Source organism: Corvus hawaiiensis, chromosome 5 (assembly GCF_020740725.1).
Source record: "Corvus hawaiiensis isolate bCorHaw1 chromosome 5, bCorHaw1.pri.cur, whole genome shotgun sequence".
In the NCBI taxonomy this organism is placed as follows: Eukaryota; Metazoa; Chordata; class Aves; order Passeriformes; family Corvidae; genus Corvus; species Corvus hawaiiensis.
Window position 1 is genome coordinate 10,236,454 of NC_063217.1, and position 144,179 is coordinate 10,380,632.

The 144,179-nt window shown below is 39.7% G+C and overlaps 1 long non-coding RNA gene across 1 annotated transcript; it reads left to right on the plus strand.

Annotated features, from left to right (window-relative positions):
• Positions 1-35,227: 35,227 nt before the first annotated feature.
• Positions 35,228-73,098, plus strand: LOC125326316. Its single transcript, XR_007203757.1, has 3 exons — positions 35,228-35,323; positions 58,070-58,140; positions 69,657-73,098. It is a non-coding gene; the product is annotated as an uncharacterized LOC125326316 (long non-coding RNA).
• Positions 73,099-144,179: the final 71,081 nt, after the last annotated feature.

A 144,179-nucleotide genomic window follows, 5' to 3' on the forward strand; every position in this document is an offset into this window, starting at 1 on the left:
AGCATGTATATTTGTATATAATTTGGGTAATGCATAGATTTATATGGTTAAAAAAAAAAAAAAAGTTAAGTTTCATGTAACATGTTAGTATGGGAAAAATTCGGGGTGGATAATGTTGGGGTTTTAGTTTAGTCTTAGGTTTTCCTGTTAAAGGAATTTTCTCCCATATGCATGTTGCTACGGGACAAATAGCTGTACTTAAGAAAGACAAAAAGGGGAGTGGGGCGGGCCTGGCTACTCTTTTGTCTACACCTGGGTGTGGGGACAGTTCGCTCTGAGCGTCTGGAGAGAGAAGCTGCAGAGAAAGGAGCTGCTGCTGCTTTCTTTTTGGCCGTTCTTTCTTCCTGCTGGAAGCAACGCCGGGACCCCAAAAGCCGCTTTCCCTGCCCTGCTGGAGACCGAGCTGTGGCTGTCCTGCTCCGCTGCTGCTTCGAGCTTTCGCTACGCTGTAGCCCTGCTCGCCCTGCCTGCCTGGGCCTCCGTTTTCCCATCTGGATACATCTCGCCCGCCACCCAGGATTTGCGTCCGTCCCTGCCGTTCCAGCCTGCCGTTTCAGCCTGCTGTTCCTGAGAGCCCGGGATCAGCTGCCCAGGGGTTTGTGAAGCCTTTGTTCCATCCCTTCCCGGGATCCCAGGGCACCAGAGCCGCGGGTTTCCCGAGCTCGCTCCGGAGCGCCCCCTGCAGCCGCGGGGGAACCATCGCACCTGCCCTGCTCACCGGGAGCCGCCAGCGCCCCTGCCGGCTGCGAGCGGAACTGCACCCGAGGGGAAATAGCCTGACAGCCGAGAAGGCTGGCACTGGGTTTGTGATTGCTGTTACTGCCATAGTTGTTGTTGTTTTGTTTGACTGGTTATATACATATATATATATATAGTAAAGAACTGTTATTCCTATTTCCCACATCCTTGCCTAAAGGCCCTTGATTTCAAAATATAATAACTTGGAGGGAAAAGGGGTTATATCTGCCACTTCAAGGGAGGCCTCTGCCTTCCTTAGCAGACACCTGTCTTTCAAAACCGAGACATTCTGTTTTGACCAATATGAAAGAAATGTGTTTTTCTTTGTCAATTCTTCATTTAAAAATCTAAAATTAAAAAAACAAAAAAAATTATCCCTTCAAGATGTGCAGTGTTCCCCAATCTTACTCCATTTCTGTTGCCTCATTCATTTCAGAAGATATCCCAAAACTCTATGAATTAGGACTTCAGTGCTTTCACTGTCAGTTTTTGAAGGTATTTGTAATTGATTTATTTTTTTTTTAAGTCATTGATACTGAAATATGAAGGGGTTTTGTACACATGGATTATACACAGAAAACAGCCTTATCTCTCTGACAGATATCTATAAAGGAAATTATTGGTTTGATTTGAATAAAGATATCAGAAGAATTTCAATATGGCAAAGAAAAGCATAGAAATATAAAACATTCCAGAATTCCAACCACTTCCTCAATGTGTGCATATTTTTTGTGACACTGTTTTATTACAGTGCTCATATTTTTTTTTCCCTTTAAGATATCTGCCAGCTTCAACATCTTTTTGACAATTTCTGTCATCTTCATCTTACACTGAGAAGGTTCCAGCTTCCATGCTTAGGGGATGTATTTGTCAAGAGATTTGTTGTTGGCTTTTGAGTGGGTTGTTGGAAGACTCAGAATGAGGCTGCTACACACATGAATAAGGCTGTTACACACAAATCCAACTTAGGCACTTACCTGGGCTTTCAACCCTCTGCTCTGAGCGCGGGCCAGAACTTTGGCTCCCAGTGTTGAGAGATGTGTCTCCCTTTACGGGGGCTGTGCTTCAGAAATACCCAGTTCTGGAAAGGTCAGAATTTTTTCTTGCAGATTTTTCCCTCTTTCCTTTCCAAGTACCTCCTGGACCAGGCCTTATACTGCCTTGGGTCCTGTGGTGAAGGATCAAAGCTCTGCTGTCTAAACCAGCAGCCTCTGGGGTGCTGCTTGCAGGTGTGTCATTGCCTCCACTGCCATACAGAGCCAGAGGGACGAGTAGGTAGAGGAATAGCTCCAGTGGGGAGGGCAGGAAGGCAGCTTGCCTCGCTGATGCTCATCTTCTATCCAATAACCTGGTTTTTAACAAACTCCCTTTGTTTACATCCCAGCTAACCGGGCATTCAATTTTGAAGTGGCAAAGGCTTGTCTGATGATTTAAAATAATATATTCTAGAGGACAGTACACTGACAGAGCTCTATGCCTCCAGTGACTTCTCAGAGCTCATTTTCTCTTGATATTAAACCAAGACATTTCAGATCCTCTGTGGCATTTCAAGAGGGTTTTGGTTTGGAAAATCAGACTGCAAAGGTAAAATATCTATCATGATCATTGTACAAACAAAGTTCACATTCTGCTTGGAGCAATTTTTGGAAAAATATTTCACAGTGTTTTCAGGTATGTTGGTCTGTGAGGATCTTTTAAACTAATTTCTAATACCTCTATATCTGAACTAATTGATTCACCTTTAACCCTGCTCAAATTGAGGAACTTCTGATGCAGCTGTGAGATGCTGCATCAAATGGTCATTAATATAGCACTGGGACAGCAGAGTAGCAGTGTTTTCATTGCCTGAATTGGTGGTTTTACTTGTGTAGTTCCTGGGTTAATGTCTGTTTCTGTAGAGCTATTATAGAAACAAGCTACCTGGATTTTAACCTGCAATCCTCTGGTCCCAGTGCTGACACATAGGAAAGAAAGCCCACAGTAAGACACTGTGATATGGGATACCAGGCTTGCAAGCCAGGAGGAAGAAGGGCTTATTTCTCAGCTACTGTTAAGCATTTTCTCAGGGAGTAGAAAAAAAACAAAGCTCAAGATAAAATATTCCCTTTCTAAGCTGCTTGGAATGGAAACGTGTATGATGGAAAAATGATGGCAACAGAAGGGTGAACACAGATAATAACTTTACTCCTGACCACTCGAGGAGAATAGACCAATATTATTGCTTTTTGATTTCTCAGGAGAAATCAGACAGCCTGGTCATTTGATGCCCTATCCTTGGAGATTAATAGCTGATGTCTTTCAGAGCAAAATGCAGTACGGTTGTATAACTGATGAAGATCATTGGTTGTGAACACAACAAATTTTAAATTATTTATTTATACTCCCAATGGAGGCAGAGTGATATTATTTTGTGGGTGAAATACATTCAATTAAAACCTGACCTATAGGAGAAGAATTAAACTGTTTTCAGTTTACAACTTTGTAAATAGTTGAGGCTGCAAAGCATGGAGGAAAATATTCAAATATCTGAATACAGCATCTCAGTGAATTTGGAGTTAACTTTGGCTTTTTTTCAAAATAGCAGTTTTCTATTTAAAAATGAACCTAGATTAAATATACAGATCTACATCCATACTCTTTTCATCTTTCGACCAAACAAAACAATTTAAGCTTCCCAGCCACTTTGCTGCAACTAGACAGAAAAACATAATTATTTTTCAAGAGGGAAGCCACTTTTTCTCACAGTAATGTGGCCATTATTCAACCATTTTTCAATCAGCCTAAGTGTCCATACTCACTATATCTCCCTGGTTTGTTTGTGTCTAAAACATGTTGATATCTCTTTCTAATTAAAGTGAAATATGACCATTGTAGCAGTCCAGTGTATTCCCATTCCAGATTAACTTTTAATGAAATTAAGTAATTATCTTTAAAGCATCTATAAATTCAAAAATACATGTCAAGAACTGTACTAAATAAATGGATTCATAGTTACAGGTAAGCTGTACAGAGAATCTCATGCTGACAAAACCCCAAGTCCCTGCAGAGTTACTGTGAGGTCAAAGGCACCTGACACAGAGGCACTGAAGTAGCAGCACTTTTAAATCTGCTCCCAGTATGGGAACTGATGGCCTTTCTGGGGCTGGAAGGTAAATACGGAATGAGTTCATGCCCTGTGGTCTTGCTCTGAATATGACTATGTTCAAGATACAAATGGGCCAAGATGTGAATCACAGCAAGGGACAAAATAATTGGGGTATGTATGGGGAACCAAATGTCAATAGACCCCTCAAGAGTGTTTTCACCTTGACAGAGGATGTGATTGGAATTAGCATTCAATTCCTTTATAACTCTGGCACTGTTAAATGTAATTTGGCACATGTTTGAATGCGTAGGCTTCTGCAAGTCTGAGGTATGGATACCATCTCCTGGAAACAAGAACTTGTTATCCTCCTGCTACTGAAACACCATGTTACGCAGGCCACAGCGATGGGAGGGCAGAGACAAGACCAAGAGCAGAATTTTCTGTTCCTGATCTAGACAACTGTCTGGAGCTGGAGATCCAGGGATGGGTTAAAATTGAGATGGAAGGCAAGGCCCTTAATTTTCCATCTCGAGGAATAGGCAGTGGTGTGTTACCTGGGGAGGAACTCCTGACTATATAACACAGGAGGAGCGTGCAATTGCCCAGTTCAGGAATTCATCATCTTGCAAGTCTTATGGTTATTACAGGAATGAAAGTGCTGTGTTATGCACTCACTGGAGACTCAGAGGTATCACTGAAAGAGCAATGAATGATTGCACTACAGAAACTATTCAAGGAATAGCTTTGAATCAAGCTTTTGGTGGATTCAGGGGCTGTTATAGTCCTCATCTGTGTATGGATTTTCAGCTTCATTTTGTAAGATCAAAAGTGGATAAGAGAGTTCACCATCCTGATCTGGGAAAGAGCTTCTTTATAGGCTTTCTTTTTAAGTTTTCATAGGAGACTTTCTCAATGTTAGCTCTCAAGGAGGTTCCAAACCCATTAGGTTCAACAATGAGTAACTGTTTTTCTTCTAGTAATTGAATCTCCATTTTATGGAACTAATAATATATGTTAGTGGATGTAAATTAGCCTTTTGGTAGCTGTATGGTGTTTATATCTGCATTTACTGGATTCTAGAGCAGCATATAGAAAGGATATCAAATTATGGAGAGATATCTGCAAATTTTCTTTTACCGGATACATTCTTTGGACTAGATGATCTTTGTTGGTCCCTTCCAACTGAAATATTCTATTCTATTCTATTCTATTCTCTCCATGGCTGTTCCCCCATCTTGCCCCACTCTATTTCAGGAGTGTGCCCTCTGACCAGCGGGCTGTGCTTGTGGTGCTGAGTGCCCCCCTTGCAAAGGTGAGCTGCTAAAAGTAGTTTTATTCTGTCCTGAATACTCCTGGCACCTATGTCTCTACAGAATATAGCAATTTAGAGAATTTACTTATCAAGGCTAAGCCAAGTCCTGGATCCAGTCTTAACCTTTTCTTAAGCTCTTTGTCCTGTTCTTCCCTTGCCAGAAAATTGACTGTAAACTTTAGCACTTTAGCTATAAATTGTACAGCTGACACAGAGGTACATGGGTGTCTGTTTTTGCCACAGCTGATCTGATTTTTGATGTGCCATAGTCATTAAGCTGTTCCATCACCTGTGTGTAGCCTATAGGAGCAGGATTCAGAGTGAAAGCACAAAACATCCTTGTAAAACCAAGGTACTTTCTTAATAATTAATCCAGATGATTAATTATTTAAAAAAAACCCCAAACATTTTCTTAGCAAGATGATTCCCTAAGAACAAATGCCTCATTAATTTTGAGGACCTCAGCCTGTATGAACTATTAAAGTCTAACAATGATAATTTTATGAGGAATGCCACTCATCCCATGTTCACCAAATAAGCACCTGTTATTTTATTAGATGCCGTTCTCCACCTTAGGCTGGAGAACCATGAAGTTGTCCAGTTGTGAAGATTGCTCAGTATATAAAGCTGGGAGAAGAAGGAGGAAGGGGGGGATGTTTGGAGTGGTGGCGTTTGTCTTCCCGAGTCACGGTGATGTGGGATGGAGCCCGGCTGTCCTGGGGATGGCTGAACACCCTCCTTGGGAAGTGGTGAATTAATTCCTTGTTCTGCTCTGCTTGTGTGTGGGGCTTTTGCTTTACCTATCAAACTCTCTTATGTCAACCCATGACTTTTCTCACTTTAACTCTTCCAGTTCTCTCCCCCATCCACAGGGGAAGGTGAGCAAATTGTCTGTGTGGGGCTCAGTTGCCAGCTGTTCGTGACTACCTGCGAAGGTGAGATTGTGGACACGCGTAGGTGCAGGGAGAGCGCTGCCTAAGCGCGTCCACAAGAGACCCAGTAGGAGCAAACGCAGCATCGATCCACCGAAGCTCTCATTCAATAATTCACACTGCAGTTAGAATTTTCCTGGAACTGGTCTGTCTAGAGGTACAGAGAGTCACAAATAACCTGTCCTTATGAGGATGTCCTTGTTCCATTATTTTCTACTTCGTATTAGTTCATTTTTGCCAGAACCATCTCAGTAATCTCGCAGTCAATGGTGCCCACAAGCTTCTGCAGCCATTTCAATGTTAAGGGCAGACTGCCTTCAGCACTTTCTTTCACTTCCTCAAAATAATTTCTGTAAGTATTTGTTCATTATGAGGCTGACAGTGTGCTGGGACTGCACCTTAGAAGGAATGAAAGTATTGCATGGTTGTGCACTGCTCTGAGAATCACAAAATCCCAGGGTTAGGGCTGGAAGGAGACAGCATCAAAAGCCTTGCTGAAGTCAAGATAAACAACAACCACTGCTCTCCCCTCATCAATCCATCCTGCCTTGCCATCACAGAAGGCTGTCAGATTGGCCAAGTATGATTCCCTCTTGGTGAGTCCATGCTGACTACTCCCAATGACCTTCTTTTCTTTTACATGCTGTTTGATGACCTCCAGAATGTTATCTTCCATCACCTCTCCAGGGATGGAGGTGAGCCTGACTGCCCAGTAGTTTTCCTGGGTCCTCCTTCTTGCCCTTTTTGAAGATGGGAGTAACATTTGCTTCCCTCTAGTCAAAAGGTGGTTGTGTTCTGATACCAGATCCCTGGGGCCAACAGAAACAAACAGGTTATTGCATCCAGCTGGTGCTTCTGTGAGTCTGGGGCTATGGTGATCCATAGTGACATCCAGGCAAAAATTCCCAAACATCTTTTCCACTACATATGAAAGACTGGATCCTCTCATCCAGTCTGAGCTATTTTGAAATTTAGTCTCACCTTACAAGATGCTTACCCCCAGCTCCCTTTGCTCTTCCTACACTGGGCAACCTTTTAAATCACAGACATTTAAATGCTGACTCTTTATCTTGCCCATTAGGGCCAGTTGCCTTTGGGATTTATTAATGGAGTGGGACGACATGGGAAAGGGATATGGCAAAAAACTTCTACTCAAAGACAAGGAAATGTGCAACTCCTGTTGTGCTGTGAATCCAGGGATTTGGGGAGTGCTCATAACACAGTAAGGCAAGGTTGTGGTCCCTCTTTTTCATGTAAAATGATGCAGGCCTGGTTAAAGCCTTGCACATTCTGGGTAGTACATTTATCTTCAACATCCTTTGACAAGAAAGGGTAAATTACAAACTCGTGGCACTTTGGTGCTTGAGTCTCCTAGCAACAGTGGTTCCTCTGAAGATGGCCCCTGTCATTTCAGAGTGCCTGAACCTGGACATTTTAGATAGCCTTCTATAGATGTAATGAACTTTAAATAAGCCTTTCCTTTATGAAAGCCTCATTTCCCAGTAAGCAGATTTTATTTCCAAATCTCTTGATAGCTTAATGATAAAATGTGATAATAGTTCTGCTTATTGTGAATAGAATCACAAAGAAAGTAAGTGGTTTCTTGTTAATAAGTGCACCTGAGTTAATGTTTAATAACCAGCTGTTTTTTAAAACTTGTCTGAGGTTGAGAAAAGCAGCTCTTATTTACTGAATGAAGAGTTTAGGGCTTTACACCAAATATCTGTTATTATTTGTATACCTGAAATCCTACTGTGGGACTGTTAAGTAATTTTACTTTTCTTTCCTATTTCTAAATTTCAAATTTTATCCCAAATTTTTTGCCCACACCATTTTCAAAACTCAGGTGGGTTTTTTTCTCTGTGAAATAGAAAATTGTAATGAAAAGTGGTGCAAAACTTACTGGAGGCTTCAGAGAGGTAGATATGAGTTGTGCACTGAGTGGTGCACAGCTGTGTCATGAGGGACCTTTGAAGGTCTCTTCTATCTGTGATGCTGTTTGGTACTTTTATTAATAGACTGAATGATGGTGTGGAAGTGATGCTTGCTCACTTTGCAGATTCTCTGGATGAATGGATGGGTATTTAAGCTGGTCTTGATGTACTGAGGAACAGGATGCAATCTGATGAGGATGAAGCCATGCACACTTTCAGGAATAGTCCCTTATAATTTCATATATAGTTCTATATAAATATAACTTGAATAGCCAAGATACCCCAGTTGACTGGATATAGAAGCCTATATTTAGCATTTGACAATATATAGGTTTATTTCTCCATATTTAAAATTAGAAGTGCAGCTGAGTCCAGTGGCTGATAACCTGCATAATCAATCTAGTGTGATTGTTTATGATATATGCAGTCTGCACTGCAGTTGTTGGTTGCATTGTATTGGCTACATACATCGCCAAAAATTCGAGGAGGGGTCCTCTTCCACCTGCCATGTTAATGGATTCACATTTTTTCCCTCAACACTTATTTGTGTGCTGGAAAAGTCTTAAATGAATTTCTCAATTGGTATCAGGTATCAGGGTGTTAAAGGATGAGGGTGAGGCAGAAAAATGATGGGGAAGTTTGTATTCATGTGGTGCAGGTTTATGGGTACAAGAGTGCAATGTTGTCACCTAGGAAATCGTAGCGACTGAACAGCAAAGGGCTTAAATGATACATACACATTTCTAACCAGCTGTTGTCAAAGTATTTAAAGCAGTTCAGTTGGTCTATTGGAGGATATCAAAAAGAACCACAAGAATGGGTGCACTGATCTATTTGAACACATCTGAAATTGAACAGCAACATTAACAATAAAATATTGGTGGGTGAAAACACACACTCCTCTGCTTTAACAAAAAGCAAAACCCATGGGCATGCAGCACACTTCTCTTTCCCTGATGGCATTCCTCCACCCACTGAAGCAGCAGGTTTCTCTGTATTCTCATCAGAGCTCTTTGTACACATCAGTGGCAATGCCAGAGCACAAGGTAGCAAATTAATAGAAACGTTTTTATTCTGGTAAATGCAACGAAGTTGATCAGTTACCTTCTATTATAATTAAATAGAAATTTCACTTGACTCACAGAGTGAAAAATGAGAGGCTTGGTGGGGAAGTACATGATATTTTGAAGCATCTGATAGTGTATTAAGTTGTTAAAGAAACAACAATATTCTATGGAGAGTACAAGAGACATGCAAAAGATGTTTAAGTGCAACAGGATACATCCATTTGAAACATGAAGACAGAGACACAAAAACGCTATATCATGTACAGGTTATACAAGGCAAGAAAAATGAATATTAAGATACAAGTCTGGTCTCTACTCCTCTTTGTGCCATCTCTTGTCTGTAGAAATTACATAAAACAAGTACATCAGTGTTAAACTCTCAGTGTATTGAGTAGTGTAAGTAAAATACCACATATTTGCACTCATGTTTGAAACATGACAACTAAGATGAAGTTAGAGTCACTTAAATTTTACTGAAATATGGGATCTCATAAGAAATCAGACTGGAAGGAACCTTAATTTCTGGACTGGGTCAGCTGTGTGGTTATACCAGGATGTTCAGGAATTTATCCTGACTTTGGAAAACCTGCACAGGACAGGGACTGGCTTTCTGGGCAACCTGTCTTGCTGTTTGACTGCCCTCCCAGTGAAAAGGTTTCTCCTTGTCTCCAGTCTGAACCTCTCTGCTCTCAATGCATGGCTGTGTCAGGGCTCTGGGGCCACTCTTAGGCCTTAATGCCCATGACTGGTCTCCCCTGGGACCCCAGCCACGCTCCTGTCCATGGGTCTGGGAGCCTCATTGAAGCTCAGACTTTGTCACCTGATCTGTGCCACTTTGAACAATGTGGTGGCCTTGCCCCCTGCCCTGGCTCTGTCTCTGTCTCCTTTTGCACCTGGCTGCTGTCTGGCCCTCTGAAGCTGTCACTTCTAGGGGCTGAAAAGTGCAGTTCCTCAGCCCCTTCTCATAGGGCTGGTGGCCCTGGCCTAGAGCCAGCTTGGCAGTCCTCTACCAAACTCACTGCAGTTCATGTTTATTTGGAAAATCTCATCTTACAGAATATCTTCTGTAATGGGCCAAAGTCCACAGCTTGGACTGAATTCACCTAACCTCGTGTTCGTGGTGCTGTCTCCCATCTGAGAATCTTTACTTCATTTCCTGAGGGTGTTTTGACTAATACAACTGGACTTCAGCCTTAGGATGCTTTATTTTCGTAACATTATCAGTCTAACAATTTAGCAGTAACACACATTTGGCAATTAGAGCTAAGCAATGAAGGAACAAGAGATTTTCTTAATAAAATTGTCTAGAACATCTCTAATGGAAACAAAGTAACTAAATAAACTTCTAAGTAATAAGTTCTATTTTTATTATTAATGTAATCACATAAAATTTCATCACTTCATAAATTTTGGTTAATAAAATTTTATGTATCAATGAATACTTAAATCTGATTTTCTTAGCCTCTGTTTGTTAGATACCTCAATAAATTCCAGGCACAAATATAAGCACAAAAGAAAATAACGAATATAACACTAATAAGCGAAAATATGCCTATAGCCCTTTGAATTAAAACAAGTAAAGGAGATACGGCTGGAAAAATCTGTAAAATCATGACAGAGTTATTATATAATAGTTATTATAGTTACCTTTTTTAAGATGAATTTTACTTTCTTCTTGAGTTGAAATTTTGAACCAACTAATAAGTTGGCAGTTGCAGTAGAAAGGAAATGTAAGTAGTGGTGGAACACAAAAGTAAAGGCTTCCATGTCTGAAATAACTGTTGAAGGTTTCTTTATTCTGGAAAAGTATTGAGTGTCTATGCAAGGTCTGCAGGCAGAACCTCTGCTTAAAATTGGCCCATGCATGCAAAAAACTAAGCAGAACAACAAGAAAATTGAGAAAAAATATAAGCCTTCTCTATTAAAGTAGCATTCCTCCAGTTAAACTTGATGGCCTTATATTTTTGGCCTGATTGTTGTAGAAGTTTTAATATTGTATAGCCTTTGGGAAAATCTGGTCTCAGTACACAGGTGGGTGGCTGTGACCCAGTGACTTTTACTTCTTATCCTTTGCTGCTATTCGTCCTCAGACTCCATGGCTGGTCACAGCAATAACCCTCAGCCAGATATCTTATTCTCTCTGTTGCTTGGAAATATTAATCTTAAAGCCTTCCAGGAAATGCTGAGAGCCTGTGGAATTGCAAAACCCACTCACTCTCTTGAATCCCTGTTTGGGACCTGCATAAAGCAAAGGCAGCTCTCCAGCCTCTGCTGCTTTCACATTCTTTTTATTTAAATCCCTCTGGAAATAAGCTCTGTTTTGTGTTCTTCATGAAAAATACTTTTGTTTTCATGAGAGATTTTTCACAGGGATTTCTGTAGCCTCTTTATTTCTAGGCAGTGCATAGCCATTGTCTAATCCCAGGTGTGTTTATGGTTAATATCTAAATTAAACTGTGAGCAGCTACAACAGCTCAGGATATTCTGCATCTCATAATAGATGAATATTTGGGTTTCCTGCCAAAAGACTGGCTCAGATGAATCAGCCCCAGTAGAAGAAGTAAATAAGTTAGGAACTTAATTACTGCCACACATGATATGTATTCAGAAGTTTCTGTGCATAGCAAAACAAGTTCAGGGAATTGCAGTAATTTCCTTTGCCACTTTATTTGATTGTGTGGTGATGGAGATGGAATAAGGTAACTTCATTTGCATTAAAATTATTATGATTTCTATTTTTCAAAACCAAATATTCACTGAGAACAGGAATAAAAATAAAACATCCCATTTAGGTGTTTTATTCACAGTCTTATTTTGCATCAGTGATAAATTACAGTGATTTTGTATTCCCTCAACAGTATATTAAAATGTCTTGTAATAAGCAGATGTTAAAGAAACACTCCTAAATATATTGTACAGGCCAGTTTTACAGTGGAATTAATCAAAAGTTGTATGATCAGAAAAACCTTAGGATGAGGAGAACTGGGGCTCCTGCTAAAAGTCTGTATGGGAAGTGAAATATTTACAGTCCCATGCTTACAAAAGTAATTAAGTCAGAGGCCAAAGGAGGTTCCAGAGCAGATTATAATTCATGAGATTTTAAAGCTGATCACCTCTGAGATTTTTGAAATTTGTTTTTCTGATTTGGAAACTTTTAGGCTCTACATATTTCCTCTTATCTTCCTAAGCCACAGAAACTTAGAAACCTTTTTTTCCCCCCAAATGACAGCTGAGATGATTATGTACAGACTTGAGTTAGGAACTTGGACTCCAAGAAAGAGCATCAAATGAATTGCAAAGCCATTGCTGAGAGTTTAAACCCCAGCTTGCTTTCTTGTCTTGTTTTTTTCTTTTTCACATAACTGAAGTACAGGTTTAAATGGCATAGACTGGATGAATCTGAATATATGAATGCTTGACTGAGCACTTACTGGTTATGAAATGAAGCCAACACTGAGAACTGCCACTGAGGGCTCTGCTCTCCCTTAGACAGTCAAAATCCCAGAGTCCTGGACAATTTTGTGTCATTTGAAAGCAGCTGTTCTGGTTACCTCTCTTCACTTTGCTCGATTACAGCTGTGTCAGTTTCAGCAAGTTTTGTGTGGGGTCATATTTACTTTGAGAGGCTGATGGACTGATTTCTTCTGTGAGCCTCTGTGTGGAGAAACATATGTAACACTGTAGGTGAGAGAGGGACATCATCTTGGACAAGCAGCTGCAAGAAGAGCCTTTCTAGTCCAAATTAATACAATTCACATGGATTGAGAATAAAGTTCCAGCTTCTCAGTGCATCCCCAGCCTGCACATGCTCACTGAGCAGTGCTTGTGGAAACAGGGACTGCTCTGTCAGAGCAAGAACCTTGTTCTTCTGGAACCCTTCTCCGAAAATGTAGCTATTCCTGTCTTCTTTAATTTGAAGAGGTTGAGTTAGAACACTCCTTCAGATAAACCCTTCTATGGGAATCCAAGGCAGAGAAGGATTTTGAATATTTTCCTCCACTCCATCATTTTTTTTCCCCCCTCTGATTATCAATATATAACACAATATGGATTTTAAAGACTGCTGAATTTTTTTCCATAACTTACTTCTTCAAATACTAAAATTGCAACATGTCTTGATGGCTTCTGCAGTTACTCAGCAAGAGTTTCAGTTTCAAAGAGAAGTAGATATTAAATCATGGCAGAAAAACACAGAAAACAGTATAAACTCCCTCTGGTGTATATGGTTTAAAGCTTAAATCAGACGGTGTGAGTGAGATCTGAGTTAGCAAAGATGAGGAAAGGGCTTTTCAGAGACCACATTCCACTCAAGGAATCTGTATGGCTTCCTGAGCAGCTCATCTTACTTTTATTTTTTTTGGACTTGCCTTTTTTTCCTGATGATGTTGTGATTAGAATCTACCTCTTCTTTTTTCTGTGTAGCTGTTAGTGTTCTAAGAAAAAAAAGATCCATGATTTTTGCTGGGCTTCTTGGGCATTACTATAAAAATGCAAATACAAATACATTCCTACATTATCTTATTAGAACTTCTTCCATACATCTTCCATATTACAGGGAAAAGCCTTAATTTACACTTCTTTTTGTTTTTATTTTTGATTTTTTTCTGATGGTATAAGAATATTATACTAGAAAATACATTTTAAGTTCAAGATTCTGGTTTGGTTTTTTTGTTTTTTATATACATACCGTTGTAATCTAGAATTACTACTGTAAGGAATATTTGGCTTATGTTACCAAACCGAGTGCAGAACAGAGCTTTCCAAATTTTGTAAGAATTCATTAAATTCTTGGAATGAAAAACAAGGTTATAGGTGACATTTCAAATCAGACTGCCTTTAGTGTGCCTGTGTGTGAAAAAACAGAAGCCTTGCTGACAAGCAGAGAACAATGAGCTGAAATAAAGAAATACTGAAACGTAGAAGAGCAGGAAGTGAAACAGAAAGGGTAAAACTACCTGGGGCATTATGTGGGTGAAAAAAGAAGGAGAGGTAAGCACAGCACACTGAAAAGAACAGAGGGAAAGATACCAATTACACATGAATCAAAGGCTTAAAAATGCAAAATGCTAATTGAGATAATGAAAAATATTCAAAGGGCTTTCTGCAGGTAGTATGTCAACTTCAGATATTGCAGAAATTTTTGAGCAGGGAAGGAAGGGAGGTGGAGACAGTGTCCCAGATATAAATAAAACCATTAACTTCTTGAAGTACATCACTCCTGGGGGAAAGGCAAAATCTAAGTGTAAAATGGGACTGATACTGTTCCTTTTTCGTAGTGGGCTGAGGGAGAATTTAATTCTTACGGTGCTGTACCAGCCCAGACATTTGGGACATCACTTCCAAATTTAGAAGGCACCTAAATCTGTATTTAGGGATCTGAATAAATGGGTTATCTCAAGGGCTTAGCCCTAGCATTCTCCTTTCTCAGACAACTAGCAGGTGTATATATATACTTGTGGACAGAGACAAAACAGATGACCAATGCTAGTCATGATGGAATATCTGTATTATACATGCAAATAATCATGAGTCTTACTGGGCTAAATGTTATCTATTTGGTTCCTGTTGATAAGACTTTTACTACTCAGCATTTGGCTTAGACCACTGTAGACTTCTAATACAGAAAGAAACATTCCAGTGACCTCACCTCACATTTTCTTTGGAGAAAACAATTATTTTTTATATAATTCCTTCTTTTCCAGTATATCTGCAAGGCAACAAAATAGATAGAAAAACAATCTCTTCCTTTTATTTATCCATCCATGTCTCCATGTTATTCCTTAATAATAATAATAAAAATGAAATTTAGAAAAAAAAAAATGGCACGAACATAGTTTGGTTTCCAAAAGTTTGGTGAAATCTGTAAAATTCTTGAAGAGGAAAATAAGATAAAAGGAGGTCTTTTTGCTTATCAAAGTATGTTTCTCTTATACAAGATTGTTCCCATTATCCAGTGAAAGCTTTGTGCATTGTGAGGTGCAAATACAAAGTCTTGCCAGGGGTTTTCTCATGGGTGGCTGTGAGCTGGTCCAGCTGCCTCTAGGGAGCTGTCAAGCTGCAGCCCACACTTCATCTGGACATAACTAAAGTGTTATTCAACAGCATGATGGGAGTAGGAGCCTCCAAACCATTCAGTTTGTAAATGGCTGCAGTGAAGCCCCAGTCCTATATCCAGTTGCTCACCTGAGAACCTGCTGGAATCACACTTGCACTGGTTTCTCCAACCCACCCCTAAATAATAGAAGTTAAATATGCCAAAGACCTTCAGCACTGAGGCTACAGACACACTGCAGAGACCTGATCACCGTCTATTGTGGTACAGTGCTGGAGCTGTACTTTCTAAACAGCAGGTTGTTTACTTAGAAATATACTGCTAAATAAGCCTTGAGTTCTCTCAGGTTATTTGTTTATGTTATTGTAGTTGCAGTTGAAATAGCCTGGAAAACAAAATTCAGGTGAGAGGCGGATGAATTGATGTTTCAAGTTGGGTGTTTGGTATGATTACAGTCATTGCTTTCATCCTTGAAACTTTGTCTTAATGAAACATGGTAACCTCTTAATGTCAGGCAACCTTTGAGAGATGCATAACCTTAAACCATGGCTTTAAACAATGTTTTCTTTCTATGGGGATTTCAAGAAATTTGTCAACACAAATGCATATAAATCTGCCGAACATGCACAGCACCTTCTGAAGAAACATTTTTTTATTACAAACACTGCATGGGGGTAATGGATTACAACATGTATTTCTTCTTTTTTTCTTTTTTTTTCTTTTTTTTTAGGTGAAATAATTTTTCAAGCATTTTTCAAGACCAATGGTCAGCATTTCTTCTGTCCATTAAACACAGACGAGAAGACTTAGTATCATAATACAAAGCATAATACCATAATATAATCCCAACGCATAAACTATGGGTGTCTGTTGCCCCTTCTGAAAAATCAAAATGCACTCTTTGTGGTTTGCTGGATTCTCCATCACTGAGATGAAATAAAAAAAAATGAAATTCAGCTTTTCTTTCATTAACAGAACTGCAATGTACTGCTCCCCCTCAGGCACAAACTTCCATTATTTGGACATACCATGGTGGAGGAATCCTTTCTGTGTTTTAGCACTGTGAGACCTTGTCATCTCTTTAGCAGCGAGATGGGGGAGCAGTGAGATACTAACACAGACCCAGCAGTTGCCAGTGACAAAACAGCCTTTTTTGAGCTCTGCTGCAGGTTAAGAGCAACTCCCCTACACTGCATGTGGGGAAGACTTGCCAGAGCAAGAGCACATGTAGCGATAGCTGCAAAATCAGTGAGTAAAATAATCCTAGGGAAAGGGCTCTTGAGGTACTGAAATAGTACCTCTCCCTCCTTCTTTATACTTTTAAAAATATATTTTCTCTTTTCCTCTCTTCAGGACTGTGCTGTAATGATATTAATGAGCTCTTAAGAGTTCAATGATCTAGGAATCTCATTGTAGGGTAAAGTAATAGTATGAAAGCCTAAAAATTAAGAAATTTGTTTTAATTATGCAGTTGCATGGGGACCTTGAGAGTGTGCATCATAAGCACTCAGACACTGCATTAAAGGGGAAGGTAACTGAAGTTCTCAAAGGGCTGACAAAGGCATGCACAAGACACCTGTGGTGATTTGTTGAGGAGGATGTGCAGCTTGGGTTATATTTGACTTAACAGCTCTGTGACTTGGGTTGATTCATCTCCGTGGTTCAATTCACCTTACTTAAAACATCTTAAAAATTGCATCCCTAATGTACTTAAACTTCACCTTAAAGTATTCATCACTATGGCAAGTAAATGGTGGCATGTGCAATAAGATGATACCTCACTGATGTAAACACTTGCTACAGTGTTTACATAAGAAGCTGATTAGGTTACAAGAAGTTATTGCCGATATTTGTTGCACTGAAGCAGCTTGATAATTAAACAGTGCCAAATGCTGTGTGATTGCCAGTGCACATCCTTTAAACCCCTGAACAACTTAACCACATGAGAAGTGTGACTGTAAGTTGGACTGTACAGCTGGAAAAGCCTGAATCAGTCTCATCTTTGAGTAAGACTGGAAAAAAACTCTTGAAAGAGCAGCTGCAGCCAGTGGGTGAGCAGCTCATTTGGAGAGCCAGGGGTGGTCAGGGTCCTTAGAGCTTCTGATGAACCAGTAGCCCTGGAATGAGAGAGGAATTTGATAGGGCAAAGCAATGGGTGAGAATGTGCTCAACATCAAGTGCAGAGGATGGTCTTTATGACTTCCTGGCTCTTCTCACTCTTCAGTAAGTGTAATAGGCAGTCTTTGAGATCATGGCTCAATTTCACTAAAACTTGGTGAAAGAGATGGGGCAGGTGGTCCCAGCTGAATGCTTTCTTTGGTGTCACAAAAAATGTACTGGAGATTAGAGAGAATGCAGCTTTGCTGTAATGTTTTACTTTCATTTCAGCATTTATGTGTACAAAATTAGTCTTATCTTCACATTTTTATGTCTTCATATACAGTCCAGTGCAATTTAAGAGGTGAGTACTTTTCAATAGCACCAAGACTATTTTTCATCTGTCTGTATATTTCTCTTCAGATCTGCCAAATGTCACATTGCTATGCCCTGACAATTGCATTGAGGAGTCACTTAGCACCTGCCATGCTTTCCAGCTTGCTGCAAGATTAGTGCTAATAGCAATACCTAAAAAACACCATGCAGACTGTTACGATGATTAGTTTTTGACTTATGTTTGATGCAGAACATGAAGTGGAAAATTACTGCCATCCTCGTGAGCAAGACCTTGCCTGTGTTTTTAGAAACTTATAGCTCACTTCTGTTTGCCTGTAAAATAAAAAGCAACTTAAAAGGACGCATGGACACAGGACTACAACAGGAACACAACTTCAGTGAAAGGATTAAAAAAGTCTCTCCTGTCAGAATGTCTTTAATCCAACAGAACCACGTGTTTTGTTTTGCTCCAGGTATCTTTTGTATCAGCACACAAAACATTTCATAAAGTAAAGGAAGAAAAACCCAGACAGATTGAAAAAACTCTGCTTGCTCTTTCTCAACAACAGCAGGTCTTGACAAACTGCACTGGCTCAAAATAAATTGAAATTGTGTGGTAAGTTAAGCATGATCTCCTGGGCAGTGTCACAGAACATATCTCGGCTTTCCATATGGGGTAAAGAACAATGAAGTATCTATAATGAATAACTGATGTGTTTTTGAGTCTACAGACACTGTCCCAGGTGTCTGTAGGCTATCTGTCCCAGAAGAGTGTAGCTCTACTTTGAAAATTAAAAGTAAAGAAAAGAAAACACTGGGGTTTGTAGAGACTTTTCCACCTTTTTCTGCTCCCACCTCTCTTGCTGGGAAACCTCACTGCGGCCAGGGAACTGGCTGTCAGAGTGGCTACTGAAGGTGGGGAAAGAAAGTTTTTTTGCTTCTAGTGATGACCTCCTCTAATGCCATACACAGGCTGCTTCCTGGGGAGCTAAAGGAGTGGGCACCTACCCTTCTTCCATCTGCACCTGTGCTCCATTTGTGTTGTTCAGGGGAGGCTGTACAGCCCCTTTCCACCTCTGGTTGCTTGGAGCACACCGGAGCTGTGTAGGAGTGTGGCTTCAGTGCTCTGGCACTGCTGGACTTTCTCCTTAAGTCGGATGAGTGTCAGAGCTGGTACTCAAGAGCAAGAGTTCCTGACTCACACATGCACAGAGTGATTAGTCCATTGAACCATGCTGACCTCCACATTATCCAGCTTGTTCCCCCTTTGTGCCAGAAAACCCCCATGGTGCTCACAGGAGGAACCAGTCAATTGGCAGCAAATTAGCTGAGGAGGAAACTTAATGAGGTGCTTGGTGTGAATGTCATTCCCCACCCCAGGTCACCCCCCATGTTCACACCTTTCTGTTCTGTGGCCTCAGCTGAGGGTAGGCAGCAGGTTTTTTTGTAAAATACTCATTAAAGGAAGAACATTTCCATGTATTTCACTAGTATGACAGTCAAGGGGGAAGTTACTTATTTTTCTGTGCCACATACTGCAAAGAGATTAAAGGCAGTTGTCTTGCTGGAAGGTGTTACCGTCTAAATCACACAGGTATTCTTACTAAGGAGAAATTAATACTAAATGAGTTCTTGCTATCCATCCAGCATGACACAGACTGGAGGGAAAGGATGAGACATGCACCTCCCATTAACCACAGCAGTTACAGACCGTCAAAGTTTTTAACTGATTTCAGCATTAGGGAAATTAAATCTACTGTTGCTATGGGAGAGGACAGATAAAACCAAAGTATTTGAATGTAAAGTGAGCACAGAGTTGAAAAAGGTTGATGTGGAGTGATCAAAGGGAATCCTTCATCCTTTACAGAAGATGGAAAGAAGAAATGCAGCTGAGGAAAAAATCTCTTTCAGTCACATTAAAAGGAGTGAAAGAGACATTTCTATACACAATTTTCTTTATGGAAATTCAGAACTCATACATTTTCAGAAGTCTTGGTAAGAGTGGAATATATACACAAATGAACAGAACCAGAGAGAATCCATCATATAAAATTAAAGAAAAAGCAAAGAATCTTCATAGCAGCAACTCTGGCCTTACCAGTATTTTAAGAACTTGTTTTAATTTCTTACTTGTCTCACCTGCCTCATATCTGATGGCAAAGTCTTTAGCAGACTGGGTTTGACTCAACTCATTGGGCAATTCATCTACATATTCAGCTTTCCTTTCCTGAGGAGTAAAATGTTACCTCACTGTGAATAATTGCAATCCCCTTTTGTATTCGAGAATTACACCTGCTTTCAAATCCATGCAATTTCTTTGCTTTTGGCTGTGAAGTGGTAGCTTCCTCTCCACATTTTGGGATCTTAATGAAAGAAAACCTCTGTTCACAGAGGAATTTCATCCATTTGAATTTTTCAACAAATAAATTACCTGCTACTTCTGGCATGCATTAAAAACTGTGAAGTACCTTTCTTGGCCTAAATACATATTGGTTTGCTAAAAATAACAACATTTGGCAGTTTGATGACAACAGCCTTTAAAGCAGAGACATTTGAACTGCAGCTGTCTTCTATCTTTAAGGCAGTAACAGTGAACTTTATCATTCTTACAGAGAAATATGACTAAGATGCCTTACTCTGGTACATTCAATTTTTCCTAATTGCAGTTTTCTCTGAATCCCTTTCCTACATCTTGTCAGCTTCACATCTCTTGGATCTTCATTCTGGCAATTTTATTTACATTCTACTTTCTCCTTCATTTGCTCTTTTCACGAAGGAGACTAATCACTTCTTCACACCGATGAGTTCACAAAAGTCTCCTTTATAGCTTTTTTTCTAGTCACCTATGTTCTTTTTCCAAGTTTTCTCTGCTGGCCCTATGACTTTTGACTTTCAGAGCACAGTTTCCTGCATTTGATTGTTTTACTTGAATATTTAATTGCTTCTCATTCCTGTAGAGATTACCTGCCTGACATTTTATAACAAGACTTAATCAGGACATTTGCACTCATTTTTCTGGCAATAATCAGTTGAAACCAAAACTGGCTGTGGGAGGAGACCCATTTTGTGAATTTTTATAGATAAACTTCTGAAAAGTTTTGAAAGTATTGGAAGCATTTTTTATTCGCATTTTGAGAATATTTCTATTTGCCAGTTGAAAACTGCTTGAAAATTGAAATAATAATTTGCATTAATTTTAATGTGGGGTATAAAATGAATCCTTAAATTTATTACAGTCCTGCTTCTCTCCTCTGCTTGAATTATAATTTTAGTGGGTACTATTTCAAGGCCTGCTGCAGTGAGGAAGGGCTATCTCACAGCCACATGTCCCAGTGCGGAAGGGTAACATAAACCAGGGCCACTCTGGAACACAAAGCAGTTTTTAGGGGCATCCCTTGCAGCTTGCTCTCCAACAGCCTGCCTAGATTTGCTGCAGCTCCACTCTGACCCACTCTGCTGCACTGTACCACCATGGGCTGTAGAGGGGCCCTAAAGAAAAGCTGTGGTTTTGAGACATGTCAAGATATTGAGCTGTTGTGAAAGGCTGTTGGGGAAGTGTAGGGGAGAGAGGAGGTGACAGGCAGGATACATTTGGGGTCTGTAAGGCTACACCAAAATTTTTCCATCAAAACCCACTGAGTACCATCTGTTGTCAATCAGGTTTTGGCTTACACAACCCCCTTGTGTCCTACTTTGGCACATAGACTTTCATTTTGGGGGTGATGTGGGAGAAGGGTAACACCTTTTCTGATAAAGATGCTTGTCAGGCATAGTCCAGTCTTCTCTCTGGTTAGAATTTTCCTATGTTGTTTATTTTTTTTTACAAAGCTTTTATTTCACAAGTGCTCTCCACATTTCTTAGTGCTCCTGAGATATTTGCTGTCTAATTGTTTGTGACACAGCTTGGTTGCTCTGGGAGTGCCTTATAGGTGCCCTGCTGAGGAGAGCTCAGCAAAGCATGATTCAGAAAAGAATTTAGAAATGTGGCTTATTATTCAACATACCAAAGAGCTATACACGAAGGATAATCCATTGGTGTAAAAAAACCTAAAACCAGTGGTGGAGCTGCTCTTACAATTGGACAAAGTTTTCCATGCTAAGCTCGGCTAAGACCCAACAACATTTCTAGTACCAGAGGCTCAGCACAGGAGCACAAGTTACACCCGCCTGCCTCTGAGCTGGCAAGAAATGCTTGCTCAGGTTGGGGCTCAATTCAGCTCAATTTGTTGTTAATAAAAGATGTAGGCTGTGTAGCCATATATCTGTATTTGCTTGTGAATCTGCAGCTTGCTAACCAATACCAAATCAGAGTGATTATATTTACATTCCAGCACAAATCATTCAAAGGAACATGATCAGACAGTGAAACTATCAACTGAGAGTTCATGTTTTCTTAATGATGGAGGTTTGAAAATACAGACAAGCTGGAAGCTCTGTTTAAAAACTATTGACTAAGTGCAAAACTGACAGGGTGAATTTAGTTGATTTAATCCAGATGTTTGCATTTTAAGTAAGGGAGAAGACACATCAATGAAAATTTATAAGAGTAGTGAGAACATGCATAATGAGACACTGGAGAGAAGAATGTAAACCAGAAGTGTCAGTGAGGATTAAGGGTATGAGTGTTTTGCTCCATTAGTATGTATTAGTGCAGCCAGCCATGTTTGAATTTCAATTTGACATAATTTGGAAATGCATTCTATTGTAACGCTTTGTTAAAATGTGTACTAGTGATTTCAAGAGAATTTAAAGGAATCAGGTACTCTGGGGCCACCAAAATTAAGTGAGCCAGTTGTGTTCCTTCACAAACTGTGGTGGTTGCACATCTTGATCAAAAACTATCCTAATGACTTCAGTGTGGGTCATACCCACTCCATCTAGGGCTGTACCTGATTATTTTCTTCCAAAACAGCAGTCAAAAAAAGGATTGGGCAAAGTATTGCCCTTAGCTTTTCCCACTGTGAAACCAGTTATTAAATGCCAGTATATGCCAGTGTTACAGCTTTTCCTGTGTGTCCACAAGAATTCATTGTGTTGCCAGCTCTCCCTGCAACACACACAGTATCACCATTGCATCGATATGAAATTCAGATTTTGACCTGGAATTCAGGGATTGTGTTTGACCCTGTGTCACGATTTGACGCTGGTTAAGCGCCAGGCACCATGAAAAACTATTCATTTATTTTCCTCTGCTGTATCTTAGCAGAGGAAGGGGGCATTTTCATGAGTTGAATATGGATTAGGGGAAAAATACTTTAAGGCAAAACAGGTTCAAAACGTAAACAGTATAAAGAAGATTTATTATTAACAGAACTAAAAGTAGAAAGGATAATAGAAAGTAGAAAGCAAACTTTCAGAACACCTTTCTTCCCCAGTCCCTTGCTCTTTCCACCAACTGTGCAAGGAAACAAAACATGGGGTTTTGGTTAGTCTTTCACTTCTTAAAAGTCTTTCTTTAGTATGCTTAAGGAAAAGACTTTCTTCTGCTGTGCCGTGGGATCCTTCCCATGGGAGATAGTTCTCTGCGAAATTTTCTAGCATGGTTTCAACCTTCACAAGCAACAGCCTGCCCGAACCCGCTGCAGTGTGAAATCCCTCCCATGGGTCATGCAGTCTTCCCACAACTGCCCAGCGTGGGTCATTTTAGTTCATGGGGTTTAGTTGTTTAAGGATGAGCTGCTCCAGTTTGGAAGCGAAGGCTCTCTTCCTCGATCTCTAAAAGCAAGGGTGATGTCTCTCTGTTCAAGTTCCTCACTAGATTAGAGCTTTTCAGCATCCACGCTCTCCACCGTGAGTACACTTCTTCATGGGCTGTGCATGGATCTCTGCACCCCCCCATGCACCTCATGAATTATAGGGAAACAGTTTGTTGTATTATAGTCCTCACCACGACCTGCAGGAGAATCTCAGCTCCAGTGCTTGGAGCACCTTCTTCTCCCTTCCCCCACTGACCTCGGTGCCACCATGTTGGCCCTCCTCACGTGTCCTCACTCCTCCTTCTCTGGCTTGGAAGAAAATTGGTGTATGTCAGCTGTAGTCGAGAGGTTGATCTTGTCCACGCTCCACATCGGGGAATTGCTAGCCACGTCTCTCGCTGCTGGCTACGTGGTCCCTGCCGGCACCGTACGGGTAGCTCCAGCCTCAGGAGGGGCCCAGCCTCACGGTCCCAGCGTCAGGAGGGTTCCGGCCGCGTGGCTGCTCGCTGCACTGGGATGGTCCCCCTCCGGTGGCATGGCCCTGGCTGCTGCACCAGGAAGGGCCCAGCAGCCCTTTCTAGGAAGGGGCCCGAGGGCCCCCTCAGCACCCCTCGGAGGGGAATCAGAAAAAGAGAGAACTTCTCATGGTTTCTCCTTTCTTAAATATGTCATCACAGAGGCGTTGATGCCATGATGATTTTTTGCCTTTTCTTTTAAACCCGTTATACATTTTAAAACTTCTTTATTCTTAATGCTTTTTGCCTACATTCTTGGACTTGTTTGTTCACCTAGGAGACTAAACATTTTAGAGGTTTTGTAGGTAAGGGCTAGTGTGCCCCAGAGCCCAAGGTCCTCTCCAGAACACATTTTGTAAACTAAGATAGAACCATCCAGGGGAAGGTTCCCTGGGGAGGGGGGGGCTCACTCGAGCCTCTCATTGGGGAATCTTTGATAGGTATGCTACTTAGTAAGACCTATAATGTTATACCAGATCTATTGTGGGGGTGCATTGCGGTGTGCATTTCGGTGCATTCGACCTGGATGTGTGCACCTAAAGATCCTTAAAATAAATACCAAGGTACAATCCCTTTTTCCCTTCTAACCTTGTTTGACTCTTGATTTTAAGACCAGGAAAAGGCATCATGTGTTACAATGGGGATACTGCAACACGTGAATCAGACGAGGCCTGTGGAAAAGAAATATATATGGACCAATTCTTGATAGATGTTTCAGAGATGTTTATTTCTCCAGCCGCATGGCCGGGGATCTGCCGAGGAACTGCTGCAATCACGGGACCCGAGGGTCTTGCCCGCGCAGGGGAACACAAAACAACCAATGGGAACGAGGCTGACCAGGCACTAGGGAAACCCTGTGTCTTCCCCCCAGGGCCCCTCTCCCAGGACCACATGGCAGGGGGAGGGGCCCAACATTTCACCCCTTTATTTTTAATGAAAGGAGATTTAAAACTTAACATTGAAAACAACTGGATAAACATAACAAGAACAGTTTTAAAACAAAACAAGCCACCCTCCTGAGTCTTTAAATGTCCAAACAGATTCTCTGGAACATCTTAAGGCTGACAGAAGGGAGACAGGACTCTCTGGGCATGCTTTGTGGGGAAACTGAGGCAGGAGAGGGTTTCTTCCATTTGTACCTCTTGGAACTCTAAACAACAATAGTTTCTTCCCTCCCCATCTTCATCCTCCACTAGGCATTGGAAAGGGATTTTTGGGGAAAACAATTGGCAAAGGCATGGTTTTGTGAGGGAAACCATGGGTGAAAAAATGGATTGGGAATACACTGGGGGTAATAGGACATAGGGTAAAAGGGAAAGCTGGGATTAGGAAAGGGAGACTGTAGGGACTGTTTATAATGCAGATATTGTCTAACATGACTACAATTTTTAGCATATATACTGCCTTTCACAAAAACACCATCAGGCCCAGTGACCTCTGCTGCTTGTAACCCTTTTCTACCTTCCACAATTTTGAACTCTACTACTTCTCCATCTCCTAAACTTGGAATGTATTTTTCAGGGTTATTCTTTTTAATAGCAGTTCTATGAATGAGTATGTCTTCTTGGTTGTCACATCTCGTTATAAATCCATAATTTTGTTTAACATTATACCATTTTTTAATGTTGGAGTCCGTCCCCCCCACCATGTAGCCCTGGGAGAGGGGCCCTGGGGGGGAGACACGGGGTTTCCCTGCCCCTGCTCAGCCTCGTTCCCATGGGTTGTTTTGTGTTCCCCTGCGTGGGCAAGGACCCTCGGGTCCCGTGATTGAGCAGTTCCTCGGCGGAGCCCCGGCCATGCGGCTGGAGAAATAAACATCTCTGAAACATCTATCAAGAATCAGTCCATATATATTTCTTTTCCACGGGCCTCGTTGTCTGATACACGCGTTACAGTATCCCGACTGTAACAATCATGTTACCAGCTTGTCTAATGGGACTAGTAACCTGCCTAGCATCAGAGCTTTCAGCAATTGTCTCTGTGCCAGGCATAGAAGTTTAGAGCAGCTCTTTTCTTTTTTTTTCTCTGCCCCCACTAACCAGGTTTTGTTAAACCAACGCACCCTGTCACCAGTTGAGATGATAGGTTTCTTCACTGGGTCCCTATTTCTGGTAGGACCAAACACAGTTCAGATGTTTTCAAGTTCCTTACATCATCTCTCAATCCTGTTGCACAACTTTATTTCAATATGAAAATATTACTTACCAGAATGCACTGTTTATTATATTTTCAATTATTTTTCAGCTTTCCCACCTAGTACACTCAGTCTGGAGCAGACTTAAATACATATGCAAAGACATCTCTATACTATCTTTCAGTGAAGCTTTCTTTTGCTTTTTGTCCATCAAAAGTGTGACAATGGCCAGTGCCAGGATAGGGATAGAGTCTAGTTATGGCTAGCTATGGCCAGATCTCTTACTTTTGCCTTTTTTCAGTCTTCGTGCCTTTTGTATTCTTAGTTGCCTGATTGACCAGTAATAAAAAGGAGGTTTCTCCCACCCAGAACATGCTGCAGCCTGTCTGGTGTCTAAACCTACAGCGTTGGCAAAAAGCAATGCAGATTTGAGGAGTGCGTGGGTAACCAAGAAAACCTGAGAACTTAAAAAATTATTAGATTATAAAGTCGAGAAACAAAAACTCTGAAGAAAATTGGATATAAACTTACGAAGCTGAAATGGTTTTGATATCTTTAATCAAAACATGGCATTTAACATCAACCCTACATTTTAAAATAAATAATTTTTAGGAAATAGCTATGTGAAATGAAAATGAGCAAAGTCCCCAGGTGGGCACCTACCTACCCACTTTGACACTGTAAGGAGTCCTTCATGTTCCTGAGTGCTGGGCTATTGTGAAGCATTGCCCAAGGCTTGAAATAGGTTCTGGTTTGGATTGAAGTTTGTTTGCCTCTGCCTTCTCCCTCAGCTACTTACAAACCATCTGAAAGAGAGAAATATGCCTTCATCTCAGTGCCAACCTACTTCCTTGCAAAGGCTTTGAGTCAAATGATTGAAGGAGGAGGGAATCTCTGTCTCTTTTGTGAACGCCAGCTGAGGATTTTGCCTACACCTTCATTCTGCTTCAGGAATAGAAATCAATCGTGTGTCAAATAAACAGGTATTTTTTTCTGATAATTATGAGAAAATTATAGTCTCTATTCTTTATGTCTGGAACATGTAACATATCATAGATTATCAATACACATTTGATAGGAAAACTGTGCAGGACATTCTTACAGCAGCGCTCCTATTAGGGTATTTTGTAGTTTAAATCATCACTTCTTCATATTTGATTTCCCATCATTAATTCCACTATGAAAGCCAATTTGATGTTGAACATAAAGAACAACTGCTGAAGTTCATATTCTGGAGAGATTCTCATTAATTTAAATGGAGTGGCAGGAACTGACCCTGAGTTAGTACGGACACTTGCCTTTGTGTGTGCATTTGTTTTAGGCAATGAAAATATGGCTTGAGAGCGCTAATAGCATCTGCCTTAGATAAAAAGCATATGAGCATTTGCCTGGAGAAGCATTGAGCCTCTCACCTGGAAAACACAGCATTTAAAGCATTATTTTCACACCCATATTTGTCTTTTTAGAACAAAGCATTAGAGACATTCAGTCCCCAAGAACTAGAGCAATGATTTCAGGTTTTCATTTTACTGAGACAGATTGTGAAGATGATTGAGCTAAAGTAATTTTTTTACATCTCTTGTCACAATTTTCATGACAAAATGCAACTTCTAGACCTACTTTAGTTCTAACTAGCAATTATCGGGTTGTTTATTCTTTTAACACTTGACACTTCTAAGTACATCAGAGAAAAGTGCAGTTATACTACTCTACAGTCAGATCTTGTCATTATTCTTCAGGAGGTCGACATATTTCTGGAAAAGAAAGATTGTGAACCACTCAATAATGCAATGAAATGTTGCTAATTTTATGTCAGTGTGGCAGAGGCTGGTCATGGTTAGCAAGTAATTAAAAAGAGAGTTTGGTAATTATAGTCAGAGAAGGCCATGATACTAAAGATTTTTCAGAGAAGGCGTTTGCCTTTCAGTTTGCATGCCCAATTTGCCTACAGTGCTATCAAAATTCTTCCCTATAATAGTCTTAGATCCATTTACTTACACATTATGTGAACAACACCAGGGAAATATGATTTCAGAGATCACAAATGTGTAAATACTTCCCAATTTGCAGACAGTGCTGTATTCTGTCTGGCATCATTGGTACTTATAAAGTGGATACTTCTGATTGTTATTTTTACCCTTCCTGATGAGGAAGAAAAGGGCCTAATATAGCACGCTTCATATAATATCACTATGAAATGTGAATTACAGTTTTACTTTTTTTTTTTTAATTAGTACTACATGTATTTTGCAACTGTGGTTGCACAGTGATATTTATTTTACTCCCTGTGTATCTGTTTTTTAAGTATACAAATGGTCATGCTGCATTAGACCTGTAATGATATCTGGTTCCAGTTTTGACAGGAGGCAAAAGCAGGTAAATGGGCATTAGTAGGGAGGAAGATGTATTACAAAATCTACCAAAGGCTGTTTTCTTTGGCCGTTGTGTTTGGAGTACACTCAGTATTTTTTAAGAGAAGTATAAACATATACAACATATTTGCTAATGGTTCCAGTATCTGTTTTGATGGCTAACTTTTTCTCAGCATTGTTTAGCATTAAGCGGATGCCTGAAAAAAAAAATTGCAAGATAAAAACAAATTTATGCTCAAAAATTTTCTGAGCATTTTGTGAATAATAATGTTCCTTCTGCTTTGTAGATTAAGTCTTTGCATGAATGCAGAATTGTGGTTTGAACATTTTCTCCTCCCAGATGTGTGCTGATCTCTCCTTTAGGAGATGTTTTCTCTAACTGTGCCTTCCTGCTGGATCAGAGTGAGCTCACACACCACTTGCTTAAGAAGGGAAGGAAAGAAATTCAAATTCTGAGTGGTGGCAAGCTTGTGAACATGCTTTCCATGCCAAAAAGATGCATTGCCCAGTATACTGGTTTGGTGGGAGAGTGGGTAAAAAATGATGTTTCCTTCTTTGTTATTCACCAGTATTTTCATCTTAGACAAGAGAAAACAGTTCTGTCAAAACAGGTTTCTGAAGACATGTTTTATTTTTCAAACAGAAGCCATTCTCTGATTAAAAAAAAAAAATTGTTCTGAAAAATGCCACACCAGACTGTACTTTTGATCTTCTTGAGATCTTGGGACAATTGGTTCTTTGAATTTGAGTAGATGCATTGCTACATGTTATAGTTGAATGTTCTTTAGCTCTTGTTTTTTCAGAAGACGTAAATGGGATTTTGTGCTATTATTCACTGGTTGCTGTTAATTACATTCTTCCTTACTGAAAGAGAACATACAGTTTTCATAAATTTTTGTAATGCTAGTTACTGTGTTTTATTGTTCTGTCTGCAGTTGTTATCTGAAGTCAAACTAGGTCATCTTTAAATCCCAAATGCTTTGAAATGCCTTTTAAAGGAGCCTAGAATTGGCCTCTTTTTGATGCTTCAGTAGGAGATTTCAAGAAGAGATTGAATACTGTTATACCACTTGATTCTAATGGTGGCTCCCAGGTCCTAGGTGTATAGTCTGTATTCTTTGTAACTTCTGGTCCTTCAATTTCTAAGTTTAAAGTGCCCAAGATAGAACAATAAGTGACATTAGTCCTTGTAGGCTCGTTGACAGACTAATCACAAAGCACTCATGACTGGAGGAAAGGAGGATGCAGATCAAAGCTCAGTGCTGAGATTCACAAAAGTATTTGGGTGTGTAGGACTAAATACACAGAGGGACCAGAGTAAATCTTTGCCACGGAAGCCACGAGTCATGTGCCACTGGGATCCTCAGAGCCCTTGCTCAGATCTTGCTCTCTGGCCCAAAAGATGCTGACATGTCTGTCAGTCGGTGCTTAAAATGTCCGTAATTCAGATGCCAGATGAGGGTCTGGGAGCCTGACTTGCACAGGACGTTTTCAAAGCAGGCTTGCAAACATTCTCAGACCAGTCACAGCTGAGGTCAGGATGTGCTCACCCCAGTGCCCACAGCTTCAGGGTTTGAAGCCATGAGATTTCCCTTTAACCTCTGGGTTGGGTTCTGTCCCTAACACAGCCCAGCTGCCTATCACAGGTTTTAGGAAGATCCTGTGTAAAGTCACATCTGGTTTAAGAGACCCAGATAGATCAGTTCTTGTGAAAAGGCCCTGATACGAGAATCCTGCCAGAGCTGAGCTCCTACAGCAGAGGGAAGGGAGATCACTGCCTGATCACCTGAAAAAGTGCAGGATGTAAATGGCTCCCATTCAACATCATATCAAGTTTTAACTTCTCTGCATGCATAAATAATTTTTCCTTCTTCACCTTGTCTAGTCTAATCCCATTGGTTACTCCTGCCCTCACAGTCTTTATTTCTGCCATTCCCTATAGCTGCAATACTCTACCTGCTTTGGACCTACATTTTTTAATTCAGGCCCCCAGTGTTGCATGTGTGTATGAAATGTCCCAATGCAGTCAACAAGCTAAACCCTTTAATGATACAAATTTTCACAGCACCATTGCTGGCAAAAAGCTGTGACAATCTCTGTGATCTGAAGGCTGTAACTCTAGAAGTCCTGCTCTTAGGCATCTGTGCATTAGGCAACCCTCTCATGAGAATTTAGCATTCTTTGAACTGTCCCTGCACTATCATTCATTCACTCAGAGCTACTCATTGAATGCTGTTTGTATAATTGGCCTAAAAGCTGATATTTCTGCTCTATTGTGTATTCCAGTTATACTCATCATTAAAGAGAGCTCAGCCTTGCTGGGTGCACAGTTAATTTTTCCATCCCCTGTCATTTTAGGTTTGTCACTTCAAAGACCTGTTTGAACCTGGATTTGTGTTAGCTAATGACACAGCACCTCTCTGCATACAGCTTGGCAAGAATAAAACATATTAACAAGTTGACAGGGTAGAACAGGTTTGTTCCCAGTGGGAGGTTTGTTTGCATGTTCTGCTTTCAGTGGTATGGAAAGGTTTCCCTCCTTTCTCAAGGGTGGTGCTGTTGTTTCTTTCTCCAATTCATATTTCTGTCAAGTGAGATGGCCTCACACAGATGGCACCAGTCTGACACAACCATGATAAAACTACCAAATTATGTGGAAGAACAAGTCCTTCAATGCCTATGTGTGTGTGCAGTCACAGAAGTATTGTTTCAGTGAAACAACTTAAAGTACTTTATTTTTTGTTTTGAAAAATTTGTGAATACTTGTGCCCTGGGTAGGCTTAATAAAGTGCTGTCTGAAAATTTTTGACATTAATGGTCAAGTTAATTTAATTTTGAAATTCATGAAGTCCTTTTGCTGAGCTGCTCTTTTTCTTTCTCAAGTAAGCTGTTGCAGTTTCTGAGTTACTGTTTGAAATATGATTACTGGCACATCAAACTAGCAACAGCAGCCTTGCTTTTTCCTTTTACAGCTGTATGAGGGCCAGTTTGTTAGGCATGTAGACTTTTGGGAAGGCAGAAAAACTGCTCTGTATCTCGACTGCTTTTCTTCTCACCTTGAGATGCAGTGGGGGACAAGCTGCAAAGGATCCAGTAAAAATATGCTTGGTAGTTACTGTCAGGCAGTATTGCTGCAGTGGCAAACAGGCAAGTGAAAGGAAAAATTCTCTTCAGAAATTGTGGGTAGAAAGTGTCTTACCAATGGGATGAATGAGGATATCAGATCTAAAACCATATTGAAAAGAGAATCACTTGCTGGCATGTGTAAATCAGATGTGAAATTCCCATCAGCCAGGATGCTAATGTAGAGAAGGAGTACAGGTGCTCCACTGCAGTCATAGCACTGGAAAGGGCAAAAAGGAGACACATCCTATATGTAAAGCCAATGTTTTGCTGTTAGTATAATTAAAGTATTAACAGTCTCATCCAGGAATGTTTGTAACCCAATTTTAATGAAAAGAAAAGAGAAAAGAGAAAAGAGAAAAGAGAAGAGAAGAAAACAAGAAAAAAGAAAAGAAAAGAAAAGAAAAGAAAAGAAAAGAAAAGAAAAGAAAAGAAAAGAAAAGAAAAGAAAAGAAAAGAAAAGAAAAGAAAAAAGAAAGGAAAAGAAAAGAAAAGAAAAGAAAAGAAAAGAAAAGAAAAGAAAAGAAAAGAAAAAAAGAAAGGAAAAGAAAAGAAAAGAAAGGAAAAGAAAAGAAAAGAAAAGAAAAGAAAAGAAAAGAAAAGAAAAAAGAAAAGAAAAGAAAAGAAAAGAAAAGAAAAGAAAAGAAAAGAAAAGAAAAGAAAAGAAAAGAAAAGAAAAAGTAATACTGCCATGGAGAAAAAGCCTCAGTAATAACAACGCAGTTAAAATTGTGATGCACACAGTTTCTTGCAGTTTCCCCTTTCCGTGGTTATTTCACCCACTGGGTCCCAAGGCTGGTGCCTTCAGCTTGTTGCACATGTGGAGAAAGATGAACTATCAGCATAATGAGAAGATGATGAGAGAACATGAGGTCAAGTTAATGGTTTCTTCATTTTTGTCCTCAGACCCACTTGGAGTAACTTGTATTATAGCTTTTACACCTTGATCTTCATTTGTTTGCAGCTTCATGTTACATCCAATCTTCATACACATGGTACCTCTTCTGTATGCTGGATAATTCTTTGTTTTCCATGTTAGCTGGAGTTTCGTCCAGCTCCAGGTCTTCACTCCTCTGATTGACTGTGAAGTCATTTAGAGCCTTGGGGTCAGACTGTGTCCCATCTCTTACCATCCCATGCCCACAGTCCTCTATAAGCCATACACAGGACACAGATAAGCCCTGCTGTCAAACCAGACCTGTGCTTCTCTATACTACAATGCTATGTTAGAGCCATGAATAGCTCATCCTACACAGCACAACTACTTGTTACTATGTCTTCATAAAAGTGTGGTTTAACCCAAGCTGGAACTCAGAGAAGCTTGCTCAGTTCCCTATGGTGGGATGTAGGAGAGAATAGGAAAAGTGAGAAAACTCATGGGTTGAGCTAAAGACAGTTAGATAAGTAAATCAAAATCCACACAGGCAAGCAAAGCAGAACAAAAAATTAATTCACCTCTATCAACTCAACCCTGAGTGTGCTGGCCAGGCTCTCCCTCACAAGACAGAGGGGACTTCTGTATCTTCCTGGGTGGTTTTTCAGAGTACAATTTACACCTTAGTTGTGCAAAGTATCCTTTCTATTTAATTTATTTCCCCCCAAATCCACTGTTAATAACATCCAGACGACTATACTCAGGTGTTCTTCTTCCTGAAGAGAAATTAATTTCTAATTTTTAACATCTTTCTTGAGAAATTTGGTATCTGTGATAGTTGTATTTGTTAGTCACTCATACATTTGCTTCTCATCCTCTGAAGTATACTTCTCGTGGTGTCTCATCCATCAAGGGTATGATTAAATTTACATTTCTTTGTCTGGAGGGAAAATGCAGTACATGACCTCTCCTCTAAGCTAAATTGTTTTTACATTTGCAAATACCGTTATTTGGGTATGTTCAGGTGTGAAGAAATTAATGCTTCCTACATCATTCACTGATTAAGGACACTTTAGTATACTGACACAGAAAAACAGACATCAGAGCTCAAATCCAAATCCTGTGGGGGAATGCACTTTCCAATCTTTTGCTGTTTTTCAAATCCTTATTACTTTTCTGAAAGTGAGCAACTCATGGCTACTGTGAAGCCTTAAAGTAGAACCCAAGAGAATTTCGTATTACATGGTACAAAATGTTCTGAAGTTGCAAAGTAAAACTTGAGGTGTTCAGAAGTCGGATCTTTTCACATTTAGTGATTCACAAGGGGAAATTGTTGTTTTCCAGACATGATATTGACAGAATTTTTGGTATTTTCCATACGAGACAATTTTTTTGTAATAATAGGGGAGCATTAAAATCCTTTAAAAAATCCTAAAAACAAAGAAAACCAAAGTCGCAACCTCAATAAAAATGTATTTTATGACTTTACTGCACTTGGAATGATGAAAAAGACCATTTTACTCCATGAATTTAAAGTTGCAAGGCAGTGAAATTCTGCCTCTCATGTCTGCAAAAGTATTTCAATTAAAGTTTTTAATTTTCCATTGGGCTATGACGACACTGTTCATCCCACTGGTTTCAAGAATCTGTTCTTCCATGTCACTTGATATGGCTGCTCTTCTCCCCAAAAGGCAAGGATGTATTTATTATATGTAACCCATTTTGTTTTTCATACTTCCAAGCGTTTTATTACCTTGTTGATTGACTCAGTGATTTTTCCAGTAACACAGTTAGTATGATGGGAGGAAGAGGGAAAAAGGAACTTTGAGGAATTGGGCTGCAGCTAGAGATGTTTGGGACTAAATTATAGTTATTCAGGGCCTAATCCAGTATGATGAGACTGTTCTATAACAGTAAAAGCAGCTCAAATTATGGTAGTTGCGTACTGGTTGAAGTCATGGTTGTTTGGGGTTATAAAAATGTCTTGGATGAAAAAGACAATAAGATGCTGCTATATTGCTGTTTTTCCTCTGTTCTAGTGAGTGAACATGTTTTGCCATTTGTATTCACTTAACAGGGACAGACAGAGACAGAAGAAACAATTTAAGTGAGGAAATAATCGCTGCGACTCAGTGCATGTACGGCAATATGAAACTTCAGTGAGAGCACAAAGGCACAGACTGTCGAAGGAGTCGATGCAGGCAGGGCAAGGGTTCACCTGCAAATTGGTGATTTGTTGGTAGTTCAGAAACCAGGAGCATTGTTCCAGTGACAATGTCAGAACTCCATGTTATCATTAACAAAACCCTTTCCATCAGAGAACTGGATTTAAGAGCCTTAGCAGAGGTGCAGTTAACGTACAGAATTATGTTTTTTTTTTTTTCCTAGTGATGCTGGAACAAATAGCCCTGATTTGCACAGTGATTGGAGAAAATTAGAAAACACATATGGGATTTTAGGCTTGTTTCCTGTCATTTAGACCTCTAGCTTACAGTTGAGCTGTGGAGTTTAGATGTGAAGTAAAATTGAAACTAAAGGCATTCCACAAAGAAATAGGCTGAACACATTTTAGAATTTTCTTAGGAAGGTGTTGCCATTTCTGTTCTACTGGGATGAGGAATTTTCCCATGCCAGAGGCATGCAGGACTTGCGGTTTCCACACTATAGATAGGAACAAGAACTATTCTGAGACTGCAGTTAGAGCTGTTCTGAGTGTGTTGCTTTCTTGCTGTGCCAGTTTGATACTCCACGTCCAAGAAAACCCTGCCCTCCACAGCAGTGCATGTTCTGGATAGCAGATTCTGCCAGTGGAAGATGAATTTTCACTATGGGAGGCAGGTATTGCCTTGATCTCCACCACTACCTGTGGTCTTCTGTCACCGCCTGGCATTTTGTTATAAAAAACACATTGCTCTTCAACCTCCTATTTCTTTTTCAGACATTGATGGATGACCTGGCAAAAGACTTAGATGCTAGAAAAGGCAAAGAGAGCATCCTTCTCAGCCAAAATGCAGTCGGGTGGGACATGGATTCATTTGCTCCACATACAACAGGAGGTAATACAATCTTCTGAGAGATGAGAAACGACTTCAAGTTAGCACTATCCTTGATTTGGACAGGGATTTGAAACAATTTTTCAGACACTGAGAAAGTCAGAAGTGTGCTTTGGTGGGTCTTTCCCAGTGTGTTCTGGAGAAGTCTCATTATAAATGATGTGAGTGACCACTAGCAGAGGGGTAGAATCCTGTTCTGCCCAGAGAAACAAGCTTACCAAAAAATATAGTGTTTTTTTCAAATTCATCTCCATGAATTTGAAGATTATAAATTTAGGAAGATGCTGGTTGCATTTATGGAGAGTCTGAAAACTGCAGCCTGGCATCTTATGGCTTTATTTCTTTGACTGTTTCCTCTGAACATCCCTGCAATTATATGTAATTTAGGATGAATGTCTCAAGAAGAACATAGAGGTAAGACATCTGTCTTCAGACAAGGCTTATTACTATTTTTGTTCTTGCCATGTGTTTGTTATGAATTGACAGAGGAATTAAGCAGCAAAAATTAAGTGATTGAATCATTTTACAGAGGAGGATGTCAGAGGATGCATCTTCTCAGCACCAATGCAGTACACTTTGTCTAGTACAGACTCTTTCTTTGATCACCAAGAGGTTGAAAAAGTCCCTTCTTTGTGATTTTTTTAATAAACTGAAGGTGTAAATCAGAAATCAAGACTGCAAGAAATGCTGATTTGTTCAGACTCAGACAAACTAGTAAGGTGGATTGCTTCCTGCCTTCTACCTGAGAGATGACTTGAAATCCTCTTCAAACACTTAATGAATAAAGAGCACTGGACTGCAAAGAGAGAAAGAGGCACCAGAAATCCTGCATGGTTAACCTTTATCTTAAGTGATGATCACTTGAATCAAAGTTAGGGGTAAAATTATACACCTTTGGCTGAGTCTGTAGCAATCCTTCCCACACATTGGTCAGGCTTCTCCCAAAACCTTCCTGGCCTCTGCCCTGACTGTCTTCAGTCTCTGTGGGTAGTAGCTGTCCTCGTTTGCCACTTTTCAGTTTCTTCCACTGGTCTCTTTATGCTTTTCTTAAACAACACAATTTAGCTGAACCCCAACACCTTTTATCTTGTCTTCTGCTGTAGTTTATCCAGGATGTAATTTTCCAGGAGATATAACGTAATATTCCAGGAGATACTGGGTTGCCAAGCATTTAGGGATGATTACACTGCTTTGTTTATTTCTTTCTCTACTGTTGTCAACTCTTTCAGGATTTTCAATTTGGCTCCAATATAAGGTATCTGTTTTGTTATCCTTTACACTATTAAAGGTGTGTATTTTCAGTCGGAGCCTTTTAAATATTTTCAATCTATCTTGTACCTCTAGATCTTAATTAAGCACTCAGAATTGCTGTATTTCATACTTCAGGACTCTATTTAAGACAGTTTCAATACTAAGTTTCTATACTTCTTATATTCTTTATTTTTCTTCTGTAAAACAGAGGAATTTTAAATTACTGCCCTTTTGGCTTGAATTTGTTTTACTTCAGTAACATCTCTGCATCATGAAAATGCAAAGACTCATAAACAAATCACAGATTTTTGGATTCTTTCTCTCTTACTCTAGCATATACAGCTTTTTTTCATTTCACCCTTCACCCAGTAGTGAGTCTATTAATTATGATAATAATGTCTTACAACACAATATCTAAATTATCTCCACAATGAAACTCATCCAGAAAAAAATGGTTATAGAGCTTTTATTTTACACTATTTCTGCTGCACAGAATGGATTGTGGCATATGTTTGACTGTTTCACAGCACAGGTTTGTAACCCTTTAAGGCTTCAGCCAAAACATATTGTAGCCAAGAGGTTTGTTTGCTCTGAATCCAAATAGGACTGATTTATCAGGCATTTAACATTTTTTCCAACATTCACTGCCATTTTTAATCTTCTGCCTTTGCATGGAATACAAGTGCCTGTTATGTTGCCAGCATTCTCGATGTCCTGGTAATATCAGAGATATAGCAATTAAAATATTTTTTCTGGGTGGGTGAATATATTTGTCTTCATTAAATCTTCATTTCAAAGCATAACCCGGAGGGAGTTTGTAAATTAACCCAGATATGAGCTTTTATAAAGCAAACACAGGTCTATTCTTTGAATAAAAATTACATTTCACTGAATTTGTTTCCACTCTCAGGGAGAGAAAACACATTATTGAGAGGCCAAATGAGGGGCTAGTCACACCAGGGTAGTTTGCCTTGGCGGTATCAAACAACTCTCAGCCTTACTCTCCCATGCTGAGTAACTCTATTGACATCCTACTTGATTTTTAGTTTAACAATTCTGGGTAATATTCTTTTTCCATGAGGAAATCAACTGACCTGTGAACAGTGTGATGTTTTGGCTACAGAAAATTTACCTCTAAGGAGGTTTTGTTAATGTTTTACTCACTGCAAAACATCTGTTTCTATGTTACATCAGAATGCCCCAAAGTAGTTTTGTGTTTTTTCTGTGTTGTTTAAATCTAATCTCTAAAGACCTGTATTCAAGGATACCATATCTATTATGCTTTCACATCTAACCATGTTTTCTTCTTCATCACAGCTGGGCTATTACATCCTTTGAAGCAAAATTCACTTCACAGCATTTCAGCCCAGTGCTTTGCCTTTGAGCACATTTGCTGCACAGCTAACTTGCACAAATTAGATATTTTTGAGGCTCAGTTGATATAAAAAAAACAACCCCAAACTAGTTGATAAAGGTTTTCAGTGTTTTGTGCTCTGAATTCTCTGAGTAGGTGACCTGTCAGATTAAAATAATAACAGCTTACAAAACCCTTCACAGCTCTAAGTCTGTGAAAGACAATTTTCCCAGATATGTATGAGTCTAAGCCTGGAGATAGATAAATAAAGAAAACCTGAATTCCCAAGTGCTCCTTGCCCCCTCTGCTATTCCTAGCAGTGCCTCCTTGCCTGTAGCTCGCTGTTTCTTCGGGGTCTTTTAATCAACTGACTGAATGCTTTTACTTTGCCTTCAGTGCAAATAGTGAATGTGCTGATCTCTGGCTCCTAAAGAGCCTTGTGACTACTGAGCCAAGAATTCAAAGCTTGTGTTCTGCGTTACACAGCAAAGGAGGAGAAACTGCTCTTTCACTGGAACTCAGGAATATCATCTGTCTCATGAAAATGACTCTTTTCTGTGTGGTATATGATGAAAAATATTGTTCTATTCAGGCAGGCACATAACTAACACTGAAATATTTGCATATTTTTACTCCTGTCATATGCTAGAAAGCTGAGAAGAGGGCAACACTGTTACTCCATTTAGGTTTCAAATAAACATATTAAATGCAATGTATTTTTGCACGGGTTTGACCAAAAAAAAAAAAAAAAAAAAGAACTGTCCAACATCCTTATTTCATAAAGCACTTTGACTTTTCTTAGTGGTTGCATCAATCAGAGGTTGTGCTTTACTGTGCAACTTGGCCTTTGATTAGAGACGTTCTGCTTCTGCACATCAATAAAAATAATTATTTCCTACCTAGAACTACTTAGAGTAAATGTTCTCAGGGTTTTCTTTTTCCATAAATACTAAGCATCTGGTGTGCATGGGTCACTGATGGCTGTGGATGTACCCATTAACGCATGGGAGGGACAGCCCATGGCCCCAGAGCCACCCAGGACCTTCTTCGTCTCCAGCTGTAAAAGGAAGAGGGCTGCAAGGACACCTGTCCCTGTGTGCAAAGGAGCAAATGCTGCTTGCTCTCAGTGGGATACATGCATTTCATGCTCAAAAGGAGCTGTTTCAGTTTCTCTGCAACCACAACACATCTCAGGTCCAGGGTAACTCCATTCCTGCAGCAGGTGATATGTGGGAGCTGCAGGTGCAACTTGTGGAGTTACAAGGATAAGATCTTTGTAGGTCCAGAGGGACAGGCTTAGCACACGTACTGGCTTCTCTCACACTGCCTGGTCCAGCCCTGTGAGTTATTTTCCTACACTGGCACAACTTCAGCAGGAAATATATCAAATGTTTCTCACTGAGCTCAAATCAGTGCCTTGCGGGTAGAGATATCTCCTGGGGATAAACAGAAGAGTCAGGGTGGGAAGGGACATCTCACTCTTCAGGGCAGTGTTTTATTGCTATATAAAAGGGATTCCTTCCATTTCGTTATGTAATTAAAAAAAAAAGAAAAAAGGGTGCTCATTGCTACAATTTAAGGACATTAGTCCAGTTTGTGCATGTGAGAGGGCACACAGGGCTGAGATCCACAGTGGATTTATGACCATATCCTAAAGTTAGGTTTTGAAACTGTCTGCTAGAGAAGACAACCAGTTTAACCTGGGTCAGGAGCACAGAGGAAAAGCCCCAAGTTTTTACCATAGTTTGTGAATCAGGCGAGAAGTGTTCACACTGAGCAATGAAATAACCATTTCATTGTAATGGGTGCATGTGGCTGGAGTCATGTCCAGAGTCTTCTGCAAGAGATCCTTGTAGCCTGGTGATTCAAATAGAACAGTGCCTTCCCTCAGCCCCCTGCAGCCAACATAAACCTCATTAACAGTTTCAGCCTTAGGTAATGAAAACTGTAAATCTATGATACTCCCCTGCCCAAAAAGGAGCTGTACTGGCTGAACAAAATTAATCAGCTCACTGCACTGAGAAATAGTTTAATCCTCCTGCAGTGGGGAAGGAGGGGGAATGAACAAATATCTTCAGGGAGCAGAGCTGGCTTGTAACTCCTCAGTGAAAAAGAATGGCTTTTAAAGGAATTTAATTTTCCAACTGTTGTGAGGAAAAATACTCAACCCACCTATTTAACACTCTTTGTTTGATATTGTTTCTTCTATCAGTGAGAAAACCAATCTGTTGCCTACACAGATTCTCTGCAGCTCCCCATTCTTACAGACTTCTGTACCTTCTGAGAGGCAAGAGCTGCTGTGCCATATCTGTCTGACACATGCCACGGCCACTGGCAGCAGAGGAGCCCAAGACCAGCACGGCTCAGCCATGTGGCTTATCAGTACTAATGGCATGGGGTTAGAGCCATGATTGTGAGAAAGATTCACTCAGCCTCACACACTAGAGGGTACAGGCGGTGGCAGAAAATATTTTGTGGAAAGTTTTCCCTCCATTTCAAAGCTGCAGAAGGTGGAATCCCTACAGCTTTACAAAGTAGATCATTATATAGGAGTCTATTTTTGGTCTACCTAAGTGATCATTATTGGTTGTGATCTGTCATAAGCTCTGCCCAGATGGCAAGGAAAATGAAATTCAGTGAATTCAGAACTGACCCACATTCACTTGCTTGTTAAGTGCCCATTTCTGTATGAATGTGCACATCAACTACTTGTATATTCTGAAGAAAGCACTGTAGAGATACAATTTTAAGAGAATATTTGTGACTAAGCTGGCAGTTATTCTGAACTCAAGGAAGTTTCCTGGTTTCACTCTTTACCAGTGCTCTTTGCACTGATGAGAAGAAAGAACCTTAATGGCTTGCAAACCTTGTAAATAAAGTGAACATTAAACAGGTTGAGGAAGCTGTGGAGCTCACTTTCAAAACTATGTTAAACTTTTCAGTATCACACAGGAAACCCACAGGGTTCTCAAAAGTTGTTCTGATAAACTACGTCTAAGATTGAAAAAGGAGATTCACTTTTTTATTTTTGCGTCCTTGAGTTATATAAATTGTGGAAAAGACATCTGCATGAGAGAAGGAACAGGAATTTGCAATGTTTCATTTGATGGAAATAACTTCCAACAAGGCACAGTGGGGAAAAAAAAAATTCACTGAGATCTCTGAACCAAATTGTACTTAAATTGTGCTTAGGCTGAATAATTGCTGGTGACTTACATGTTAGGTCATACATCAAACTAGTAACTCAAATATTTATTAGTGATTCAAGTATCAGCAATAATAATACTGTCTATTTAATCTATTGACTATTTGGTCTAATCAGTTTTATATTCTGTCCTCTTAATACTCAGTGTGTAATAACAAGTTAAATATTTTAGAGGGTTCACTTAAGAAAAATGCCTTTTGAATTGGGTTATTTAAGAATTACAACAGCAACTGACAAGTTATTGCAGAGAAATAATTTGAACTCATCTCAATGTAAATGAATTTTCAGGAAATGTGTGTCATACATTACTTCACCTGTGCGAGGTAGTGCAAGATTAATGACAAGGAATTAAAAGGAATGTAGAGAGTAGTAGGAAGTAAAAGTGTCACCCTTTTCCACTTCCCATTAGGATAGATAGAATGGATTTTAAAAAATTATATTTTTTTATTGAATTTTCTTTTATCTTTTACTGCATGGATCAAATTTTATCAGTACACTGTTTTTGAAGTGGGGCTGGGAGAGTTTTCAGTGCCCTGCTCTGTTAGCAAACCTCAGGCTGGGGTTTGCCAGCAAAGGTGTCATTTGCCTTTAGTCCAAATACATTTGCTTAGAACAAGATCAAGGATGGCTCTAGGATGACTCTCCTAAGTTTTATTCCCACGAGGGAGGATATCTTGAAGCTGTTTTGTCCTACATGTACTGGACACTGCTGCAAGAGTGATTTCGTAGTTGCAGGATTTGGACTTCCCAGATCTCCAAACTCTAACAGTAGCCCCAAAACAATGTCTATGGTGTATGGAGATTTCTCTCTCTATCTGTCTCTCTTTCTGGACTTTCTTTCTTTTTTTAAATCATTGTGACCTTTATCTTTTCTATCAGCTTCTCCAAACCTAGGAAGGGATGATGGCTATATTATTTAAATGAATAAGTTCCTTTGTGGTTCAGCTGATTCAGCCAAACTTGAGTCTGTTTACCAGCTGAGGCCAAGATCCTTCTAGCACAATGGTTGCAGTTTACTTAAATTTTTTTACTTTAAACTTGTAGTTCTCCTCACAGCCCCACTCTGTATTCATGTTCTTCTACATCAATATCTACATTTCCTGAGCTAGAAAGCAAGGTAACTTAGACACTATGGCTGTGCAAGTTTGACAAAGCATAGCTTATAAAGAATGACTTATTTGTGGGGAAAAAAATCCCAGTGGCGGGGATTCAGAACTTAAGAAGTACCTGAAAGGCTGTATTTAGTCCAAATCAATCTCTCTTTTATTTCCGATACATCAGGGAAACCTCACAGATGTTTATTGGAGTTCAAAACATGAGTGCAGGAAAAACAGTGACTACTGGGGTTTGGAATAGCTTTTGCTGCTGTGGTGTTCATCACCTCACATCCCTTACTCTGTCCTTGGCCAAAGTCATTAAAGTATTGAGAGCCTAGTCAATAAATTGAAAAACATGAATGTACAGACAAACGGTTCAATTCCATAGGGCTATAAAATGCAAGGATTTCTTTTTACACCATGAGCTCATATTTCTGAGTCATTCCTGGTTGAAATGTTTGTCTTTAGACATCCCTCTTCTCCCTTGTTTTTCTTTATCTAGCGTTAGTTATACCTGCTGGGCAAGGAAAGCAAGATTGTTTCTTGTTTTCTTGGTACTACAGAACTGTTCTTTGGAAGATTCTACCTCATGGTGTTTTTCACCATTTGCAGTGTTAGAAGTCATTTTACCATCTATAGCAGAATCGCTGGGATACCTGTACTTGACTTTTCCACACAGCTCATACTCTTTTTGCAACTGAAACAGACTTTTACTACAAGGGGATTTTAAAATTTCATGGCTTTTTCAGCTTGTTTATATGACACAAAAAATTGAGTCCTTCTTATTAGTTAAAGAGCATATGCAATCCAATGATGTCAAGAGTAAAGGTGAAGGACATTCATATCTTCTTTAGGGTATGCAGTCTACAAATACAAGATAAGCACTAGTTTTTATTAAATTTATATATTTTCCCAACCATTTACTTTTAGCATTTTTCCTCCCTTATAAAGTTTCAAACTGTATGGTGCTTCAAACAAGGGGATTATTGTAGATTCTGATCTGAACGCTCCCATTATTGTTGTTGGGTTTGTATGACTTCAGAGCAAATTTAAAACAAAAAGACAGAAGACCCCTGGTTTCTAAGAAACTGTGGTAAGTCTAGAAAGTTATACACTTAGAACCATTTTGCTACCAGTGGAGATGGTGGAGATTAAGTATTTTTATTTAGTAGTAGCAACTGTCAAAATCAGTTCAGCCTGCATAGAGCAAACAGTAACAATGCAACTTGCTGGACACCTAAAAGTTTTTTAAACTGAAATGCAGAAGGGTTCTGTTTAGGACTTTCTTCTCTCATGAATATCTATACACATATATATGTATTTCCATTATACCAGGGCTTCTTACTTTTGATCTTCACGGTACAGCTGCAGGCTCTGCCTTCCAGGGATGTGTAATGAGGTGCTCTGTAATTCTCAGGTGAAAATTTCTGGGAAATCTGGTAAAATGTCATCCTACCCCAGTTACAGGGGTGAGATGCAGTTATCTTAGGGAGCAAAGCTGGGGAAACTAAGGGTCGCTGGAGACCAAACAAAATGGTAAGGTATGAAAATGACAGTATCAATAAAAGCACATATATTAAGAATAAAAATAAACACTAGCTCTGACTTTGGTTAGACAGAAATGGTCAAAGTAGTCAGGTTAGTAACTATACAGACCATAAAGATGGAATTGATAACGATTTCTTGCCTCAGTTTGATGTATTAGAGAGCATATTGGAAGCAACTTATTATTCTCCTCAGTTACTGCTGGGATTGAAAGCAGCTACAATTAAAACCAATTATTTTAAAAAAATCTGAACTTGAATGCAGGAATTTTTAAATTGTCAGCCAAGGAATTATCTTCAATAAGATAATTAATAACTGTAAGGAATTTTCGGAAGATAGGCAGAATATTAATTTTCAATCGATATTCAAAAATTAGGTACAGGAGGCTTGGGTAATTTCAGGCCTAAGAAATAGCTCAACAGCCTATATAAGTTAAATAAGAAAGTGGCTGATACATGACTCAATTAATAAAGAATTATAAGGTAAAGAACAGAACAGCAACCCCCACTGGTCTCTGGTAACTGCAATGAGATATAATGAATTCCTTATGACTTCTGCCTTCTCAATTTGACTGGAAACTCAAAGATAGAGCTTAATATTGTGTCTGTAGTGTTACTTCTACTGCAAGCAACATGTAACAGGTGCTGCTGTGACTCTACTTCTGAAGACACTGAGAAGCAAAGGGAGGTCATAGTCCTCTCCTTCAGCCTTTAGGACATGCATTAGTGTCAAGAACAGTTTAGTGTGAAGATTATGGACCATATTTTTGTTTTCAGAGCAGGAAGAGAATAAAAATTACTCAGAGAAAAGCTGTGGAAAAAAATCCCACCAAAACAAGTAAAGAAAATTATACATTTGTCAGTGATACGATAGATCAGTCACTAATTCGGGGATTTTTTTTCTGATAGTCGTGCATACAATCAATTGTGATGTAACTTGGAAAAAATAGATCAAATTCATATCTAACTTGCATTGGAGAAGGAAAGAAAGAGCTCTATCCTAACTGGTAACCCATATGTAACCTCAGTACTGTCGATACCAGAAAATGGTGTGAGCAAAAATGGATGGAGACTTTCTCATTGGAGGGGGATTTTCTTTGGCAGATTCACCACAATCATGCTGGAGCTTTTGTCTTTATCTGGAGTGTAGCCATCAGTTTCAGTGTTTAAACTATTTAACTGTTTCACTGTTTGCAACCATTCTCTTAGAAAAAAAAATCAATATAGAGCATTTCTATTTCCTTCAGGTACTTTACTTGAAGTGGCTATGTTTGATTGCAACATTTTTAGGAGAGAGTTTGTTTAATTTATGAAGAAATGAAATGTAAAATACAAAAAGGAAAAATTCGCAGGTCCTGACTTTTTCCAACTTACCAGCTGATGCTGCCCAGTGATTATTAGAGTAGGTAAAATTAGCAAAAATTATTGGTTTCAGATCTAATTCTTGAAGAAAAGCTAAATAAAATATTTCCTGAAATAAATATATGTGCAGAAATTAATTTCGCATATATTGCAAAGGCTGAATCTTGATATTTTTTCTTGAAAGTTTATCCAAAGAGAGGAAACAATAGACAATGCTTAAGTAGATAAAAGAGACTATGAGAGCTGTGAAAAGGAGATATGAAAGCCAAGATGAGCCAGTTTGATAAAAGACTAAGAGAAATAATATAGTACAAAGGCCAAGTCAAAGTTTAGCCTTTTCTGAACTTGGCAAATATTGGCCGAGAAAATCAGCTGAGAGAAAGGTACCATTAATTTGAAAGACTCTCGATATATCTCCTAGCTGGCGTCTTCAAGCCTTTGGAGGAGCAAGGATAGTTGCGAATTTTGACATAATATTATATAATGTATCAAAACATATCTATTTTAGGGCCATTAAAAGTGATGTGAAAGCTCTCTACGTCTTGCTGCTCCTTTCCTTGGACAGGTTATGTGGCAGCTGTGTAATTAAGTATCACTTCTGCGCAGTTTTCGAGCTGCAGACTAGGCTGAGTTTCAGCCAGCCCACAGAAAGCTGCTGACTTGTTTCACAAAGACTTTTGGTTGGGTGTCTGGCTAAGGGAACATATCATTAAGATGCTGCATTGCAGGTAATGCAACTAGGCCAAAACCCAGTTTGTGAACCCAGCAGGTCCAGTCAGTGGCTTGCTTTCTAAATGAGTGCTTTTCTATATCTAAAGTGATATTGATCATGCTGTATCCTAAATCTTGGACTGAGCTTTTGGTACCTCCTAGGCAGGAGCCCATGGCTTGCTTTTCTGCCTCATGCCCATTTAGACTGCAGGGTTGGAGTACTGGCCTCTCCTTCCTTCTTGTTCTCTGAAACATCTGCTGACATTAATAAGCCAAGGCAGCAGAGCTCAGGAGTGAGGGAAAAAAAATTACATTTGTTAAGCCTGGAATAAGATTTTCTGATTAATGGAATTACAAGTGGGATAGATATGAGACAGCGGTTGTTATTAAATAATTCTGCTTATTTGCTCAGAAAAATGAACTGCATGCAGCATTGAGCTCTAGAGACTGCCTGACTATAGTGGATGAAAGATCAGTTGTGAGGTTTGCATTTGTTTGGTGGGAAGCCAACACCAGAATTGTTTTAATGGAACCTATCCATAAAATGCTAATTGTCTAACAAGAAGATTTTTCTGAGGTTGTAAGGTATAAAGAAAGCAGAAGAAAAATCCCACAAGTAAAATTTAATCAATTTATGGTTTTATGTTGTTTTTTTTTTCTGCCAGTACAGTTCACAGAAGTTCTGGTTCCTGTCCCTAGACCAGACTTTGCCCTTGTGGGTGTTCTTTCCTCACAAAAATGTCCTACACGTGTCTCAAATGCAACAGCAGTTCCTGTAGATTGTCTCCTGTCAATGCAGACAATGCCTGGGCAGACAGATAGGGGCTGCTACAGGAAAACAGATTTTCAAGTGTCACAGCAAGTTCCAGGCTCAAAATTTCCTAGTTACTTGTTCTTTCCTCCTGCTGTTATAGAGCTACTTGTAGCCTCCTAGAAAGGTATGACAGCATTTTAATAGAGATTTTGAAAAAAATAAATTAGCAAGAGAACTATGACTGGCATTTCTATGCTGAGATGCCACGAGCTCTAACCTCTCACTGATGAAAAATTCAGCTGAAGCCAATTTTGATTTTTTTTCAATAGCTTAGAAAGCTTGTTTACATTTCCAATGTACACTTACTCATGATCAATTTAGGGTCATCTTTTTCTACCATAATTATCTTTAAAGTTACATAACCTTTTTTTCTCATCTTGTCTTTACTTCATTGATGTATTTATAGCGATATAACATTTTAGACCTTGCAGCTGTGGTTTTATAAGGTTAAACAAAATCTGTTGATTTTGCTCAGAAATTAGCTGCTTCTTACTCCGAACATGTTAATATCTGTTTTTCTGCCTTATACTGATTTACGTTCATCTCTCTCCAACATCAGTGGCCAGTATTACTTATGGTACAACAAATGAAGTGTTACTAGTGCCTTGTGAAATGGCATAAATAACTCCTTGTCTCTATGGGAAACACTTTTCCTGATAAGGAATTACAATTGTCTTTTTCATGTTGGCATCACATCGATAGCTTGTAGTCATATGATTGACTGATACATCTACTTCCTTCTCATTCATTGTCACTTACAGACTGGAAGCCCATAGTCTGTGGCAAGAAAATGCCTGTTTCTGCTCCCTATGGACATGACCATAGGATTTTTCATATTACATACCTTTTCAAGGTCATACAGTACATTACATGTGCTTCTGTACATTAATCCATTTCTACACCATGTTGACTATATTTGTGTCCTTAGCAAATGACACATATTTTCTTTTTGAGGAGCAGAAAATGCAATTTTTTTGAAATCAAGCTCCATTCCTCTGAGTGAAGAAATGTCTTGAAAGCTAAGCTTACCTGAAATATAAAATGGGACCTTTACATGCCAGGTTTAGTAATAAAGACTAACTTCTACAGTTCTGCATTATAAATCTTAAAAATTTAATTTTTCAACTGTTTCTGGTTCATCAAAAAGAGTGTAATGAAAAGCTATTGGAATGATGACTTCAACAGGAGCTTGATGTTAATTACATCTCCATCATTATGGTGAAGAACCTAATCTCTTTTAAGGTTACTGAAATCTCAGTTGTGAATGGCAACACCAGATTATCAGACATCAGCCTGAGCTTTTTCTATATCGTGAAAAAATTAAATCAAATTAACACATCTAATTACTTCTAATGAGAACTGGGGACTAAATAACTCCATGCTAGATAATTGGGTGTTTTAATTGTTTGACTAGGTTGAGTTAGGAGGGGGGTAACCCTGTAATGCTAATGTTTGTACTTCACGTAGCTCAGTACTGTGTTCTATCTCTTTAGTACTTTTGATAATGACATACCATTTTTATATCTGTGATGAAATATTTTCTACAATTTTCACTGAAATATGAAGTAGTGAAAAAAAGAAACTTCTTTTGCTGCATCTCAATCGTCACATTTCAAAAATGTAGAGGTGATTTTAGAGAACTTATGTTGAGAAAAAATCATTCAGTGAGGGTTTCTGACTGTCCTCAGAAGGCAGCTTGGCTTGTTGAGAGACTTTTTTACCTTGTTTCACCTTCCTAGCATTACTTATGGTTATTTTCCTTGAGTGAAAAAAAAAGTTTTAGGAATTCTCCTGTTCTAACTCATCGCTAGAATGGAGTAAGGATGGGATGAAGATCAGATGTGTTTCATCTGGGGCAATAGTATTGCAAGAGCTGATGAAATATTGTGTGGTTTTATAGGGTTATCCTGGCCCAGCTTCCTGCATCTGGAACTTGCTCACCACTACACTGTGTTTGGGCCTCCTGCAGGTCCTTCAGGAAACTGGATCAGAGCCATCTGTGCCAAATCCTTCACCATCTGTTACCAAGTCATCACCCTGGTTGCTTGCTGCAAGGCCTGGACTTGCTCGTTTGTCTCAATTAGCTGCACATATTGATTGGATTTGCTCTGTTCTGTAGGGGAAGATGTTTTGTGACTTGCTGGTAGGAGTTCTGTTTCCTGTGGTGAGGGGCTTGTAATGTTGCATGAGCTGGTAAAGAGATGTCTGATGGAGATGAGATTAGGCTCAGTTTATTGAAGGAAGAAAAAAGCTTTGGCTACGTGAGGGGAAAAGCCACTGGGATTGAAAATAAACCTGTCATTTCCCTCAGAGGAAGGGGGAATGGGCTGTCCAGGCTGCAGCCTTGTGCCCTAGTATCTGTTACTGCACTCTACACAAGGTCATTGCTCCTCTTACTTAGGCAGTTCTGTATTCCCAACAATTGCCACTGCAAGAGGCAGAGCTTGGAGTTAAGCTTTAATATTTCTTATGCTGTTTTCCTGAATGCATTTTCGTAACTCTTAGAATAACATTTTTTTTTTAGCCTAAGTGACAAATTAATATAATAACAACAAAATAACAAAAATAACAAAAATAACAAAAACAACAAAAATAACACTTAGGAAGAAGATACAATACTAGCAATGCAAGTGGATGTAAAAAGAACAAAGCCAAACACCCAAACAATACATGTAAAAAATGTGTTAAAACCATTTTTTTTTCCTGGGTGAAGCACATTCTTCTCTAGAACTTTTTCCATAGTTTTAATGATTATGTTTGAACTTTTGCTCTTGTGTCTTTAGTAGTAATCTCTGGTTTTATGAATGTAATCATGCACAATGAAGTAAGGGAGCACACTAACACACTTGCTCCTACTTTGTAGGCAAGGGCCTAATGTTTCTAAAACAAGCTGCTGCTGTGACTGCATGTACAGAAGTGGCAGGTTCCTGGGGTGCTGATTTCCACGAGGGTTCAGGGGTGGAGTAACAAGAGTGGCAGCCTAAGGCAGCCTTGTGGCCCCTGCAGCTTCCCGGTCACATCCCACAGTGTAAGGGGTGAGGTTACAGCTTTGCCAAGGGCTGCAGAGGCACTTACCAGGAGCAGAAAAAGAGATGAACTCTGGCATCACAGGGTGTATCCTCTGGTCATTGCAGCCCCTTCTGCCTTTTCCTGTCTCTTATCCTCTGCTAAGGTTAGATGTGTTTTCCTTACATATCTTGTCCTAGTCTATTCTCCTTAATTTTTTCTTGTCACAGCCTTTTTCCCAGCCACTCTTTGTATCCCACAAGGGAATTCTGTCTAAGTACTGTCCTTTGCTACTCTTCATATCCAAAGTTGCAGGCACTATTGCAGCTATCTGAAATTTCTTGTGTAAGCAATTTTCCCTTTTTCTAGACACAGAGTTCATCTTTTGATAGGCTCACTAGATGTAGGGAAGACCAAGCTAGACACTTCAATCATCTCTGGTGGCTGAAACTTGGTGCAGGATCCTCATTCTCAACACTGAGTTGTCAATAAAGTTTCATACTGGATTAATAATTGCTTGTTTTACAAGGCATAAAGACAGAACTCCTCCTTTGATCTCATGAGAAAGATAGACACGGGTATAAAGCAGAGCTAGCTTGTGGAAAGTACAAAATAGTTTTGGCATGCCCCACAGATGAGATTTGGATGACATTTAAAAGTCTCTGCTGCTGAGATTAGTTGGCTAATGCTCCTGAAAAGATGTCACTGGCACCATCGTTTTCAGTCCAGCATTGTTCTACAAGATAAATTTGAGTAACCTGCATTGCAGCAAGCAACTCCTCCTTGAATTAGCCAATTTTGAATAGAGCAATTAACTTTGCAAGAAGGCCCTGAGTCTTTGTATACGTTTAATGATGTTCTAACATCTGTGAGTTGCCTAATTTCCAAAGGGAGGAGTGCTCTCCCCAGCTCTCACTTGTAATCATCATTCCACATGCTGTACTCCAAACAAAAGCACTCTGCTGTTGCACTCTGACATCTAATGAGAATGATTGCTCTCCTACCAAAGGAGAAGAATTGCTAAGCAGCACCAAGGCAGCAATTACAGAAATAAAAGCAGACATTTCCCTGCTGGTGCTGTGAGAAGGTGGCAGTGGGTTTGTAAGGAACAGGACTTGACCCTGGGCCGGTGAGGTGCAGGCTGATCATTCTGTATTTGATGGAAACTTTCTGGAGGATTTATGTTTTATCTCGTCTACCACCCAATCTTTTTCTGACCTGATTTTGCGTTTCCTTAATTTCTGGCACCTGCAGGTGGGACAGTGTGGATTTTGTTGTGTTGACATCAGAGATGATGTTTGTTGTGACAGTGGGACAGACTGACCTGACAGGCAATGGAAAAGGCTTTCAAAGTAGTTGAGGCTCAGCTAATGTCTTGTGCCCTGGCCAGACTCTGCCTTAACTGAAGTATTAGAGGAGATGAACTCAAATAAACAATTAGGGAAAAAAAAGACTAATAAATGTCATGACTGCTGTAAGGTCATAAAAATTTTCAACTGAAAATGAGCATGCCCTGGCCCAAGGTTCATCCTGTTCAGCTGTCTGGTGTTCAAGCCCTGATCTGGTGCAGCTGAGCCATGTGATTTTTGGCTCACGTTTTTGAGGCAGTTGTCAAGGCGTTAGGAAGTTGTGCGTGCTCATGTTTATAAATGTGAAAAATAGAGACCGAAGTGGAAATGCTGAAAGAGTAAAAATTAGTGGCTTAAGGATCCAAAGGGAAAAGTATCCCTTGAGAAGATACAGAACCCTAAGGGAGAGGCAGAGATGCAGAAGATGCAAATTCAGTGGAATGCAGATGAGCAATAAAAGGTGCAATGGAGTCTGACTATCCTCTCTGCCTGACCAGCAGTGATTCATGAGGGATTCATTGGGATGGGAAGTCTGGTAAAGCTCAGCCTCATAACACCTCACTCCTAGATGCTTGTTCTGCTTATTAGACAGGAAATAACTGCTTTTCACTCCAAAGTTGCATTCATTTTTCCCGCAGAATATCTTTGTATGGAAAAAAGATGCTCCTTCTCCCCTAAATGTGACTGATGGTTGTTTAACAACAGGAGTTTCAGCAGAACTTGGACTAAAAAGAAATGCAAATAATTTCTATAGACTGCAGGATTATGAAACCTAGACTTTTTATTTTTACTTTCTGTTAGAAGTTTTAGGGTATGAGGATACAAATATAATTCAGCCTGAAGTCAGGGCAATGTCTAACCTCCTGTGCAGTTTAGAATTTAGGTGACACTTTGCTGCTCACAGCACATGGGCAGGCCTGGGATCCTCAGAGAAAGGTACTTCATCCACACATCAGGGGGGATTTAGCTTTGTCCAGCTGGTGTAGGTGTGATACATCTGATAACAGAGGCCTGTTCTTGTTCTGACACTGATAATGTCCATATCCCTCCCTAATCCTAAGAAACATGCTTTAATGCCTCTGGGGATTTTTTTCTCTCTGAAATCTCTTTTGTGATTCCATTTTTTTTTTTTTTTTGGCAGGTTTTCGAGGACGGGAGAAAACAAGGGGAGTCATGATGACCAGTTTAGCAGTTTCATAAACAAATGGAAACTCTGGTGTCAGAGTTATGGTCTGCTATTTAAAAAAGAATGTGCAACAATGAGAGCGGTTTTGAAATTTGTAATTTTCCTGGAGATGGAAATAAATGACTGCATCCATGGTGCATAACTTCTATTAAAAAGTTGATGTTTCAACCATAAAAAAAGTAATAAAATATGCTAGCAAAAGGATATGCCATGTCACATCTAACCAATTCACATACTATAACAGCTATGCTAGTGATACATCATTTCCACACCCCATTTATATGGATGTTGGCATACTTGAGCCTGTGTGCTTGAATGAGGCAGTGATTTTCTTCATTCCAGTTTTTTTCACCCAAATTGTGAGAGTTACAGAATAGAGAAAATATAAATTTGTTCTTCCTTGTCTCCAAGAATGGATAAAACAGAGATACAGAGTTGTAAATAGGAGTACAGCATTCATGGGAATATTGTCCTCAGAGAGGCTCCTTCAATAGGGTGGTCAGAAGAAGAAGACTCCTTGATCAAGCTGATCAGGAAAAGCTCTAACCATCAGGAGAGCTATTTAAAGCACAGAGTGCATAGCTTACTTCATGTGATAGCAAACTCTCTGCTGCATTTGGATTGCATTTAACCAGAAGCCATTCTCACCTGCTAGACTCAAGGTTTGAAGGTTGTAATAGCTGTGCTTTAATTTAGGAAAAGCAAATAAGAGTTTAAGTTGTTCTCTAAACAGCAAAAACTGTGCCATACATAGGGAATGTCAACACTTTTACAATATAATATGTTTAAAGAAAATTTCCTAAATTGATGCTTCTTAATGATGTAAATCTAAGTATCTTCCTGGGGCAGAGAGTGTTGTACAAAATATTACCTCAGAATTGGTGACAATGTCCTAAGCAGAATTGCAGATTGGATGTGGAAGATTTCTGACAGCAACTTAGCCCAGCCCATAATCTGGAGCAAAACAATGTGTGGGCAAGTTTCACCCTTTAACTGAGGATTTCTTGTATGCCACTGGGCAGGCCCCTTAATCTCTGTGAGGTGGACTGATGCTATCTAATTTTGAATTGCCTAAGAAACCTGACATCCTAGGGCTTCTGGATAGCCAATGAAAAGAGTATGGGACCAGCAAAGAGCAGTACAACTTGCTTGTCTCAGTAGGTGCTCCTTGGAGGTATGGCTGCTGGATTTACAACTCTGCAGTCCTTCGAATGCAACTGGATGAGTTTAACCTTTCTCTCTGTCACTTCTCTGTCTACCAGCACAGTTATTTAGATTCTGTATTTTTATCTCTGTCCCATTTCTTTAGTTCACTGGACATTAAGACGGTTACCTTGGGCTTCCTCCACTCTTAAAATAACAGGATGTTGAAATGCAGTGAAGCTGCTGGCACCATGTAAATGCAAATACCTGTACACTATAAATAAACACCTAAGTACTAGCTAAAGAAAAAAATCCCAGCTTTGTGCTAGTTGCAGTCATATTTTTACTACTGTCTATTGAGTGTTCTGTTAACTGAAAAGGTAATGATCCTGTTCAGGGCAGCCTTGTCACTTGTACAGAAATAAAGAGAAAACTCTTGCAATTCTGAGCAGGTTTTTTCTATCAATTAGTTAACTCTCAGGAAGTCATAGCTGCTAAGGAGATATTAATAGCAGTGATCAAAGAGAGAGATCACAAATGTCAGAATTTCCAGCTGAAGACATAATTACCCTAAAAAGCCTTTTATGTAACTTTTTGCCGCATCTGCTGGAATTTATGAATCACAAAAGAGAAAGTAATCATCCCAAGAAAGAAATTAAAATGCTTAGGTTTTCTTATATTTTATGCAAACAGAAGATTTGTTTTGTTTGGCTTAAATACAGGTTATTATTTTTTAAATTAAGTAGTTTTTAAAATTGGTGGAACTAAAGAATTCAGGGGACAAACAGGCAGCATCCCAGAAAGAAGTGGTGACCAACTAATGACTTGCCTACAAGCAAGTTGCCATGGAAACAAGATCACCTTCCTTCTAAATGCATGGTGTTGAATATTCAATATTTGTAAGATATCCTTGATATTACAAGTAATAAAGTTAGAATGTCAGAAGGGGTCTTTAATCCACTTTATCTGGGTGCTGAATTTTTTCTAATATGCCCCTTATTCAACCATTAACTCACATCTATATGAAGTATATTCTCCAGAAAAACATATCGTATTGATCTGAAAAGTGTGTGCCTAATACCTCATCTGAATTTGAGCCTGGCTTCAGTTTAGTCAGTGGTTCTTGCTGTGAATTTCTGTCCTAGATTAGACAACTCTGAATATCTGTGAAAGTTTCTTATCTGCTGTGGTCAAGAAACCCTCCCAACTTCTCTTTCTTAAACCTTATCTTCTGCAGTAAGATTAGTCTTTTAATAATTTTTATGGATTGCTTCCAATCTTGAAGAAATATGGGCTAGATGTGGGGATTAAGAAATGAATGTTTCCTCTTCTTTTGTGTCTGCAAGCTGAAAGTGGGGGAAACCCAACATCACCTGTCTTGTTCCATGTTGCCTTGTTTCCCTGCAGAAGAGCAGTTGCTGATTATGTGATGAATGCAGTAAAAAATGGTGTAGGATTTGGGTCCATTTCAGCTGAATGTGCTTTCAGAGGTGCTGTAATCACAATTTTCCTTTGAAGCTGCACAGTGAGTCCCCATCACTCCAGCTCCTGGCTTGACAACCAGCACAATGCTCAGTCTCATCATGCTCCTCTTCTTCCACCCATTATGGGTCTCAAAAATGCAGGATCAGCAGCTCCAACAGTGCCCTGTAGAGCTGTGTTGTGGGGCTGCCACCCTGGGATCCATATCTAGGTGATACAGTGAGCCTCAACTATCATGATTTACGGCTGAAAGTGAGGCTACACCAAGCAGGTAGATTTGTGATCAGTTTGCCTGTAGTCCCTCTAAGAGACTCTGTGACCTGGATTTCCCCTCTCTGCTCTTGCAGCTTCAGAAGCTTAGTATTGCAGTGTGCATTAGAATTAGTCCTAAATGTTTAATATGTCTAAAGTTAATATAGCAAATGTGTGCATTAGTGGAAATTTTATCTACAATAAAAGATTTTACACATCTGAGGATTTCAATGTTTTAAGCAAAATGTCTTCAGCATTAAATATTTCTTTCTTTTTAGAAAACAGGAAGCATTATAAAATATTTGAATCTCATAAATTTTTTCAGTTTTACAGCATGAGAAAAATGTGAAGATAAAATTACACAGGTTCCACCTCCCCCCCATTTGTTTTTCAATTTGCATCCAATTAAAAATATGTTGTTTACAGAATTTCCATGACTGATTTAAGTTCTGTTGAATTTAATGCCATAGCCCCATTTTTCCTCATCTGATCATAGAGACCAAACTGGACTGGATTGTAGCCAAAAATATTAGATTTCTTTATGCAATTTTTATTCCTTGAGAAACAATCATGCACTGTAACTGAACTGCAATTACCTAAATTAATCAGAAAAATCAATACAAAAAAAAAATCACCACCACACATAATAGGAAAATTGCCATGTTAACATAGAGAAACTGTTCTGAAAACTGTATTTACTAACTTCATTTCTTCTGTTCAGTGGCAGCTCCCATGGCACCCAAGAAAGCTCTAGATTATGTACTGGCTCCACCCTCCTCCTTGCTAAACAAGGACAGATGGAAAATTAGCAATGGATACTTTGGAAAATTGTCCATCTACTCATGTTTCTGAGCATGAGGAAATGACAGCAGCATCTTTTTCACCAGGAAGGGTGAAGCTTTTCCAGAGGAGTGCACTCATACACTTGCCATGTACTTTTGGAAATGACTTTTCATTGGCTTGGGAAAAAAGAACAAATTAATATGTAGCTATATCCGCTTCTGTCTTGAGAGCTCATATTTACTTTCACACAGCTATTCTTGCTGCATTAGGGGAAAAATTATGCATTTCACTCCCTTTTTCAAATATGAGATTTTTCCAGTGACTACAAAGGGCTATGAGGATATTAGCACACTAGCTAATTAAGTTTATTTTGCATTCTTAACATTTAGCTATGCATAAGGGAGCTATACAGGGAATTTGAAGAATCAGGTATTTTGGAAAAGATCAGGCCTTATGAACATGAGAAATTAAAAGCTTTAAGTCTTTTTGCAAGCATGCATATTTCAAGGATATTGTGAGGAGCTGTTGTCCTCAGAGGAAGCGATAGATTCATATCCCCTGGATGTTGCTGCCTAGCTGAAGAAGTCTAAAGCTTTAACTCTACATCACTTAATGAACAGCAGTGATAGAGCTTAGGGGGGAATTTAAATTCTAGCTAGATGCAATTATCACTATTATTATTATTTTATGTTCACATGCCTTCTCAGGCAGGGATCTTGCTTTTTAGCTTGCAACTTTCCTCAGTCCCATTATAAAGTGAAATACCAAACCCACCTAAATCATCATTCACTAATTTAAGGTGTTTTGCTCTCTGTATCTACAGTCATTGGAAAAAAAGCTTGCAAAAAACAACTACAAATAAGAAAGTTGCAAAAGCTATAAGGCAGGGGACTCCTTCCCAGCCCTGCATCAAATCACAGCATGTCAGACCATCAGGCTCACAGCTGCTGTTTCTGTGGAATTATGCTGTTTAAATTTGCCCTCACCTTAAAATGGTGTTGAAACAAAGCAGTCCTCTGTGACCCAGGGCATGTTAGTGCCTGCTGTATCTCTGTCAATGTAAGTAATTGCCATTCTTTCCTCAGTAAACCCAAACAACTCTCCATGTTCAGGCCCTTTGCTGTGCAATATGGACTCATTTTCTTGTGTTGCGAGTATATAATTCTCCAAGTTGGCAACACTGTGGTTGCTCTGTTAGTTATGAACAATCAGTCCTACTGTCAATCCACCATAAAAATATAGACCTCTGTGTGCTCCAGAGTGGTGGAATTCAAGGGAATTGAAATTATTTCCTCTATACATAGTGTGAATGCATGTGTCACAGAAAGTAGCTAAATACATATGTATATAAAAAGGTATGTAAACTCTTATAAGGGTATATATACATACTCATACATATAAATAATTTCTGTTTATCTGGAACTAATGTGAAAAAAACTGCAGCAAATCATACCCTGCAGATTTAAATTTCATTCATTTTGCTGTGCTCCATGGTATCTCAATTAACTGTAGATTCAGGGGTAATTCATTCTTGCACTTGCAGTGTTACCAGGGAGAGGCATCTCTCAGAGCCATCTCATTGCCTAATAAATTTTACTGCTCTTAACTATGAGCATTGACTGGTCTGGACAATCTGTAAAATGAATATTTCTTTTGTGGTTGCCCTACAAGATGAAGGACTTCTTCGGGAAACCAATGAGAGAATAATTTTCCTAACAATTTCAAGCAAATATTAATTCTGATCGATCTGAAATTGAAGAAAAAGCTGAAGTCTCACAAATAGTTTTCAAACAGAAATCCAAACGAAAAATGAATTGGTCTTGTGAAAACATAGGAATTTAATGTTTAAAAATCTCTGAATTGTGTACTTAGATTTAATTTAATTTAAAAGTATTGTTATAAAGAGGGGAATAATTTAGAAAACTTGAATAGTGTACTTCCAAAAGGTTAAAATTTGTTGAAACTGATTATAGGCTACAAGAATTTCCTGCATTAAAAACAGATCAGTTGTCAGTGGAAAGAGATATTTTTCCTTTAGAGTCACTATTTTTTTTTTAAAAAAAAAACCTTCCTGAAAAATGAAGATCCTGGCTTGCAGTCTGGGTCTCCTTTCATACCTGAATTCAGCACCAATACATAACTTGGAATCTGTGCCCCAAACCTGCTCTTTTATTTTTGATGTGGAGGACTCTTCTTTTGTTCTATTTTAGAACATGTAGAGGAGGAAGAAGTCCTGCTGGCTGTACCAATACCTTTGGGACAGAGAGGAAATGACACAGAGGTAAGTTGAGATCAGCTCCATGTCTTTCCACATTTTCCATATCTTGACACAAACCATGGGAGAGAGAGGGGCACTGTGTCTGATGCTGTGCCCAGGGCAGAAAGAGAGGTGAAGTTTGTGGGGTCACAGGTAGAAAGCACCTGGCTGTGTAACAGCTTTTCATCTCAGAGGAAAGAAGCAGCAATCTCTTCCGTCTGAATGTGCTCCCTGGAATGTGCTCATCCTCCCAGCCTGTGGAGCATTAGGCGAACAGTGCACGCTTCAGCCTCTGTGCTCTCCTCCCAGCCCCATAAATACTTCCTGCATTTAAGCTGCTCTCTGCTTACTGTCATAACAAATAATTATAAGAATTTATAATGTGTTTCTTTAGCCCTTGAGCTGTGATTGCTTATGCATCTCTGGTATAACTCAGTGGTTAACAAAGGCTGCCTTTGCCAGGCTGTGTGCTCTGTGTAGCACGATGCTCCCGGGTAAGGCTCAGTCATCACCACTTTATTGCTCACATCCCAAAGCTAAGTGAAGAGGAATCTTCTAATTCTCAGAGAGGTGAATTTCCATCATAACGCTGATACCCTAATGCTACACTTCACCTAGCAGCCAGCACTTAGCAGAGAACCCTGGGGACAGCAAAGGGAGGGCTGGGGAAAGCAGACGTGAAGGATTTCACATTCTGTGTCATCACTGTAAGGCTGTTTATCACAATTTTTGCATGAAAATCTTGTTTGGCAGCAATCCTGCCCCTCCTCCAAACTGACAGTAATTGTATGACTACATGGGTGAGGGGAAGACAAGGTAATTTAGAATATCACTTTTAATGTTAACTCTTTTATTAAGACGCCAATTCTGGGAAAAGCTTTATGAACGAGGTAAGTTAAGGTGCATGTGCTGTATTTCTCATGATAAAAGAAACATGTGGACAGATGTTTTAGCAGGACTTGTTGCATTGGGACAAGGCATAATGGTTTTAAACTAAAAGATCATTTAGGTCAGATATAGGGAAGAATTTCTTTGCATTGAGCATGGGGAAATACTGGAACAGGTTGCCCAGAGAGGTGACTGTTGCCCCATCCCTGGGAACTTTCAAGGTCAGATTGTATGAGGCTCTGAGCAACCTGGTCTAGTGGAAGATGTCCCTGCCCATGGCTGGGGGGTTGGATAGATGACTTTTGAAGGTCCTTTCCAACCCAAACTATTCCATGATTCTATGAGAAACCCTCTCATGCTGGTCAGTAACAGGAATGTGCCTGTGGTAAAGCTCCAGGTGAAGCTGAATGTACAAACCTTTGAGCAGCAGGCAGGATGAAGCAGCCCAGACTCAGACACATTTAGAAATGAGTACTGTGTGAACTGCCTGGCTGAAGGACAACAAAAGAAGGGAAAGAACTTTGGGGAGGAAAAGGTGCAAGCAGCATCAGGATTCAAAGTTGTGGGAAGCTAAGAAGAATGATCCATCACTACTAAAGCAACAGGACTTGTGTTTTCTTCCTTGGTGTTTTTGATTTCAATGATTATGGCCAAGAACCAGCTCCTGGGTAGAGCTTGAATGCCGCTTTGGATCCTAGGCTGGCCTGGAGTTTAAGCCTGAAGCAAACACATCAAAAGCATATCGCATTTTGAAAAAACAATGGCGCAAACAGACACATATTAAAAGAATTTTTTTCTAATGTTGCAAGGGCTTGGTTAGTTGTCCTGCTTTCAGCTGGGATAGAGTTAATTTTCTTCCCAGTAGCAGGTACAGTGCTGTGTTTTGGGTTCAGTATGACGATAATGTTGATAACCCTCTGATGTTTTGAGTGTAAATAAGTAGTGTTGATTCTAAGGGAAGGAATTTTTGGCTTCCCATCCTCTGACAGTGGGGAGATGCACGAGAACCCATGAGGGAGCATGGCCAAGGCATGTGCATCACTTGTTCTTCTTGGGGTTTATTCCTCTTTCTTTGTTGTTTTCATTACATTTTTATCATTATCATTATTATTAATATTTTATTTTATTACAATTTTATTATTAAACTTTTCTTATCTCAAACCATGGGTTTTACGTTTTTTCTGGTTCTTCTCCCCAGCCCATGAAGCTGGAACAAGGAGCTGTGTGGCTTCATTACTGGCTGGGGTTAAAACACAACATTAGGATTTGGAGAAATGAAGGGAGTTGTTGTATGTCCATATGTTATTTCACATTTAACAGTTGGAGTTCTTTTTATATCGTCATAAAAATGTTGTCATGTCTTTTCTATGTTTATACATTCCTCTTGTAATTCCTCACTCAAATGTTTGAACACACCTCAAGTAGTTTCTCAGTTATATTTTATTTGCTTTCTGTGCCCATGCCTTTCCCTGAACAACAACTTATTGAAGTTTTGGACTCAGCTCTGCATGAAGTAAAAAGCCTGGTTTCTTCCTAACACCCACTCATTACTCATCTGAGGAGGTGCTGAATGGTTGAGATGACAATTATATCTGACCATGACCAAATGGCCAGAAAGGTAATGTACCATGCTCTGTGATTCAATTGCTGAACTGAAAGGGCAAAAGATGATGTCCTCCAAATTTAATATAAAAAGAAAACAGAAAACCACAAAAAAACCCCAAATAAAAAAGACCCCAGACCTCCCCTTCCAGATTTCCTGAGCAAGGAAACATAAAACTGCCCCTACAAAAGAAACGTGTAAAAAAGTTATCTGGCAGTGTTCACATAGGACTCTTTCACAGATGAGTACAATACACATAGAGTAGAACTGTCATTTCCTCCTCCTCTGGCCAACCCCAGGTCTTCTCTCTGCTTCCCCAGTTGCTGCTGTGCACCTTCAGATCAGAACATTTATTTATCCCAAACAGAAGTGACATCCCCAACCAGCTAGATCAAACCCCATCATTACTCCCACTTCCAATGTCCCAGTTTATATTTCAGAGCTGATTTATGGTACTTGCCTGCCTTGCTGCCTGAATGCCCCAAGCAATTGATTCCATAATGCCCTTCTTGTAAAGAAATAATGCCTGAATTGCTCACAGGTTAGTTCTTCCATGGCACTCCATGCTCTGGTTCTTTTCAGTCATTCTTCATTTCAAACAGCTCAAAGGCAAACTGTGATACAGGATTTTGATTATAATGTTCAGACTTAGTGCAGTAAAAGTGGAGTCAGAAAAAAATACACTGCAGGCCTTTTAGGCTATTAAATGAATTTCATACTAGCATGAAACCCACATAAGTCCAAAGAATTTATTGGGGTTTAAACAGTGTAAAGAGCTGAATTTGATAACCTGTCACAAGCTAGGAGAAAAGGGAGTTAAAGTGCTGCATTCCTTAGAGAACCTTATAGATTCACTGGTTATGGCTGTCGCTGTTTGGGGGAAACTAAATCAGTAATAATTTTGGTTTGGTTTGTTCATCCTAATTTTATTTTCTCAAACAAATGGTGGTACCCAGGACTACATTTTATTCTTGTTCCTTTACTATTAATTAATTCTGTGTTAACTTCTGCATGATGATTGGCACTTTAACATTTAATAGGATGTGCATCTTGAAGAGATTTACTGTTCAAACAATAAAGGATGAAAATAAATCTACCACTGCAGAAAGTAAATTTTAAAAAAATTCCTGAATAATGAGTGTTGTCAATTACAGAAATACTTTACTCTTGCGTGTATGTTCTGCTTTTTAGCTGCATAATTATTTTCCTCCCATTAATATTTCAGGGCCAATATTTTTACAGTATTGTAAGGCTTGCTGCAAAATCAGCCCTAAAGGAAAATGCAGAGCTGGGGGCAGATCTGACAAATCGGACACAGAATAGGAAGTGACAGGGAACTAAGCACAGAGTGCAGGTGTTTAAATGCTGGATTTCTCTTTCCTGATCTGGGAATTTGTGCACAGCAATACTGATATCTTGAGAACCAAGAAAACCAGAGCAGGAGTTGAAATCTGCTCTTCACCAGGACAAACAAGGTGGAAATCACAGCATAGCTTATTCGTGGTGTCTACCTCATTCCAAGACTCATTCCAGCAAAACTCAAACTGGAATTGTGAAACCCTTGTGTGGCACCCTGGAGGATGTGAGGGGTGGCAAAGTGTCCATGCACAGAGACAGAGGAGTGGCTGGGACTAGCTTGGCAGCTGGGCCCCCATGAAACCACCACTGCCCCTTGCTTTGCTTGCACAAAGAAAAGTCTGCACGCATTTATTTTCCTTTCACTGTTGTTATACTGATTAAATCTTCTCAATACCTCTCCACCACATGATCCAAAGCAGAGGAAATGGGGACACCTGGGAGATTTTATTCATCCTCCTGGTCTGAACTAAAACAAGACAGGTGCAGGTGCACCCTAAAGGACAATCCACCCAGGTAAATGTGGGCACATACTTGTGTAACTGCAGGAATCAGACAAAAGTCTCTGCACTGCAAATACAGATGTGGAATTTAGAATACATATTTTTACTGCAAATTATTTTGTAGCTTTGGCTGAATTAAAAGTTTTCAAAGTATCAGCATGTGTGATTTCTAAACCATGTAACTTGTGAAACCACATTAGCTTGCAACACATGTGCCAGGTGCCTCACTGCAAGGCAGGTAGCAGAAGACAGAATCTCTCTCATGGTCTGGAGAAAACAGAGGTCTCCAGGAACAGTAGAAAAGATCTTTAAAGAGAAAAAGCTTAAAAAATTCGCAGGAAAGAATTTTTTCAGGAAGGCTTTTAAGGACCAAGTAACTCTCAATTGCTACAAAGTCATCATATGTAGGCTCTTATGTGATGTCCTCTGGGTTTCCTGGGGTTTGGAAAGTATTTCTGTACTTCGCTGAAATACAACTGAAAGCCCTAAGCCAGCACTAACCAGGTGCACATTGGACTATTGGAAGAGCAAATAAAAAAATCACAGAGAGAGTAAGGGCAAGAGAAGAGCCAGAGTGGAGCCCCCAGTGTAACAACCTTGTCACTGTTAACAGAGCATTCCCGGATGTCTTTAATCTGAGCTCCTTTCATCCACAATTCCAGGCAGGTTGGAAAGCCAATGTGACAGATACAGAGCTTCCAAAAGAGGAACAGGCAGTTTTGAAAGCACCACTGCCCCTTGCTTTGCTCGCACAAAGAAAAGCCTGCACACATTTATTTTCCTTTCACTGCTGTCATACTGATTAAAACCCCTTTTGGGTAGAGTTTATGAACCTGTTGGAGGCTGCTCCTGGGTCACGTGCACACCCATCTTTCCTGACCTCTGTTTTCCTTTTTGTTTCTTTGGTAAAGCCCGTCTAAAGTTTCTTTTCTCTTCTTGTACAGAGTTTCCTTCCCACCTTTCAGAGGTTTATTGCTATGATGCCTTTCCTATTCCTTGATGCCTTTTAAAATTCTCTCTTTTTCACCTGTACTGCTCCATCTTGTCTGGGAGATTTCAGCTCACTCTTAACTCCATCCTTTCCTTCAGACAGATAAGAAAAATACTAGTTCTTTAGGTGTCTGTCAAGCTCTTCAGCATACTAATTGCTGTTTGTCAAAGAACAATCATTAAAATGCACAGTGACTGCAGAGAAGTAGCTGTAATGGCCTGAGATAAAAGTGTTCCCTCTGTCTTTGCTGCTGCCCCTGAGCAGGTGGTTGCTGCCCTGCAGTTCAGTGAAGGACATTGCTTTCCTCAAAACCTGCTTTAGTGCCCAGCTGGCTGCATGAGCTTCTCGACTATTAATTACATCAGCTCCATATAAGTGATAGTCAAAGTGGTGTAAGTTCCCAGACTGGCCCACTCTCCTATCACTTCTTCCTGGTGTATTAAATTTTTTAATCTCCTCCTTAGCCTTTCTAACAGCATTAGCTTGAATCACCTAGACTTACTCAGTAATTTTACAATTTTTTTCTGAGGTGGGTGAAGCTGATCTGTGTTTTCCTGGGAAATCTGCCTTTTGTGGTGGTAACCACTAGATTAAAAATAGCATAAGGAGCTGAAGGATTTTGACAGCTGGTTGGGAGTGTGTTGTTCAATATGTCTAGTTAGAGGTAATACACACATTGGCTCCTCAAGGATACACAGTCTTCCTAATAAGTTTTTGTACACACAAGAATGTTTGAATTGTACACAAAAATTGCATAAATAGTGAGATCCCTACAATATCATCCAGATACAGACCTACTGAACTAAGCATGCTTTCTGTAAGTGGAAAATCCCTCCATCAACTCAAACTGAGGTCTAAGAGATTTCTAGTTTGAACAAATATACTGTACAGAAATGTATTGTAGTCCTAAACTCATGAAATCTTTGTGGTTCTCTCACCAAAAGTGCTTGGTTTTCACAGAAATATTGAGTTCAATTATGTTTTCACTAAAAAAATCAGCTTCTCTCCATCATGCTGCCTTCCACAAGGTCAGTTATGTACAATATAGACATCAGTGGCATGGGCAAAGGTTTCACACGCCACTTTTGACTCTCAGCATCATCTCAGTTATTTCAGTGGGTTTATGTGGTTTAACTGCCTTGAACTTAAGACAATGCTATTAATGAGGTAAAAGAAAAAAATTCAGATTTTCTTTGAAATATTTATTTTCTCTCAGGTTTCCAGACAAATGAAAACGTGGGAAAATTTATCATAATTTTTACTCTATAGTCCAGGTCTAAGTAAACTCAGCCTCACAGATTGCCTGTGCCCAAGTGTGGAAAGGCTTTGAGAGACCTCTAAATATTACATTAAGTCTGACAGAGATAGAATTGACCCTTATGTAGTAATTTAATTTCCAGATCATGGAAAAAGCGACACTTTTTCACACATATATTACAGGGTTATGAGGGCAGGGACTGTGCTGAAGGGCAGGTAAATCAATTTGACCCTCAGAAAGCAAAATTTGTGAGAAGGCAGTTTTGATCTATTTTGTCTCCTACCAAGACAGTTTGGCAATTCTGACAAAATGCAGTGCCTGGCAGTATTGGGCTTGCTCTAACAGCACTGCCTGATTGTCTCTGCTGCTGCTGTTGACTTCTTCCCTACCTCTGCTCCTTCGTGAGGCACCCCAAACTGGATGCAGTGTTTACTGGAGTCACTAGAGTTTGTTTGCTGGACTCAGAAGACCTGAGCTCAACCCCAGAGAGGGAACTACTGTATTGTTTATTTTTGTCCCCAAATATCCCACCTGGAATCATCCTCATTTCTGTGCACAATATTGAAGACACGATGCTGGCAGCTGTGCTCTAAGGAAGAAAGAGGGGGAAAAGCAGATGGTAGAGGGAGAGACTGGCAGTTAGAGCATAAGCTTTAGAAATCTATAATATTATGGATATTATGCCACAATTATAAGCACCTTTGCCTAGACTGCTCAACAGTGGATAACAAAAGGATCAGAAAAATCAGGGAATCAATAAGACATTCAGAACTCTTTCCTGCTACTACCTTGTTTCATGTTTGCTCTGTGTATATCTCTATTTCACAGTATTTCAGTAAAGCAGGAAAATGGCCAGTCTTAAAGCTGAGCTGTACAACTCACCCGTCATGCATTGCAAACTACTGCTTCAGAGATTTAGTACATGTCTAGACAGGGATCAATTTTTAAAATAAAAATTATAATACTGAATTAAAGAGAGTTATTACTGTGTATTCTAGTGATCATAAGGATCAGTGTTCCTCTGTTCTCTGGACTTTAGAGCAATGTCAGGGATTTTACCCTGTTGTCTTTACAGAGACAGGAAAAATGCAATTTGTTAGTGTGCATGAATAGTATCCTTTAGGGTTTTATGTCATTATTTGAGCAATTTACAAACAAAAGAATAGCCTCCCCCAAACTCCTAAACCTAGAGATATCCTTTCAAATGAATAAAGGTTTAATGTCAATGGTATTCTGTGAGCTCTTAATTTTTGAAAATTGTAATTAGGACAATTTTTATAGCAAGTCAAATAATTAGATATCTTTTAGTGTGGAGAAAGATTGAGGTGCTAAAGGAAAGAATAAGTGAGGTAAGAGTCTTGAATTCAAATGAGTATTTGTAGAATGTCCCTGCACACATATCAAATGAGTATATTTTTGAGTTGATGAAATCAGATGCTGAGCAGCCAGTAAGCCATCAGCTGTTTCCTTTCTGAATTCATCTTTATTATTCGGCCTCTTCCAAATATTCAAGAAATGCAGTATCATACTTTTCAAACCACACCAGAAAACCTGGTGAGCATACTCACAGTGTCCCTCAGTAGCAAAGATAAGCAGTCCTCACAAGAGAGACATCTTTGACTTTGGTGAAGGAAAGGAATCGGAGAAAAGGAATTGACCCTTCTACAGGTGTTACCAAACTCCCACCCTTTTGTTTTCTGTGAGGTTGTACATGTGTATGCAGACACACCCCTGGATGGCTGAGCTGTCTCTTTCCTTGCTTGTATCAAAGGCAATCCTTCTTTCCTGTAGCTTATTCAGCAGGGAAATAGCCTGCTCTGCTTCGGCAGGAATCTCTTTTGGGGTGACACCTACAAAATGACACCTTTCTAGCCTATCTTTCATGGGCTGATAACAAGCTAATGTCCAGTCTGTCTGTGGAGTCCTGTGAAGTTAGGCAAAGAGAAAATGCTTCTTAGAAAATAAGTACAGGGAAAGAATTCCCATTTTGCTTCAACTGATAGACTTGACAAGATCTCAGTTATATTTACAGGAGGGCTAAACAGATGGAGGTTGTCTCCACTAACACGTGGTTGCTAAGGCAGTCTCTAGCTGAGGGTTCCTGGGACTCTCAGAGTCGCTGCAGAGGTAGGGCAGGAGGGGATGTGTATTTTTTCTCTCCTGCCATCTGTAAGCAGCGAGACTTTTGCCTCCCACTCTCAGCCAGAAGGTTCCTATGTGATTGAAGCAGGGGAGATCTCTTACCTGACAAATACTCTCAGTAGGAAGGTTCTCAGAGAAGCAGCAAATACCTCTGTAAGCAGTGATGAGTGGGAGAGTTAAGGAACTTGCACATGGTTAGAAACAGCTAACACAGGGAGAGAATACCCAAGAAAAAGGAGCATCTGATTGTATTAGTGCATCTGACCCAGACTACTGCTCAGGTGGATTCAAGGTTTGGAGCAGGCCTTTTCTGCATCTTTTGTGGTTATTTGTACCATGTTACCTGCAGTGACTCTGCACTATTATTTGCATTAATAAAACTAGGACCTTCACAGGTAACACAAGGAAAAATTTTGTTTTGGATGAACTGCTCATATATGTCCTATATACACAAATATTTGCTTGAGCCCTGAGAAAGAGCTATAGGCTGTAACAGTATGATTTGAGCCTTTTATATGAGGGGAGGAAGCGCCAGAAGAAGTAGGCAGGGAATATGATTTAAAAGGCAGAAAATAAAAGGAAATAAGATGGTCTGTTTTCTTGTTCATTTTTGAGCCAGGAATAGGCACTGAAACACTGGGAAACCTGTATGATCTATACTGTTAGGCTTGCATTCATAAATAGAGACACTAACAACTGGTATCTTTACTGACAAATGTATCCAAATACAAGGTCAAGGAAGGAATTACTCAGAAATGGGCCATGTGAGTAAGATGTTATTTGTAGTGACTTGCTCTCAAGTTTATATAGATCACCTGTAAACTCACACTAGAGCCAAGCATTTTTCCCTTACCTTAAGTCAAATTCATTTTTAACCATAAAATGAATATTCCAAATAACTCTGGTACATCAGCAGTTGAAAGCTCCTCTGGCATGATTGAGCTTTTCAGTGAAATGTAAGTATTTCTCAATTACAAGATTTCTGTAAATGCTTAGGTAAGGAATGGTTCAGCATCCTCTGAATTTTTATGGCCTTTGGTGGATTAAATTAATGGATTTTAATGTGAATATCTGCTCTTCCTTGTGGAAACTGAAAAATTTCCAGAGGTGTGTACTGAGATATAAGAGTACCAACCTTATGCATTGCAAATATTATGCACTTCACTGCAGAACACCAAAGAGCTGAATGTCATAGATTTTCTCTCCTATTTTTTTACAACATGCAACATAATACTGAATCAGTGTTATCTAATTACCTTATTTTTCACTGTCTTGTTCATTTTGGAAGGAGCTTGAAAGGGATTGGTTGGTGAGGCAGTCTGAAATCTACAGCATCTCCCAGGATGATACTATGAGATCTCATTATGGCTCATGAAATTCTGGCAGATTATGGTACTCAATGCTACAGAAATGTCTTCAAGGGGAAAACACACAAAAAAGGAATGTTGCTTTGAAGGGACAAGAAAAAAATGAGATGTACCAGTGATCATTGTTTCTTTTGTTGAAGCATTTAAATATTCTGTATTAAATGAAGTGGGTATCCAGAAGAGCAAGGGAATCAATCCTATTTAAATAAGGTGTGCTTTATAGAATGGCTGCACAGACAGAACGAAGTTCAGGCAGCAGAAAAAGTAAGGTGCCAGAGAAAACAAGGAAAAAATCCTTTACTTTCACAGGAATGTTGTTGCATGCTGAGCAATGTACCTGGAGCTATAAAAGAGTGAAGTAGTTTTCTAATCTTAATTAAACACTTACATGGCAACATTTTCATTAGATAACAAAAGGAGTCATTGGGCCAGAATGCCTCAGATGACTAAACTGTTTTCTGCAGCAATTCCAGATTCTTTCCCCTTGTCTTTAATCTCGGATTTTGGTTGGGATGGAGCTGGCTCTGTGGTGCCAGTGAATTTCCTATAACTAGATACACTTTTTTTCCCTCTCAGTTCCCACTTTATCAACAGTTTAGACTTTAGCTAGGTATACTTGGGATCACCACTTGCAAAGAGAGAAGAGAAACCAGGTACATTTTATTTGTAAAAAGTCTCAAATATAATCTCAGATAAAAGCAGTCTCAGACACAACAGGCCTGTTCACTGCTTTTCCTTCCAAATCTTCTTATTTACCATATTTCTGATGTCCCCCATGCTGATATAGCTGGAGGAAAGCTCAGAATTACAAGGATATAATTCTGAAGCTTATCTAGAACTTTTAGGCTAGGATAAAAATTCACAAAGAATCTGGCAAAGCAACGAGAGCAAGGGAAGTGTCTACAGGCAGTATGAAACTATTTTGGTCTGTAAACACAAAAGTTGGCTCTGAGGAGCCAACTTGCGAGAGAATCTAATGAGGCTGAAAGATCTGTAATACACTTGCAGATGAAATTCACTGTTGATTTGTGCAAGGTAATGGGAGAAAGGCGGGAAGAGAGGGAATCAACCCTAACTAAACCAAAGAAAATTGGTCTGCAAATAAGCTGTTACCATTCTGGAAATATATCTTGGCATTTTTGTGGATACTTCAAAAAAATGTCAACTCAATGTTCAGCAGTGGTAAAAAAGGCAGATGGTGTATTAAACAATTAGTGGGATGACTTCATTGGAAAAATCAGAAAATATCACTATGTCACTCTAAATTCACTGTATATTCATGTTTTGTGTCTCTTTGGTTTTATTCAAAGAAGGTTGAAAATGATAAAAACCACCATACAGTTGCTAAAGGGAGGCTGAACAGAAAGAAATATAAAACCAGAGATACCATACAGAAAGTGAGTAAGGAACAACTGTTTGTTATTTCTTACAGGATGAGACCAGTATGGCAGCAGTTGAAATGATCACACATGGTTTCTAGAAGATACAAGAAAGAAAGTTGTTACCCAGCAGAAGCACCGCATTGCTACCGCATGACGTGGACCTTGAGAGCTAAAAAAGTCTCAAAGATATGCTCATAAAAAAAAAAGGAATCATTAAAAATAAGGATGCAGACACAAACTTTGGTTTAGGAAGTCTCTGAATTGCGTTTTGACAGAAGATGGGGGTATGCTGTGGAGAAAACTTCAAAGTGCTAGTCCCTGTTCATTTCTTTTTCTCTAAACCTCTGCTGTTGATTCCTGTCAGAAACATGTAACTGGGCAAGAGATTTGTTCTGCTCATCCTGTGATTTTGAAAGAGCTGAAAGAAAACCATGAGACAGTTTCAATTACACTTTTGAGTAATTTGGCTTCCTGCTCACCTAGAGGAGGTCCTTGCTGCTGTTTTCTGCTTGCTCAGCGACTCCAATTTCACTGGGAAGCAGACCCAGATTGCACGTGATGAGGTCAGTTGCCCCCTCTGATTTCTGCTCAATGACCTGTTCTAGAGATGCCTGTGTGGTTTAGCACCCCATAAAATAGAAGCAAATGGTGAGTTACTGGGGTCCAGACACCTCCTTCAGATTAAAGCTGTGGATGCTCTGCTGCTCCAGGCCAGGAGGTGGGTTAGAAGTGCAAAACCAGAAGCAGTGACAGTGGGACCTAAATGCTGCAGCAGGGTCGGGGCAGTGGTAGATTGGGAGCCAACTGACTCAGGGAGAAGAAATCAGCTTCAGGCCAGGAATAAATATTGCACTGTGATTGTTGCAGTTTTGGAAAAGGTGAACTTTTACCCAGGCATGCTTTCAGGTGTGGGACAACAATTGTGAAAATTATTTTCTGGTTGAGAGTGGGACAGAGCAGCTAATGGGCTAAGATGAGGCATGAGAGTGGATTATATGCAACACTGCTTTGCCCAGAGGATATGAAAATTGCTGTCTTTGAGGGCAGTCAAAAAAAGAATTGTTAAAACATGAAAAAGATGAGGAAAGTGTAAGGATCTCCTGAGATATGAAGTAGAATATTGGGGATGTTCCACATGGAAGAATAATAAACCTGAAATTCCTACTCATGTAAATTTAAAAGAACGAGTTATAAATGGCATCGTAATTTCTTTGCATGGAAAAATATTGGAGAGGTATTTAAGGATAAACTTATAGATAAAAAGCACCTAAAAATTTTAAAAAATCAGTCATTTTCTTTCTTTAAGAATTTAAACACAAAGCCAGTCCTGTCCCTTTGAATTTTGCTGATATTCTCTACATTTGTTTTGCAATTAATGAAAATATTTTCTGTTTCAATTATGAATTTTAATAATTGAAGATTAGTTTGTCAGACTCAGCCAGATGCACTTAGTGCTTAGTTCATAAAAAAAAAAAGCTGAAATAATTGCTTAGACATGAAGAGATTTTACTGAGCTTATTTGTTTACTATCAAGTCTTGGAACAGCAATACAGATGTTGGAACAAATAGTTCCTGTTACAGCTCTGTCTCTTCTCACATTGAGTTTGAACTCATCACTGAAGAGATTAGTTCAGCATTTAAAGTTTGTTGAAATAACTTCTCAGTTCTTTGAATACTAAGATTTCATTATCTGCAGAGATCAGCAGATTAATGACCCACTAATTAATTAAAAAGCCCACTGCTGTTGTATTAATATTCCTCATCAAAGAAAAAGTATTTCCATCTGGAGGAACCATAAAGGCTGATTTGAATATTTGTTCCCTTGAAGAAATGGTACTTACTCTGCTTGTTTTGCTCTGGACCAATTCTATCCAGCCATGAATTATCACCAGTTGTAAATCCCTGGCAGTCACAACTCAAAGAGTGAAATGAGGAGATACTGATTCTGTGATATTTACATGAAAGATCAAAGACATTGTGCTTCAGAATGGAACACATTGAGCTTTGATGAGCCATGGGGAACTTGGCCTCATGGTTTGCCATTCAAAACTTCTTTCAATTTTTCCTGCAAGTGGTAAATGCATACTTTTTACAAGTATATTTTTTTTGTCTATAAAACCTCCTCAGAGAGAGCAGGATCTCCAGCTGCAGAGTACTGCACTCAGTAGCAATGCAGCCTCCACTACGTTATACTCTGCACACAGACTTTAAAGTATTCCTGATTTTTCAACACTAATAACCTCCAAAGGGAGGCGAAGCTTAGGCATCACCTATTTATTTATTAATTTCATTGCTGATGCTGCCAGACACCTTTCTTTTTATTGCCACTTTGCTAATTGTTTTCAGAATGTATGTGTCCACTTGCAACCACAGCAGGACCATCAAACCACACCATGTAGCCACAGACAGATAAGATTTGGTGAGCACTAAGAGAGTTACGGAGTTAAAAAATTGCATTCAATTATGGTGAAAGAAACATGTAATTGGGAGCCATTTTCAGAGGTGGCAAGTGACAGTGAAGATAAAGAGATCTGAGTTTTGTGTTAGGCAAAAAAATTTGGCGTAGTTTCCATTATTTTATTGAGATTTAGCCTGAAAGCCTAACAAGGCATCCTTAGACCTCACATATGGAGACAAATTCAGTAAAAGCATGATACCAGAATAGGTAGATAATTATCACATAGTGATTTCTGAAAATGATCACCTTTTAACTAATCAAGCAATATTTTAGATATCACAATGGACATCAGCTCTGTTGCTGGAAAAAGTAACCAATTTCTTTCACAGAGTGGAATAATTGTCACTAAAAGCAGAGGAGGTGCTTCCTTAATCCAAAATAATATAATGTAAAAGCAGTATAATTATATGGGGGGTGTTACGTATAGGGTAAAAGAATGATTAAGGAAGATGCTCTGTACAGAACAAAAGTGATTAAGAAAGCAATCAGGCACTAATGTACTGTACTGTTTTAAATGAGATTTAATTCCTGGTACATGATTTGTCTCATTTGTGCTCACTTTGAGAGCCAAGAGAATCCAGTTATTTTCCTGTAGCCACCAAGTATGCAACGGCTACTGCGAGGTGAAGTACAGCACCATAATTGTGCTAAATTATTTGAAAAGGGTAATTATTCAATATATGCTCTCTAGTATCTATATTTTGAAAGCTACAGGGAGTGGCCTCCCCACTGGTGATTTCTCCTCTGCAAGCAGGGACAAGAGCCAAGAAAGCTGCCAGCAATGGTTCAAGGCTCAGGCTGGCACAGAGCTCTGTGCAGGTCAGGGCAGTCACAATGTTTGATCCCTACCAGGATTGAGGATGGCACTGCCTTTGTTCTCTGTACTGTTAGTTTTCAGTAAAGTGGTAGTGGTGTCACAAATTGAGGTTAAGGTCTGGAGAGTAATTGTCACAGCACATCTCATTTGGTATGAAAATTACTCTTGTTTTTCAGTTCCCTCTTTTCTGGGTCTGCATGGATAGACCAAATATAACTTTAAGGGGAATGTACATAATTCATCAAAGCAAAAAATGTTTTAATATTAATTTCATATATTAATTTTTATGTATATTAATAAAGAATGTGAACATTTTAGTTGATTTTTAAGTGTCAAAACTCTGCTTTCAGAGTTAAGATAATCCACTGGAAGAAGAAAATGTCATTAAATTTTGATTTCTGTACATCTCTCTGCTTTAATATGTTGACATTTCACTCTGTCTTGCTTCGGTAATCCCTTAATCAAGGTATATATAATGATTTTAATTGTTTGCATAAAACTCTCTTGGTATCCATGGTACCAATTCTCTGCTCTTTTCCAGAATTCTTCCAATTGCTTTTTTGTTTCAGGTGATGCAGTTCCTAAAAGTCTGCCCTGTGTTTTACCTGATGCTGCTCTGGAGAGCTGCTAGCATCCAACTTCATGATGTTTAACTTGAGTGTGAAGGCTAAAATTGTATCCTCTGCTCTCACCTCAGGCTGAAAACTCAGAGCACCTCACCTGTGAGCATGAAGACTAACTATCGAGCAGTTTTATCTTTCCTCTTGGTTATTCTCCCACAATATGCATGAGATGTTAATCAATTTAATCTCCTTCCATAATCTTCCATTTACATTTCTAACTTTATTAGGTTGTCCTACATTATTTAGCTGGTACTTGCAACACTGGATTGCTTCTCAAGCATGATTTTACGTCTTTGTGAATATCTGCACCTGCTATAGAACTGATGAAAAGCTGACATTAATGTTCTTGGCTGTAAGTATTTTGCAAATACTCTGACAGAACAGGTAAAAATGTTGTCACCTAGCAACTAAAAGCATTTCTTTCCTTATATATATAAGTACTTATAATTTTTTTTTTTTCTTCTGGAATTACCTATATGATTTTTACCCTTTCACTTGCATTTTTTGTAAGAAAATGAGAGTGTGTTCTTAAAAACATTTTTAAAAATGGAAATTCAGCTAGCTGTTAAATTAGAATGCTAAGAAATATCCTGAAGGTTATTATAGTCAATAAATGAGCATCTGTGTTCTCCTGGTATCTTTGAAATGGATGACTGTGAAAAAATCCTAGTGAACATACATTTTTCCTATGCAATATATGGGGCTGTGAGGGAACTGAGTTGCCCTTCTTTTGTACTGCTCTGTGGCAGGGAACATTTTTAAGGGGCAGGGCACTGTCAAGTGCAGGATCAGTATGTTTATTATTGTTCTGGAAACAGCAGGGAATAAAAATCGAGTAGAAAAAAGCTTTCCCAAAACCTTAACTTAATTATTATCTAAGAAGATCCAGTAGAATATGTAATATTTTTCTTCATCATTAAAGTCAAAGAATTTTATGTCAATTCCCAATTACCCAGTTTAGGAGCACAGGCAGAAAGAGCAGACATCACTCCAGGGGAAACCTGTCACTCTGCTCTTGCATTGTCAAAGCAGTCAGATTCTTTAGAGGAAGGCACTAGAAATCCTGTCTGGCCAAATTTTAATTAAATACGTAAAGTGTTTTTTTCCCCAGTCTTAAATGATGCACTTCTCTGCATATCTGAAACTTTGTTTAGTTTGTTTGTTTGTTGTTTCTAATCTTAACTAGGCCACTGCTGTCTTTGTTCTATAAATCCAACTGCTTTTTTTGAGTTGTGGTAGTGATCTGCATAGGATTAGTCTGATTTTAAAATAAATTTCTTTCAATTTTCCAGATTAACTACATTTTCAGTTACTTTTTAGTAAATTAGTAGGAGATATGAGTATCTGCTTTAAAACTTGGAAGTATCTGATTCCCTTTTCACTGTCTGTAATGTTTATTGCTTCTCTCTGACAAGTGTCTTTTTAATGTCTTCTATAGGGGCGATTTCTATATATTTTCCACCACTTCCACTGGAATATTTTAAACAATAAGTGATTAGAACTGGACACATGATTATGAATGAAGCTGTATGAAGGGCTTAAATAATGTCATAATAAATGTGTATGTTATCCATAGGTGTGTGCTTATAGGTATATATTACCCACATCATCCAATACCTGTTAATGATGTGGTTCACTGACTCTTCACAAGGATGCTGTGGTGTTCTTGAGACCATGTTAGTCTGTTTGGACTCATCCTAGGACTTTACATTGTTCCTCTCCGTATAGATTACTGGGCTTTTTCTGTGCATTAAATTTGTTATTTTGGGCTGAGGAAGGAGCCCTTCTGTTGCCTTCTTTGGTCCTCACTGTGCTAAATGATTTTCAGCTGAGGACAAATTTTCCATTTAATTTTTTCCCTTTATCTTGATTCTTAATAAACCCATTAAATTGGATTAATTTACTTTTAAAACCTTTCTTCTGGGACGGGAACCAGTGCCTTTTTCTTACTGTTTTTTACAGCTTCTAACTGATTTTTAGTCTGTGATAGGAGATAAGAGATTTCACTTTTTTGTTTGCTTAGTAGGATTTTCCTTTTGTTGCTATAAAATTTTATTTAAGCCTTTCATTTTCTTCTCTAGCATTTCTTTTCTTCAAAAACCTTAAGACAAATCCCAACAGAGCAACAGGGCTGCACCATTGAAAGGGCTCGAGGTTCCCCTTGCCTTTGGCCTTTTAAAGCGTTTGAACTCTGGGCTGTGCCTGGTTGCATTACCTGGATATTCCCATGAATTGTCCCCAGATCTGCCCAGCTCTGCAGGCAGCACAGGAGTTACAGGGCAGGACTGCAAAGGGCCCTGCTGATCAGAGATGCAGACATGATTCTCCCCATATATAGAATGCAGAGGTCTGCAATATTTGTTTGCAGTTATCAGCGGCTGAAGTATCTAGGTGCTGCTGTTTGCCAGTCCCATCTGTAGTCTCATATTCTTCCTTCTGGAAGGAGAGATATTCATCATTATGTTCCTTTCCTAATATAACTTTCAGAGCCCTAAACATGCCACAGTTCCAGGTTAAATATCTGTGAATTTTTTAAAGAAATGCAGCATACAAATAAACAGCAGGATATGGCTCATTAGTAAATCTTTGTGAGGCAAACAAACTCTTTTAAACTCCTTTTTTTATAGAGAAAATTGTTGCAGAATACAGATAGGTATTAAACCAACTTGATAGAACCCTATATAATCCCTGAGTAGACTGGTGCTTTATGGCTGGACTTGCTTTCTGACGCACTTCACTGAGCAGTTTAGGCTATTTGTTCTGCTTTACTCCTTTTAATGTGAATCAAAGTTAGTCCAAAGTCAAAACCTAACTGCTGGTTTGTGTTGTTTGTTTTAACCCCCCTCTCGTGCTACTGCAGGCGGTAACATCCCTTCTTCAGACTCTTTTCGATCAATCTGCAGCTAGCACATCTTGTCTCTATAGCTGAACAGATGTGTTTCAACAGGATGGAACTCTGCAGAATGATCCTAAAATTCTAGGTTTTATGTAGCTCTTCTCACTGCTGGTTTTTTACTGTACCATCTGTATTACCATCATGCAGGAGTCAATGGGGCGTGAAGAACTTGCTGATGCTACTCTTTCTGGTTGGAGCAGAAACAGAGCATCCACTTTGCTCTGCATTTTGCTGATTTTGTCACCCTTAATCAAAGTGACAATATGGATTTCTGGGACAGTTTATGGCGCCAGCAGATGTAGAGGGGGGAACTGTGTGTTTGGCTTGTGCACCCCAGAAAAGGAAGGAACCTGTGCTCACGATCTTAGAGGTAAGCAACCGCTGTAAGTCTGCTCTGCTCCTTCTGATACCGGTGCTTTCCCTTCTGCAAGATGGAGTAAGAAACTCCAGTTGTGTACATCCCTGCTGTGCCCCCAACTGCTTTAGAGAGCAGGATTTTACTTAATTTTTTCTTCAGCTCTCCTAATTGTTAATAACATAAGCAAACTTTCTCCCCAGCCCAAACAGGCCCTGACAAACCAACTGGCAAAAATCCAATCACCTTCTCACATCTTTGAAAAAGAAGGGACGAGGATCAACTTTTGAGGCATTGCTTTAGTATTCAGCCTCATGAAAGCTTGACTAGAGTTTATGCATTTTCTTGTTGATGTGTGTTTGCCTCCCTGCCTGCAGTGGGGTGGAAGGGATCATGGTCCTGCTGAGTGGCACAATCCATCTGTAATGGACCGAAATGCTGTTGCTAAGCAGTGGTACTTCCTTTTTCCCTGTCTGCCCTGTTTAAGTGAGTTAGGAAGCATGATGCAGCCTTGCTGTTTTCAGCTGATATTAACAGACTCATAGAGTCCTGCCTGAGCCTCTCTTCTTTCTGTGCCAATTAGGTCACGCCAAAAGTCCACATTCCTCTTGTTTGTCCATACTGAGACCCTTTTGGTTCTCTCTTAAAAATGGAAAGAAATAGACAGAGCACTAAATTCTGCTCCATTGTTTCCGATGCTTCAGGTCACCGCCAGAAATGTGTGATTACAAGACAGTGCAAAATTTAATTAAATGGCTTGGAGACATCACTGGAGCATTGCTGCCTTTTCCTGTGCTCTGGATTTATCTCATTCCTTGCACACATCAAAGTACTGCATTTCTCTCTTTTCACTGCTGCCTGAAACCAATAAAACAATCTGTCCCCAAAGAATATGAAGCACCTCTTAGAAGTAAAAAAAAATTAATCACCCAATATCAATTGTGTATGATGCTGATTCCCAGCAGAGTTGTGATACCATATGAACATGTGCTAGGTGGAATCACCCTGCTAACTCAGGGAAAATAACACCATGGGTGTAGGTGGGGCCGAGGCTGAAAATGCCATTTACAAAAAAGCCAACAGAGCAAACCTAATGGTCCTGTTTGTCTCATTTCTATAATTTGTGGAGTGGTGTTTGATGATTCTTGTGGGTCCCTTCCAACTCAGAATATTCTCTGATCTCTGATATATTTGGATTTTTTTTTGGGGCTGCAGGTGACAACATGTTCCTGCTACTTTCAGTTTCACATCTCCTCTCTCAGTGATAACAGACGCTTATTGAGGTATTGATTGTCCTGGTACATTTTTACATTAAAAGGTAATATACCAAATTATTTCTGAAAAACACAGGATACAAAAGGAATAGTTTGCTTTGACCAGGGTTGGCAAAAAAACCCCCAATATTCTTTATAATATGTTGATTTGTTTGAAACATTTAAATTTCGGATAAAATATGTTTTATTATTCCTTGTCTTAAAATTCAGGGTTAGTTCTGATTTACAATACCTCTTAAGAAATTGATATGTAAGAGGATTTCTCCTCTACAAGGAACCCTTAGATAGTCTGTAGGCTGAACTATACTGTTGTGTTGAATAACTCCCAGACACCCCATAGGTGCTGTGGAAGATATTAAGCCCTTAATATGTTTCATTTACTCTTAATCTAAGACCAAAATAAAATTGTTAATTTATGTACTTTTAAAATTAAATTAATTTTATAAGTTCTGGAATACAGTACAGCTGGAAGTGTCATTTTAGTGTATTTTGTGGACAGCTGAACAGTACAGATTGTGGCAAATTGATCCAGAACAGAACTGCCCTTCCCTGAGAAAGAAATAATCTAGAAATCTCAATGAAGGAAAAATCCCATTCAGACTGGCTGGGAATGATGTCAACCTGTGGTCATCTCAGTTTGAGAGGACTCTGCTTGGGTGAGCTGGGGATGAATACCAGTGTGACCTGGTCATGATATTATTAACTACCCTGACTCTAGCATAACCTAAAATCCCAGATTTAGGAACTGGGAATATCTCTCAGTATATTTTCATTCCTGTAGAACATCTGAAGAAATAAGTGAAGGTAAACACACACACACATATTAAATTAACATGATTTTGTTGCTAAGGTAGCAAATTTCAGATCTCTGTGGGAATACTGCTCCACATGTAGCACAATTCACAAGTATTAAAGACACCATTTTATGCAGTCATTTAGCGACATGAGCATTACATAGAGTTGAGATAAGTGAGTGGTTTAGCAAGAAATTCTTATTCAGCATGAAGACACTGACGGCTCTGTGACAGCTGGAATTTAGAGGGAATCATATTCATGAGCCGTGCTATGTACTGAGGAGGCAAAACAGTAGCAGAAGATACAGCTTCTCTTTATTTTTTCCTCTCTTCCATCCAGATTCTCTCACCTTTTGCCACATCACTCAACCACTTGTCATTTATTAAAATTATAAAATTATAAAACGTAAATTAAATTATTATTGAAATTATTGTTATGAATGGATGATGTGGGTTTAAATAAGTCCCTGCCTCTTGCTCAAGCTTCTGGCAGCAGGCAGTTGTGTTATTGAGGTGGCCAGCACCCCAAGACCCACTCTCATTTGTAAGTTCTTTAATAATGGCTGATTTGGTCTATTATAGAATGAATTATTTATTTAATAGACACAAAACTAACAGACATGAGACTTAAAGTGGACTATTACTACACAGGAACAAGACAAAAGGGAATATTATTAAAGGTACCATTAAATTTACAGCCAGCTAAGAAATAGTATAACTTAGGATCCAATGTTTCTTACCACCAAATTGTTGAAGGGGCACACATCAAAATCCTTTCCCTCAATTTCCAGAAAAGTAACCCCGAAGTTGTGTCCAAACTTCAGGAAGAAATTGTCTCTCATGTTCCCAAGGTGTGTGTAAGAGACTTCTGCCTCTGTGATAAACTGTAGTACTTTCATAGTGTGAAAACAGGCCTTTTGGTCACCTATGGTTTTTTTATCTCTTCCCACATCTGTTAAGCTGGCAGACCTTTTTCTGCCAGGAGACGATACCCACTGGGCCTTGCCCACCTGACTTATCTCTCCTATCTGCACCGGCCACCCGTGGTGGGGAGAGGGGTGATATGCCCTGCCACAATTATAAAAGTATAAAATGGCTTTATTAAAATTATAAAATGTGCTTAGCACTGATGAGTTTTAACAAACAAATGGTGCATGTCACTGAATGTGGTGCCTTGGCCAGGAGAATAGACTTGGGAAAGATGTTTTGATGTTCGCATAGCAACTGTGCAGAGAAAAGTGGCTGACGTTTTAGGGTGTTGCTTCCTTTAAAAAAAAGAATTCATATGCCATTCTGTGTATTTTTGTATTCTAATTGGACAGAAGTTTACAAAGAATTTGGGAGGAAGAAGCAGGAGAAAAAGAATATAGAGATGGCCTTAATGATCCTGACCAAAGCAGAAAATGCATGTGTGCTCTGACCAGAGGATGAAGAAGTGGCTGGGGATTGTTAATGTGTTTTCTGGAAGTAGACAAGTCCAATGTACCTTGGTCAGGTATATCTTATCTTCTCTTTTTTATAGCTTGGGTGCAGACATTTAGTGCTTTGTGTCCAGATTCAGGAAGAGACTCTGTCAGACTGGTGAGTAAGGGGCTGGGGCTGGAGGCAGGATAGTCCATTATATCAGGTTGATGTTGCCGTGTTGAAACAATATTTAAACCATGATGGTTTAAAGTCACCCCGAGGTTACATGTTCAGTTCACCCGGTCATGAAAACTTCCAGGACAAAACTACAGCAGCATTATGAAAGGCCTGTTTTTATTGTCAGGTGGAGAACAATGGATCCTGAAAAGTGGATGGCAACATCTGGGCAAGGCAACTCTTCTGACCAGTCTTTGAGTTGTGGTTACACCCCAGGTGATAACTGGAAGAAATACATCTATTTATTCACTGAGCCTTCAATTATAGTGAATATCTAACTCCAGATGAAATTCTTCCTGGAATCATTGCATTTTACCTGAGCTTTTTCCTCCATAAAATGATCTGGACATTATCAACTAATGCTGTTAATTTTCTCTTTTTTCGTTTTTCTTTTCTTCTTTACTTTTGTTTCACGAGTTCTTTTACTCAGAGTTTGGATTAAAAGGCAGAGGATGCTAGGTTGTTCTTCGGACTTAGATGTTTATTATTTTCTTATCTATGGTACAGCTGCATGGGATGTGCTTCTTAGTTAACAAGGCGGAAAATGGCTCCGAGTTCTAACTTCCAAGCTCTTTTAAGGTCCAAATCACCTAATTATGGAATGCCAAGTAATTTATTTTTTCTTATAATCCAATAACTAACTATTCATGATCCACACTGCGGGTTTTTTGACCCAATACCAGAAGACCCAGATTTGTGAAGAAGAAGAAGGAGAAGAAAAGAAGAAGAACAAATCCACACCCCAAATCCTCCATATTGTTACATATATCCCAGAAACCTAAATTTTCTAACCCCAGGGTTCCAACAAATGTCATTGTTTTCATTATTGCTTTCACAACTGAATGTTACATGGTTTCTACATCTAGTTAACAAATGTGACATTTTCAAGGCAGAAAGGCAGACTGTGAAGAACAGCACTTTATGAGAAGGATCTCATTTTAATGGTCTCCTTTTTGGTACACTTGTATTATTGTCTGTTACAACTCAGCAGACATCACTGTTGGGTAACTGCTATAATTCAGCCTGATGTGTCTCTATCTGTGAAGGTTTCTTCCCTGCCATTCTCCTTAGTACAGTAGTTTTTGTTTCTTAAGTTACAATAAAACTCTGGAAGTAACATTGCACATAAACTTAGCAGCACAAATTGCTTGCTACTTGGTAATTTACAGTCTTGAAATGATGGTAGGTAGAGCCTAGCACAGATGTGGAGCAACTGTGGAGAATAAATGGAGTATGAATAAAAGGTAGGGCCTGGTTTTAATTAGATTTGTACTTCTATAAATCCAGAATATTTCCTCTCCTTTGGCTGAGGAAGACTAAAATCTGTCTGGCAATAGTGTTCCTTACTCAGGTATTCCAACCAGGCAGTTAGATACTTTATTGACAGACACAGTGGTCAGACTTCTTAGTTGCATGCTGAGACAATTTTTTTAAATTTAAAAAATACAGCTATCATGAGGATTAATAAAAAAGAGTATTTGGAAGAATTGGGGAATTGTTTAGAAGACCCTGTTTCCCGCTAGTAGCAATATCACTGAGGACAGGCAGAAAACTGCTGCATAAAAAATGGCATTCTGCCATTTCCTTAAAGGATAACCAGGTTGCCTATGTTAGAAATGTCATTCCTCATTAGCTTTGAGTTCTCAGAATGTATATTATTGTAACATGATTTCATTATGCTATGGTCTACCTAAATCAAGACCTTTTATACATATATAAAAACATATAAAAGAGAGGTTGGTACACATTGTGCGGGGGAAAGATTTGAGGAAAACACATCTGGTTTTTGTTGTCTTACAGACATCTATTAAAACACTCACCCCATCTCAATTTCATGTTTAAATTGATTAATTAGTGCTAATCTCACTTAAATAAACTCCCCTAACTGGGTTTTCACTGTGTGCCAGAACCAAGAGTCCAGGAACCTTCTACCCTGAGAGATCAGGTGGGAGCAGCAGGGTTGTCAAAGGTTCTCAAGAGTCAGCCTTTGTGGGGGAGTTTTAAGCTAAATTCTCTACTTTTGTATCTCTGATTATACCACTGGGATTGTTCAATTTGTGTCTATGTACTCTCTTTGGGAAACTACATTGAAATTAGCAGAGATCTCTGTATTACAGGAATAAACCTATTAAGCTTCTTCCTATTAAATATGACTGTCATGTCTAATCCCTCCCAGGAGGTCAAGGATAAAACGGTTCATTCATTTTAAAGGTCAGTTTGTTCAGGCTAGTTGGGTAGAGGAGTGCAGTATCATCACTTCAGAAGAGGTTTGGACAAACACAGCAGGCAAAGTTGTCTTAATTGCAACTTCTTTTTCTGGGGTGAAGGGCAATGGCTGGTAAACTGGGGAGGCAAATTGACACCTTCAACAGGAGAGAAAAATTTTGCTGTTACTCTCTCATTGGTATTTTATATCTCTTTCCTGCATAGGGATCTCTCTTTCACTTTGGACAGGTAAGAGCCTAATGCTGTGGAAAACACTCACCAGGTCTAGATCAGCAGATGTGTACTATGCTTTGGATTTATATTGTGCTTCTGATCATATGAATTTTGTTTGGATGGTCTGGGAATCAGGGAGTTTTCATCTGTTAATGATCTGAGTTTAACACAGGTCTCTAAATTCTGGTGTGCTCAGCTCAGCCTGGGCTCACATGGAGCTGCAGTGGTGCTCTGGACACCACACCAGTCCTTCCACCATTAATCTGTAAGGAGCACTTACAGGGCACAGAGGGAACATGACCTTCTCATAAACCTGTCAAGATCTGAGGAATGAAGGGACAAAATCTGAAATTATCTTTTCTTGGGGCCTGGAGGATTCAGAGAGTACATCACTCCCACCTTCCTGATTTTAATTAGTACATTTTCATATCAAATTTGTGTAGCAGAGTGTCTCCTATGGCACTGGAGAGAAGGTGACCTCATTTGGGGCCTTCTAGTTCCTGAAGGGAACTCAGTGGAAAGATAGAGCAAGACTGTTTTCAAGGAAAGATAGTGACAGGACAAGGGGAAATGGGTTTAAATGGAAAAAGACTAGGTTTATTTTAGATATTAGGAAAAAAATCCTTTAAGGGCGGTGAGGCACTGAAACAGGCTGCCCAGGGAAGTTGTGGATACCCCATCACTGGAAATCTTCAAAGTGAGGTTGTGTAGGGCTTTGAGCAACCTGGTCCATTTGAAGGTATCCCTACCCAGAGCAGGGAGATTGGAATTAGGTGATCTTCAAGGTTCTCTTCCCACCCAAAACATTCTTTGATTCTGTGATTCTATGGAAGCCTGGTAGCCACGTAGCAGGTCTTTATGAAAAGTAAGGATTGATCTACGGAGAATACCTACCCAGGGTTTTGATCACCATTTTAACCGCCCTTCTTTTTCAGATGCTGAATCCCCTCTCTAATTACAAGTCATGTGAGAAATCCTCGCTGGGAAGATTGTGAAGAGCCAGTCAGCTTGTTAGCTGAACCATCCAAGGCAAGACATTCCCTTAAACCTGATCTAAGTCATCAGCAACTTATTTCCTTTTGATTCTGTATGTCTGTGTCTTCATAATCCTTTTTTGTCTTGCATTGCCTTGTTTTGAATTTGGATTTTGCTTGTTTCATAACCTATCTTGAGTTAAGGAATTTAAAATAACTTACCTTTCACGGGTCTGACATTATCTGAAATCTCAACATTGGAAAATGTTAGCAAGGGCTCAAATCCCCAGATTATTGCAAATATCCAAAATATGTGAATTTGTAGCAGGTCCTTAGAGTTCTCCAGTGGTTGCTACTATCAGGGATTTCTTTGACAGACCATAAAGCAGTGGGGCCTGAAAAAGGTGCTGTTTCTCACGTTACCCTTCAGCAATGGTAGGATATTTTCACTGAGACCTGAGCTGCTGCTTTTGGGAACCCTGAGATGCAGCTGAACTTTGCACAGATGACCCTGTCCTGTGCAGTGGCAGCATCAGCCATGGATGAATTGTGTCTGCTGGCCCTGACAAATCCTTGTCACAGCCATCACTGTCACAGAGAGACTGCATGCATGCAAGCTTCAAAATACGAAACTCCTACATATTTCTTCTTTTGAGGACAGGGAGGGATTGCCCAGACAAGGGAGGACTCGAGAAACTCTCTAGATTTTGTCACTGGTATTATCGTATAAATTGCTGCTGTTTAATGTGAAAAAGCAAATTGAGCCATGAAAGGATGGGGGAGAGGGGATTTAAAAACTGCACCAGGAAGGCAAATGATTCCCTTTTCTGTTTGTGCCTGTCTGTCTAACAAATCTCCTTCCCAAGCAACTCTACATAAAGCAAGTTGCACGTACTACCCATGGCTCAGCAAGGCACTTCTGCAGCTGTTGGTATTTAGTAGGCAGCTGCTTGATCTTATAATTTCCAGCAGCCTGCTTCAGAGAGACTCTTGCTGTAGAAAGAGATATGGGAAGTCATTAGCCAGCTTTTATTCTTCGAAGTACAATACAGAGGACAGAATTGGCTGGGATTGTAATGGTAGTGGTTACATATGTTACAGACCTATAGTGACATCAGTTCTAAAAGTTATATTACATTATAAAAAGACATTACATGCTTAATCTCTGGTTTTAAGAGACAAAGTGTAAAGTATTTTTTCTTTTGGACTTATATTCCAAAGCTATAGCCATACTCATGACTTCCCAGAACAGAGAGTCAGTTATCAGCAACAAGCGTTCTTTGATGGTTTGTTTCTCACTTGTGTGTTCTTATCTCAAGTATGAGATGAGAACCCTAGGCTTTAAAGTGCAGGGGACTTCCTTGCTTGTGTAGTACCTACAGGCATGCTTCCACCTCTTCCCTCCTGTATTTCATAGGGGCTTGTCCCTCATAATCAGATCCTTCAGCCCCAAGGCTCTCTTCAGTCTGGATGGTGTGTTGCTGGATTTGCGTTCATGCAGTCAGAGCACACTTTAACACAAGCAGGCAAGCAGACAACAGGCAACTGTTGGGGTCTCCTCCCCTGCCGTGTAGCCCTGGGAGAGGGGCCCTGAGGGCACAGACACGGGGCTTCCCTGTCCCTGCTCAGCCTCGTTCCCATTGGTTGGTTTGTGTTCCCTGCGCGGGCAGAAGGACCCTTGGTCCCGTGACTGGAACAGTTCCTCAGCGGAGCCCCGGCCATGCGGCTGGAGAAATAAACATCTCTGAAACAGCTAGCAAGAATCTGTCTGTCCATATATATTTCCTTTCCACGGGACTCCTGGTTTGATATATGCGTGTTGCAGTATCCCCACTGCAACAAATGGTGGAGATTTGTGAGCAGAACGATCCCCGATCCCTAAGCGACTGATTTGTGTGAGTAAACCCTGGAAACTTTGGATTCCTCTTCTTGGTTTTGCTTTGCTATTCCATATCTAAACTATGGAGGAACCGTGGGAAGACTCTTGGCTCTCAGAGCCGCATATGGACATTTATCTTAAACTTAAAATGATTCTTGAACAACGATTTGTAAATTTTAGCTTGATTCAAGCTCAAAAAGAACTGAAACACTTCCTGGCATGGTTGTTTAAGAACTTTTTCTATGTTTCTTGGGATTTAATTATTACCAAGGGCTTTTGGAAAACCGTTTGGACACAGTTAATATTGGAGTCAAAATATATGCCGATGGAAGAATATTTTCGTGAATATTATTTAGTTACCGAGACTGTTGAGCAATGTCAGCTGTGTCCTGGCGAAGGGAAGCGTGGCGCAGGGACCGTGCGGCCCAGGCCACGTGCACCGAGCGCTCTGAGAGCAGCAGCGAGGCAGTTCCCGCGCGCGGGCGGAGCCACGCGAGCTGCAGTGTCGGCGGCGGAGCGAGGAGCAGCGGGAGCGGCGGGACCCGGCGGTGCCCACCTGGCCCCGTGCAGCGCGTGGTGGAGCGAGCCCCGTGAACGCCCGACCGAGAGGGGCGGCGCGCGGGCAGCGGCTGGCGGCGATGGCGGTGGAACGGAGCCGTGCCCAGCCGAGACGCGCGCTGGAGCAGGGCACGGGGGAGTCATCGCTCGGGGGCCCGGCCGAGACGTGGGTGCAGCGCCCGGCATCGGCAGCGAAGCTGCGACCAGAGGAAGCGACGCACGGAGAACTGAGTGGCACGGCCCGGCCCGGCCCGCACAGCCCCGAACACGACCCCGGGAAGAGCGCGCAGGCACGAGCAGCCCTGACAATTCCAACACGGGAGCGACCGAAAGAGACAGCAAAGACGCAGCGAGACAGAAAACAGCAGCCACTCGGAAAAAGGAAAAGATCATAGCAACTAAGACCTTAGGGATAGTAAAATGGTATAATGTTAAGCAAAATTATGGTTTTATAACAAGGTGTGACAACCAGCAAGACATATTCGTGCATAGAACTGCTATTAAAAAGAATAACCCTAAAAAATGCATCCCAAGCTTGGGAGATGGAGAGGTGGTGGAATTTAATATTGTACTAGGGAGAAAAGGGTTACAAGCATCGCAGGTCACTGGGCCTGATGGTGTTCCTGTAAAAGGCAGTATATATGCAAAAAATCGTAGTCATGTTAGACAGTATCTCTATTGTAAGCCCCCCCTACAGTTTCCCTTTCCTAATCCCACCTTTCCCTTTTACCCTATGTCCTATTACCCCCAGTGTATTCCCAATCCGTTTTTTCATCCATGGTTTCCCTCACAAAACCATGCTTTTGCCAATTGTTTCCCCAAAAATCCCTTTCCAATGCCGAGTGGGGGATGAAAAGGGGGAGGGAAGAAGTTAAACCCTCTCCTGCCTCAGTTTCCCCACAAAGCATGCTCAGAGAATTCTGTCTCCCTTCTGTCAGCCCTAAGATGTTCCAGAGAATCTGTTTGGACATTTAAAGACTCAGGAGGGTGGCTTGTTTTGTTTTGAAACTGTTCTTGTTATGTTTATCCAGTTGTTTTCATTCTCCTTTTATTAAAATAAAACGGGTGAGGTGTTGGGGTCTCCTCCCCTGCCGTGTAGCCCTGGGAGAGGGGCCCTGAGGGCACAGACACGGGGCTTCCCTGTCCCTGCTCAGCCTCGTTCCCATTGGTTGGTTTGTGTTCCCTGCGCGGGCAGAAGGACCCTTGGTCCCGTGACTGGAACAGTTCCTCGGCGGAGCCCCGGCCATGCGGCTGGAGAAATAAACATCTCTGAAACAGCTAGCAAGAATCTGTCTGTCCATATATATTTCCTTTCCACGGGACTCCTGGTTTGATATATGCGTGTTGCAGTATCCCCACTGCAACAGGCAACCTGCTGTGCCTTGGGGTACTTCGGGTTTTGACTGAAACAACTGTCAACAACATTCACAAGATTCTAGGGTTTTGGTCCAAGTCTGAACTTGATAATGCTGGAGGTCATTTCCAAGCTCAATGATTCTGTGATTCTATAATTCTATAACTCTATAACTCCACAAGTTTGTGGTTTCTGAACAAAAATCTCAGAGAGTCCCTGATGTCCAGTGTGGTGATTTGAGGCACTGGGATGCAAGAAGCACATGCAGGTCATATGAAAGGCAAATACAGTCTTAGGATGAGAGGGAGGAGATGTAAGATTTGGGTATGGATGGGTTGTCACTGCCAGTTTCTTACTCATGTTCTGGTTATATGATATCTTTCCCCTAAAGAGTCATCTTTTGGGAGAGATAAAAGGAGCAAAAACTATGGTAGTTGGAAGCTAAAGGCGTGTCAGTAACACTGACTGCTAAAATGGGTTGGGAAAGGACAAATTTTCAAAACCAAACCTCAATGCATTAACCCCACCTCAATAAGGCAGTTACTCATGGGGTGGAGAAGACAGAACTGTCTGAGGAGAAAGAAAGGAGTTACTGGGTAAAATGGGACTGAAGTAAATCAAAGCTTTGGGAGGAATTTGTGTAACTTCACGCTCTAAGCTGCCTACAGCTGCTCAGAAAGGAAATGCATATGAATTAATGAGCCTTGCACCATCTCCATTCCCATTGTGTTCAGAATTTAAAGGACTAAAATAATCTGAGATTAGATGCATTTTGCCAATTTTTTAACTCAACTGATACTACTGTGACTGTGTTCAGAAAAAAAGAAATTTTATATCATTTTTATGTTGGAAATTAACAGCCTTACACAAAGAGGAAACCATCCTTTGGCACTATGTTCATTAATGCCTTGAAAAGAATAATTGCAATAAGGAAGCCCCAAATCTAAATTTTTCCCTGCTGAATTTGAATAGTCCAACCCTGGATCCTGAGCTGACTCATCCATTTTTTTCAAAAGGAAGACTAGAATGTGGAGTTTTTTGGTTTTTTTATGTTTCAGTTTATCACTTGTTTACCTCAATTGAAATTGAAAATATCTGTGGGGATAATTTTAGATGTTTGAAGTTTCATATGTACAGTTTTATGTAGACAAAGCTTTTTTCTTTGAGATAACTAATGAAAGAGGAACATATAAATGCTGCCGAGTGCTTGGATTCTTTAATGTTTTGCTGAAAAATGAATTAATAAGTCTATAAAACTTAGTCTGTCCTCTGGCAGAAAAGAATGGTGACAGCCTTCAGAGGTTTCTTCAATTTATTACCTGTGCTTTATAGTATGGTGCAGTGGTATAGAGTAGTACTTTACACACTGCAGTGTTGTACTTTTACAGAGAGAAAGACTTGAACAAATACCCAGTACAATATCTGATAGATCCTGCATAGTTCAAAGACCACAGTTGGAGCTACACATTGTGGACATAATTGATATTCGATGAAATTTTGATTAATTCTGTTGAACCATCATAATAAAGTGGTAAAAGTTTATTAAAGATTATGTAAAGGGAGCAATTTGACTGTATGCAAAACAGCCTCAATGTTAAAAAAAAACAAGTTAATATCAGAAGTAGAGACAGCTAAAGAAGATTAACTGAATTATAACAAACACAATATAATATCAAAATTGCAAATTAATGATCACCTTAGAAACAAAAGAATACCTGCTAGAACATGAAGAAAGGAGCTAAAATCTGTGATGTTGAAAAAAAAAAAGCCTAACCTTTCTGTAGTCTTACTTATGTAGCCATATACAGGTGTCCTGCTGTGCAACAGGGCAGCAGGCTCGACCTCTGCTGCATGTGGGACCCCTAAGATTGTCATGCATTTTGTGTTCATGGGGACAGTCTGGGTGGTTTCAGGAATATTTAAGTGGAAAGTCAACAGGATCTGTCTTGATGAGAAACATTGACTACAATTTTCACTCTAATAGATCATGGCAGATTATAGGGCAGCAGAGGGACAGAGGGAGAAGAGCAAGGATGCATAATGCAGCTGCTGGGAATATAGAAAGCAGACATCACTGGCAGCTGCTTAATTACATTTGCCAGTTTTCACTATAAACCCCATCACTTCTCTCTTTTTCAGATGATTGTTAAGGGGCTGAGGGGCCTGAAGGTATTTTTATGAAGAATTGAAAAGAAAGGAGGAGAAAAGTGGAGGGGAGTGAAGGCAGCACACAGGAAGCTGCTTGCTGTGGCATGTGACTGTGCCGAGGCTGTGCCCCTGTGCCAAGAGCTGCCTGGGCTGTGGCAGGGCTTGTCAACAACGGGGTTCAAGCAGGGTCTGTGGGTACCCACAGGGAGTGGAACATGTGGGAAGCCTTAAGGCTGGGATGGTTCTCTGAGTAACCAGGAGGGAAAGAAAGGCAAGTTAAATGTGAGACTCTCTTGATCTTTCCACAGTGGGAAGTAGTTCCTGTTCTCCTGAAGGATACTGCAGCTTTTTTTGTCTCCCTGGTGAGAACTTGTGTCATTGTAGGTCAGAAGTGCCAAGGTCATTCTTTTAAGGCTCTAATTTTGGGGAAGGAAATAGTTATCAATAATGTCTGAATTTTCTTTGGCAGTCTATCTCCTGTTAAAATCTGTCACTCACTGGCTGTGTGTGATGGGATTGCTGCTCATAACACAGAATAGGAGGCATCACCTCACCTTTGTAACATGGCTTTAATAAGGTTTACCCCCCTCAACTGATCAAGGGAGACAGAGTAGAAAAAGAAAATCCCTCACTCTTCTAGTTTGCTGTGTTGTCCTCCCTGTTACTTAACACACAACTCTGCATGTGAATATTAACCTTCCTCCTACACATTTTCAGAACTGATGGTGAATATTAGCTGAATGTAATAAAAGCATAAAATCTAAATTCCGACAATTTTAATGAAATTCTGTACCTGGAGAGAGACCTTCCTATTATCCTACTCAAGAAAAGTAAACCCACCCTTATTAGATAGTTTGCATTTTCATGCTTGCATTTCTTCTCATAAAGGAGGCGGAGTAAAATGATCTAATCCTTTTTACTTGAGCCAAGGAAGAGTGCAAAACATTATAAAGGAAAATTTGGGAAATTGTTTTGTTATTTAAAGGAACCAACCATAATTCACAAGGTTTTCCCCAGAAAGCCTAGAAAAACAACAGCACTGTATAGAAGGCAGCTGTATCATGAACTGAGAGGACTTACTAATTTCACAGACTATCTGAGAACTGGCACTTCCTAACCTGAACAGAATCACACTGTGAAGACTGCATTTTAGAGGAAATAAAAGCAAAGGAAGAGATTGAGTTGCTGAGAGAGAGTTGGACTTGTGGAACAGGAAACTGTAAGGGTGAAAAGAGCTGACCAAAGCTTACTAAACCCCCTTACAGTGAAGCACAAATAACCTTCAGAAGTTGTTCAGGGCAGCCAGATCTGTGTGTATGTGCCAAACTGGATGAACTGCATGCTATAAAAGTGAAACAGAAGGTGTTTAAGCTCCCTAAGCTTCACAGAAAAAAAAGGAATCTGTTAAGGCATAACACATTGGCAGCACCTCATCCCTCAGAGTCATGTGCTTGCTTAGAGCTGCGTGGGATTACGCTGTGTGGAGCAGGTACCTGGGCAGCATGATGCTCTGAGAGGTGTCAGGAAAGGCATTAGTGAATTGCTGGATCATGGCTCTGTGAGGGGGTTTTTGGAAGCTGTCACAAGTGTGCACTGCCAACAAGCCAGCAGGGCATGGCAGCACTGTTTAGGAGTGTCAGCACAAGGTGGTGGTACCTTGTGGTGTTTCAGTGTACAGAGTGATGCTAGGCTATGCTGCACTCTGATTGAGGTGTCAAAGGAATATAAAGGACAAATTCTCTGTTTTATGCATTTAAAAAAAAATTACTTGCTAAACAGCTATGAAGCTTCTGATAAATATGAGAAACTGTGCCGTGAAGACCTAAATTTACTGATGAATTAGCATCAGGGCAAATGAGCCTTACCCAGTAAATGCTAAGGCAAGAGGAGGACTGCTGTTCATCATGGCAGCAACAGACAGTTGTAAGTGAAAAGTATCCCACCTCAGGGCTAAAGGCAGCTGGCCTCTATCTCCCACTTTCTGACTGCTTCTGTCACCCCCTTGGTGAGACTGACAGTGAAAGTGTCTGTAAACAGTGACAACTGGTGCTTTGCTTTTGGAGCACTGACTGCAATCCAGATGACATAGCTGAGTTTCCAGGCACCTGGCTCAGTGCATCTCTATCACAACACTCCCACTACACTTTGTTGTCATTCTCAGTTAAGAACCAACAATACATGCCTCACACATGATTATTTGTCACATCAGAAGAATTTACCCCTCCAAGTTTAGCTGCATTATCATTCATAGCCTCTCTAAAGACAGGCAGCCTCCCACCTAGCCTACCTTGCGCTGACAGGTGTCTCCTCAGCTGCTCATCTTTCAGATTAATTTGGTAAATTAGACATTAGGATTTTAGGTAGAAGGGTTTGGAGGTCTGCAGGCAGAATTGGCCAGACGGGAAGAAAACTGGTTAATGGTTGAATAGCATATGCTGCAGCCTCAAGGCTTGACTTATTGGTATCTGCTCAGAATGATTCAATAATCACATCTCCTGGTGAGGGACAGAAATCCTTTCCTCTTTGTTATCTAGGAACTGCTGATGATACTCTTTATCTTGCAAAAAATGCCTTCAGTAATACCACTGAGGAGGCCTGGGTTGTTTGCTGCTACAGAGCTGCTCTTTGCCTTACCCTGGGCTCAGTTTCATGGCTGTGCCCAAGGTAAGATGGAATATATTTACTCAACAGGTGTCCTTTCATTTTTCAAAAAAACCAGGTTTAGCGGATGAGTATGTGAAAGCTAGCATATCTACGTTGCAAGAGAAAATATTAATTCAATATTCAGGTCAAGAGGAAATGGGCTCAATTTGCACCAGGGGTGGTTTAGATTGGATATTAGGAATTACTTTTCATGGAAAAGGTGGTCAAACACTGGAACAGGCTGCCCAGGGAAGTGGTGGAGTGACCATCCTTGGAAGTGTTCAAAAAACATGTGGATATGGCACTTGAGGACATGATTTTATGGTGAACATGATGGTGGTTTTAGGCTGATGACTGGATTTGATGATCTTGAGGGTCTTTTCCAGCTTTAATGATTCTATGATTGGAGAAAACTGTGAATATGTCAAGAACCATAAACTGGCTAAATAACTAGCCAAGGGAAGTACTGTTTTTGAGGATTGTTTCATAATCCCATTCATTTCCTGTTGAAAGGTGAGATTTGTGATGGCTGTTTCCCAGTCTTTCAAGTCAAGGCATGAAGAGCTTCACTATCTTCACCATCAGGAAGTGATTTAAACATTCTTCATGTGTTACCCAGCAGGAACCTAGACAATGCTTGTGCTACAACACTGCTGTAGTGCTTCCTTCTGGGTTTTCTTGTGCCTAAACAACCCCAATGCTTTACAGATTTCTTCAAGGGGAATTTTTTTCCACGTTTTTTGTTTCCTATTACTGTCCTCTGGACTGTCTCCAGTGGATTCTTCCCCATCACTTGTTTCAGGCTGTGTAGTGTGACAGATTAATGCTTCTGCCATGCAAGTTAGGGTTCTGATTTTACATTTCACTACCTTGTCTGATGTTGCTGACTTGTCTATCATGAGACTGTGAACTCTTCATGCACTTGGTATGATGTGGCTTGACATGACTGCAATAAACTGGTGATCTAACAGAAGCCACATGGTTATCAAAACTGGGGCTTCAAATAATATATGTAGAATCAAAATATAGGAAAGTTTTTAAAATATCTGCTAGATCTTTTAAAGAAAATTTGAATTAACAATCCATCCTTTCAGCAGGAAGGAAGAGCAGAACTGAGAAGACAATGCCTTACTTCATTTACATCGCAGAAAAAAAGTAATGACAATGTTTTTTTTCACTTGAAAAGGCAGAGGTGGATAAAAAAAGTAGAGTGAAAAATGCCTGAAGAATCTTGGGAGTATTTGACACATCTTCCTTTTTAATTTCAGTTCACTCTAACATTAATATACTGTATTTCTTTGGATAAAGAAACAGATTAAAATGGGGGGTTGCAAAGATGGGTCCTTTGAAACCCCTTTTCAAGTGAAAGAAAAATTAGATAACTTTCAAGCAGATATTGTCTCCATATATCGAGATCCTAGTTCTGTAAAGGGATACCTACACATTGGAGACTGCCTTAGGAATCAGCTTTTCTGCTGTAATGGTTGAATAGATGTCCCAGAGGTGGCTCTTCAAAGAGCTGCTCTTTCTCAGAGCTCTTCAGTTTTTGAACTGAATATCAAGAAGCATTCAGCAGATGGACAGTCAAAGAACAGTTCAAGCAATGCAGTGATCAATCTCTTTTCACCCAGATGTCACCTATATAAAGAGCAATAACCAACAATGAATCAGAACTATGGGGAACTGTTCCCCAATCTACAGTACACACAGGTACAGCATAGGTGAAGAGGGCAACCTGGCAAAAGTTTAGATCTTGATGGTAAAACATACCTCAGTTTTATCTTTGGTGATAAAACTGCCTCATCCAGGATCATGTTAGTGTTGTGGCTTCCCAGAACAAAGACATGGATTGGTGTGGGCCAACATGAGGAAAAGTCTGACATAAACTTGGTGGAGCAGCACATGAAGGTTCACAGTGCCAGTTCCTGTCATAGTCCTCTTCCCAAGGGCATAAATCAGGAATAGATATTTAGGGGACAGAAAAGAAGGAAGGAAAAAAAGGAATCTGGTGTATGGCTCAGCCCACCAGCCCTCACTCAATGTCAGGCCCATGCAGGCCTTTTCTAGGAGGTGGGCTGCACACAGTGAGTGAGACTGTGTTCAAACCTATGGTTTGGTATCTGTCATTAATATTTACTTCCCTTTGTGCTTTTGTACCTCTCTATAAACTTCTCTCTATTCCTTAAATCTATTTATAAAGCACCCTTTGGGTGTGAAGTGACATTGATATAGCAGAGCAAGAGCATGGGTAGCACAGAAGACCTAATTTGCCTGTGCAAAACCCCCAGCAATGATGGAGCAGAACAGAGCAGCATAACTTCTCTTAGGAACTGGGACCTTCTTTTAATCTCAGAATAAAAAAGGGAAATGCCTTATACTGGCGTGCAGTGAAACACAAACTGTAGCTACAGCAGTTGGTGTTATGTGGAGGAGCTGAGTTCACAATGTTAACTCTAAAAAAGGCAGTATTTCACTAAGTGCCTGCAAATACGACTCGCTTTTAAGCTCCTTGATTGAAGGATTATCTTTGCTCAAAAATCATCCTTGTCTTTAGTGTGGCCAACCCACATCATGGAAAAAAGCATTAAGTAAGAAACAATAACTGAGATAACATTCAGTTTTGTCTGTGATCTCCAGAAATAATATGACTAGGCTATTTCAACAGCTGTAATGGGGAATTTAGGGGTGATACAGAATAGAGTATTTTCTGTTCTGATGCCACAGTTATATAACCAGAAAGTTTCTAATGTACATCAGTTGTCACAACAGTGAAGTCTTTCACACTGTGGAGATAATTTCCTACTGGGTTACTTTTATGCGGCTCTGTTGCAATAAGGGTGAAGTTGCTATTACGAGAAAAATGTAGAGAGTAGGTAATTACACTGGTCTGAGCCATCCTGCAGCTGTTTTACATGGGTTTCTAGAGTCCAACTAACATTTTAAAAATGTATGCATATCTTATTATTCTTTCAGCAAATATGTTTTAAAGTCAACCTTTCAGAGCATAGACCACAGCTGGTTTTACAGGATTTTAGTTCCAAACCCTCCTCATGCCCCCACACCCCAGCAAAGAACTTACTGGTATCTGCTTCCAATCCCCACTTCCTCATCATATCAAAGAAAAGGGCCAATACAATTTCTGTGTCAAAGATTGCTGACTCTCTGCCATGGCTGCCCTACCAAAAGCCATCCATCCACAACCTTCACTCTTGCTTCTCTTTTTCTTTGTTCCTCATGCACTGAATACCCCTCTTCCCACAGCCTTTTCCTCTCTCACTGGCACCATGTATTCCTCCTTACCATCAGCTGCAGATGTGGTTTAGTTTACATATCTGGATAATTTTATATACCAGCCTACATTTTATAACCAGGTCGTCACACAATCCCACTTCATTTCCATGTGCCAGCATCAGTCTGCTCTAGTTGAACATCAGCAGATCCCATCATGTGCCTACTTAAAATGCTTGGTATAGCAAAATGTTTGAGCATTCCCATGTACAGTGTGAATATAAATTGTTGGACAGGTGAACCTCTGAATTTATATTGGGCAGACATTACATTTTCGTGGTAACCTTCTAAAAAATTTACATTTTACTCTGAGTTTTAGCATGAATTTGTTGAAGACTCAGTTTCAGTATTTTGTCACAGAAAAGGAGCATAAACTATAACATTATATTGTTTGTATCAAGTAATATAGCTAAGATTAAATTTGAAAAAAACCATCCAAAGTGCTCTCTCTGGAAAATACACAGTTGAGCTGTTGCAGCTATTGCCCTGTACTCATTTAAAAAGTTTTAGAGGCTTAAATGGCTTTGTTTGTTGTCATCTTGGGCCTTAATTGCTTCTCATTCCTCTTTGTGCCATGCACATGGAGCTATAACAATGGAATTTTCAAATCAAATGGCATCATTTCTGCCCGTGACAAAGCAGATTGTTTGGCAATACTGGAAATCAAAGCTGAAAAGTGAAATAGTTGGAATATCTTGGTCCTTAGCTTTTCTTAAGACAGTACAATAAGAAAATCATAGAGAGAACTTGAAATACTTTCAGACAGAAACTGAGAGGTGGTATTAGCAAGTTGCCATTTCTTGCCATCAATCTAGAAAGTGCAGTGAGGATATTTTTGTGCTGTTGAAAGAGTGACAAGTGACTATTTCATCCCCCCATTTATTGTTTGTCAATTAATAAAGGGGTGACATCAATACCATTAAATGACAGTTTCCACTGCATAATCCCTGAAATACTGGAATCTCTCATAAAGCAGGAGGCTGTAGCCTTGTAGTAAGTTTCCCTTGTCAATAACTCTGTTTCTCCTGAGAAAACCAGTCGTTAATTTTTGGCTGAAGTAGGTTGACTTGCCAGGTCATTGATCTTGAAAGCTGCCTATGGGAGGAGGAAGCTGTCCATTCCCACTGTTCACAGCAATGGGACAAAAAGGAAAGTGCTTATTTTTTTCAGGAATTTCTTTGGATTTACAGCAGACATTAGGAAAACTTTTCTAATGATAATACCTGTGCAAAAAAGGAATAGATGGTGTTGGGAGAAGTGGTGTCTTCCTCCTATTACTGGGAGTTACACAGGGATTTTTCAAGAACTCTGCTTCATTTTTGCCTGGGTTGAGGGACAGACATGGATTATCAAGACGCAAATAACAAAGAGATCACCATTTAAAATTTTTTCTGCTCCTGTAATTTTTTATTCATTTTTTAAACAATCTCCCCCACTTCTCCTATTTTTATCATCTGAATTTGCAGTCACATTATTGGATACAAACTCCCTAATGTTTACTCATGTAAAAATACCTGTAAGAACAAAAAAGAATTTCAGAATGTCATGAGTAATTGAAATATGAATAGATTTTTAAAAACCCAACTCCTTACAATGTGATGCTTAAAGACTCACAAAAATTTTTATTCAGGTTGCTACTTTAAAGATAAATATGCTTTCATCACTAACCTGCTTTTTGCCTCCATGAAGTATCTTCACTGCTTGCATGACACATGGTCATCTTTTAGCAACATGGTTGTCCAACAGAAATTCCAAAATATAACACATTGTAAATAACTCATTTAGGTTAAAAAGAATCTTAAGATCATTGAGTCCAAATGCTAACCTAACACTGCTAAAACCAACACTAAGCCATGTCTCTGAGTGTCACATCTACACAGTCTTTTAAATACCTCTAGGGATGGTGGCTCAACCACTTCCCTGGGCAGCCTGCTCCATGCTTGACAAACCTTTCTGTGAAGAAATTTTTCCTAATATCCAATGTAAACCTCAGCTGGTATGAATTGAGGCCATTTCCTCTTGTCCTATGACTTGTTAGCTGGGGAAGAGCCCAATCTCCACCTGGCTACAGCCTCCTTTCAGGGATTTGGAGAGAGTGAAAATGTCCTCCCTCAGCCTCTTTTTCTTCAGGCCAAACATCCCCAGCTCCCTCAGCTCTTCCTCATAAGACCTGTGCTCCAGACCCTCCACCAGCTCTTTGGATGTGAATTTGCCATCCCATTCTAAACAGTTTCCTTACTTAACATTCCCCTAAGCTTAGGGGTTGATCAGGTCTTAAACATGACCATAATATTTGTCTTGTGCCTTTTTTTATTTATACAGTGCCATAGGCACACAAGGACACTGCTTGACTATAAAAACTGTGTCATACTGTACTGATTGTACTTGGGAGCCTCGTAAGTCTCTGTATATGTCACCAGTAATAGAATGAGATGATATTCCCCTAACAGCTTGCCCTGAGTAGCAGATGGGTTTGAAACTGTACTATGAAATGCATGAGAGAAAGAGCAGAGACCTGAATGTCCCAACACCTGGTCGTACCTATCCATTCCTGTCTAAGACTGTTCCTTGTCTAAAGCAAGAGCAGTTGCCTGTCACTGTGGCTTGGCTGGAGAAGGTGACCTGACTTTCTCTGGGTGTGCCAGAACCAGCCCAGCAGAATCTGCCTTCCTGCAGTTTTGGTGTTGTCATCAAACACAACTGGAGTTCGTGACCAGAGTCAGTGGGAGTCCACCGGGGAAGTTCTGGTGACTCAGTGGTGGCTCAAAAAAGAAAATAAGAGGAAAGAATGATGATGAGCAGGGAAGAGGAATAACATTTAAGATAAGATTGCTGGTTTATTTATTTATGGAAATGAATACTTCTCCTATTTGGACTCTTGTGCATGCATGTATATATATATATACATGTATGTATGTATGCATATATAAAAATATATTTAAGTTCACTCAAAAGCTGAAGAAGAATGCAAAATCCCTGAAAGCAGATTTTTATTTATGAGATTTCTAGTTCTGACAGATTACCATTCACTCTAGAAAAGGAAATTATGCTTCTATGATAATATGACTTGATATAAAGGGGACTATTATTAAGGGGACTATTACTGTAATCTTCTTTTTTTTTCTTTGTATGCTGGTTATGTGCTTATTCAGGTCTTTCATTCACCAGATCTCTGGCTGTTTAACTGAATTCAGTAGTTTGGTCCCAGACTGGCACAGTTATGAGTCAGAAGAAATTGAGAGAATCTTTAACATATAAAACTCAGTGTGAATTCAATGAATAAGGATCCACATATTTTTTAACATATTTTCATTGATATTATCAATGTTGAACATGCTTTTAAATTCTTCAAAAATGTATCTGGAAAGACAGAAACCTACATAAATATTTACATTGAATGATATCAATATAAAATATTGAACTCATTCCAATGCTGTGATCACAGGAACAAACAGAACCTATTTTATGAACTGTTTTCCACAAGCACACCACAATCATTTTTCACTCTGGATATGTTACAGCAAGACTCCTTGACTTTGATAGAAAAGTCTCTTGATAAATAATATAATTATCTTGTCCACCTCTGTACGCCCCATTTACAACACAGCAGATCACTTGTCAGCACATCATTAGCCAGACATCCATGTGTCTGAAGTGAGTAAAGGAAAATATTTTAGCATGTAAATATTAAAAGAGAGGATTTTTAAAATGAGTTTAAATAACAAATTAGGCATAGGGCACATGCCGGATTTAAAATTTGCAAAAAGAATGGGGTCGTGTCTGTCTCACTATTAAATGGTGTCATGAGTCACATTATCTGCTGCAAATAACATATGTTGTAAATACAGTCTGTCTATGTGTGTGCAACATCATTTTATGAATTGACCTTGAATGGCAGGATGATTGAAAAAAATTCACCTTAAAGACAGGAGGAATAATTTTTGATCTATGCTGTTTCCTGAAGCTTCTTGATTTTATTATTTCTGCTGTATGCGACATCACTACAGTTCCATCCTATCATTCTACTGCCTGGTTGGATAAAATTATTTTTTAATGGGAGGGGGTGGGGGGAAGAGGAAAGCAAATGATCATATGAAAGCAAAACAATTACAAAATAATTACAACATTATGACAACACATAATAAAACGTTTACTGCTTAGATCTGTCTCCTTTTATTTTTAGATGCCAACCACCTACAAGAAAGTATAAAGAAAATGGAAGACTTCAAGATGTCCAAAAGGAGGACACTGCTCTTGCAATGGATGATGATGCCCAAGCATCTCCTTGCAAAATTTCAGCTTCCCTCTGCAACCTGTTTCTTCAGAGGTGAGCAGCAGAAGGAAATGCAAGTTAAAGCTGAAAGTCTCAGGGTGGTTCCTTGCAATAACTGAAAGTTTTATTAGAATTTCCTCATTGTGAGATGCAAGGAAATGCCTTAATGGTACTCTAATTGCATCTCTGATATATTATGTGGATTTGTGTTCAATGGTAAAGGAGCTAATTTTCTAGACTCAAGGGAGTCCTTCAGTTTGACCGGAACGTGTTTTGTATTTCATGGGTTAACTGCAGTAAATTGTTTGAATTTCTCTGGTACCTGTCTCACTCTAAAATATCTCCTTGGAATCATACAACTGTGGGCTGGACAAGATCTCTGGAGGTGTCCAGTCCAACTGTCCACTCCAAACAAGACTGCTGCTAGCATGAGACCATTGGTCAGTCCTGGCTTTGTCTTGCTGGGTCTTGGAAATCTCCAAGGCTGGACCCCCCACTGCATCTCAGCTGCCTGTCCCAATGCAGCAGCACTGTTCTGGTGGATCTTCTCCTCTGCTTGAGTACTTCTACTTTTTGGAATTATCATTAATTAATTAAATATTATTCCATATGCTGATTTTTCTTTCTCCCTGCCTTTTGTAGTTAGATGAACAAAATCCTCCAAGGTTCCCTTCAGCACCGTCACCACTGTGGCCTGAAGTGGATGGCATTGGTACATCTGTTGGGTAGGACACCTTGGCTATTTCCTTTTCAAACACAAGCTGATCCTTTATACACAGATATCAGTTTTCTGAAATCATACCTATGAACTAAACTATAGAACTTATGTGGCTGAAGAGCAAAACTTAGTCTTCTCTAAGACTGTATTTTTTTTTAATTCATAATGGTCCATCTGCAAACTCAGTTCTGCTCCCTCTCAAATTAATGCTGATATTGGTAGTTTGTGCTTTCCTCCCATCATATATCACAACATTTCAATAATGTGTACATATCTGACTTACTAATTCATAGATGTCATGTCACTTTCAATCACGACACAATGAAAATTATCCATCCACTATTGTTTATATGTCATTGAAGATTAATATATTCTAGAAAAGATGCAGATGCATCTGCCTACCTTTGAAATGCAAAAAAGAATTGATAGGCACTTGATTTCAAGTGTTTTTGTTGAGAGTTTTGTCATGTCAATGCAAGCAACCTTCCTTGCTGCTTCTTAAATTTAAGAAATACTTATGCATTTTTGTCAGCTTATTTTTGGTGGCATTGAAAGAAACTTGTTATTAGTGGTGAGAAGGAACTTCTATTGAACTGTGTTAAAAAAGTCTTCAGACTTTTGTGCTGCCTGGAATGAGTACAGAGAATTCTTGAAGAATAAGTTTCAAGTTCCAGACCCTTCATCTGGAAATTTCTGTTTATAGATGCTTAAATCTTGACATCTGAACCTATGAATACATCTCCCCCTCAGGCCATGTGTATGTTCTAGTTCCTGTGTTACCTCTGCCAGTCCCATTGATATAACTCAGCTCTTTGTTGCCTCAAAAAACAGGGAATGTCAAATTTCTTGATTAATACAGGAAAGTGAATGAGACTATGGAATGATATCCCCTACGTCTTTTGATGTCTTTTAACAGTCAAACATATACCTGATATGAACTGGAATGTAAATAACAAGAATATCAGGTTAAGCATGAGCAAACATGTTAAGTCATCTCCGTCCTGTCATTAGATAAGCCCATAGAAGTTCCTGGAATCTCCTTTCAACCATCTGGTAGTGTGAGAAGTTTGTTCAGCTGATGCAGGAATGGCACAGATGCTAGATTCAAACACAGAGCAAAACCCAGAGAGAATTATAAAATAGGGCATTTAGGTCATAGCTACAGTCCTTTTTAATTTGCCAGGTTATGTGTGCAGAAGGTTTTTTGTTTTCTGTACAAGAATCACAGTTTAAAATCAGCCCTGGCTGTATAACACGAGGCCTGTCTAAAAAGAACTCAGTGTTTCAAAGGCAACTGGTAGAATTGTAAATTCTATCCCTCTTCAGCTATTCTGTGGGAATGAGACTTCCTAGACAGCCTTAATGAAACTGGGTACCCTAAATCAGTTTTCAACTGAAATTGCCTTAACAAGATTCTTTTATTTTTGTTAATAAATCTGTGTATAACACATTTAATGGTCTCAGGTCTTTTTATGTCTCTTAAAAATTATTTGTATGCTACCCCTGTGGCATCTTCAAGATGACTCAGGAATTTCAGTTGTAAATAAATCTTCCAAGTGTGCAGATTACCTTATCAAAATCAGAAACTGAATGGTTATTTCAGTCCTTCATTCAAGTAGAAAATATGCTTGTTTATTGTTCTGTTTCTCCTATCAAATCATAACAATATCTTGTCAACCACAATTCAGCATAGGCTTAATAACTTTCGTTTGATGTGAACTATATTTTGGACAGTGATGTACCCACAAGGGCAAATGGCTCCTTTGTACATGATCTTGACACTAATTAAAAGTTTAATCTGAGAGTGTAATTTATATGGTCATATTTGTGTGTATAATATTACCCTGACTTTAAGTCTTATTTCCCACATAGCATAAATTGCACAGCCCACTCAGGTACATTCTGCTAGAAAATAAACTAATAGGAACTAAAGGACTACAGGACAGAAGACCCATCTAACATAGTTTGGACAGCTGCTTTTCCTCCTCTCAGCCCTTGTTTCATTGTCCACTCTCTCTACAATACCAATTTCCTGAGACTTTAACCTGTTCCTTAACACTGTTCACAAAATCTGGATTAAAATCCAATCTGAGTTGTTGGCATTTGGCATTTGGATTTTTTGGCAGCACAGGAACACAGATACTTCTTTAACTTAAGTGCCTTCTCTCCTGACATTTCATTTGAGGACTTTGTATTTTGTTTGCTAAAAAATCTATTTGTCTTTGCAATGCAAATTGAAGATCAGTAAAGAGACTGAATTGGCAGAATTTCAACTGATGAGGTAGTATTCTGACCAAAAATATCTTGCTGAACTCAGAGGCAACCTGAATTCGACATGAAATTGGTCTCTAGTCCAGGAATGGGAGTGTGACAATAATAAGGTGAACCTTGATTAGAGTGACTTAAAGATGCTAATGCACATAAACTGGCATTAATTACATTTTGTCTCAAAAAGAGTTAGAAAATGACAGACAATAACTAGTGATTTGCTATTTTTTCTAAAAAAAATTTTAAAGCATGGATGGATTAAGGTTATGTTTTTCAATGTTCCTATCCAAACACTTTTATTTCCTAGAAAAATATTTTCCATATTGCAGAAATCTGCTATAAATAATTGCTACTGTAAACAGAGCTTTGAAATTATCAAAATAGGGGTTTGGAAACTGTACAGAGTCATTTTACACTGTTCCTGCTTAGCAAACAGCCTATCTTCTTTCTTATGTTAAAAATGTCAAAACAAGGTATTTCAGCACTGTCAAAGAGCTTTTTCTACTGTTTTCAAAACACATTTTTGTCTAAATTGATATCCTGCTTTTTAAAATTTTGATATAGTAGTACTCTAATGGCAAACTGCTTTGAGAAAATTTGATCAGAACATTATGGAGGTTTTGAGATGTTAAAACTAAACTAATATCAACAGTTATACTGAACTTAGTTGTACAGATTGACATTGCAGTCGTGAACTTGTGTAATGAGACCCAGTGGCACTGTGAATTGCACTTCTTAATCACAAACATAAAATTATTTCAAAGGTGAAACAATCTCTGGCAGAATGACCTTCATTAAAACAGGCATTCAGTGTGAATGCAAGTTTTGACCTCACAGGGAAAAAATATAAAAAATCTTGTACAAACCTAACTTTAGATACTTTTAACCTAGCTCAGAATCTACTTTAACTATTTTGTTATTATCGAAACCTCTATTTTTTTGCAATATGTCAATCCATGGGGAAGGGTCTTCTTCTTAGTAAAATGAATAAATGAATGGCACTTATACTGGGCAACTGAAGAGAAGTTTTTCAGATGTTTTACTTACTTATTCTTCTGTAAATCATGTTTGCAGTCACAGGAATGTATCTCTGAAATACTGTAGTTGTTTGCTGTTAATATATAAAAGTTTTAAAATTAACATTCTTTATTTGTTGACTGCAGATTGTATACAAGTATTTTTCCAGACTTTCATATTTTGCTATGAAGATTTTGGAACAGCACGTTATCAAAATATCAGATATCAGATACTTCAAAGTCTCAGATACTTGGAGTACAAAATTCTGGTTATTCATTGGGGCTGGAGAAGTCAATTCTGATTCTCTTGTACAGTGGTTTACATTTTTACAACAGGGTCTTATATTTCATCTCAGGTTAGTATGTCTGTGTAAGATGTACAGCAAATCATCTTGTGCACTGGGAACATGCTTACCACCTGGTAATTTAAAATGGATCTTGCATTGTGATTGAATAAAAATGTTACTGCAGAAGTATGATGAAAGGGAAGCAGGAGGAAAATAGAGTCTTGCTTGGTACCACTGCCAGTAAAATGCTGGGACAGTTGGCCATGATCAGGAACCCTCATCTCTAGGCCATGAAGCTTGTGAGCAGCTTTCATAAAATCATCTGGACATCAGGATTTTTTCAAAGACTTCCAAAAACTTGCACAGCTTATGGTCTCAAAGGCTTTCATCTGGCACAGACTGTATGCCAGTCTTTATTTTGTTGAACACTTCACCTGGCCTTACCCAGCTGTAAAAAGAGATGGTTCCAGTCAGGTCTCTCAATCACATTGAGAGCTCAGCTGTCCTTCAGAAAGAGTTTTGCAGCAGGCTCCTTAAGTGGGCAGCAGCCTATTCCTCTCCCAAAGTTGAGCACAGTGGAATATGGATGGTCACTCCTGTGGTTTTTGAAGCTGGAGGGGGGAAATTTTTTGCATCATTAAACTTACTGGGAACTGATCCTTACTTGAAGCAGTAACATGACCATCTGCTGCCCACCATCCATCCACATGTGACTTTACAGAAGCCCTCTTGATGCCTTTTGACTCATGTGGTGACATTGTTTTGTAGCTTTAAGAGTAAAATCTGCCAGGTTTCCTACTGGCTGCTTTGGGGCTTCTTACAGCACTTCATCAAAAATGACAGATCATTTAATAAACTGCTACAATGTTCACACAAGATTTTCTTATTATCAGACAGCTGTATTTGACTCTCACTGCTGAGAAGTAGATTGACATCCCCACCTTTAGAACTGCAGTTTGAAAGCCTTTTCAGAAGAACTGGAATTTTTTCTCATGTACAGCTTGCTGCTGATCTTCTGGGGTTTTTTTTGCTACCATTTATATTTGAAGAGAGAAGGCTTTGCTTGAACTTATGTTTGGCTATTTGGCAAGAAATTTGCTTTTCTGCTAATTTCCTGCTATACAAAATACATCTTTAGAACATTCCTTTTCATCAAAACAGTCTAGATATTTCCATGTGGTAAAACCATCCATCCACCTTTGCTATGACATTGTGCAGTGCCCTGTGTCCCTGAGTCATTTGCATTGGATTTTTTTTATACGAGCAACAACAGGCTGGATTTGTCTTGCCTTTTGGCATATGCAATTTTAAATCATTCAATATTTACTCCCGAGTGGCTGTGACTCACTTGACATCTGAATCCTCATGACTGAGGCCTAGACCAACCACCTGTATCCTGCATGGGCAATGTAATTCTGACATCATGGACATAACATTGTGCTGTAATGATGTTTTTAACAACACTGTAGATCTTGGACTGTGCCTGCAGCTGCACCATCTTGTGCTTGCAAACTTGGTTGCCAGCTGGCCCTCAGCAAAAGGTTAGAAATGAGACACCAGTTCCCTCTAGATGAAGCCTCTCTAATAGGAAGAGTTTATCATTTTGTGCAATGAGTTTGGTGGTACTCTTGAGATACAGTATTCCTTGATCTCAGCATGTATTGTACCTCATGACTAGGCACTAGCAATTATCATTTAGGACAGCTATTTGCAATACGATCAGTTAGTTGGAAACAAGTTGGGGTCCCTGACTCCTGCAGTGAAGAACACATTCACTCCTAGCTCTCAGCATCTGTGTCCTCCTTAACCAAATATCCCTAAACCAACTCCTCCAGTTGGGTTTTCTGTGGCAGTGCAGGTGGCTCCAGCCACTCTTTTTCCTGAGGAGAACTCAGACCACCAGCTGTGGCGGTCAGCAACCCAAGGTTAGCATGTCAGTCATGGTGAGAATCCATGGTTCCTTTGTTCTGCCTTCTGCATGTTTTCCCCTGATTGGTTAATATTTTGTCTGCTTGTTTTATGTATGAAGTTATGTATATTCATTTTCCTTCTTTAATATGTATTAGTTCTAGAATGTTCCTTGTTCCTCGACGCCCCATTGGATCCTTCCCTGAGTCCCTCCTAAGTGTTGTTCCCATTGGTTCCCTTGCTGTCAATCCCACCTGCTTGCCCCTATCCCATTGGCTGAGATCCCTTTCCCCACCTATCGTACTCAGTATAAGATCCCTGGACCCTTCCCCCAATTGGCCTCTTCGTCCCTGTCTTTTCAGGGGAGTAAACCTGCGTGGAACACATACAGAGAGTCCCCTCTCTTTACTTCCTTGCCTTCCCCTGTGTGCCTGCTAAACAGGAACAGGAGGATACAGCCCCTTTGGGGTGAGGAGCTCTGCCCCTTTTTCATTGTGTGTTGGGCACTGAGTGCCGCCTTCAGAGGGGTTTCAGCGTTGACCTCTGGGCATCTTTGTGTTGGCACGCGATGGGTAAAACCCCCTTCTGCCAGCTCCCAGTGGCTGAAAACCCCTCCAGTTTGCCAGATAGGAAAATTTGCCTCTGGGTGAATCCATTAATCATGTTTTTCCTTTCCCAGCTTCAAGGTATTCTACTTGTTTGAGGAAGGAAAGACCCCACTTTTGAGATGTTTTCATGCTGAAGCACTTTTAGCTTCTGGGGCTACATATGAGGTGTATCAGAGTCCTAGTCAAAGGCTCAAATAAACACTACAATGAGAAAGCAGAGTGGGAACTCTAGTTTCCAAGAAGGAAGACCTTTTAAATCAGACTATGATTAGTTTTCTCCATACCCACTGAGACTAGGACAAAACATAAAGAATTTAATTTATGGATATGACAGTTTAAATTAGATAACCTTCAAATATCTATTTCTAAAATATTTTTTTGACACTTGAGGTGTATTTGAATTACTGTGCTGAACCCTCTTCTGCAGTAGGTCATGGGAAGACTAAGAACTGACTGACGCAAGTAGCATTGAGACAATTGATTCAGATGAGATCTTCCTTGAAGCTGCTGTGTAGGGCAGGGATGGTGCCTTACCTAGTGGTAATAAAAGTCAACATGAGTCAACAAAGACCAGTTGTAAGAAAACCATTGTGAAACTAGCCCACAGATAGGTGCTGCAGAGTTAGCAGTCAGGAGGCATCCTTGGGCAGTGTGATCAGCAGTGCTTTTGACTCAACAAAGGTAGGGTGTTACAAAAGCACATGGATGCAGTGAAAATATTCTTTATGCTGAAGTTGCACAGGTCAGCTTTGAGTGCCTCTGGCAGGCTGGATCAATGCTGAAATAAAGAGTTTAGGTATTTCTATTCTGCTCAAGTGTCTGGAATGGATATTGTTTACCCCAAATGGCTGGGGTTTTTCTGCAACACAATTTATTAAACATTTTCAAAGCATTACCTGCATTTTCAGTTCTGAGCAGGCCAAAGAAAGAGCTTCTTTGTCAAAGATCTTACAGACTCAAAAAAAGTCAAGATAAAAATATTTTTCTCATTAAGGCATGCTTTTGGCACCTTTAGCCTGGAATTGTGTAGTTTATTCAAATGGAGCTCTGGGAGATAAAACACAAAATATATTTCTGCTTTCAAATTGACAAAAAATACTATTTAGACTATAAAATATATGTGATGGGAAGCACTGCTGATGCTTCTTATCTAAATCTGCAAGCACATTAGCAGTGTTTGCATTTACTCTCAGAACTACACCTGCTGATTTATTCTGCTTGGAAACCACCACTTAAGTTAGTCAGTGCTTTTAAATCAAATTATGTCCACCTAGTATAAAATCACTAATCTGTTAACATGATAATTTCTGTGCCTTACTGCAACAGTGACAATTAATAAACTGATTTTTATCTAAGCTTAATTTTCAGTAAATGCAACATGAGTGACATTACTGTCTAATTTGTATAAGCTCATACTAACTGAAGGAAAAGATCAAGTCTTTATTGTAGCTATGAATTATATATTGGAGTTGAAAAGTTAGGCCATTTGGTGTTAGTTTGGAAGATATAAGAAACAAGATCATGTTGGAACCGATTTGTGTGAACATAGCCACCTTTCCCAGTAAATCTGAAAAGGACAGGATCCATCCAATAGGAGACAAGACTGTCTTGGCTTTGCAAGGAAAATATGAAACAACACAGCTGCACTCCTCCAAAAAAAAAAAGGTATTCAAAGCATTTGAAAGCTTTTAAGAATAAAGACAAGGACTCATCTGTGAAGGACATATCAATTGACTAATAAAAAGAAATTTAATGGCAGATTGGAAGAAAGTTAACTTCTCATCAAAAAGAAACTTGACCCTATTAGGAACTATTTTGTTATTATACAGACCCTGCTTGCTGAGTACATTGAACCTTGGTACTTGAGTAACACTTGCATAGATGATACTATGTCAGCTGGGACCCACACACAACACTCAGGCCCACAACATTTGTTTCTTTATTTCTCTGCTTGTAATTGTGTCTTCAGATATAACTCCCATTATTTGGGGTACTGATCCCAGCTACTAGAATAGTAATCCTCAGTTTTGGAGTCACTAAGCATTAACATATCCTCAGAGAAATGAAAAGCTTATTTCTGTTAATGCCCGAATGGAAGCAGACAGGATCTTTGGGGATCCAAGCATCCTCTAGTTAAGACATTCACTCCTTGTTTGCAGGAGGATGTATAACATAAGCTTATAATTGCATTCTGTAGGGCAATCAATAAGAGAGGCAACAATTCTTCCAGACTTCTGAATGCTTTGTTTTCTAGATATTCTCGTGACTTCTGTTAGTATTCCTATCAGATGTAGGATAACTTGTGCAGTGTAAATATACGTGATAACAATTGATTGGAATAATTTATACCAAAACCCTTAAGTGGATTTTAATGTAGATATATAATCCCTAAATTTTGAATTGTATTACGAGGATTTGATAACAAATTACACCACTAGGGATTGGTCTTTTTCTGTGTTAGGTTGTTAAGAAGCAAAAATTAAAATATTTCATGTTTGGTGCTTCCTGGTTCAATAGTCTCTTTTGGAAGGCAAAAGCAGATTGGCAAGCTCAGCAAAAGACAAAGCTGTGTTTGCTGCAAAAACTGTGCTAAAGCTCTGCAGTCTTTTTAAGCCCTTAAAAAGAGAATTTCTCCTTTTTATTCCTCAAGGAAAGTAAATTATTACAAGTGGGTAAGCAGTATAACAGGATCTGACACACGTGTGTTGAGTAGAGGAGGAGGTGTTGCTCTTTAATGTATTAGTGTTATTATTTTGTTCTTTTATGCATTAGTGCTATTAGTGTATTAAATTTGCTCTTTAATGTATTGGTGACAGACATTGTCAGTAGCCTTATAATTGACCAAAAGATGAAGAGCTCTGTGGAAGGAAACATGGGACATTACAGATAATGCAATTGGACAGGAGAGTTAAATTCAGTTGTCAGAATTTGCAGCATTAACATAAATTTATGGGTTTTTTTTTTAAAAAAAACCACCTAAATTCTGAATATATCTGAGCAAGCTGTCTGGGCCCTAAACTTTTACTTGCAAAACAATGGAATTTCAGTATCCAGAGACATAAGTATTCTTTTGAAATCTGTTTTTAAAACTTTACCTCCTGACTGCCCTGTGGTTACCTCTGTTAATATGCCTAGTGTTTGACAGTGCTACAAAAAGTACCCAGCCATGGCTCTCTGAGAGCTTTGTACAAAACACTGAATACTTGATGGGTTGATACCACGGTGACTCTCTGAAGTATCATTTCTATTCCACTTTTTCCAATTGAGGAGACTGAGCTGACAGAACTTGCCCTGGCTTGTAGAAAATCCGGGATTTAGATCCTAGCTTTATTGTAGAGTATAATGTATGTGACAATCTTGAGCCATTTAACATCAAAGAAATGAGTTATTGCTGATACGTGAGATGCAGACATGAAAATTGTTCTATGGAGACTTATTACAGGAACTGTAGAAAGTTATTGTGCTCCAAAAATTACAAGCAAAATAATTTCATTTAATTTCATTTCATGAAATATTTGTGAGGGTTTTGGTGTGTGTAGCCAGTTTAGAGTGAAGTGGATTTCTCTCCTGCTGCATCTTAGTTCTCAGCACAATGCAGTAAAGCAGGTCTGTAACAAAAATACTGGCAATACAATTGTCAGTTCCTGTTATATATCAGACTCTTTACATCCTTTTGGAAAACAGTCTCTTAGGATATGTTCCGAAAATGTGGAACATTATGTAAAAATATTGGAGCTTGCTTTGAGTCTCACACTGTTGTCTCATAGGTCTCCTTAACAAATGGATGGTCTCAAAATTTTGTAATCTAGGTCAGCCTGAAGAGTGCCAGATTACTCAGGTGCTTCCATCTGGTCCCTGTGGCATGTTCGACATGCGCAGGCATTCCTCCAACCTCATCATCTTCACTGTTCACTGGTAACACATGACAAAGCTGCCAAAGTTCAGCATCAGAAGATACAGCGGTGACTCTCAATTTAACACAAGTCATGAGATGCAAACAGCAGTATGCATAACTAAACATGCACCAAAAGTTCACAGACAAACTCTGCATGCCCCTAATTAAAGGTTATTGTTCTGAAAAAATGGATGGTTGTCAAAAATAAATTTCAAGCTGACTATAAAAGGGTTCCCAATCATTGACTGGTTCAGTCAGTTATTTAGAAGAGTGCTATACATGACGGTTTTCATTCTGGTCTTATGATACATCAGAATAGACCAAATTTTCAGGATTGCTTCTGATGACAATTTCAGGAGTGTATATCTGAAACAAGGTTAATTGTACTCAGCACTGGTGCTGTAGGGTACAATCACATAACAGAGATAAGCACCATTTAGTCACCAAATACATTTCATTATATAATTTTTCCCCTTAAAGGAAACAAAAGTGATGGAAGTCAGAGGCTGTGTGGTTTTGTCCACTTTGCAAAGCTCCATCTTATCTCTGCATTGTTAAGTGTATGACTGAAGAAAAAGCAGAATACTTTACCGGTTCTGACTTACCAATGTTGCATTGACATCAGAGAAAAATCTCCCACCACTGGAGTTTGCAGTCAGAAGTCACAAATGAAACTGCTGAAATTCTTGTTGTACACTTGAAACAAGACAATTAGCTTCTCTCTTCCTCTGCAATCTGGAACTAAGTCTGGTACTCTCTGAATTCAGGAGGAAATACAGAAAAGTAATAGTTCCTCCCTCATTACATCCCTGTTTTAAAACTTACTTCTTTCTCTGTTTGCTTTTTGTATGCATTACTAGGCCAACGGAATTAAGCACAATTCTTCCATTAACATAAAATCCTTCCCTCAGCACAGGTCAACTTCAAACCAACCATCCACAGATTAAACAAACACAGTGCAGTCATTTGGAAGCTGGTAATCCACAATACTTTGAGGAGGCTGAGGGGAGACATTATCACTCTTTACAACTACCTGACAGGAGGTTGTAGCCAGGTAGGTCAGTCTCTTCGTCCAGGTAACAAGTGATAGGATGAGAGGAAATGGCCTCAAGCTGAGTCAGGAGGGGTTTAAATCAGATATTAGGAAAAATTTCTTGATGGGAAACATTCAAACAGGCTGCCTAGGTATGTGAAGGAGTCACCAACTCTGGAAGTGTTCAAAAATTGTGTGGATATGGCACCTGAGGACATAGTTTAGTGGTGAATATGGTGGTAGTGCTTAAGTTGATGTTTGGACCTGATGATCGTGATGAGGCCTTTCCCAACTGGAACGATTCTAGAATTCTTTGATTCCTATTAGTAACAAAGTTCAGATTCCAAACATCCACTTTTCTTGAAAAAAAAAAAAAAAAAATTGCCGACTTCTTATAATTCTTTTTGTTTTCCACTTTTTAAGCTACCTCTTTGGGTATGTTGCTTAAAATCGAATACAATTTCATTGCTGATTCTCTTCCAATTCTTACGCAGACACTTTCTGAAGACCAAGTATACCCCATTAGCTTTTACTCATTTTGTGGCCCAATATCACATCCTCAAGCTCTTTTCTTATAAAGAAACAGCCCAAGTTTTTTCTCGATATTTGTATACATCTCCTGAATTTCTGTTTCTTGGACAAATGCTCATCACAATTGACTCTTTCAGATTTTAAAGCATTTTCTCCGGTTATCAGATTTACATTAAACAAAACCTCTATCTCCCACTTGCTCACAGTAGCCCTATAAGATGATGATCGAGAATATAAGCACATCTGTATTTCATTATCCAGGTCCTTAACAGAAACATTAACCTGAAGTGGGTGCAAGTATCCATCAAATGGGACAGAAAAAAAAGGCTTGGCCTTGTTTTTTTGCTGAACCTGCTTATTTCTTTAATTGTTTACCAAACAGTAATGAGCCCTAAAACTCACTGACCTTGCTGTTTTGTCAGTGAAGACTCCACATGTGTCTGGACCTACCAGGTGTGTTTTCTCTCAAATGACATAAGTTCAGCTAATGCACCTGTCAACAAATGCAGGTACCTTTGGAGATTGCTGGTTTTACTTTCACCCTGCAGAGCACCTTCTACCTCAGCTGTGTTTGTAGCTATCCCAGTCGGCCTCTGGAAACCTGTAGCCACTCTCCAAAAACCTCCTCTGTTTGCATTCTTAGATTGATCTGCCTTGGGCAATACTGGAGTGTTCCTGGGAGATTTTAACCACTTCTGGCATGATCCCCTGAAATAGGTCTGCTCAAAAACTGGAGAGCAAATTTTGCTGCTGAGAAATGCCATTTAGCAAATTCAGAAAGGACAGCTTTAGCAACTGAAAACCTTCATACGAGTGTATCCGTTTTGATTAAATTCTGTATAAAAGACAACGGAAAGGATCCTTTCCAGCTCATTTCATCCTTTGGCAAAATATCTATTTTATATTTTGTTCCTTCAATTTATCCTTTTAACTTCCATTTTCTGTGGTTTTAGCTTATTGAAACAAAGTTTTTTGCTGTTGTGAATCTCTCATTCTTTGTGTGTTTTAATTTTAAGCTTTTTACAAATACTTTTTTTTTTTTAAAAATCAAATTAAGAACAAGTACCATTTCAAGTTTTAAAATTTCCAATGGGATACAATTTTCTGCTTCCAAGTCCTTTTACTGCAACCATTGATTAGCTCCATATTTTCTTTTTTTTATGCCCAGAACACTCCAGACAACATGGTTTCATCTCCACAAGTAAAACTTTATCAGCGAGAACATCTCAGGTTGTCTGCAGAGGAGATAGATACAATTCCAGAGATAAAAAGCCATTCCTTTACTGACACATGAACTGAAAATGGAGGAATAATACAATTTGCAGATATAGCATTGCCTTACAGAGATACTGGAGTAATATCATCATTGATATTTTACAGGGCTAGACAAGGTTCAAAGAAGGTCCAGTTCCTGTGGAGGCCATAAACGTGACTGTATTTTGGCTCTGTGATAACAGGACAAATAGACAGGACCTTTTAGAAGTAACCCTCGTGCATTATCACCATGGTTTCATGTTCAATAAAAAAAGTTTTTTCCTGATTCCTTGTTAATAATAATTCTCTGCTCAGCCCAATGACATCTAATTAAAGAGGAGTAAGAATAGCGATTACAAAATAACTGCTTTAAAAGTTCCTCTCCCCTTTTAAAATATTTTTTCCTACTTATTGTGTTACAACTACAGTGTTGATGATGGAGGTGGGAATTCATCTCCCCTTTGTCCCACATCTTTACATGTCTGCAGTGCAGATACCCAAGGTAATAAAAGAAAAAACACAGAGAAAATCAGGTATTTTAACCAAATTACCAGAGGTGTGTGAAAGTGTTCATTTCTTTTCTGGCTATATAGGGGCTGCCAGGACTCCAGCCCTGTTGTAAAAACCTCCCTTTAGAGACAGGAATTCCCCCCTCAATATCAGAAAAATGAGCAGTAGCTGGTGAAAACACCAAGTCTGACACATAACTCTGAACCATTTGTCACCTTGAATGACACACAAGCCATGGCCAGATTCCATAACTCAGCACAGACCTGGAGCAACCTTGTCCCCCAGGTCCCTGCAGATGACATCTAGTGATGGCTGTCCCATTGCTCCATGGGTGGGGTGTGTCCTACTGCCCAATCCTGAGGATGTATTTGGAACAGCAGAATTCTGCTGCTAGCTGAGTGGGAGTACTCCCCTTCTGTGTTGGCAAGGAGAAGACTGAGATGTTGTAGTGACAAATAACAGCCAGCTCTGGAGTGGATGGAGGTCAAAGTTGTGATTTTGGTATAAAAAGAAAGCTGCATGACAGGGGATGTGCTTTACTGATAATTATGGTGTCTTTGCAGGGTGAAGAATGCAGAGAATAGAAAACTCTTTTGAAAACCCCATGACGAGCACCTTTGTTATCTGAAAGAAGAAACATTAAAACTAAAAAGAGCACCTCAAATTTATCTTAACATGGGCTAGTTTTACTTTGAGATAAGAATTTTTATGAAGGTTGATCAGAATACTTCACTGAACTAATGCCCGAGGGCAATGATTCCTGTCTCAGTTTCTGCTAGAGACAGAGAGCCTTTTCTTGAATTTTTGCTGGTATTTTTATTTAGTCTGTCATGCTCTTACTGTAGGGAACAATAAAAACATCTTTATAGTTTTAAAATTTTAGCTGTCTTTGAAATAGCTGGTGATATTGTCATCCAAATGCCGGCACTTCTGTTTCTCTGAGGTTTTTACGGGAACAGTAATCAGAGATAAAGCTATTAAACTGCCAGCCGGGGATCATCTGATGGCATATTTGTGGGTAAGTATGATTATGAATGTTACAAATAATTCCTTCTGAATTATTTGTCAGATTTGTGCTGCTGTGTAATGTATAGAGGGAAGGACACTGCATGCAGCTGTCTGTTACCATAAATTAATTTAGCACTGCACTTAAAAGAAGCATTGACCTGACAATGCTGGGAACAGAGTTCTTCATTCATGGCCTTTCTCTGCACAGTTGCTCATGCCGTAGCTTTGATGGAAAGTGTTGTGCAGTGATTTCTTCAAAGGTGAAGGTAGCACACTAAGGAGTGAACTTGCAGGTGTTTGTGCTTCCTTTGGCCCTGCAAGTTGAATACTGAAATGTGGTGATTTGGTGGGCAGCATCTGGATTCTCTGGAGAGAGGCAGAAATATTCTTGGGAGGATAGCTATGACATGGGTATTGGGTTAAATTAGAAAGACTTCAGTCCTAATCTTGGAAAGTTTTTATGGGTTTTCATTAGGGCAGCCAAGAGGTTGAGCCAAAGACTGTGAGTATATAACATGGACAATGTCATACCGACTGACATGAAAATCCTTATGGTTACTGAGAGGAATTAGATGCCATGGGTGACAAAATCCATGTCTTTTCATATAATTTAAGTTGAAGTCTGATGCAAAACACCCAATAGGAATCACAATTTTTTTAATTTTTACTTTCCCTTTCTCAAGAAAATTTCAAATCTTCCAGAGGCTCTACTAATTCTCCTGTTTTTCCTTCCCATCCCTCCTTTGTCTGGCAGCAGCACATTGCTGAAATACCCCTCTGGGAAGCACCTGGGGCTTTGGTACTTCAAAGACAGCCAGAACAGTCTTGGCCCAGAGCTTAGCCAACCTCAGGGATGAGCTGGAAAACTTCTGTTGATACCAGAAACCAATGGAAGAAAGGGGAGGAGGGGAAAAGGAGGTCCTGCAACAGCAGGAGCTGGAAAAGTGAAGAGCATCAGCTCCAAGTGCACAGATGAGCCCCTGTCGGAGCTCTCTCTGGCCAGGTGAGGAGATGGGAGTAAGTGATGTGCCAGGACCTTCCTCCTGGGCAGCCTGCCTCCTGCTTCCGTGCTCCCTGCCATCTCCATCTTACCCCCACCACGGGGTTACATGAATTTCTGCATTGGGTACCTATGGCCAGAAATGATGGCACGTGAATTATCATGCTGGGTTGCCTTTAGTTCATTTTGTCATGTTAATGAGTTCCTGAAAGATCCCTCCATATTACCATATTTTACCATATTTAGAGATTTTGAGCTGCCCAGCTATTTGAAGAGATTGAATGGTCTCCTAATTCCTTGGAAACAGTCTCACCACTTGTCAAAAGAAATCTTGCTTCAAACAGCTTCATGCTGGAATCATTCCATTTTAAAAAAAAAAATATGGAAGCTTCTGAGGTCTTTCTCTTGGGAGGCAGGAATTGTAGATTTGAGCCTTTAGAGCTTTGGAGGCAGGAAATGAATTTAGATGACACACATCCTGAGAGTTATTGAAGGTCATCTGATGGCTATGACTCCTCCTCCAGCAGTTTAATGATTCTCTTGACTGTTTTTATTATAAAGTTAAAAAAATAAGAAAAAATACAAACAAATAAAGAAGAGCAGATTTATTTGAGGATAATAAAACTTTTTTTCACTGTCAAAAGAAAACGGTCTCAGTTTTGGGCAGGAAAAACTGAAGTGGAATTTGACCCCTATTGAAAAATAATCAAGGCATGTTTCCTGATTTTGTGTTCTCTTGATTGATATTATCTCTGATGGCATTTCAGATGTCTTTTAATTTTGATCTTTAAGGATATAAAATTCTACTTTTCTCTCTACAGACATTTCCTCCTACTCCTTGTTTAATCTTAAGTGCTACTTTTATTTTTCTATCTACACCCACACTCAAGAATAATTTCCCTATCTGCAAATGTGGTGGGGTTTTTTTTTTAAGTTTTTTTTTTCCACTCAGCTGAAACTTTCAATAAAGAAAGGCAGCATACCTTGTATCTTTAGTACTAAATTAGTACCATTGTCTTGAATGATTCTTTGGTGGAAAATGTGATGAAAAAGGCTTAGTTTCTCCTTCACACATTTTCATAGTGTCTTCACTGTTGCTCATTCCATAAATGTTAAGTAACCGAAGTTCAGCATCCCTACTCCATATGCTTAGACTTCTGCCTCTGAAATGCAGCTGAGAATGTATTCTTAATCTCCAGTGAGCATCTGTGATTCTGCAAAGACTTGTTTGCACTTATTTTACCTCATGCTTCTCCAATAGTCCAATTAATTCTGGCAGAGTCTTTGCAGGACTTGGACCCATGAAACTGATTTCTTGGAGTGCTATTTAGAGGGTGATCTTATGACATCCAGTAATAACTTTACCACTAAGAATAGGACTCATGTGAACTAGGTGCTGTTCAAACTCAAGGTGACCCCTGCCTGATTCCCGGCATTTACATCTAATCAGAGATTAAATATAGCAAATGTGGAAAATAGCAAAGAGGAGGAGGGATGAAAGTGTGAAAGCCTTGCAGAGATCTAGTATTGCATGGAAGTCTGAATCACCAAGATATTTCTTAAAGACAGGTTTTTAAAGGGCAGTTAATTATGAACCCAGCTTCCATTTAATCCCTTTTATTTTCCATGTGTTTATTCTATTTATTTTTCCCACTTCCATACCAATAATCCCTAATTACCCATTACCAAAGAGTCTTTACAGAAAAAAGTGTTCAAAAGACACACTTTATGTACAGAAGACTTGATGAGTTCCTTTTACATTCTAGCACATAAATGACAAAGTCTCACTGAAAACTCTTCTGAATAGACCTAGATAAAAAAAAATATTTGTAAAAGTCCTTCTGCACTTTCCAGACGAATGTGGAAACATACAGCAAACAGAAAAATATTGCAGATCTTTAATTCTTCATATTCCTTCTACAAATTCTGACAGCTGCCAAAAAGCAAGAGACAAGATAATGACAGAGAAATCAAAATGTAAATGTTTAATAATGAACATATTGTGTGAGTACAACATGCTACTTCAGGAAGAAAATGAATTTTTTCTTAAAAATTTTCACTTACACTAATACATATATTCCTATATATGCCTATGTGACTACCTCCTCAGAAATTTGTAATTTTTGTTTTCAGACCTTTGATACTGTCTTGCAGAGTCTAATATAGGTTATTCACCCCAAGTTTCAAAAGTGAAAGAAAGCCCATAGCTAAAATGACCATATATATATAAAAACGTTCTTGTCTGCTCTTGTTCTGAATAGAAAATGGACTCAAACTAAGTAAATTTACAGGTCTTCTAACACAGAAGTTCCTTGTAATGAATTTTGGCTCAATGCATGACACTAACTTTGCTAAACTTGCCCCATTATGACTGTTAAAATGTGTCATTTATTTAAAGTGGATAGAATAAAAAAAAAAAATCCTAATTAACAGAAAAGTCTAAACCAGACAAAATGCAGTAGATCTCACTTATTTTTACAGTAATGGATTGGCTCAATTAACTCAGAAATTGCCCTACAAATGTATAGTAACAGCTGTTCTGTATTGTATCTCTACTAAGAACACAAGAGAACAAGTGTAGGGAGATTTAACAGGTTTTATTAAGCAGCCTGATGCTGATATAAAAAGCTTTCTGTCACAAGTACTTTCATGGCATCTGACAAAGAAGAAACAAACTCAGTGTTAACCAAAAGTTAGAAACAACTGCTCATATTTTAATTTAACTATACTAATACACTAGATGACAAGAGAGAAAAAGGGAGTAATTAGCACTTTTGGACCTGGCAGATAAGGAGGTGACAGGGTCAGTTGTTGGGCAACAGCAAGAGGAGAAGTCATTTGCACAGGAGGGACAGAATGATCAAACAGGACAGACAGAGAGCAATACCACAGTGGTATATAAAGCTGATGTGTTCTGACTTTTTTTAAAAAAATACAATCTTCTTCCATTCCAAGTTATACTGATCTGGACATAGATTATAAGTTTCAACAAACTTTGTAGAATTCATTCATTTCTCTATATCTATTAATATGGCAGTTTTTCAGTTGACTGTTTCAAGTTGATTGTGAATTTTGGTAAGTTAATTTTGATATAGAAGGATTTTTAAATGATGTTGACATTTTAATTATATTTCTGATAGAAATCAAGGCTTTTGATTCAGACCTGGGATGGGGCAAACCTGGTTGTGTGTATGAACTAGGGAATGAGAGGCTGGAGAGCAGCACTGTGGAAAGGGACCTGGGAGTCCTGGTTGATGGAAAGTTGAAGATGAGCCAGCAGTGCCCTGGCAGCCAGGAGAGACATCCCTGTCCTGCGGGGCATCAGGCACAGCATCGCCAGCCAGGCAAGAGAGGGATTGTCCTGCTCTGCTCTGCTCTGCACTGGGGCGGCCTCACCTTGAATATTGTGTGCAGTTTGGGGTGCCACAATATAAGAAAGATTTTAAGCCATTAGAGAGCATCCAAAGGAGGGCAACAAAGATGGTGAAGGGCCTTGAGGGGAAGCCGTGTGCGAGGAGGCTGAGGTCACTTGGTCTGTTCGGCCTGGAGGAGACTGAAGGGAGACATTGCAGTTACAACTTCCATGTGAGGGACTTCAGTGGACTGGCAATGAGATTCTCATTAACTATGATAATTCGGGCTAGAGAAAAACTATTTTATTTCATTGTAATAACTATGATTTCTGCAGCATGTGCTTCTCAGCTTGTGAAGTTGCTCCCTTCACCTCACTCTCATTTAATTTCCAAAATAGGGGGTTTACAGTCTCTCTTTTGTCCAGATGATGAAATCACTGTAAACTGTCAATTTTTGAGTTGCCATGAGCAGGTTGCAAAAGATGTACTCACTGCTGGTGTCAAGGTGCCACACTTGCATCCTGAGCAGTACATGGTCTCTTAAGATGCCTAAAAATTAGGGAGGATTTCAATCTTTTCATCTCACAATGCCAAATGTTCATGGTTTTTGCTAGTGAGTTTCTACTCTGATCCCAGCAATCTTACAGGTTGTATTTTTTTCTTGTCTGTGCCTAAAAAAATACATGTTTCTCTTTTCATTTAGTGAACAGGGTCATGTGTAGCTCTTAGTAATACAATAAAATGTAAGAGACCTTATTATCACATTCCATTTAGCTTTTGCAAAAATAGTGGGTTTTTTGCAAAACAGACATAAATAGCTACAAAATGCCTTGTCCTTTGTACATCTAGAACTGCCATTATCATATGGGATTGATCTCACTCTGGAATATATATATATATATTTAAAAGAGTTTAAAAAGCCTTATTAAATCATTACAGGAAATTTAAATGTGACAGATCTTGTCATTTTTTTAACTAGTGACAGCAGTCAAAGTAATACTTAATTCAGAAGAAAAAGTTATAGACCCAAACTAGGATGAGTAAGATTGGCTGATGTATCTCTTTTGCCATGCAAGACCACATCACTTTTGACAAGTATAAAGAAATGAGATATATCTGAACCCTCTGCTAGGAATATAAGTACCTGATCTGAAGAATGGACAGATGCATAGAAAAGAGAGTATTGAAGTATTTCACAACTGATGTTAATTTAGTGGCCCTTCTTTGGAGCACCTAGAACTCTGCCTCATATCCTGTGGAGAACCAGAATCTCAGGTTAGTGCCAAAACCCTCCATGCTTGGGAAGTTTCTTTGAAACTCCAGCACTTACAGGTTGTGTTGTGCTTTGAAGCAGGGGGGTTGATATCCCAGGTGGACCTAATGCAAAAGTCTGAGATGATTTTTCTTGCTCTCTGGACTGGAACTGAAACCATCACCAATTAAAAGTTGTGAAAAGAGGTTACTCATAAACTGTCCAGTTCATATATTTTAAAACCCTCTCTTGATCAAACTGTAATAGCAACTTTACTGCATGTGAGAAATTTGCATTGCAAATGCAAATGCACATAACTGTAAGGCTACAAGCCAGACCTCCTACCCTGCCCTATTCCTCCTCACCACACATTTGGCTTGTTCTTTAGATCTAATGAAATGTGCAAAATGAGCATGATGGTTCTGCCCTTTGTTGATCTCCAGATTTTCATAAGCTTGAAAGGTCTCCAGGGCAGGAATGGTTTCTAACCAGCCTCTAAGCTTTTTCTGAATATGTATAATTAGGTTTGCAAAGTTGCTTGTGTTTTAAAGTCAGACCAGAATTTGTAAGCTGATTTCCATTCAACTTTAACAAAATATTTCAACTTTTGCATAGAGGAAGCATAAAAAACCCGTGAGATCAAAATGAATTAGAGTATTATAAATGACTAAAAGTTGACTAAAATGAAACATTACCTCTAGTGTGACCAATAGCTGCTGTCTATCAGTGAGTTGGCTCAGCATGTGCATGTGGTTCATATGTCTGTTTAAAGGTTTTTCATAGAAGTTGTTGGATGGCTTTAAGCAGTGATTTCCAGGCATCTCCTGATACTCATCTTTGCTCCACTCCTGCCCAGTCCTCATCCTCTGGAGCTTGGCCATGGCCTTACTTTCCTTTTTCATGTCGTTTGAACTACCCTGACCACCACTTTGCTGTGAGCAGAATGTTTGTGATAACCAGAAAAGCTTTTCAGTGTGGGCTCTGATCAACACAGCTTCCTCCAGAGGCTGGGTGGGCACAGGGATTGTCTCCAGGGGTAGGTTCAGAGGAACTTTGGATCCTCCTCTTGTTGTTCAACCTGGATGTCCATGTGGCAGCTCTTGTGCTGATGTGTTAGTGCCTCATCTGAGCTAATCAACAATGTAGAGCGATGAGATTTGGTGTTTCTTTATGCAGGATCTGTGCTGGTTGTGCATAACCCTGGTGATTCCCACACAGCTTAGAGTGCCAAACAGGAGGAATCCAGGGTCTGTTTTCATCCATGCATGTAAAATTTGCCACTGAAAGGAGCTATTCTACAAATGTCTTCGGATCCTGAGCTTCACTTTTTAAAGTTGTTATTTTGGTCCCCTTTGTGAAGGCTAAACTTTGGCAAAGGAAACATTGCTTTCTGATGAAGTGGCAGGCAGTTTCCCTCAAATCATAACTTAGCTTAATTGCTTCTGAAAAATGACACAATGTGTTGTTATATGTTGCAAGATATTAAATGATGTGGAAAATCCATTAGAGATCCTGCTGAGATGTGGATAACATCCGAGGACCAAGTAAGCAGTTCATCTGCTAATTTCCAAACTTTGAGGCATAAGCTTTAAAAGCATTTGCATGTGTGGTATATCAGATGGCATTACATTTTTATAAATAAATTAAGCAGGCTGAGACCTTTGGGCCAAAGAATCATTAAAAAAAAAAAATGCTCCCCTCTTCCTTGATCTGTTGTCTGCATTGGGGTCATTTAAACTTGGAGGCAAAGAGGTTATTGTCTATGCCTGCGCAGTATAAAATAAAGCTGAAGGTAAGAAGAAAAAACTTTTAATACGTGAGTTTCCACCTGCTTTCTTCCCTTCTGGTGGAAGATTGTTTCTAGCAAGCACTGAACTCCAGATCTGAGGGAAATGCCAGCTGTTAACTGAGAAAGCTTTTAACTTGCAGAAACAGGTATGGATGAAGGACTTAAAATGACAGTAAAAGCAAGAAAATAACCTTGCATTGACATGCCTGACTTCATCAAAGGGTGCCCAGAGGATTTGGAGGCAAAATGTACCTCTCAGAACCAAAGCAAAACCAAGCAGCACCTCATTTAACTGCTGTGACCATTTCTTTTTGGCCTGACTCTTGTGATCTTGCAAACTTTGTACAGCACCAGCTGAAAAAGCATGTCTACACCCACAGAGCAAAGCTCCTGCAGGTGTGTAAGCACATTTGAAGATTCAGGCTGGTTGGGGACTGAGCTGCTTGTGGTGACTGAGGTTCCTTCTGCACTTCTCTTTTCTCCATTCTTCTATACTTCTCTTTCTTTGGAAGGGAAATGAGCAAGGGCTTTTTCCAGGATAAAGACTGCATAGCCTAAACCTCTGCTTTTTATATTGCTTGGTTTTGCTTTGTTTGGGGTGTTTTCTCCTTTTTAATTTTTTTTCCCCACCCCACTTTGTCTCGTGCTTTCCATGGCACATATTTCACTGTGAATCCACCAAGACATACCTCAAATTGTGTCTAGGGAATCTGTGCTAGATATGAGTACAAAAGAAAAGGATCTGGGGGGAGAAAGGAGGGAAATAATGCTATGGAGGAAAACTTCAAAGTGTATAATATGCATTTAGATTTTTTTAAGAATAAATGAAGAAAGGAGTAAATTGGAATTCAGATGCTGAAAAAAACATATTATTTTTCACAAGGAAAGAGATAAGATAAAGCTACACAAACAAAATGTGTAATTTAGCAGCAATTCTGTCCTGTATGTATCCTTAGCACTTGTTAATTGTGTGCCTGATTTGGCAAGTACAGAAACAATGGGAAGATGTTAGGAGAAAAGTTACAATTGAGATGTCAACCACCAGTTTGGAGCTGTCTTCAGTTTTTTTTTACCATTGTTAGTCATCTCAGAAAGGCTTATCATAGCCTCTGCAGGTTATAGACTCAGAAGAAAGTGAATTAGCCTCTCAATTCTGAGGGTCGCCCAGGAAGCAGTTTCATTAGAGTAGGGAAACACTGATAAAAAGTGTCACTGTACAGGCACAATGAACTCCTTCTGAGTGGGTCTCAGCTTGCATTGAAGCAGTAGAAATTTATCTGATCGCCTCGGCCTTGAGCACTGCATATTAATTTCCTCAATTAGTTTTCCTTCCTGCAGTAGTGCTGAATATGAAGGAGGCATCACGTACCCAGTAGCCAGGCAGCTCTTTGAGACACTCCTCTGTAGGCAAGAATTCTTAGTGGTGAAAACACTTGCAGGATCCAATTCGAAAAGGAAATAAATTTGTTTATTTACAGGCCCCTTGTTTATCTTTCCAATATGCATGTTAGCTTGTCTGTAATCATTTTTACTCAAATAGTTATTCCCTTCCAAATGAGAGGTCCCCTTAGGTAGCAATGTATTGTGTTATGTCCTCTGTTTTATCTTTGTCATTGGTGAAAGAGAAAAATTCAGGCTACATTCAAAGTTTTTAATTTTTCACCATATGAAATTTTGAACAGTACGTTCAAAAACACAGAGTTTGTCTTACTTCTGGTAGGACAACACACTCCAGGGAAATAAATGGGAAATATACCTAGGAAAAAAAAGAGATCTCTTGTTTCTGGCTTGGGAAACAGAGAGTTTACAAAACTGTGAACATATTTTAGGGTGGTCACTGATATGAATTCTGAGGTGAATGGTGAGCTGGTGTGACACTTCAGGCTTCTGCTTCTGAAACCTGCCAACTTTGTGTTTGCTTTCTGTTCCAACCTTATGATTTTTAGTTCTGGCACAGTTGCTTTTTAAAACATTGTTCAGAAAATAATTTCTACTCAGTATAAAATAAATAGTACTAATTTAAAAAATGTTAAAAAACAAATACCAACCTACCATGCCAGAGAATGCAGTTACTTTAACTGATAAGAAAGAAAGAATAAATGAAGATATAATCATAGTGTTTTCAGTTTGTGTTCTTTCTTCCAGGCACAGGTGGGATCATGAGCTCAGTGTATGACCTTCATGCCCATTAAAATTTAATGAAAAACAGGATGCTCAGTTATTTCTAAAAATCCTAGCTCTTTCCTCTTTTTTTTTTTTTTTGTTCTCTGGGTCTTGTGAAGTTGTTACCTCCCAGCAACATCATGCCTGGCTGCTGTGATCAGCACCATGATATCGCCAGATAATTCTAATCACAGAGGCAAGCAGAGCCCACAGGAAGATGTGGGGCACAGGGATGAGGAGCAGGATCTTGTCTCGAGAGAGAAAGGACCAAAGCAATTTAAAAGAGGCTGTCCCGGGTGCTCTTTTGAGTAATGGAAAAAAGTGAAGCCTGCCAGCTTTGATGGGCTGACTGCTGGGAGGCAGGAGCTGAGGGAGACAGATAGAGGGAGACCGTGAAAAACATCGTATGCACGCAGGAATGTGTCATGGAAAGTAACTTGTAATGACATGTCAGGCTGAGAGATGCCTTTTCACCAGGCACTTCTAATGGGGCTGCTAACTGGTAAATGAAGGTGCTAATTGGTTTTCCAAGAGCCAGCTGGGAAGCCACGGAGCAGCAAATGTGGCATCATGGGTGCTTCACATGGTCTCTCACCAGAAGCCATGTGTGTATCTGTCTCCATGAGGGCTGCATATGCCAAATTCTCCCTTGAGTGGATACTTTCTCTTCTCAAACCTGATTAGGGAAGTTTGGCTCCTTCATCCCTGGGTTTTACAGCAGGTTGGATGATGCCTGACATGAACTTTCTGGGTAGACAGAGCAGTCTGGGCTGTGTTTTAATCCTGGTTCCACCTCACCTTTAATTGCATTGAAACCACTGCCCAGCTGAGAACAGACAACTTCTAAGATAAAGACACAGACTTTAAGGAAGGCAAAGAGTCCCTTAGTGATATTTCCTATTTGGAGAGGAGGAGCTGTCACATGGATCACGATCAATTAGCCATGAAGAGAAACATTTCAAGCCCTGAAATAACAGCGGTGTTCTGAACTGGGGAGTAGAGTAGTTCAACACTGCTCTGTATTTAATGACAGTGAATTTATTCTGCACAACTTTCTCCAGAGATTATAAAACAGATGTTCAGCCATAAATATCAGAAACAAACATCCTCAGAAATGAACAAAACAAGTACAATTCTTGAAGGGATAGCTAAAAATAATATAGACTCCATCCAATATGTGCGTTATTTCTGCAGTTCCTTTCTTTCTGGCATTTTAATGGCTGCAGTGACTAGCAAGTAGAGTGACAGAAGGCAGCAACAACATCATGCTTCTGTCTTGGTGTCATGGCTAATAAAGCAGTGTTTGACACTGGGAAATTCAGTCTGAGTAAAAAACCTCTGCCTGCATCACCCTTCTCTTCCTTGCATTTCTGTTTCTGAGGATTTATAACATATCCCAACAGTATTTACATGTCAAGATTCTTTAAAGAAGTGCTTTTGTTTTTTGTTTGGTTTTTTTTTTTCCTAAAGCAGATCATTTTGATTATTTGTACATAGGTGCTTTCTGCTATAGCTGCCTGGTAGACACCTGTTTGTAATCCTTCTTCATGCACAGAGAGCGTTTGGCAATTTTCCAGTTTAACTCTACCATACTGTAAGGAGTACACTTAGCATGAGCTCTCACCCTCTTAGTTTCTGAGAAGCTGATTATTTCTGCCTTGCAACCACAACAAAACCAAAATGCTCTATGAAATGCTAAATGATGCTGTGTTCTCCAAGAAAAACCTTATTTTTTGTAAACTGTGAAAAAATGTCAACTTAAAACCCCTTATTTTTACACTTCTACTTGTTATGGATACTAACAACACCATTCAGACTTTGTATTTCTCTGTCTTCTGTGAAAGGTTTTTGTCTCCATCAACAGATCTGTTTTATTATCAAACATGCAGGTAGGTTCATAAATTAGGGGCAAGAGACACTAAAAGAAGATAGTACCATCTTCATGTTGAAGAATTGCTCCCTTTATTACCAGACACATTCAAAAACTCTACTTTCAGCAAGATTAGACTGTATTTTGAGCAAAAGGTGGGAGAGAATATACAGGATTAAATGTTTCCATGAGAGTATATGCCATTCTTCTGAAAGAGGTTTCATGAAGGCAGGTCAGTGAAAAGAGTCTATTGAACTACCGTACAAATCCACCCAATACAGAGGGGCAATCAGAGAGTCAAGATATCACAGGTACTACACTGATGCCTTTTCCTGGTCTTAAAATCAAGTCAAACACAGTTAGAAGGGGAAAAGGGATTGTACCTTGGTATTTATTTTAAGGATCCTTAGGTGCACATGTCCAGGTGTGGACATGCACATATGCATTGAAATGCACTCCGCCGAGTATGTGCCCCCAAAGATCGGGTATAACATTATAGGTTTTACTAATTAGCATATCTATCAAAGATTCCCCAATGAGAGGCTCAAGTGAGCCCCCCTCCCCAAGGGGGATGGTTCTATCTTAGTTTACAGAATGTGTTCTGGAGAGGACCTTGGGGTCTGGGGCACACTGATCCCTAGCTACGAAGCTTCTAAAATGTTTAGTCTCTTAGCTTGACATACAAGTCCAAGAATGTGGGCAAAAAGCACTAGGAATACAGAAGTTGTAAAAAGGTATAACAGGGGTATAAAAGAAAAGGCAAAAAATCTTCATGGCATCAACACAGCGAGTCAGAAAGCACATATGGCATTAAACAAATCAAATTAACCCTGGGTCTGATTCCAGGAAAGTTGCTGCATCCAATTTTGGAGGTGTTTTCAGTACCATTCCTTCCATACCTGGATACTGCTATGATTTTCTTACTTTTTGAATGGACTCCAAACATTATTTGGAGGCTGCCTGGTTAGCCCTATCACAATCAAGAACTGTAATCTTAATTTCTTGGGTCTTGCAAATCTAAGTGATGCTTCCAGAAAGCACATGAAGTGTGAATATTTTCCAAAAATGTTCTTTTTCATTTATGAAAACGGTATCATTCTTAAAACCCATGTAAGCTGTGAACACTCACGGCTAAAATCTGTACAGGTGGCACATCCAGTGCTTAAAGTGAGCCAGGATATGCTGGCAAAAAAAGGATGGGCCTTGAGACAGGCTTTCCAGCATTTTGCAGAGCAGAAACAGAGCAGGAAAGAGTGCAGGAGGATGCCAAACTTTCCATATTGGTCCTTTGGAATGCTTGTACCCCCACTTCAAAGTTTCCATTTCAACACTAGAAGCACACACTTGGAGGCTTCATAATCCTTGTAATTCAGTATCGTAGCTAAAACCACTCAGCATTGTGGCCAGCCAAATACACATTTCAGACATACAAAGCCCACCTGTGTGCAAGGCAACATGAACAGATTTTACATTGAAACACAATTAGCTTATAAATACAGAAAGAGGCTAAAGCCATGTGTGTCCCTCTTTGTACCCATGTAAGGGGGTGAGAGCAGGATGGTTCTCACAGGCTCAATTCTCAGGTCTTAGAAGATACAAAATCTTCTCTCCAGGACGTTCTGGCTAATTACAGATCCCTGTTAAAACCGGAGCACAAAGCCCCAAATCAGTGCCCCACACTGGGGTCTGCTAAAGTTGCTGTAATGATCCCAAACAAGCTTTGCCTCTTGGCTGCACAGGCAGCAAAATTGTGGGATCTGCAAAAGCCAGGTGTGAAGAGTTAAAGGAGGCACTATCTGGTCCAGAATTCCCAATTAGAGTAATAATGACACTAAAGAAGTCATTTGCTGTGAGCCATGCAGAACATCAGCAGATGACACAGGGGAAAAAAATGAGCAATAGACCCTGTTGTGTTATAACAGAAGGGACTGAATATTGATATCAGGTTACCCAAGGCTTGGGTGTCACGTGTCCATCAGCCTTTCTTCTAGGACATTTATATGAGGTTATAAGATGCAAAAGAATTTTAGCAATATTTGTAATTTAGATTTGGTGCTGCCATTGATGGGTTTGTATCTCTGTAAGCCTGTACTTTTCCATCTCCCTGTACACACACAAAAACACTATTGTTTTAGAATCTCTGTTTCCTTCCTATGTGTTAACCAGTCTTGGCTGTGGGCAGAGAAGATAAAAGAATCAAAGATTATAGGGAGAAACAACCTTATATTCAGTGCCATGCTTTGAAGAAGTGGGACCTCCTTAGGCCCAGACCTGTGCTTTCCCCAGGAAAATGAAAAATCTAATACAGTTTGAGGGGATTTGCTAAGAGTTTAAACTGTGTTCTTGAATGAATGAGACAATTTGAGAGAAGTAGAGGTCAGTTCTTGTGGAGCAAATGGGATTGCTAGTGAGGGAAGGAATGATGCAGCTGTCAGCCTCTGAGAGACAGAAGAGGAGAAGCACATACTGCCAGGGAAGCAGCAACGTATTTTCTCAGTGTGGTTATTGTAGCCACATAAACGAGGTCTTCACTGAATTAAAACTCCTTTTCAGGAGAGTTGTTAATTTAATTCTTGGTTTTATCTTTTGAAGATTCTACCTGTTCAATTTGAAAGCAACTCTCCTGCCTCCTACTCTGGGTACCCTAGGTTTCTTTGTGTTTTACCCTTCACCATTATTGTTTGATGCTCACTGTATATCCTCAGCTCTATTAAAGTTTGCTTTCTATCATTCCCATTCCTGAAGGGTAACACAGGACTGGTATGCCAAACTACAAACAGTTTCTGGTTTTAGATATCTGTCCCCCACTTCCCACACTGCAGCAGCCTGCGGGGGTCTCTGGGGATCTGCTTGGGCAGTCTGGGCTGCTCTCTGTTCCTGCAATGTCCTCTCTACTGTTGCTGCCCAACTTGGCTGGATTAAAGGTAGCACAAGAGTGCTTGCCTGGGCCATTTTACACTTCAATTTGTAATGTAAACAGGCTGTGGGCAACAAAACACCTTCATGGGCCAACCCCTCCTCTTCCCTCCTGCAGGAACCTGTGATCACATCCTCCCATCCACTGGGATCTACTTTCTACAATTCCTTAAAACTGTGGGCACCATTTGCCTCCAGAACTCATCTTGGCACCTCTGATTTTAAAACTTCTCTACAGAGAGTTCAGACTTCTGACTCTTCTTCAGATTGGGTCACTACTTATTTTCACATGCTTTTTCATCATGTTGCTAGAATATTATTATTTTAGCTTCTAAGTCTCTGAAAAGCATCCTTGCAGAGGCAGTCATAATAAAAGGAAATGGTGAAAAATGGACTCATCTTGTCCTTCAATGATCCGGACCACTTTTTCAGAGACAGATTTGCTGTCTCTCTGAAGATCTTTTAAGTGTTGTCAATTAGTGACCTCAGTTCCCCTCCTTGACAAGAATTTCCACTTTCAGAAGATGAGCTGTGTCTCAGTTACTTTTCTTTTCAAAGCTTTCAAGACACCCTTTAGAAAGTATTTTCTTATTCTAATTACGTTAGAGGAATCCTAGAAGATTTTCCTCTTTCCCAAGAGGCTGCTGTAAGTTCCTGATGAAGAATTTTAAATGCTATTATTTTTGATGGACAGAATGGCAGAATTTGAGTGAAAATCAGTTAAGAAAATGAATTAAAACTGTGCTGGTTCATCTGAAGCAATAGGAAGTTGCAGATAAGCAAAGGATGAATCACACTAATAAAAAAATACTTCAATTCCTTAAACTGAAAGAAAAGACTATATTTTTCAGAACTACCTCTCCAAGATCTTATACTGTCAAACAGGGATAAATGTACAAACAAAAGCATGGAAATTTTTCCAGCAAAGTTTCATATCAAATAACAAATAGGGGGTCCTGAAGGTGGCTCTTAGATGAAGATAACAAATTTTCGTATTTCCTGGCCTAGCTATATACTGCAGATTGGCAATCATGAAACTGCTGCTGATGTACACACCTTTTCCTTTGCTTTAAGGGACATATTTTTAATGTAATGTTCTAGAATGCTTTGGAAAATAGATACGATTAAAAACTTGACAATTTATGCAATAAACTCAGTGGAGGTTTTGAAGCTGGAGTGTGAAATAATAAAATATTGATTAATCCCTTGGGGTTTTGCTCTTGTGAAGAAATTGTCTGCAATGGATGTGTATCATAAAAACCCAAAAGCAGACAGATTTGTATGAGAGAGCCTGTAAAAACAGGAGAAGAGCTTGTAAAGAAAATAAATCTCGGGGGTTAATTAAAGATTGTTTAAGGATTTATTAAAGATCATCAAAGTCTTCTGAGGGTGGGAGACACAGACAGAACCTCCTTAGTAGAGCAATTCCAAAATAATATATCAATTAATACAATAATCCTATAACTGATTTAAGACAAAGGCTGTAATGAACACACACGTGAGGTGAAGTGACCTTAGCAAGAAATGTTGCACAGGTTATCTAAGAAAAAACAGCAGTAAAAGGTAGAACACAGACTGCTTCCCATAGTGAAATAAGAATCCTATTTTATTTCAAATAAACAGTGCAGAAGCTTGAAGGATTGGATACATGAAATGGGTAAAAAAGTGAAAAGATACATAATAAACAAAAGTGACACAGATTTCATCTTTTTTAATTAAAACTTTTTAAGTGAGAAGACAGGGTCAGAAGATCCTGTCAGCAGAGACATCCCCATGATGAGACTGAGCAGCGAAGCCGTACGACGCAGCTGATGGCTTCCCTTTGCGGTGGCTGTGTCACTGTCGTATCCAGGTTCTGTGTAGGGAAGACTGGTATGAATTTAAAACTGCCTGAGACACCTATATTTGAAAAAAAACCTGATGAAATGTGGCATTTATGAAATAGAGGGACAATGTTCTCTTCAGACTGCTTATTATTACTGTTCCCACGCTTAGGGCCTTCTGGAATAATTTTTCTTGTAGTTGTAGGGCTGCTTTTAGTGTTAAGATCAAAGGATACAAACAAGACGAGGCCATAGTTTTTATTAGACCAACTGATATTGTTGGAATAAATACAGCACGGCTCAGGCACATGAATCTTTTTTCAGGCCTGAAGTAGAGAAAGTCGTTCTCAAAGGTTACTACAAGTGCTTGCATCACCTGAAATCTGGTGTCATGACAGAAATTTTAAGGGAATTCAAAGTAGTTAGTTAAGAAGGAAAATAACAATTTCAGTAGAAAATGAATGGCTACCAAATATACTTACAGCTGAGAAAAATGGAAACCTGGGTCATTAGAGACACCATATTAATTGTTTTTGTGTGAATTTTCTTGAAATTTTTTACCTGAATTTTTTTTCCCTAAAGAAAATTGATTTTCTGTCTCACTAATATTTCAGTCTTATTCTTACCCATCGAGGTGAGGGTTTTTTCCTTTGGTAAAGATGACTCCAGGATCTGAGTGAGGCAAAATATCATTAAATAAGCCTGAATTTCATGAAAGTGATGACCATGGTGCATGTTCTCCCTATTACACTGGGTGAGTAATACCATAATATTTTGGGTTTCCTAAGGATATTTTATAAACCCCCCCTCCAGTCTTGTCCCAGCTTCATACTGCCTGTAGTCATGGCTTCAGCCATGTATGGCAATGACTTATCATCTCGGTTGGAGCTGGAAAAGGCGAGCAAGGAGCAAGGAGACCTTCAGCAACAAAATGTGAAGATAATGCAAAGACAAGCAGATTTCTGACTGGCATAGTAATCTAGTCCAAATGCTACTCAAAATGTTGTTGTCCCAGTCATCTGTACTGCGATAGATGTAGAAGGAGTAGATGAAGGAGGAACTGATTCTGTTTGCTTGGCAAAGGGTTCTAGATCGTGATAGGTTTGCTGGTGTGTGGTTACTAGTATCTTACATGACCAGTTCCATTAGGACTGGATTTTGCTATGGTTTAAAAAAACTGAGTTAAAGAATGTTAATATCAAAAGTATGAGACTCTGCTAGTGGGAATAGTGGGAATAATAAAAAAAAAAGAACCCTCACCAACACTGAGGTTCTTGTGAGTTTTGTGTGTCTGTATGAGCAGGGGATGAGTTCTTATCGATGCATCTGTGTTAGCAATTTAGAGCTCTAGGTGAGTTCTTTTTGGTTCAAATTTGGTGTTCATCCCTACTTGGAGTCTGGTTGTTCCCATCTGGACATGATTTCCCTTCTGGTGGAGCCAGGGTTGTATCTGGGATGGGGGAAAGGCACCTCCAAGTGTAACTTCCTACACAGTGCAAGGTGGTGCAGTGGTCAGCTCTGCCTGCACGGGAGCTGTGCACCCAGGACAGGCAACGTGTACAAACTTCACTGTCACTTCAAATGCACTGTGAGCATCTTGTCTTTGAGCAGCACCAAGAGCCCTGCTCCTTCCACCTTTGATTCCCCCCTGTAGATAATGTAGTTTTCTCTGTCCGTAAATTCTGGTACCAGAAGAGATTAGTAAATGGAAACAAAATTTAATGAGCCTGACTTTTTCTCTCCTGCAAGTCTGAAGCTGATATATTCAGAGGTTTTAGTATCCTGATTTATTCCACTGTCAATAGAAGGTATATCTTACCTGAATTTATATTTTTAATATCTCCAAAAATGGGATTCTCTTGGTTTTTCCCTCTCATTTTTTTATTCATTTACTCAATGAAAGATTGTAAAAAGTGCCTTTTACCACATAATTCATAAGTCTCAAAAACTAGTCCTGAGGCAGCATTAAACTTAACAGATTTTCTAGAGTCATTGGAGTGATTCCACCAAATACTACAGTTTAACCTACTTATTTGACATCCCTTTTGGACCGTGTTAATCTCCATTTAGTTCTTGAGTCTCTGTGTTATTTATTTCTAATTTCATTTTTATAATATATGGAATTAAATCATATGATCATCACTTTAAATCAGACATAGCTTGTTTTCAGTATCAGTCAAGGCCATCTCCAAGAACATATTTAAATGCAGAGGGAATTCAGCTATTCATAACATGTTTGCTTCCACGAGCAAATCTTGCCAAGCTGAAGAACTGTGAGTTAAGCCATATGGTTTTCATAAAACATAGTGACTTGAAATTTATTTCCACTTTGCAAAACAAAAGTCAGTGCCAAAGCACTGTGTGTGCAAAATTCGGCATCAGGAAAAAAGCTGAGTATAGGACTACTGCTTGGGTTAACATTTCCGAGGCTCAAGGAGAGTTTTTCAAAGTGCAAGAAAAGAGAAACCAACAGCATAAAAGTTCCAAAAAAGGTTTTCTAACATGACTAGCGAATGTAGGTAATCACTCTTGAGAGTTTAAATGTGAGATGTGCTGAATGATTTCCAAAAAAGCAGGTTTAAAACATTTTGAGATGAACTGCCACTTTTTGAGGGCCCCAAGTAATGGTTTATTTTTCATGTACCTTAACTCAAAGAACCAGAGCAGTAAATGGTCCTTCAGTGAGCCACAAAGCAGCCCAGACAAAGGTGTGAAATGCTGCTTTTAGCATGTGTCCTGGTTTGAGACAAATTTGGAGGAAACATCCAAAATGAACGTCCCTCAGATAGAAGGCAGGTTTCAGCAGCCCCTCCCCCACCTGGTTTGGAAAGAAATTTTCTCGGAGGAAAATGAAAAAAACCTATTTATTTAACAAGCAGGGTGCATGCAGGCACCAGAAAAAGAATGAATAATGTTAGATAATAAAACCTCTCACTGTGAAGAAAAACCTGGGTAGATTCAGAGTTCTTTGTAGGTGTGGGTCTGCCCTCTTCGGAGCTGGGCTCAGCGTGGGCCCCTCTGGGCTGTTGTGTGAGCCACCCAGTGATGGTGATCTGGACCAGAGTAGAGCTGAAACAGTTCCAGGAGAAGAAAATACCATTGTCCCAGGAAAAGTTCTTGCCTCAGCTAACAGGCTAGCTAAAAACAAAGAATTGTAACTCTCTGTCTCTCTCCTGACAAAAGGAGCCAAAAGCTGGGCAAAAGCAGGAAAGTTCTTTCCTAGGCTCTGCCGCAGCGAGAATGCAGGGGAGTATATGTGTCCTTGAATACAAAACTGCTCTGAAGAATTTTCCCAGCTTCTCTCCCCGCTCTCCTATACCCCGTTTAAAGGCACAGAAAGGCACAGGATTCATGTGTGGCATAGGGCAGGCGATAGGGGATACAGCATCATAAAGTCACCTCAAGACAGCATGTATTTGTAATGAGTGTGAAAGGAGACAATTTCTGTGTGTGACAGACTTCAAGGCATCCATTGTAATGGGCAGTTAGGAGTCCTGTATCATCCTCTATATTCTGGTGCTGAAACTGGATTTAGAGTTCTCGGTTTCAGTTGTCCAAATTATGAGCCTCTGTAAGACTTCGTATTTGAAATTTACTGCTCTTCAATGTTCTGGCTGATCTGAATATAAAGTACCTAAGCCTAGGAAGGGAAATAAAAATATTTTGGTTTGCCGGTTTAGATTTAAGGCTGTTTTTTTCCAGGCTGCTTTCTGCTGTAGAGTCAGAAACTGAAATCAGTCTCATAAGACCTAAAATATTGATAACCTGTTCTTATTTCGTAAGGAATGATGAAATCCTGCAATCTCTCCTTATTGTTTTGGCCTCTTGCAAGGCTTGGCAATTTTTGCTTTGTTTATAGTAATTGTACCTGCAAAGCACTTACAAATTCTGTTCCCTTTCTATATAACTAACAAAAAAAAGTGTTACATTTCAGATTTATTAAATAAAATAAGTAAATATCATGTTTATGCTGAAGCTGATTGTAAAAATTGTGTTTCTGGAAGTAGTCTGGGTATAATGTCGTATGTTTCATAGTGCACTGCCCCCTGTGAGGAGTTGAGGCTATGCCTAATTTTGACTCTGCTGGAGATGAGAAAAGTGTGTCAGAAGAAACATTTACTGATCCAAATAAGACCTTGTGAATTTCATCTGTAAAACAGACTGTCTAATCTAGGTATACTAATGAAAATTAAATTGTAGAAGCACCTTTGACAATCTTAATGAGAAAATACAATCAAAATGTCTCCTCTAGGAAGGGTTACAGCTTCTGTAAACTGAGCTCCCAACACAGCAGTAAATTTTTGTATTTTTTGTCAGCTCCCTGCATGCAAAATTCAGGTAAGGGTTTAATTATCTAGTGTCTTGTAAGGCAATCAGACGCTATAAGGATGAATACTGTAGAAATGTCACAGGAACATTAATAACTCTCAATGCAAAAGGTATTTTAATTGCACACAGTAGATCAAGCCCAGGCAACCCTGTGGGCAATGAGAACAAACCGTAAGGCCAGAGAGCTGCTTGCCCACCAGATCCCATCCCTTCTCTCACCTTTGAAAAGAAAAATTCTTATGGGCCCCAAAAGGGAAGATAAAAGAAACAGAGCAAATTTATACCAAGCAAATTAGTGTTTCTCAGGCAATTCCTGATTTTCCAGTGCACTGCTGTTTCAGGGGTGTGTGTGGTGAGGAGCTGTGTGGATGGTTCAGTGCAACAGTAGCTTTCATTCCTGTGGTACAGTATAACTAATATTTTTGTTGCCGATCCATTGGTCAAGTTCAGACACTCTCAGTGCATGAGTGCATCTTTCTGAAGGATTTTACTTTTTTTTTTTTTTTGCAGGTTGTTTAAAGGCTATTTTGAAGGTTTAAGTTGATAGGAGTTGAAATCAAGCCTGAAGTGACTAACGGCAAGAAATGTCAGCAGGGAAACTGCTGAATTGAAAATGAAAATAATCTGTGCTCTCTTCAACGCCTTCCTTGCCAAGCTCATAATTATTAAGAGGAGAATTTAGCCCCAGATCTGGTACTAGGCTGGCACACAAACAAGGTGTTTAACTAAGAATTAGAGTTGGTATTAGGTAAATGTTACCTGAGTGTTTAGTCACCTAAAACTTTCTTCAAGTTTTACACTTTCAGTATTGAAAAGTGTAAATATGAACTATTTAGCTGTTTCACAGCAACATAAACTCCCTTGGCAATATTTTGTATTTGATAGCTTTGACTTTTACACTTTAAAGCTTCTTATACTTTGAGCAAAGATTTCTGATGTTGTCACAAAATAAGAGGTAATATTTTTAATACCTACAGAGAATGTTTCCTGTTAGCACATTTTAGGAACTACAATTCAATGATAGTATCCTGTTAAATTTTATGGTTTTCACTCTTACCCCTAAATTTAGCTTGCAGTTTGTTTTCAGATATATATATTTTTTTTAAATACCAAGCACTGATATACATCTTTTGAGCTGACTATACAGATTTCTGATAGCACATTTAGAACACAGGACATTACCAGTCTCCTGCTGTTGGTCAAACTGACACTATGAAGTATTTTGTAGGGTGCACAAATCACACACAGGCATCATATTCCACTTGACTGTAACTAGTATGCTTCTTCGGACCTGCATGTTGTAAAATTGCAAATACAAAGCCGGTATTTCCATTTGTAGAGCAGCCTGAACTGGAATTGGAGAGCTGACCTCAATGTCATTTTGCATTCTTCCTCTCCTGAATAGATGAGAAGTTATTTTTTCCTTTGCTGTCTCAATAATTTATTACAAAAAGGAAGCTGAACTGCAACTTGATGCCACCTTGTTAGAAGATTTCTGCTCCTAATAAAAACTGGCTTCCTTCCAGTATGCATTAGCTATGTGTAGATTACATTTGAGAGTAAACTTCAAACTACAGTTTTCTGCTGCTTCACAGGAAGGAGCCATCTCTCTACAAAATATTTCATTACCTGCAAAATTATGTCCTCAGATCACTAAATTAATCTGGAGACTTTAAAGTGGCCTGCAATGCAAAGCAAACTGTTGGAGCCCTCCCCCCACCATGTAGCCCTGGGAGAGGGGCCCTGAGAGGACAGACACGGGGTTTCCCTGCCCCTGGTCAGCCTCGTTCCCCATTGGTTGTTTTGTGTTCCCCTGCGCGGGCAAGGACCCTCGGGTCCCGTGATTGAGCAGTTGCTCGGCAGAGCCCCGGCCATGCGGCTGGAGAAATAAACATCTCTCTGAAACATCTATCAAGAATCAGTCCATATGTATTTCTTTCCACGGCCTCGTTGTCTGATACATCGTGTTGCAGTATTCCCACTGTAACAAATGGTGGGGAAGTGCTGGCAAGACATCGATCCCTAAGGACAGAAAATTCGTGAGTAAAAACCACTCTAGATCTCTCTCTTCTTGCCCTGGTTTGGATATTCTCTCTGGATTATGGAGGAACCGTGGAAGACTCTTAGCTCTCAGAGCTGCATAAGGACATTTATCTTAAACTTGAAAAGATTCTTGAACAACGATTTGTAAATTTTAGCTTAATTCAAGCTCAAAAAGAACTGAAACACTTCCTGGCATGGTTGTTTAAGAACTTTTTCTATGTTTCTTGGGATTTAATTCTTACCAAAGACTTTTGGAAGACCGTTTGGACGCAGTTAATGTTTGAGTCAAAATATATGCCGATGGAAGAATATTTTCGTGAATATTATTTAATTACCGAGACTGTTGAGCAATGTCAGCTGTGTCTTGGCGAAGGGAAGCCTGGCGCAGGGACCGTGCGGCCCAGGCCACGTGCACCGAGCGCTCTGCGAGCAGCAGCGAGGCAGTTCCCGCGCGCAGGCGGAGCCACGCGAGCCGCAGTGTCGGTGGCGGAGCGAGGCGCGGCGGGAGCGGCGGGACCCGGCAGTGCCCGCACGGCCGCGCGCAGCGCGTGGTGGAGTGAGCCCTGGGAACGCCCGACCGAGAGGGGCGGCGCGCGGGTGGTGACTGGCGGCGGTGGCAGCAGAGCGGAGCCGCGCCCAGACGAAATGCGCGCTGGAGCAGGGCGCGGGGGAGTCATCGCTCGGGGGCCCGGCCGAGACGTGGGCGCGGTGCCAGGCAGCGGCAGCGCAGCTGAGAGCAGAGGCGGCGGCACGCAGGGAGCTGAGCAGCGCAGCCTGCACGGCCCCAGATGCAACCCTGGGAAGAGTGTGCAGGCACGAGCAGCCCCGACAATTCCAATATAGGAGCGAGTGAAAGTGAAAGAGAAAGCAAAAATGCAGCGAGACAGAAAACAGCAGCCACTTGGAAAAAGGAAAAAATCACCATAGCTAAGGTTTTAGGAATAGTAAAATGGTATAATGTTAAACAAAATTATGGTTTTATAACGAGATGTGACAACCAGCAAGACATATTCGTTCATAGAACTGCTATTAAAAAGAATAACCCTGAAAAACACATCCCAAGCTTGGGAGATGGAGAGGTGGTAGTAGAGTTCAAAATTGTGCAAGGTAGAAAAGGGTTACAAGCAGCAGAGGTCACTGGGCCTGATGGTGTTCCTGTAAAAGGCAGTATATATGCTAAAAATCGTAGTCATGTTAGACAATATCTCCATTATTAGCCCCCCTCTACAGTCTCCCTTTCCTAATCCCAGCTTTCCCTTTTACCCTATATCCTATCACCCCCAGTGTATTCCCAGTCCATTTTTTCACCCATGGTTTCCCTCACAAAACCATGCCTTTGCCAATTGTTTTCCCAAAAATCCCTTTCCAATGCCTAGTGGGGGATTGTTGCAGCGGGGATTACTGCAACAAGCGTATATCAAACCAGGAGTCCCGTGGAAACGAAGTATATATGGACAGATTCGTGGTAGATGTTTCAGAGATGTTTATTTCTCCAGCCGCATGGCCGGGGCTCAGCTCAGGAACTCTGCAGTCACAGGACCCGAGGGTCCTTGGCCACACCAGGGAACCCAAACCAACCAATGGGGAATGAGACTGACCAGGGGCAGGGAAACCCCATGTCTCCCCCCAGGGCCCCTCTCCCAGGGCTCCATGGCAGGGGAGGAGACCCCAACAGGGGATGAAGAGGGGGAGGGAAGAATTTAACTATTGTTGTTTAGAGTTCCAACAGGTACAAATGGAAGAAACCCTCTCCTGCCTCAGTTTCCCCACAAAGCATTCTCGGAGAGTCCTGTCTCCCTTCTGTCAGCCTTAAGATGTTCCAGAGAATCTGTTTGGACATTTAAAGAGTCAGGAGGGTGGCTTGTTTTGTTTTGAAGCTGTCCTTGTTTTCTCATGTTTATCCAGTTGTTTTGAATGTTAAGTTTTAAATCTCTTGTTAAAAATAAACGGGTGAAATGTTTGGGCCCTCCCCCCCTGCCATGTGGTGCTGGGAGAGGGGCCCTGAGGGGAGACATGGGGTTTGCCTGCCCCTGGTCAGCCTCGTTCCCATTGGTTGTTCTGTGTTCCCCTGCGCGGGCAAGGACCCTCGGGTCCCGTGATTGCAGCAGTTCCTCGGCAGAGCCCCGGCCATGCGGCTGGAGAAATAAACATCTCTCTGAAACATCTATCAAGAGTCAGTCCATAGATATTTCTTTTCACGGCCTCATTGTCTGATACATCGTGTTGCAGTATCCGCACTGTAACAGCAAACAATAGCAAAGATGCTGGTATGTCACTCGCAGTGACGCTGGAAAGATCAACTGCTATTCATGCATTTCTGGAGATAAACTTCCTCCTCTTTTTACAGCCAGGTGAGCTCAGAGGAAATGGGTGAGCTCAGAGGAGATGATTGTTCCTCTGAGGACATGTCTGACACTTGTATTAGCAGGGAAAGAGAAAAGCAGATACAAGAGGGGCCTTTTGCCCATTTTTTGCCCATTCTAGAGGCTTCTGCCAGCTGAGCAGAAGGGGTGCTCTTCACACAAGCTGTTAGGTGAACGGGGGCCAAGCCAGAAGGAGCCAATGCTCAGGGTTTTGGCTGGAGTCCCTTGAAAAAGGTCTTTCAACAGGGGAAGCATCCGACTGTTGCTCTTTGGCATACATCAGCCATGGTTCTGTTGTTCTGAAACTCTCACTGCTCCTGCTACCACATTAATAAAGAAAACACCACACTGTATGCTGGCTTGTGTGGGTTCCACATGATGGCAAGCACCAGCGGTGCAAGGATCCAATTTTGTTAAAATCATGAAGAGATGAAGCTTCAGTGACAATACACTGGTAAATGAGTTTATGCATCCACCTCCCAATGGGACCTGTGACTGGCTGTTTAATTTGCTGGCCAATATTAACTGTAGAGGACAAGAGATCTACAAGACATGAGATTCCTAAAAATTATGTAAAGATCAGCCTTTGCCAAGGAAAGCATACCTATGCTTATGCTGAAGAGAACACTGCTGAATGTTTTCATCCCCCGTTAGACAGAGAAACACCTAACTTTATGTTCCACATCCAAATCCATGTAAAATTAACCTCCACACTGTTTACAGAACACCTAAGCAAAATTTATGTTTTTAAATCAATCCCAGTAAATTTTGACCTTCCAGATGGTACAGAAATATTAGGAATACTGGGATTGTCCTATATTTTCACACATCTTTCGAGTCTGTGTCTATTTACCTAGCCCCAAACGGTGTGGGTCTCTGTGTGTGACAGCCTGTGGTGTGCAGGAGTTTCTGTGCAGTGCAGAGCAGGCTCCTTGGTGCAAATCAGTGAGCACCCGCATGTTGATGGAAGCACTCTGCTGCTGCACTGACTGGTGATTCAGCTGCACAGTTTGCTTCATCCTTTATGCATCTCCTGTCAATGTGAATCTTTTGCAGCACTGAGGACTTCTAATCCCCTTATTTGTGATTCAGCCTTGGTATGAAGACAAACATTCCAAGCCCCTAAGAACTAACTGTGATAAAAGCCTAAATACTGTGAAACAAGAAGACATCATCAAGTGGGTTGATTTTATTTTTTTAAAGGAATCACTCTCTGTATAATCCTTATGCGTGGTGTTCTTCATGTGGCATGGAAAGAAAAGAATTCAGTATTCATTCAGGTCACTTCAAACACAGTTCTTCTCCCCTGTATGTAATGATTATTTTTCATTCTACCCTGTACAGTTTTGCATCTGCTCCTGGTACCGGACAACCAGTCTAGACTGGCCAAATTAATCCTGGCAGAGGTTAAGCTTGAAGGAATTACTCGCTTGCCTCAAAGAGAGATAATGAAAACAACTTCAAGAAGTACTTGTTACCTGCCACTCCTCCACCAGATAAGAGATATTAGAAATGTTGTAAATGTTGTAAAACAAGTTCCTCCCTTCATGAGGAGGAGAATTAATGAAGCTTGGTGTCCTAAACACTCAGGTGATAAAGCCTTTTCCCTGCTGTAAGACTCTCTTCACTACATAAACACCCAACACTTAATAACCTGATGGTCCAGTGCTTTTCACACTTCAACGTCCCCTTTCTGTGTCCTAAACCTGCCCTCACTACTCCCAGCTCCAAGCCATCCTCAGCTCTACTCTCTGTTCCCTGTTGTCGTGCTGTGCACTTGCCAGTTTGCAGTTTTGCAGTGCCTGCCCAGTATCCACCTGCCTGGTGTCCAGCCGTCTGCATCCCTTCAGCTGTGGAGTAGTCACACAGGGCAGGCAAGGGATGAGGTCCTTCTGCCTTCCTTTGCACAAACCTTCACAGAATCACAGAATAAGCTGAGTTGGAAGGCACCCACAAGGATCATCAAGTCCAGTTCCTGGGCCTGCACTGGACCATCCCCAAGACTCACACCATGTGCCTGACACAACTTCATGCCATTCCCACAGGTCCTGTCACTGTCATCAGAGAGAAGAGATCACAGCCTGTCCCTCGTGCTCCCCTCACCAGGAAGTTTTAACTTCAAGGAGGTCTCCCCTCAGTCTCTTCTCCAGGCTGAACAGACCAAGTGCCCTCAGCTCCTCCTCATACAGCTTCCCCTCAAGGCCCTTCACCATCCGTTTTGCCCTCCTTTGGATGCTCTCTAATGGCTTAATGTCTTTCCTATATTGCAGTGCCCAAAACTGCCCGCAGGACTCAGAGCAGAGCAGCAGTGCAGAGCAGAGCAGGACAACCCCCTCCCTGGCCCAGCTGGCAATGCTGTGCCTGATGGGCTATAACAGTTTGGAGAATGCCACCATCACACACAGAGAAAATGAGAATCTTTTACACTCCTCAGGAGAGATACAAATGTTGGGGTGTGCTCATTAAAGGAGTGGGTTCCCCAAGACTTCAGGAGCCAAGAAGAGAGACAGGAGTCAGTGTGTTTCCATGTTTCCTGACTGAATGCCAGAGCTGCCTGCAGGACTGATTGGGATGGGGACCTGCATGCCTCAATGTACGTGGGGATGGGAGCGGAGGTGAGAGTGAAGTGCCTCTCTCCTACCCTTCTCCCACATCCCACGGGTAATTTGCATCTCAATAGGAGTTTGCTGAAACTGTGTATAATCTGAACTTGCTGCATGTTGAGGTATAGAGACAGATCTTTTTTACATAAGAAGGAGGCTTAGCCTCATCCATTTCATGTGGCTACATCAATTTACTCCAGCCAAAGATCTAATCTGCTCCTTTCAGTTGTGACTGTTTAAAATTAAGAACTTTTAAATTTTCATGTTGTGTAAATGAAAGAATTATAGTGAAGCAATCTCACAGTCAAAACATTTTTTATTAAATTTATTCTGCCAGAAAACACCTCGTTCAGAAAATGGAGGTATATGGTATTCAAAATATTTGAAGAAATAGCTATTCCAGTGTTGTTTGCAGAAAAGCCTCTTGCAGATCCAGGGCAATTTTGATTAGAGAACCACAACATTTAATGATACTCATCAAAGAGTTATTTTTTTAATCCACTCTGGGAACTACAGGGGACTTTTTATACTTCCATGTGAAAGCCATTCTCTCTCTACTACAAATTTATTTAATTGCAGTTCACACTACAAGCTGTTTTGTCCTGCTGTTTTTGTTCTGCTTTGGTGCCTGGCAATCTCGTTTATATTTACAGACCTCTGGGATAGCTAGATCTGTAGGAAAAATCTGTTCCTGTGTGTATTTGGATCTAAACCACTGCTCATAGTCCTCTCTAGTCTATTGAATAGGTTAAAAGAACTTCAAAAGGTGCCCAAACAAAGCAAGTTTGGATAATCTACATCTGCACAACTTTCAACAGGATTTGCACTTCAGTGACCTTTGTTTTGGAATTCAAAATTATTTTAATATTTCTAAACCACTAGGAAAAATTCATCACAGTCATTAGTATAAATCCTATGAATATTCTTTAAAAGAACTTCTGATCAGCAAGCCTGGTCTCTTCATTGTTCAGTACTTCTCTCGTAGAGGTGTCCTATGCAAATCTTAGCAGTGATGAGTCAATGTTTTCTTCTAAATTGTTCATTAACTTGAAAAATGGAGACGAAACCCAGTCCATTAAAGAGCTTACAAGTACTGCCCACTTGATTTTCTCTTTGTCGTTGTGTTTTAAAATAAATGCATTAGCAGGTGTGCAGTTTATTTAATATGTCTCCTTCCTAGAGAAAACAATTATTTTTTCAGGAATACCACTGACATTTAGTTGAATTATTTTATTAAGATGCAGCAAATATTAGTGTTTCAGTAAAGTGCATAACATCCTACAAAAGCTGATTTAAATTATCAACGAAAACATTGAAGCAAATCATATTAGACTGGCTGATAAGTATAGTATAACCACAAAGAATTTAATTAGAATTTCAGCATTTGATAGTTAACTACCAGGATGTGAGTAGCTGATGATCTAATTTGACTTTGCATTACCTTGAAAATTCTTTATCTGCAGACAGCACTTTCCCAAAATAATCACTGTATTGTTAAACAAGTTTCTTGCTTTGTATTCAAGGTAGAGAAGTGCACTGAGTTCTGCTAAGATACATGAACATAAATAGTACTGCAAGTTACAGAGAAAATCAGATTTTCCACAGATAAACAAACATAC